Genomic DNA, 124468 nt, shown 5'->3' with positions numbered 1-124468 from the left:
GTAACATCGAATATGGTTCTTAACTTAATTATTTTTCCTGTTAATTATTGTGCCGTCTACTTGATTGACCTGTTATATGTAAATTATTTTACGTACACCCAATTTTATTGCACCTAAAATTTGTAAATAGATGCTTTAATAATAAACCATTTCACTTAACATCAAAATGCTTTAACGTTTTGTTATTTGTTGTTATGTATGTAGATTAGTATGTACATTAATATAAGCTCCAGATGCAATAGATGCTTGCATTCCCTACTTTAACTGTAACATACTGTATATGTGAGGACTTATTTTATGCTGAAGACACAGCTGAAGCATACCCTTCCGGCTTTGGGATGGCACAACATTCTGGTTATTCTGTGTTGGCTTGCATTTCAAACATTACACAAGAAACAAAAACAATATACCAGACAGTACATACTTCAAATTTAAAACATTTATTATTTATCATTAAAATTGATAAAATTAAATTATATAAACAATGGTACAATAGAAATAAAACACAAGGATGCTATTCTAAAAATTCTAAATTTTGTTCAATTTCTGATTCACGGAATTCCCCCACATTAAACAAACGGTGGTAGGCAACGTCAGGTTCAGGGGAGCAAACCGGCCCTCCATCATAGAACCTCTGGCCCTCAAGATCATTTTGAGGAATTTTATGACACACTTTGTTACAGTACAGTAGAGATGTTGTACTTTAAAATGCTGAATTCTAAAATTTGAAGCATAACATCTGGCATTTGCAGAAAGTGATGCTTTACCCTTCGGAGGGTCCGGCCCTTGGACTTTTGACAATGAAGAAAACCGGTCCTCTGCCAAGCAAACTTGCACACCCCTGGAATAAACATAATAATTGTAATAAAACTTATTTTTCGGTTTATGTCTCAACTCAGTAACAACAGGTTGAGTTTTAAAGCGCATATCAGAGTTTAGCTCTGCTGCCCGTTGGTTCCTTCAGCCAGTCACTAAAACATCTCTCCATGGCCTTCCTGGTCTCCCAGCGCCCATTGTTGACTGTGGGAATGATTTTCAAGGGCCTCAGCCACTGGACAAAACGCTTCAACTCCAGAAAACTGCTGTGCTCACTGTAAGGGATTCCTGTCCGAAAAAAGAAACACTTTAGGACAAAAGTAAAACATGCCATGAAAAATAGTAGATTTAGTTGAAATTTTAAAGCTAAGGCCCAAAGAGGTATTATCTAAACTCATAGCATGGGATATTTTTAATACAGAGAAAGAAAAGTCAATTATAGGTCTATAGTGAGTACTTTATAGGAGATATTAACAGCAACATTTGGCTTGAACCAACAATACATCAACTTGACAAGTAAATAGGGGAAAATTACATATTAGTTCATGCTTGACTAAAGGAGATAATGTTGGGGACCAGATGGCGGATGTTGCTGAATGGAGCTCCAATTCATTGTAATTTAACAGAAGGTTTTAGTTTTGAGTGGTGGCCTTAAGAGGGAGCTATAGGATTTAACAATTGTGTACTAGATCACTACACGAGAACTGATGTTCTGAAGATACTATACTGCATATCAAACCTGAAAGTTTCCAAAGTGAGACATAACAGATACGAACCATAGATTGAGATGTTGCCATTGACATGGGGTGTGATGTCCTCCACTGACTCGACCTGCTGGCTGAACGTCCATCCAGTTGGTTTGAAGGCCACCAGCTTGTCGTACTTGGCAGAGTAGCGGGCCAAATGATCTTGCAGTTTCTATGAACATTAATAATAGTGGTCAAAAATAACAAATAAATAAATAAATAAATAAAATCACTTTACCATTTACATACCTGAAAGGAGAGCTGCATCATGGGTAGCACGTGGACCTGGGCTGACTTCCAGTCGGTGGTTATTCTCTTTTTGATCTCTTCTGACTCCAGACAGCACATGGTGTTGAACTTGTCTCTGGAGAGGCACACTTTAGATCCCAGGACGTCTGCCAGAGCTAGATGACACAAATATACAACTATTGAGACCTAAGGCTTATCGCTTATTATCTCTCTCTAGATCCATGTAGGCTATGTAGGCTGTTAAAAGCTACAACTGTGACATAAAGAATAAAATTTAAAAAAAAAAGGTAAAACCGATGTGTCTAGTTGTGCTTTTAAAACCTAGTGGGTCCTGAGACAGCGCTAAAAACAAACAACAGATTCATGCTTGTTCCAGCTCACAAATAAAAACGACTGACTAATGTAGCATGGTGTGCTGTTCATTAAAATTTGAAAGGTGCCCAGTCCTTCATATATGTGGCTATAACCCAAATGAGCTAAAGATTAAAGTGCATAGGACACAATTTTTGATAAAACATAATACTTTTTTGTTAGTTTGACGTTTTTTGTGAGAAAATGAGTGCCCTCTACCTTAACCTCTTAACCGAGCACATTTTCTCCAGTTTGGCTTTACCCTTATCTAAAAGCTTCTTGAAAAACTGGGACCAAAAAGCAACAAAAAAGTGTCAAAAATGTGCCGCAAAAGCAACAAAAATAAGACAAAAACGTGATGAAAAAGTAACAAAAAAGTCCCAAAAAATGCAACAAAAAGTGGCAAAAGAGTGACAAAAACATGCCGGAAAAGTGACAAAAACCTGACAAAACCCAGACAAAAACGCTTACAAAAATTAGACACTTCCAGTTTTAGCTTTCAAATGAGGCTGTCGAGAAGCTGAGAGTTGGGTAAAGCTGAACTGGAGAAAATGTGCTCTGTTCAGGTGGGAGGTTAAAAAATTGAATAATTTAAACTTTTCTTCATTAACTTGCTGCTTCGCTGTAATTATGATTAGTACTTTATTTTGTTATCCATCAAAATAAGTCATATTCACAAAAGGCTTAAAAATCATATGTGTATTTATGACATTTTTGGAACAGCATGAACAGAGACGACAGTCTGGCTGAACAGAAACTCTCCACACGGTGTTAGTGTCTGTACAATACAAACTTAAATACTAAGTCGACTTTACAGACTATATAGACATCAATGTGCGGCATCATTATCGATTCTTGTTATATCACTGCTCCGATTAAAATGCATAAATTACCATGTCATTGTAATAAACACAATTAGCTTTCCAAACATGCCACTTCTCATCAACCGCCTCATTATCGAAAGCATTGCATTTAATTTATTTTGGCTATAATTAGTCACTGTCATCGTGGCAAAGCAACCCCCTAAGGACCAAAACTGATCTCAATTTCCGAGGTAATAGCAGAAACTTGTGCCCCTAATGTTACACAGAAAATATTGTTCCATAGATTTCAAGGACTTACCCAGAAAGACCTTCTCCTTCCCCACGGAGTACGAGCCACACACCACCAGGGTGCGGGGGTTCAGGGTCACCAACTCAAAGGCCGTGTTGGCTGCATAGTTTATGACCTCTTGTTGTTGAGGGAAGGTGTACTCCGGGCTGCAATAACTGTTGAAATTAATGCACACAATGTTTAAAAAGCATGAAAATAACTATTCTGCTCAAGAGATGCAACAGCTGCTTTGTTCATGGTGCTATAAAAGTAAAATATGTGGAGTGTGTACAGCGCAGAGACTGTATACTCACGTTGTGTCCAGGTAGAGAGTCTGTACTCTGCAGCTCAATAGTTCAGGGAAGGTCTCCATGGAAGGGTCCGCTCTGAAATCTCCGGTGTGAAGAACTGTCTGTCTATCAGCCAAAACCAACAGCAACATGGCAGCCCCTGGACAACTGCACACAGGGCAGGCAAACAAAGATTTAACACATTTGTGACAGGAGAAAATAAGAGTTAAGTAAAAACTGAAACAAATGGAGTAAAAGTCAACATTTAGTGCGCATACAGTTGTAATTGCTCGTAAGGACAGAGGGCATTGGCTTACTGGTTTGCGTCCAACAGGATGACCTTGACCCCCTCCACAGTGACCTCGGTGTTCATTGGGAGGATGTGCACATACTGCTCTGGCACCTTCAGTTTGCTTTTCACCAGATTCCCCGTTATCTGGAAAGTAATACATTTTGTTAAACGGGCTAGATGAGAGTTAGTCATTTTATGCTCACTACTGCCACCTCAGGTCTTATGCGTAACTGCAGCTTCTATATTAAGCTCATGCATTAAAGCAGTACTAAGTAACTCTTCCCCCTAGAGGCCATAAGCGCAACTGCAGGTGTAGTAGCAAGTTACGATTTTTTAACTTATTAATTGTCTTGGAGAGTAAATACTGCACTGACAGGAAAGGTGAAGAGAGAGAGGGTTACTGTGCATCCAATTATACAATGGAAATATTTTTTTTTCACTCAAACCTGGCTGTAAATACTGTTTAAAGTGATGCTAGCCCGCAGTTAGCTTTGCCCGTTAGCATGTTAGCTTCTTCTTCGTGATTCCATTAGTGTGTATTGCTTTCTCCGCACCGGTGGCAGTCAAGTTGCAAACATGGTTTTCTGTCCAGAGACACGAGGGGGAGATGAAAGACCCTCCAATCATCCCATAAACACTTGTACTATCACCACAGGGACTACGAAAAGGATTTATTAAGGTAAACACGTTACTTAGTACTGCTTTAAGGCACTTCGGACCTGAATTAACATCTTTTTGAGTGACAGTGCAGGATTTTAGAGGCAGTTGTGGCGAACAGGTTTGAGCTCATTCTACACATTAGGACATGGCTGGAACATGTAGGGGGATGAAAATCCTGAGTTTTAACATTTTTAAACTCCATATAGTCCCTTTAAGCATAATAATACACTGTTTTCTGTAAAATTCATTGTGTTTCTTTCGTAGTGATACTTTTTAGAGCAGAAAGTCTTTCATTGTGACATTGACACAGATGTTACTTGATGTGAGAGTCAGATCAAGCGTTATCTGGGCTATGACCTATCTAGCAGCAAAGCCGATTTTCAGTAACCTACCAAGAAGTGACCTACAATGCCTGTTTTTAGTTTGATTGATGATCACACTTCTTCCCCATGCTACTTTATTGACACACTCTATACGACTAACAATACATATTATGAATACTGCTATTTAAAAGTTTATGCAAAAAGCTTTTAAAAGTAAAAAAGAACAAAACATAATGAAGAGCGGTAAATTGTTATTCATTGCTGCCAACTGCAGGTACATTTCCATTACTCCGAGCCACAGCGGTGAGTGGAGATAACAAAATAAATGAGCCACCCAGTCTGTGTTTTCAATGAGAGAGGGTGTGGAAGCAAAATGGCATTTCTTCAAGGAAATGTTATGTTAAATCAAAATTGCTAATATCGTCAACTGTGCCTGAGGCTTTGGTTGGAAACAAATTGGGTCAAAGCACAGTAGCACAATAAACATACATTTGCTTTTGGGAGTCTTTTGGAACGTATTTGGAAATATATTATGTATTAAAGTATTAAATGAAGAGCTAGGAATTCCTACTCTAAAAAGGTCATGCTTGCCTTTGAGGAAGATGCTGTTTACGAGTCAGTAAACATAATAGAATTGGCAAACTCTAGTTTCAAAATACAGACGTGAACACACAAGTCCTACCTATAAAACCGTACACCTTGACTTACTTTATTACAGTAGATGGGCAGGGTTGAGTGTTTTGTCAGTCCTTGGTAATGGTCCGAGTGGAAATGCGTTAGGAAGTAGGCAGTGATCCCTTCTATTGGTCCATAGTGAAAGGCATCGACCACAAACTTTGTTCCTAATGTAAAAAAAAGAAAAAAAGAAATTACATAAAAACACTATTTAGCAAGAATACCTCAGACCTCTTAAAACCTGCCATGACAAAAAACCTCTGTTTTTTTCTATTGCCTCCAAATATAATTTCTTTTTGCCCTCTTGCCCTTGTTCAAATCCATCAATATCCATCCATCCCACAGTCAGAGGCTTGTAGTACTCAGTTGATATGATACTTTAAAGGTGGGTTCCGACGCTAAACCAGTTGAGAACCACAGCTTTAAAGAAATCACTCCTTTTAAAATGATAGAAATTCGATTGTGTTTATTTTTCTTACCAGGAATCTTCTTGTAAAATGGACAACGTGGATATTGCTCCTCGTCCCCGTCCGCTGTTCTTCTTCTTCTTCTCCATCCTTTAGCCCCAGCTCTTCTGGTTTCTCCTCCTGTGCCATTTTCTGCTGCACTTTGTGAACCTTCTGTTCTCGCGGTGGCACGACCCTTCTTTTGCTGGACTTTCTGTGTTTTTGCCCCTTGCTTCTCTAGCTCTTTAACAGACACTTGTGGTTCTTGAACTTCATTTTTTGTCTCTTTGTCCTTGAGGGGTTTAAGTCCAAAAAACACTCCAATATCGGTCTGTTTGAGACTGCTTGATTGACCTGCTTTGCTTTGGGTCTTCTGGGGCGTCATTGTTTGAGCTAAAGCCACGTTACCACAGTTAGTTCTTTCTGGCTGAATACTACTGCTTTCACTAAATAGCCTATCTGAGTTTAAAATGGTGTCCCTCAAATGCTCAAGAACAATACTCTGGGGTGACTGAATGCTGTTTTCTCTAGAGCTGACAGCAGAGGTAGATGATCCGGGCTTTTCCTTTTTACATTTGTTTAGAGTGTCCTGATTGCTTTGCTGTGATGAGGTAACTGAAACCACCTGGCTGTTAAGTGAGCGAGACACCTTTGCCTCCTCTTTATCCAAATTGTTCAATAATTCCACCAATATATCATCTTCACAATCACTGAACGCCACCACGGAATCCCCGTTCTTACTCCCACCAGGTTCAGTATCGAACAGTGTTCTTCTAGGACCAGCCTGACTAGCCTCAACCTCAAGAGGAGGCTGGGAGAGAGGAGAATAAGATATTTCATCATCAATTTCAGAAGGTGAAGGTGCACGATTCAGAATACTACAAGCTGGAGTATCAGTGTTCGTTTTGACAGGAGTGGATACAATCTCTGTTTTCACTTCTTGGCTAGAGTTGACAGACTTTTGAACTTTAGGAGAAGACCAGCCTTTCTTTTTCTTTAAATCTCCAGGTGCAGGGGAGCGCAGTAGGAGGAGGCCATTGAGAATTTTGGGTGATTTTGAATGGTTATTATTAGGGGAGGAAAGCAAAGAGTGTATGGGGAAATTGTCCTGTGAAGTCTTCAAAGCTGAATCATCCGGTTGGTCCGCATGACCATTTACTGGTCCAGTGTGGTCATTTAGTTGTGCAATTACTGGTCCAATTTGATTGGTGCTTCTGCTTGTTTGAGAAAGAGGCACATCTCCTTTAGCCCGACTTTGGGCCAGCAGCATGTGGTTAAAACGAATGAAATGGTTTGGAATAGTAGAGGAGCACAGGAGGCCATCCGGGCACTCTGTAAAAACATCAACATAGAAATTTAATGCATAATAGTTAGCATTGTTTAATATAAAATCAGTTATAATGTTGATATTTTATTTATCCTTTTAACATTTTCAAGCCCTGACCGAGGTTTGTACATGGTTGTTGTTTTTTTTCATTGGAAGTCAGCAATACCACCAACTATAATTGTCACTTGACTTAAATGCTGTCTGTCTGGTGTATTTACCTGTGCACGTATCCCTGCAGAAATCCAGACAGTCAACAACATGCCGCTGAGACTCCACCACCAAAATGGAAAATGGTATCTGACACACAGGGCAGAAGTCCCCAGCTGACAGCACCAGCCCCTCGCCATTGTTATTACAGTTTTGGACGTCAGAAGTAGACGCCTTGTATTGTGTATTTGACGTGTTTAAAACACAGTTCTCTTGAGGTACAGTTTTAATCCTTGATGCCGTTAAATTGATCTTGGTCATATGAGATGGAGCAGAGGATGGAGATGGTCCCTTGTTTGTTCCTCTGGGTATTGATTTTCTTTTGGCCACTGTTTTGGGGACAGAAGGCGATTCTTGTTTTTTCTTTTTCTTAAGAGGCTTGTAATTCCAAATGTCATTTTCAGCGTCGTCGTTCTGTGACATCGCAAAAATCGCAAATGTCCCAACTCCCAAGTGACGTGAGGATTTCCCCAAGTCCTAGTTATAACACAGTACTTCACCTCTAATAACATCCCTGATGTAGCTTTGCAAAACATCCATCAGAGCTGTACTGTAGTGGCAAATGCATTTTCCAGACGAGAGTCCAAAATTGCCACAAGACCATGATAATCATTTAGTTAAAAAGTATAAAATTGCGGTGAACCTTCTTCCACATGTTAGCATTGTTGTTGCAGTAGCCCAGCATTAGCATTTGCCGCCACCGAGCTATGAAGTATGTAAATACAGCTAGTGATGATGCCCAGCACATTCCACAAAATCAAAATTATAGAAACATACATTTTACAATTGTATTACTCCCCATAAATATAGGAATATAGGAAAATGCCTAACACATACATATCATGCATGCAGTATGAACGCTGCGTTGAATTTTGGTTTTCTTTGTAACGAATTCGGTAGCGAAAGAGCTTTGGTGAATCGCCTTGCGTTTACGGAACTCACTGCTAGTCGGAATCATGGCTTCCCAGTGCAGCCTCTCTTCAATATTTGTTGTCCAAAGTGAGTTGGATTGTGCTTTAGATGACGCTACGACGGAGCAAGAAAAGGAAAACCTTGTTCAACAATATTTGAAAAATGTGGACGAACGAGAAGACCTAAAAATTGCCGATTTCCAGCAAGGTACACTTAGTTTTACTTGTCCTGACATGCCTTGAAGTGTCTCTCCCTATCCCACCTCCTCGCAAAGCTGAATGAGATACGCCCAGACTAGTCCACTGTTGTCCATTTTTTTTGTAAAACCGAATGTCCAGGTTTCCTCCTGACACGTAATAGTTATTTTTATTGCAAAACTATTGAGTCGTTATTTTGCATTGCTTTGAACTTTCGAAACAAAGCTTTTCAACAATTCAATGCACTTGTTGTGTGTAATTACAGCTTTTTGAGGAACCATAGCCACAATGGTGTTCTATTGTATTTACTGAATTCAATAAATGAACAATCATCAATTATTAATATAGATTTTAAGTAATGTTAGCTTGTCTGATTGAAGCATCATACTTGACCTGCGTTATTAGGTATAGTTTTACTGTACGAATGGAATGGAGTAAATTTTTGTTATTTTGAACATTTGGGCAATATTTATTTTTTACCAGTAGATGGGGATCAGTACGTACATGGTCGATATGAAAGTCGATTTTTTAATAACCTTGCCGGGGCTTTAGAGTGAGACCTTGATGCATTTAAGCCACACAGCGTTTTTGTTTGTTTTGTTCTCGGAATCTTGGCACACTATTTGCTTGAAATCAATGAAAAAACAAAAACAGTCTTACATTTGCGATTACACATTCAATGCCAGCAATACAAAAAAGACCTTCCTAAAAAAAAAAACAGCTTGACACAGACAATGGGTAATCAAAGAATGGATTAGGATGAGGACCTAACCTATTTAAATCTCATATTTGGCTGCCTTTAGTCAACATCTCCATGGCAACGAGCTGGAGACATCCCTGCTCCCAGTAAAGTTACTGTCAGATATTAGGTGAGCTGTTTACAGCAAAGACACTTGTATGTTTGGTATTTTAACTATAAAAATATAATGTAATAAAATAAATGCTTGTAAATGCTTTTATTCTATTTATTCGTTGAAATGTTACGCGGTGTGGCTTTAAAGAAAAATATTCATTGCTTTTAAAGGAATAGGCCACCGTTTTTACATACTGAGATATGTTCTTACCTTAGCTTTGACGAGTTCTATAGGACCTGTCTGATCTTCCCCCGTGCCTTCTATCACGTAAACACAGCGCAGACGGCGTTAGCATTTAGCCTCTCCCTCTCTCCACTATAGCTCCAAAACAGGTCAAGATAGAAGCTACCAAGCTCTTCCACGTTTTCCCTATTTAAATATGGTTACGTGAAGTGTTACACTACAAAGTATAATTACACAAAATGAAACAATGTGGATTTTCTAAGCGGATAAAAGGGGGAACTATAATGTAAGGTGTAGTAATACAGTAAAGTGAAGATTACTGCGCGGATTTCGAACTACTCCTGGTATTATTACGCCTTACAATATAGTTGTCCCTTTTATCCGCTTAGAAAATCCACATTGTTTCATTTTGTGTACTTTGTAGTGTAACACTTCACGTAACCATATTTAAATAGGGAAAACGTGGAAGAGCTTGGTAGCTTCTATCTTGACCTGTTTTGGAGCTATAGAGGAGAGAGGGAGAGGCTAAATGCTAACGCCGTCTGCGCTGTGTTTACGTGACTGAAGCATGGATCTATAAGGATTGAAGGCACGGGGGAAGATCAGACAGGTCCTATAGAACTCGTCAAAGCTAAGGTAAGAACATATCTCAGTATGTAAAAACGGTGGCCTATTCTTTTAATTGTTGAATATTCAAGTGTGTATGAGGTCAATTTATAATGCTTAATCTTGTTATGCTTTTCGACATCCATAATGGCATAAACTCAATGCTTGTCAGATACATTCCTGTATTGTGGCATGATAAATAATAACCATATGATTGTTGACTTTCTTTGTCAGGTTTGGAGTGGCTGAACACGGAAGGCCCTCTCTCTGTTTACAAGGAGCTGTCTGGTAAAGTCGTGGTGTTGGACTTCTTCACTTATTGTTGCATAAACTGTATGCACATCCTGCCTGACCTGCACCAGCTAGAAAAGAGACACTCAGTGGAAGGTATGCACAAACCATGTTACATTTAGGTACCTCCCTATCTACTAGGGCTGGGACAAAATACCGGATCGGATGTGTTTGCACTTTTTGTTTTCCAGTAACAGTCACACAGCACTTTGTTACATTTTGTGTTAATGCACTCAATCTTAACACTTCAATAAATGTCAAATGGCATTTGACAGTGGCTGTATGGGCACAGCATAGCACATTTGCTTTTCCTCACAGTGTTCTCAATGATGCTCCAGAATCAATTGTTTTTGGGTTTCTGGACAGTTTCTGGTATGAACCCTGAAAAACATTTGATCTTGGAGCGTCATAAATACCACTGTGAGGAAAAGCAAATGTGCTATGCTGCACCCATAGATACAGACGGCATCTCGTCATAGAAGGGGGTGTGGCTTCACCGAGGGGGAAAATAGAATCTTTAGAGAAACACGATTTTCCACTGTTTTTAGCCATTTTCTGGTAGAATATGAACTTATTTACCACACACGAATAAAGTCAAGTGTAAATCGGGCCCATATGGATAGTTTCTCATAGCAGATTGTTCAGTAGAGGTGATAAAACGGCAGTTGTAGCTCGCGCTAGCTAGCCGTTAGCATTAGCCCGATACTAATATGAAGCATCATGTTAGCATTCTCTGTTTTTTATGTATTTATGGGCTGTTGAACCACTTTGCTCCTCTTCATGTCTTTGTATCTTTATTTAGTAGAAAACTATATTCATAATTCAGCGTTTGTCAAAGTAGTTTTTGAATAATAAGAAAAAGTTAAAATGTTTCTCCAAATTGTTTTCCCCCTTAACTGTTTACAAACATGACTATATATGGGCGATTCCAGAGATGCCGTCTGTATGAGTCACTTAAAGGTCAAGTATGCACGAATATTAAGATTTTTTTTTCACTTAAAAAGTTGCATAGTGCACCTTTAAGGTAAACATAACACAAAAGTGGATCGTCCCCGCCCTACTATTTACACAATCAATAATGATTAATGGCACAAAAAAATGCTCTTGTCAGGTTATGGCTTGATTTATGCTTGCTACAAACTACACTAAACACTCAATTAGTAACATTTAACAAATGCACCATCCAAAGTAATTCTTCTTCTTGTGCGCTATTATTATTATTTTCATTTATAGAGACAGTGTCTGGTACAGTGGCCTGCCTCTGTGTTAAGAGGTATCTTTTGCGTCATAGGAAATTGGCTGCAGCTCATCATGTCTATCTTAGTTGTGAAGGGACTGGCACTAAAAATAATTCCTGCTGTGTCACTGATGGAGCTGTTGATGGTTCCTTGATGTAGCTGTCTATATAATGATCAGTTATAATGAGTTATAGCTTAAATATAGCTTAAATCAAACTTCTCCGGACTGCACGGAATAAGTCTGAGTTAAAACGGAGGCCCCACAGATAGACGGCATATATCCGCAGTTTATCATTACAGCGCTTATCTTTGGCAGTGCAGTGGGTACATTCTGTTGCCGCTCTGGTCAGTGAGGTGTGGGAGCTGCCCAGTCCCGTCACTCCCACAGTCCCGAGTCCACCCGTCGGCACCGCAATCTGTGCTGTGCCTGGCAACCACGGCAGGTGACGAAAGCTTTTAGAGAACATGCTCAGTCTTAAGACAAAATTCATTGAACTGTGCTACTGTGTAGTGAACATTTATCTTGTAAGCAGTTGCTCTGAAATCATTGTTGTGTCTGGTATAATGTTTACTTTTTTTGTCCATGATAAAGAAAATAATAATAATGATACAATAATAAATACTTCAGACATTTTCTTCCTATTTCATGCTCTTGTAGCATGAACTCTTATGGGCTCTGTGACCCAAGGGATGCACAAATGAATTACAAAATGACTTTCACTTATACAAAATAGTTATAGATTCAAGCTATAATATTGTAGAATTACCAAAAAGCAGCATCTTATAATTTAGTTATGAGTGTCTTATTTTTCCTCCACTAAATCAGTTTGATGACCTTTTAGCACTTCAGTAAATAAAATAAAACAAATGCACAGAAGACTGTCCAGGAAACATTTATCAAACGCTCTATTATGAAAGTGCAGGAACTTAGCCACAACAAACGCTTCCCTAGTTCATCCGGAAAACAGTTTGAGGCATTTTCTGGTTGCGTAACTTTATAACATCCGTCCAAACTCCATCCAAATCTTAAGCGATAATCATTTGAACTCACAGTGGCAACAGTGTTATTTGTTTGCTTTTAAGCAGCGGCAAAATAATCACGCGTTGAGTTCCTGAAAGTGCTCCAACATTTTCCAACAAGATTTCTTTATTTTTTGGCTTTTGCTTAATGGTAACTGACTGCGTATAATGTGCCCCTGAAGGTTAAGCCTCAAATTCACTCCACTGCTCCGCTTTTTCTCATGGTTTTGGATGCACATGCACATTTATATGTTTACTTGTACCCATTCAAGCTTATATAACCCCGGATAGACAGAGCCGTTGCAGAAAAGATATTTTTAAGATAAGCACATTTGGATCATTTGTCAAAGCAAAGTATGACGCAAATATGTGTGTTTTTTTGAAAGATGTGGTAATGTGCAATACGTTTTGTTCGTCACGGCCATCAATTTGAATGTTTTTTGTTCTGCTTTATTCCTTGTTTAGATGGATTGGTCATCGTTGGAGTGCATTCAGCTAAATTTCCAAATGAAAAGGTAATTTTCATGATTTTACCTTTATGTAACTTCATCTGTTTATGATAACATTAGGTTCAATAGGGAAGTGAATTATGCAGATTATTTCCTTTTTTTTTATTAGGGCAGCAACTACTAATCTGATTAATCCTGACTAGTCGACTATAAACAAATGTAGTAATTATTATGAGGATACACGTAACATATTCTATCATTGTGTATCCTCCTTTTTACGGTAGGTTTTGGATAACATTCGCAGCGCTGTGCTCCGCTACGACATATGCCACCCAGTAGTGAATGACAGCGATGCCCAGCTCTGGCATGAATTGGAGGTGTCCTGCTGGCCCACCCTGGTCCTACTTGGTCCAAAGGGGAACCTGCTCTTCTCTCTGGTGGGCGAGGGGCACAGAGACAGGCTCACGCTCTTCACTGAGATGTCAATGCGCTTCTATGGAGGACAGGGTCTGCTGAGGAGCCATGCAGTCGGGATCAAGCTGTTAAAGGACTCTCTGCCTCCCTCAATTCTGGCCTTCCCTGGAAAAGTGGCAGTGGACAACAGCAACAAGAGGCTGGTTATAGCTGATACCGGACATCACCGAGTTCTGGTTGTGTCTCTGACAGGACAACTACTGCATGCAGTTGGAGGTAGTAAGAACATTTCATGGGCATTGCAATAATATAGCATCAAACATGTATCATATCTTTAAGTGTCATTCCGTAGAAGCAGAATGTCAAATCTTTTTGTTAAAGTAGATTGATAAGACCTAGTGGGGGCTAGATGGGGTCACCAAATATGGGTTTCTGTTTCTTGAAACCTTTGCAGCGAGCCGCCATGCTGTGTGTCCATCGTCAATGAACATGTATATGATTGTGTCTACTCTGAGCTACTGAAGTCCCTAGTGTGTTTTTTCACTGACAAGGAGCCACGCTGTTTATCAATTTGCCTGTGATAAAATGTTCAAAGCCGACTTTATAGTGCCTTGGGTCAGGATCGAAGCCTTCCCTGTTTACTCACGCTAGCCATAGATTACGTCTCTCGTACAAAAGCTTTTCTGTCTATTTTCCTTGGTGATCAATCACGTTTAAGGTATCGAAATACCCACACAACACAGGTGTGAACCATTACTTCAGGATGATATCAATGATCCGTAACACAAACAATTAGATGCTTGACAAACATGGAGTTGTGGGAGAAATGTCATCAGAAATCTATCAATAGGCAGGAGTTAAGTCTTTTGGTAACATCTGACCATCCAGGGTTACACAGCACTCATCAGTGAACAAGACTGTTTGAAAATGAGTCCTCATGTATTTCTGAGCCACTGCAGCCGTTTCTGTTCATCAGCTTCAATTAACAATTTAGGGGAGGCCTGATTTAAGGTTTAGGCACAACAGCACCTTTGTAGCTGCTGTTCTCTTAATCTGATGTATTTGTCTGGCAGTAACCGTCCTTATTGTGCCTTACAGGTGTGTGCTCTGAATCAGCCACAAATCTCTGTATGATGATTACGCTTCATCTCATGTGAAATATCGAAGGCTTTCATACCTAGTTGAAGGCATTCACCAATGTCACACTTTTCATTAGCAGAGAGATCCTTTTTCTTTCCCTTATTGCTTGAAAATGGTGGTTTGCTTAATAATGATGAACGTCCTTTTTCAGTAGTTTTTCCCTTAACTGGGCTTAACCTGACGACTAATCATCACAGGTGTGTCTGAGATTAATGTCAGTGATTCAAAGAGCCCTGAGACACAATACCATCCATGAGTTTAATTGAAAAAACTTTTTTTTTTACCTTTATGACACTGAAATACAATTTGCATAATAATTTGGAACGCGGTGTACACCAAAGCTCTTCAATGTGTTTTTGATCTTACCTGGACATTTCCTTGAGAAGGTCCAACCAAATCCTCTCCCTTCTGTTGTGTTGTTGGTGTCCTGGTATAACCTTGAACTGCACATCATGTGTGTGACGCCCACAGGCCCTTCAGAGTGGTTGCCATGTTGTTCAACTGTGTGCCTGTGACCTTTATATTTTGTGACTTGGGCTTTGAGAGGAGCGTGTGGAGCAGAAAACCAATAATCTTGGACTTGTTTTGTTGTTTTCATTTTTAAGAAAGTGCTGTTCCTTTGTTCAAACGCTTCAAGAAGATAAGCACACCAAACTGTTTCCATCCCTCCTAAGTAAAACTACAATCGCCGCTTCTCCACTTTATTCTTTGATGACTCTGATAATGAGCATCTCCACAGGCGTTATCCTAATAAAATAAGTAATGTACAAATACACTTGCACACACAACTAATACTGTTAAGAAAGCCACAGAAAGCCTCAGAGAAAGCACATGGTAGTTAGTCAGAAGCACTGTCTCGCGGTAGCAAGAACACACACTTGTTCACAACACGAGCTAGCACTCAAGTATGAAAGCTCTTGTGTGATTTTCTTTAAAAGAATCAGATAAAATGGGAACATTTCAGGGCTGCCCGAGTCGAACATGTCCTGGAGCACTAACATTTGGGAATCTGATGCATTTCAGAACATGTTAGTACAGTTCTGAAATATAGTATTGGTACGTTTTATACATACAGAGACTAACAAATTGGCCATTCCCAAAGTTTTGCAGCTTCCTTTGCTAATTTTAACCCTTTAAAGTGTGCTTTTGGTTAGATGGGAATTAAATGTGCAGCCTTAACATATAACACTGTGCTGTGATGTTTTTCCAGGGCCTAAAAGTGGCAGACAAGATGGCTCCTTTTTAGAAGCATCATTTAACTCTCCTCAGGGGGTCGCAATTAAAGGAGACGCGGTTTATGTTGCCGACACAGAAAACCACCTCATTCGAAAGGTACACGTCGTTGGCATGAATCTATGTCCCTTTTATTGATTTCACATATAACTTTGTGTATAATTGAGCTTCTTGACCACGTGTTTGGTATAGATCGACCTGTTGCATAAGAGAGTCTCTACTCTGGCGGGAGTTGGAGAACAGGGAACAGACAAAGAGGGCGGGGCCATGGGACCAGAGCAGCCAATCAGCTCTCCCTGGGACGTGGCTCTCGGTACAGCTGGTATGTTTCAGTCGCTTTATTCAGGGTATTGGCATGGTAAATGTATGTTTCGAATGGTACTGTTGAATACTTCACATGTGGGGAAAAAATGTGTAAAGAAGTTCTTGTTGTTTTCGAACTAGAAAAGTCTAGCTCTATACCTCAGTATGAGAGCTCAAAGAAGCTGTACTACCTGTCCCATGATAATCTGGAATTTCCCCCTGAGCATCTGTCTTAATAATTTATCTTTTATATCCCGCATAAATTATAATCGCTAAATGACACCACAGGCTGTCAGTTCTCTTTGTATATCTTTTTAGGAAATTATTGTACATTTCTAACCAGAGTCTTAGCATTCGTGGCTTTCATCTTCATTTGACTTGTGTCAATATTGGTAAAGGTGTATTAAATTATGTGTGTAAAAACTCATTAGACTCTTGCCTGAGGTTAGTTCTGTCCTAACAAGCGCCATTTTCATTTCATTAAATCTGACTTTATACACAGTTTTTCAAATCAATCCAAAATATCACCATTGACGGATTTCTTTAAGTATGGGAGCATTATTCTTTCTTTAATCAAATGCACATACCTTTGTTTAAATTTCACTTACAAAGATGTGCCACATTTCCCTCCCCTCTCTTTCAAAACCATACACACTTTTGCAAAAATGCATATGAAATTATTAAAATGCAGCTTGCTAAAGTCACCATTGTAAAGTACGTACAACCTGCTTCGTTCTAATAACACTTTACAGCTTTAAAGCCCCTCTAATGTCATAATTCCAAACACTCATTGCATATTCATGTTGTGTTCAGTATGGCGGATGAATAATTAATCGAGAGGACCCTACACATTTTGAAACATGAAGTGCCGCAGTCACACTGATGCCGCTCGTCAGGTGCTGCAGTTATCAAACGCGGGCGAGGTGCTGAGCTCGGCACCGCATTAAAAATACCATTGAACTCTGTATGTGAGGGGCTGTGGTCTATCAGAATGAGAGACCTGCCAGTGGGATGAGCTCTTTATAGTGTGACTTATGGTCAGCACAGATTGCCTTGTACAGATTTTTATCCAAGCAAGAAGAAATTGGAAGACTTGGGGAATCGGGATTGAATCTTTGAATTTAGGCGGTATCTTAACTAGTCCCAAAGGAGATTACAAAGCAATATTGAGAGAAACGGTACCTATGGTTAGACAAGAACAACAACCAAGCAACAAAAAGCAATCAGTAATATTTCAAGTTCAGGTTATCGTCATTGCATGGGAAAATACATGGTGGATGAAACTGTTCTGTTCAGTCGGTTGGACCTGGCTTTTAGACTCCGCACTCATTGAAGAGACTGTGATGGACGTGTGGGATCAAATGTTTATTTTAAGAGGGTGGCCAGGAGGTAGTGGGCTTTTATTAATAACTATGGGTTCTTCTTGCGTAGAGAACAAAACCTGTGCAAGTTGTTGTGTGTCTGTATATTCATGCTCTGCCTAAAGCTTTGAGAAGCACACACAGTTTCTGACATGAATGAGAGGTTTACTGCTGGCTTTGTTGCCCTTTTAAGGTGGTGAAGAAGACAATGTACTGTGGGTTGCTATGGCTGGTACGCATCAGATTTGGGCCTTGTTTCTGGCTGATGGCAAACTCCCCAAAGGAAGGCAAGTATCTATTTAAAGCTTTACTGCTTTATTGCTTTATTTGGGCTTCATAAACTACATCTCAACCTTAGTACGTGTCATGATAGTTTTTGTTTTGTCTTCTGACCCCCACAGTGACTCAAAAGCCGGGACGTGTGTGCGATGGGCTGGCAGTGGCAGTGAGGAGAACCGGAACAACGCGTACCCACATAAGGCAGGCTTCGCTCAGCCGTCAGGCCTCGCCTCCGCCCCCCACGAGCCTTGGGGCTGTCTGTTTGTGGCCGACAGTGAGAGCAGCTCCATCCGCACCGTGGCACTGAAGGACGGGGCGGTCAAGTCTCTGGTCGGGGCAGAAAGAGACCCGCTGGTACTATTTACTTACATTGTCTTAAAACATTACTAAATAATCAATCACAGCATTGTTAATTACGCATTAAAATGTAAAAATTCATGAGTGCGTGAGACATTTGCTGGGTAAGGATTGCGCTCCTAGCATCTCATATGTTGCTTGGAGCTCCCTCTGATGGCAGCAGGGGGAATTCAACATGGTATAAACAAAACAGAAGCGTTAATTTTTAGCCAACAGCCTGCTAACAAATGATGCCGCCTAAACAAATGCTTAATATCCATTTTCTTTTAATTTTATTGCCAGTAAATTTGAATATACCCGTCGGTGGATAAGAAAAAGTAGATTGCATGCTGCACGTAATCATAAAGTAATCTCCACAAATTTGGGAGATCACATTTTGATACATCATAATGGAGTTTCATATCGTCCATCCTTTGTTTTACTTATTAGCAGTGCGCAGTAACATTAAGTAATTAAAGTAGTTGCAATAGCAGCAGTTATACCGGGTTCAGGAAGTATGAACTGTAGTTCTAGTGCAATGTACTTTAACCTCTTAACCCCCACCTTAACCGAGCTCAGATTCCCCAGTTCAGCTTTACACAAATCTAAAAGGTTCCAATCCAACTTTATGTCTATAGCACGTTTCATAAACAAGAGTTTTCAAGTCCAAAAAAAATCATATAATTTACAGCCTGTAGGACAGTGGGAAGCCTCAATTGAAAGCTAAGACCTAAAAAATTCAAACAAATAATTTTCCTTGCGTTTTCGTCACATTTTTGCCATGGGCACTTTTATGTTCCTCTTTTTATTTTCTGTCACTGTTGTTGCTCTTATGTGGCTTTTTTGTTGCATTTTCATCCTCATTTTCCTTCCGTCTTTGTCGCTCTTTGGACGCTTTTCTCAAAAAGCTTTTTTTAATTTCTTTTGATGCTCAGTTAAGACGGGGGCTAAGAGGTTAATAAACATGGAGGAAAGTATTCGTGTTTCTCAGTACTGTTTATTTTATTTCCCTCGCATTGTTAAAGTAGCTTTCATTATTGATTGAACAAATCTATAGCTATTAGTCAAAAGAACAAAACAGACAACCTGTTTTGTTTTTGTCCTAACAATAGAGGATATAGATTTCTCAGGCTATAAATAGCCAGTTGTAAAAAGTAAATGTCCTTCTAATTATTCCTTGGGCGTTTTGTAGCTGAACCGGCGACAATGATTATGAAATGGCTCATTTTTGTTTGTTTGAAATCACTATGAAATCCCCACTTTAAATAATATTACAAAGCATATATATTATGTTCTCTTCACTCTATTAGTGCATTGTTTTCTAGCATCTGTCTGACCTGGCGTGTGTTTTACCAAGATCTTTTATCTCTGTCGATGCAGAACTTGTTTGCTTTTGGTGACGTAGATGGTAAAGGGGTCGACGCCAAGCTGCAGCATCCTCTCGGCGTAACTTGGTGCTCTGAACAAAACCTGCTTTATGTGGCCGACTCCTACAACCACAAGGTAATAGAAACAGTGTATCACAAGGCATCCAAGGCCAACCGCAAATGTTTTATCTCCGTAAGAATCCAATTGTGTGTGTGTGTGCTTGCAGATTAAGGTGGTGGACCCTAAGGCAAAGCAGTGCAGCACAGTAGCAGGGACAGGAGGGGCCGGAGACACTGTGGGACCAGAGTTTAACCAGTCCTGCTTTAATGAACCAGGAGGTCTCAGTGTGGCCGATGGAGGGAGGACTCTGTATGTAGCTGATACCAACAACCACCAGATCAAAGTGTTGGACCTGGACTCCAAGATCGTCTCACTGGTTTGTATACATCACCCTAAAACATGCACAATAGCAAAACCAAGGTGCTACTCCTGCATTAAAAGTTCTCTGTCCTGACTGTACGGCTATTTTGGCTGTCTGGCTAAATTGGCAAAAAACTAACTATTGTCCTATCTTGTCTTCAAAAGCCAATAGTTTGTTGTTTTCTCCCTCTAATTGGCTTCCTTTCTCTTTGCAGTTTCCCATCTCCACCGACTGCACCGATGCCATACCCACCAGGTCGTCCGGTCCCGCCAAAGCCCCGCTTCTGCCCAAATCCGCTGCCAGGAAACACATGTCGGCCGTGGCAGTGAGCGCGGGCCAGACCCTCACGCTGTCCCTCACACTGACACTGCCAGAGGGGGCACACCTCACAGAAGGGGCCCCGAGCTGCTGGACACTGTCGGCTGAAGGTGAGACAAAGTTTGGGCTATCGTCTTGACAACAGAATGTAAAGAGTCGGAAAACTGCAGGTTCATTCTGATGCTCTCAATCGTTTTTGAACATTCATAAACATTTAGGTCTCTGGTAATTGTTCAGAAATTAATATATAATGTGTTACAGTTTCAAACCTTTACATAAGAACATGAAAATACCCAGTAGGGCTATATGAACACTTCCAAAAAACACTAATAGCTGTGAAAGGCATAGTGAAAACAGTGTCGAAATGTATTGAAAAATGAGGCATGCTCTTGACATTTAGAACAGACTAAATGCTACATTCTCGCCTCTACGGACTGGCACCAGAGGGACAGATATAAAGGGGAAACCGGAAGTTAACCCCCACCTCGACCGAGCACATTTTCTCCAGTTCAGCTTTACCCAAAACTAAAAGCTTCTCGACTGGAGCTCACAGCCTATAGGCCAGTGTAGCGCCTCATTTGAAAGCTAAGACCTACAGAACTGATCTATGATTTTACCTACCGTTGTTGCTTCGTTTTTGTTGCTTTTTCGTCACTTTTTCGTTACCTGCTGCGTTTTCATCCTGATTTATGTCTCGTTTTTGTCGCTATTTTGACGCTTTTTTTCAATAGAGAGGTTTATGTTGCTTAGTTAATTCCATTTCCACACTTGTTTTCTCATGAGCAAGCTAACTCTTGATTTGATAAGAAAAATGCATGCTGTGTTGAAAATGTCTTCCATCTCTAACCGTGGATGTATTAAAAGAACTGCACAGGGTATCTCCAAAGCTGAAGCTCTTGTGGAGTGCGCTGTGGCTGGTTTATATCAGAGATGGAGCAGTGGGGAATCAGTGACAAGAGGTTCATGTGGAGTGGAGCTGGGCACATTCAGTGCAACGGGTTTCTGTTGCAGCTGAACACACAAGTCAAGACTAACGCAGATCATTATGTCACAGTGGTTTCATAATTGTAAAGAGCATGTACTCTAGTAGGGCTGCACAATTAAATGCAGTGCAATCAAAACCGTGATTTGAATATTCTGATCTGTTTTTCCTGACTTGTATATGTTAATATGAATGCATGTATGAAAATGCTTTATGTGATCCCTCTCAAACCCCACCTACCTGCCTTCATTTTTAGCACTATTTTGGGTCGTTTCTGTCAGACAATAATGGACATGAATGATGCTCAACCTTCCCTGCACAGTTTCATGGCACAGTCAAGCGCCTTCCCAGGGTCCGCCCACGCCTGCTGTGGGCTTACAAGGGTACGCGGGTCATCTTCTTGTTCCAACCGTATTTATCGCTCAAATATGATTTTTAAGCACTGTTCTGACCTCCAAAAGAGATGAGAGTGGATAACCGTCTGCATTAGGTTCGGGAACAAAAGCATTTTCATCATCGGGAGCGAGGCTGTGCGCTGCCGTCCGTATCAGCAAGTTATTTTGGGATTTTTGATAAGGCATGCCTCGGTTCACATAATTAGCCACCAGCCTATGTTACGTGATCCCGGCAGTCCGATTAGGCCCCAGTTTCTAGACTCTGATCGCATCGGCGCTAGGGACAGGAATTTTAATGGATCAAGTCAGAAGTGAAAGCCCAATATCATAATTGTGGTCTGTTGTTTTCTTTGTCATGGGGTTTTGGACATGGTTTCTTTGGGACGTCCTGTTAGGGGTAGGGTTCATTAATCATGACGGGCACAGATTGGAGTCATATTGTTTTCTCACAGTTGCAGCTCTTGCCCTTTAACTTCAATTCATCTTTCAGCATCCACGTTTTTTATGTTTCTAAAAATACTCCTCTCTTTTCATAAAAGTTATGTCCTTGTCTGACTCACGGGGGCTGTTGGTTTATGGGTAATATTTTAGAGAAGTCCATTCATTGTGTTGCAAACGTCCAAATGAAAAATACTGGTGTCATACACTATCTCTGTCCGCCCTGAATCATCCTGTTGTTTTGCATTTTTGTTTCATTGGTTTATTAAATTATAGCGTAAAGACTGAGAGAACATATTTTGTTTTTACAAGCCACTTAATTAAAGTCGGGGATATTATGCAAAATGAACCTTTTAGAGCTTTTTACCACGTTACAAAGTTGTTTTCTGATCAAAAACAGTAATTTAGTAATCTTTGGATATTCTCTGATGGCTGTTCTTAGCCACGCATCGACAGCTCCCAAAAAACTCCTCTTAAAGTCCTACGTATCCAGGAAAGGATCTCTTGCTAATCCACTCACCGCGATGTGAAAAACTCGTCATAGCATCATTAAAGACACAGATCCATGCAGCGTTTTTCCTTCTTTTTTGTTTTGTTTTTCATTCTCAATTGAAGCAGCTGTGCAGTAAAGGGGAGCAAGAATAGGGTGGTGGGACAGGCTTATTTGGAGATTGCCTGAAAGATAAGTAACTTGTTAACCTTAATAAATCCTTTTCGTAGTCGCTCTGGGGGTAATACAAGTCTTTAATGGGATAATGGGGGGTCTTTCATCTGCCCCTGGTGTCTCTGGCCAAAAAAACGCAATTGCAACTTTGCTGCCACCGGGTAGGAGTCACCAATACACACTAATGGAATCACGAAGAAGAAGCTAACAGGCTAACGGGCAAAGCTAACTGCAGGCTTACTCTCACGGACAATTAATGAAATACATGCTACGACACCTGCAGTACTAAGTACCTCATGCCTCTAGGGGCATGAGGTTCTTAGTACTGCTTTAAGTGCTGTATTTTCTGGACTATACGTTTTTTAGCACTTTTTTTTAATAGTTTGGCTGGGGGTGCAATTTATACTCAGGTGCGACTTATATATTTGAATATTAACGTATTTGTTTTTTTCACACTGATGGCCGCTCGAGGGCACTCTAGGCTTGTGTACCAGTATTTGCTACTCCTGTACCACTGAAGATTTAAAAAACGGTAATTGAGCAGCAGAAAAAAAGTTTGGAGCCAGGAGAAACTTGTGTGGGACTGGCGAAAAGCGGAGCTTACTCTTACTGCAAAAAAAGAAAACAAAAAAGCTAAAAGCTAGATGGCCATAGCAAGAGGAACAAATTCTTAAATGGGTGCTTGAACAACGTAATGCCAGAAGAGGCTTGTCAACCGTGCAGTTACTCATATATGTTTTCTTTCTTCTTCTTCTTGCATTTTTTGGCTGGTGCGACACAGTAATCACATTTTGACCAATATATGTCCGTGTATTTCTTTACAGGTAACGAATGGCTTCTGGAGGGTCAGACTTTGATGGGCGACATCTCTGACCTGTCCCGGTCTCTGCGTGTCTCCACTAAACTTCCTCTGGCCCTCAAGACCCAGGATCCCAGCGAGGAGCCCAGCATCACCCTGAGCGTGTTCGTGTACTACTGCCTGGACTCGGGCAGTGCCTGTATGATGAAAGCCGCCTCCTTCACTCAGCCGCTCCACATCAGTGCCCTCGCAGGAGAGGAGGAAGTCACCGTGGCATTTGCACACACTTTATAGACTAATATGGTGCACGCCTGTTGCTTAGAGGGATAGTGTGACTGAAATTATGCAAACTGGTGTTGGCTTGAGGTGACGCTGTGTGAAATGTGTGCGGTTAAGATTCAGTTATTTTAAAACCTTACCTGGTATTGCATTTTGACCAATTGCTGGTTGACCTTAGCAGATTAATGTATGTTTTCAATCACGGTTTACAGCGTCCCAACTTTTCGGAAATTGAGTTGGTACAAGGGAGTGGGTTTTGAAACTGGTTTAGGTCATATTATAAGCACAAATATTTTTTTATCGGAACATCTCCAAAGTATATACATTTTTATATCTATTTATTAAACTGTAGATGGGCTGATATGCAACAAAAACAATAGTGTTTTGCTTGATACATATTTCATTCAAGGTAAAAAAAAAAAGTACAAAATAAGTATGCGTGGATGTGCCAGGATGTAGACCAGGGGCGTCCAAACTACAGCCCACGGGCCAACTGCGGCCCACGGCCCACTTTTAATTGGCCCGCTGCAAATTCTAAAAATATCATTGCATTTTTTTAAAATCATTTTCTTTGCTTTAATTGAATATATATGAAATAAATGAAAATTCATTAATAGAAAGCAGTGATGAAGGCTGTTTTTTTTTTTCATTTTAAGCATATTCAATAAGCCAAATGCCCATCCCGGGTCGCCCATTGCATCACGGGTAATGGAATTTCTTTTGGCTACCAAACAATATTGATAGATAGCGTAAAGCAATGAAGAAAGCTCTGATTTGGACCGTTTTAACCGCTGTAACGTTCATGATTTAAAGCATTTTTGTCATCGCTGTGGAGCGTGTTACAATATTAGCTTAAAGTCTATTTCTACAACCAGGGCTGCGTACGGAGAGGGACAGCGATGCCATCTAAATTTACTTTATTTGGATTTTTTTCACGAGTGACCTGATGGTGTAAACATAGCTAATCGATCGCTAATTTGACTATATTTAACATCAACGCCGTTTTGAAACTTTCCCAATAAAAAAATAAAAACTTGACCTTGATTTAAAAAGTGGCGGTGTCTGTGTCGGGCTTATCCCAGGTCCTGTCGTTCCCCTGTCCACTATGGTCCACTATGGTCCACTCTGGTCCACTCCTGCCTACGGAGCCGCCGTCCTGACTTTTCCTTCGCTTTGAAGATATTACATATAATATTTGCAAAAGATGTCACTTGAGACTTATAGTCTTTAAACCAATGCCCATAAGCCGTACAGTTCACGGTTATGGCTCAATACTTCAGTGAAAAAAAGTTTGGACACCCCTGATGTTGACCACGTACTGTAGTATTATTTTAACAGTTTTCACAAAAGAACTTGCTGTTCTCTTTGGATTTCTGACAGTTGTTCAGAAAACACTCCCAAATTTAGACATTTTACTGCAGCTCGATCCGACTTATGGTAATTTCATTGAAAATTATTTATTAAAAAATGTATTCTTGAGGAAACATATTAAGCATATCAGTTTATCTTAGTCTGGGTAAAGGAGACAAGGAGGTTTTTCTAACATGACTTTATGACCACTGACAGATTCATTATGGCTGCTGCTGAAACTTTGGAGCAGATTTGATCAAATGAAGATGGCTAACACTGTTTCCTTTGTCTGCTGCGGTCTTAATGCCTCAAAAGTCTTAATAAATATTATGACCATGAGTAATGAGCGTGTACTGTACACAATAAACAAGGCGCTCATTCATATCTTTTATTTATGGATATAATTTCCCACCTATAGTCACACCTGTTTTCATCAATATTTATTTACTCGTAGTACAAAGGGCCGTTGTGAGCTGTACTGGTGTGGCTGATTGTGAGTGTGGTTTTACTAATTAGCAAAATAATCCATTGAGTCAGACTGCAGTTATGTAAAAAAAAACACACATTGAACTGGTGATACAGAACATCTCCGTTTTACTTGCACAGAGAGGCTTTGTAGCACACACAGATGAAAATTTATTTTGTTGCGTAACATTTTTCCATAATATATTTTCTGACGCAGCATCACGCTGAGAAACTTGTATAAAATTTAAAGTGCCTTAGGAAATGGGGGAAAATTACTTAATATATTTCTGTAATGGTTGAAATGCTTTACTATATTTTCTCAATCTGTGGTTCTTATAATGTAAATGCGCTGTAACTTGAAGCGGCTCGAGGCATTGACTGATGTGTTTTCCATCATATTTGAGCAATTAAAACTGAATATCAATAAATTAGCAAATTATCCTAATCCAGTTCGTTTGTCTTGTTGTAAAAAGCCGATACGCACAGCTCTGGACATTCGGACGGTTGTGCAACAGTAGCACATGTTCATTGTTGGGAGCACTGGCGGTAATTATCATCAAAGGCATCAGAGCGCTTCGTTATGGATTCTTTATGATGGGGATGGGGTTTTGTAAGGCCTGACCTCAGATGACCCTCACTGCTTTTGGATTAAATTTACTTAAAGTCACGGCGTGTAGAATTTTACCCAAGAAATGAAACCGAAATACACACATTTATTTGATGACTGATGTGAAAAATACCTCTTAAAAGAACAAACACACATATGCCTTAGCTGTGAGCGGCTCACCTCTCCCAAAGACTTGAGTGTAACTTTTCTGGGAGTGGGGACGTCTCCAGCTCGTCTCCATGGAGATGTGACTGGGATTTAAAGAGGTTAGGTCCTCATCAAATCCATTCTTTGATCACCCACTGCAGTTATAGTATTTTCTGTGTTGAGCTGGTCATTATGAGCATGTTGGTATTGATGGTAACAGCGTAGTCCAAAATGTTACACAGTGTATCTTTAACCTCTTAACCCCCACCTGAACGGAGCACATTTTCTCCAGTTTGGCTTTACACAAATGTGAAGAGTCAAAATAGGGTGGAAAATGAGGATGCAAACACAACAACAAAGTGACAAGAGAGTGACAACAAAGTGCAGGAAAATCAAGAATAACACAATAAAATAGCCACAAAAGATTGACAAAAAAAGCGACAAAAGAGTGACAAAAATGTGCTGGAAAAGCGAAAGGAGACAAATTCTCAACAAACAGCGACAAAATATAAGATCAGTTTTGTAGGTCTTAGCTTTCAAACGAGGAGTTGCTACTCTAGCCTGTGAGCTCTCAGGTCAAGAAGCTTTTAGATTTGGGTATTGAGAGAATACGCTCTGTTAAAGGGGGGGTTAAAGGAACAGGCCACCATTTTTACATACTGAGATATGTTCTTGCCTGAGCTTGATACGTATCTGTCTGGCACAAAGACCAGACAGATGCGCATCAGCTTGTCTAGCTCCGGTGAGAACATATCACTTTATGGAAAAAACAGTGGCTTGTTCCTTTAAGAGGTTAAAGGACACTTGATTTAGTGACCCTGGGAATCTTGAGAAAATTGAGTGCCCTTTGCTAATTGAGAATGGTAATTTATGTTCTTTGTAAGCGTGTGTGAGCTTTGGCCTCAGAAGGACTGGCTTTTAATATAGATACTACTTTCAAGTATTATTCAGGGTAGAAGTAGTAAAAATGGATTAACCTCAAATAGATTGCATTATCCAACAAATAACAGTGAAACTAATCTCTCCTTTGCGGCTTCAAACAGCCGGGCAAATATATGTTAACTTGTATGTCGTGTGCCTCATATTCTCGAGAACGTGTGTCTTATTTTCAACAGTTGGCAAAAACACATGCGAAAACAACATCTAATATTCTTTCTAAACTGTGGCGTTTCATATGGAAAATAATGGAAATGTCCGTGGCTATGTTGATTGATTTAAAGCCATGCAGAGACGTGCACAGCGTGTGGACATAAAAATATGATTAAAATATATATTTCAAGACATGAAAAAGCAAGAGCTGGAGAGGCGACCTCGAGCTACCCAAACTGAACCAGTTTTGACAATATTTTTGCATTTTGTTAGTGTAAAGCTGTAAAGTGCAACCTATAGATTCTACTTCTCCTTACAACCTATTGTTATGCGTGAGTTCAGATTTATATAATGTTTCTAAATGGGTTAAAGAAAAACTGTAAGGGTTTGACCTAGCTGCAGATCTAGGCTACAGTTTTCCCGGACAGAAATGGGTTACCAAACCTTTCGAATCCCATTCAGCTGCACTCTCTGTCACCACAAAGAACCATATTACATAAAACAGAATTCACAATCCATCTGCAAACAATCAGGAAAAAACATTTGGTTTGAGAGAACATTTCAAAGAGCACATAAGAGGCCATGTACCTCTTTTCACAAATAGGCCTAATAAAAAAAAAAGTCAAGTTTAAACTGTTAGTCGTGATCCAAAATCATACCTAACTTTTCTTACACATTTCTAACGTCTTCTCCAAGTTTTGGGGAGAATCGTGGCGCTTTACTGTCAGACTATTGCTCAGAAGATTGATAATAATACTTTTTAATTATAGGTACCGTCTTTTTTGACAAATGTCTGTTTTTACAGCACACTAAAGGAAAACCCGACTAATGTCATTCCACTGGGAGGGAAATTAAATCAAGTACAGACCAGCACAAAAGCTCCTCCCCCTCGACTTTGACCCTGATGCTTCCGCCCAATCAAAATCAGTAAATTATTGGTCCCCCGTCACGCCAGTCTCACAAATCAACCGACATCTACCGACATCTCACAAATGGGAAATACTCCAGACTTAATACAAACCCTTTTAGAACAAGGATCTTTTCCAAATTAATATCAAAACAATTCATCTATTGATTCTTTTTTAGTTTAGCTAAGATAAAGATAACAAAGAGAGTCTGGCTTTTCCTTGTGACCTTGGTGCCTCATGATGGTCATGTGAAGATGGGGTTATCTCGCTGAAATAAAGCACTGTGCTTCTTCAACAGAGTGAGGAAAATTTGCAAAAAACATCATGGTGAAATTCAAAAACCCTTTTATGATTTGAGAAAAGTAATGAATGATTCATGTTAAGCTTTTTGAAATGATGACAATGTGATGGACCAGGCAGTTCAGATAGAGTGCATCGTATGTAAATACTCTTTATCCCTCCCTCTATAATCATTTCTAATCCAATCCATCCTCGTCTCTCCCAAAGAGAACCGTAACATTTTCAGCTCGGCTACCTCCAGCTCTGTCCCCTGTCTCCTCCAATGTCTCTGCGCTGCATTAAGTGTTTGGGTAAAAGTCTGGTTTGACGAGATTTTCTCACTTGAATACCTCAGTGAATAGCACCAAATTTATTTATTTATTTTTTGAAGATTACACGGCACATAGGCTTTATTGTAACTGTAAAAATGGGGTGAACTGGAGGGTGCGGAATTGTTCTCAAGGCCCAGGCAGAGACCTTCGCCCAGGCGAATCAAATCCATGGCCAACCTGCAGAACAGAGGGTTAAGGTTAGGTTATGGTACATATATATATATTGTCCCCTTGGGGAAATTTGTCCACTGCATTTGACCCATCTTTCGATGCAGCTGGGGCAACCCATAAGGAGCAGAGGTACCCATGCTATATTTTCTTTGGCCATAGTCGCCCAATGCTATGAAGCGATTCCAGCAAATTCTGAATTTGGTGTGAATGACTTAAAAAACCCTCCTCATGCCAGTGCTTTGGGCTCAAGCATATATTGTAAGTAAGAGAGACTCTAATATTGTGATGTGAGACAGTTAAAGGAACAGGCCTCCGTTTCCATACTGTGATATGTTCTTACCTGAGCCTAGACGAGTTGATACGTATAGGAATATTAAGATAGGAATACATTGGGAGAGGCCAAATGCTAACAACATCTTTGGTCGTTTTGCGTGACACAAAGACCAGACAGGTACGCATCAACTCGTCTAAGCTCAGGTAAGAACATATTTCAGTATGTAAAAACGGTGCCAGAGTGTGAGGTGTGTGTGGATCGGGAAGTCTGGGCATCTCTGCTGAGACTGCTGCCCCCGCGACCCGGCTCCGGATAAAGCGGAAGTGAATGGATGGATGGATGGAAAAACGGTGGCCTGTTCCTTTAAATCTGCTGTATGAAAATGTGCACAAGGTACCGGTGGATAGGATCTCGTCAAGAGCGACACATTTAGCTGAAGTGAGGTGGAAGCTGTGGTAGTCTATCAGACAGTGAAAATTAAGTCATTTTTAGAGAGAACTTGCATTTCTCCTGCTCTGACTGAATAATGTTTAAAATATTCATCTTGGCTCATGAACACTAACTTTCATATTCATTTTCTCATCCTAATTGGGCCATTTAAATGACTGTATAAATCTTTTATGACATAGCCAGTCTGACTTCAGTTTGTCCTGTCTGAAGAGGAGAGGGCATACAGAGTTAAAACATCTCTTAAACTTGAATACACACTTGTGCGGCAGGATGACCAAGGGGTTTGACCATGGCACATATGCCAGGGTCCGCGCTGGCCTTGCTGAATATCTACCCTCCACTCTTCTGCCATTTCCGGCTGCTTATTCTCCTGCCCAATTCAGCCCATAATGTAGCCAACAACAAATGTTAAAAAAGGTTTGGTTTTGGATAAGATGTCAAAGTCTCAGATGGAAGTCACGGGTATGTGTAGTCTTATCCCATGATATTATATGTCCATATACTTTTAGGATAAGCCCTGTATCCAAAACCATAAACTTCAACAAAAATACATAAAAGAAAAAAAAATAGGACACTACAAAAGTGCATTAACAAGGTACATTTGATCCTATACATATGCAATATATATCGAAATATTGATTGTTTTGTTAACAAAGTCTATTTGAAGTTAAGTTTTATAAGGAGTATGATATATTGCGGCTTTTTAATCATCTAAAATCATGCCAACATTCAGAGACACTTTCAATTAAAGCTGCTGCAAATCAGGTATAAATCTAGACTCTTTTTACTTGGCTTCAACAAGACGACTCATTACTTTGCTGTTTTGTTGTGATTTGATTAGTCTGGATGACCGACATTCTTCATTGGCATTTTCTTTCTCATTTGGACTTACTGGAGATTCCCCTACAGCCGCTGTGGTGATAAACAGAAAATGATTTATAGCCTGGTTACAATAACCAAATATTGTCACAAGGCTGAAGATGAAAATCATGGCACAAAATGTTCCCTCTGAATCAGAAGATTAGGCTCAAAATTCTCTTTCAGGGCAAATCATGGTCACATTGTCAATGATTTTTTTTTGTTTGTTTTCCTGTTGGCAAAACAAAAAAGTTAAATTCCTATTTTGAATGAAGAACAAGTGGAACATTTTAGTGCCGAATCCGGTAAAGGTCTGATGGTGTAACTTTTTATAGCCTGATTGTTGTCAGACAAGGCCTTTTGTGTCTGTGAGCGACATGTGGTAAAAACTTGATGGGGTCTTTACATTTTAATTTTTCAAAAGGTCTAGGGAGATTTTGAAAGGGATGTTTACTTCTTGAACCAGAGTGGGACTAAAGGTGAGCGGGATTGTTAATCCCAGGTCTGGAGTTGAAAATAAACACTAGCTATACACTCTATGGATCTCATCAGCTGCAAACTTCCTTTGTAACCACATCTGACTGCATTGTCCCTTATACAGCAGGAACCATATGTTTACATACACTTCATAATAAGACACATTTGCATTTTTTTTTCTCACTGTCTGACATGAAACCAGAATTATTATTATTTTTAAATAATTATTTCTATTTGTCAAATACCAGAAGAATAAGAGAGAGAATTTTCTACACAATTTTGTATTGCTTTTTACAAAACCAAAAGTTTACATACACTAAGATTACTATACCTTTAAACAATTTGGGAATGTCCAGTCATGACCTTGGAAGCACAAGTCTGGATCATCCATGGGTGCAATTTCAAGACGCTTGAAGTTTCAGGTTCATTGGTTAAAACAATGATGGAAATGTCCAATCATCGTACAGATCAGAAAGAAGGTGGGTTCTGTGTGTCCCAGAGATGAATGTGCTGTGTCTGAAATGTGAATATCAGCCCAAGAACTAATGCAAAAGACCTGGTGAAGATGCTGAAACTGGTAAGAGTTTGTCATTATCCAGAGTGAGTAGTCCTGTACCGACATGGGCTGAGAGGGAACTCTACCAGGAAGAAGCCCTTACTCCAAAAGAAACACAAAACTCCAGTTTGGGCTTACAAATAAAAAAAGGATAAAGACTTTAATTTTTGGAGACATTTCCTGGGGTCTGACAGAAACATAGTTTTTTGGCCATAATGACCAGGAAAAAGGGGGAATCTTGCAAGCCTGAGAACACCTTCCCAACTGTGAAATACGGGGGTGGCAGCATCATGCTGTGGGGCTGTTTGGCTGTGGGAGGGACTGGTGCACTTCACAAAATAGATGACATTATGACGAAAGAACACTATGTGGAAATATTGGAGCAACATCTCAAGACATCAGTCAGGAAGTTAATGCTTGGGCACAGATGGGTCCTCCAAATGGACAATGACCCAAAGTGTATGGCCAAACTGGTTACAAAGTGGCTTAAGGAAAACAAAGTCAATGTTTTGAAGTGGCCATCACAAAGTCCTGATCTCAATCCAGTTGAAAATGTATGCCTAGAAATGTGTCTCAGTTTCACCAGTTCTGTTTGGATGAATGGACCAAAATTCCTCCCAACAATAGTGAGAAGCTTGTGGAAGGAAATCCAAAACTTTGACCCAAGTTCTACAGTTCTCATTCTTTTTGAATAGGTCTTGTTAATTACACACTGTTGTCTTGTGTTTATTACATCAATCTCAATGATTCCATGCAGAGTTCTGAATGGGAAAAAAAACCTTTCAGTGAAACACTCTAATCATTCAGCTTTCAGTGCGGAGACAACTTACATTCTTTTCCACTCTAGCCGTGTTTATGGAGGTCAGCGGTGGCCCATTGTCACAGGAAGCTCTCAGATGGTCTTCGGTATTGATCAGCTGCAAGAGAGCTGGTCTGTGGTATTTGGGGTCAGGTTAAGTCACAGGTTCATGAACAGATGCACTAATTGTCCGCACAAAGAGGGAAAAACAAGCCCATCATCCCATGCATCATCCTCCTCCTCATCAGTCTCCATCGTCACTGAGGTCACGGGGGGCAGTCACACTTCTTTCTCTCAGCTCCAAAGATGACGTTTGGGCTCCATTGGCGCCTTGCAGCATCCGTCTAGATATTTGCAAAATGTCTGTAAACCACAGATCTGGTTGAGTCCACTCTCAATCAATATGAAAGTCCAAGTTCTGAGTGTTCTGAGTGTGTCCTGGCGACGTGCAGTCAGCAACCTACTTCTCTCTTGGTACAGCTGCATTTTTTTGGCCTTTTTTGTGGTTTCTGTTCCACATTATTTTACTGGCTCCATAATGGTCCTGAAGAAAGCAGCTTTTTAAAAGTAAACAGCAACTAAACCCATTTGAGACCTACATTTTTTTTCTTCTGAGACACTGAAGAGGCACCAAGAGCCTCCACACCTGCAGCACAGTGGAGGCTTCACAAAGAGTAGCTACAGGAAACAAAAAAGAGACAAACAAGGAGGTATCCGGGCGAGACCACTCATGCCTTTTATTGTTCTGGGTATTGGCTCAGTTGCAGCGGCTATGGACTAACACCTGAACACTATTTCATTGTATGGTTGTACAATGACAAATAAAGCACTTACTTACTTACTTACTTACTTACTTACTTACTGAATGTGCAAGTCCAAGTCCGAGTCATTAAAATAAGTCAGATTCATAAGGCAGAGTCCAAGTCCAAGTCCCCTGAGCCCCAAGTCACTGCACCTTAGAAACTCACATGTCCAAGTGGAGTCCCGTGAAGTCCTGGTGTCCAAAAACAAAAACTATCTGTAAATGCAGAGCAAAGAAAAGTACTGGGTTAAGTACAAGCACACACATTTTTCTTGTTTATACACATTCTTAATGCCTGCATGGTAATCTTGTTTGTTTTCTCCTTGTCACACTCTGACCCCTCCTATGTTTCTTTACAGACTCAGTGTCTACAATATTGTGCATTTGTTGACATGCAGACACAGACCAGCACTGTGCGCATTAATCCCTCAAATGTTATTTCAGATAATCAGAGCTGAAAGATGTGAAACAGACACAGAGGGGCAAATCAAGCTTGTGTTTTCTTTAAGTATGGTGAGGAATTCTACAGTGAAAGGTTAAAGTGATGAGAAGGGAAGATTTTTTGGGTCTGGGAACTACATCTTTACGCGTGACCTGTGCCATAGAGGTCTAAATGTGTGATTTTAGATCCGTTTCACTTTAACAAAACATTTGGTCACCTGAACATACTATAGTCTACTAGCATTTTCTTTAATGACTCGGTGCGTAAAACGTGCTGTCAATGTTTGGAACAGTTTGTCCATTTCCCTCGCTTCAATTGGACGCGGCTCGCGGTGATGTCACTCCTCTCTCTGATGCCCTGGCCGCTGTGAGAAAGCCAGGAGAAGCTTCAGTCCAGATGAGAGTTGACGCGCACGAGTGGAGCGCGGTGCCTTGGACACCCCTCTCCCCGCTCCCTTTCCATCCGCATTAATGAACCCCTTTCGGCTCCCACGGCACAGCAGCGACCCGTCATGGGGGACGCCGGGGCGAGTTTCACGGTGACACTGGCGCGCGATAATGGCACCGGCCCCGAGGACGCGCTGGACACCGCCGCGTCCGAGGAGTGGATGGCTGGGATGAGTTTGGTCATGGGCATGATCGTGTTCTTCATCGTGTTTGGGAACATCCTGGTCATCGTGGCTATAGCGAGGACTCAAAGGCTACAGACGCTCACCAACGTCTTCATCGTGTCCCTGGCGTGCGCGGACCTCATCATGGGGCTCCTTGTGGTCCCCTTTGGCGCCGCGCTGGAGGTGCGCGGCGCGTGGATGTACGGCTCGTTCTTTTGCGAGTTTTGGATATCTGTGGACGTCCTGTGCGTCACGGCCAGCATCGAGACCCTGTGCGTAATCGCCATAGACAGGTACGTGGCCATCACCTCGCCTTTCCGCTACCAAAGCCTGTTAACCAAAGCGAGAGCCCGAGCGGTGGTGTGCGTCGTCTGGGCGATCTCTGCGCTCGTGTCGTTCCTCCCGATCCTCATGCACTGGTCCCGGGACAGCGTGGACACGGGCTGCTACGAGGACCCCGAATGTTGCGACTTTGTCACCAACAGAGCCTACGCCATCTCCTCCTCTGTTATTTCTTTTTACATCCCGCTCTTGGTGATGATCTTTGTTTACGCACGGGTCTACCGGGAAGCCAAAAAGCAGGTGCGGAAGATCGATAAGTGTGAGGGCAGATTTCACAACAGTTTGACCGGACTGACAGCGAAGTGCAAGAAGAGGCCGTCAAAAATCCTCGCGCTCCGGGAACAAAAGGCGCTCAAGACTCTTGGGATAATCATGGGGACCTTCACCTTATGCTGGTTACCTTTCTTTATCGTGAACGTGGTGCGTGTTTTTTGCGCAGAAGTGGTGGACAAGAACTTGTTCGTTTTCCTGAACTGGCTCGGCTACGTGAACTCAGCCTTTAACCCGATCATTTATTGCAGGAGTCCGGACTTTAGGAAGGCGTTCAAGCGACTCCTGTGCTGTCCCAGGCAGGCGGACCGCAGGCTGCACATCAGCTCGTGCGACCTTTCCAAATGCGGAGGGTTCGTGGTGTCCCCTTTGGAGCCCGGGGTGCTGGGGATGTGGACGGACTGTGCGGGGCTGGACAACAGTGACAGCAGCCTGGTCGGGGCGGCCAAACTGACGCACTCGGAGTCCAACCTCTAAAGACAAATATACAGTATGTTAAAAACAGATGAGTCCAAACGTGCGCGCTTTTCCTTTAGAGACGACATGACAGATAACGTAAAGCCTTTACATCTAAAATCCATATGTTTGGCTGAAAAGGAGAATTTTGGTCCAATTTCTTTTAACACATAAGACAATGTGAATTCAAAGGTTTTGCGTGAAATAGCCAAAAGCGCGCGTTTCTGTGTGACATATTGACACACCTTTCATTTATGGATTACTATGTTTAAATTTTTCGCAAGGTTCTCACAGCATCTCTTCCCCCCAAAACAGTAGTTTATAACTGATTAGCGTTCATTTTACGCACTGACATGCGTGTTACCTCAGAGCCAGGCAAGTGCAATTTATTTGTTTATATTGAATTAATCTAATGTAAAATACTGTATTTATTCTTTTATAAGATATTTGAATGGTGTTGTACGCACTTTGTACATAGTACTGTAAAGGCTTGTTTAGTGAGTTGTCAACTACTGTGAAAGAAACAATGACTGTTTTACTGTACGATGCTGTTGTACTGAAGGATGCTATACAGGTTTTTATTATCTAAATTAGTATGATTGAAAATGGCTACAATGTGGTACAAACCTGCTTGTGTTGTGATTGACTGTGTTTGCTGGATTATTTGCTGCCATGAGCCCTGCATTCTGATTGGCCCTTGTGGAGAGATGGGGGGGACCTGATATGGTTCAGTGTGTTCAATGTTTACAGGTACATGTCTCTCTCAGCTGCTCCATGAAATATCAGGGTTTATTGTATGTTTTGGCACAAGTGATCTGTAGATAGCTTTCATATGACCACGACTGAAGGACTAGCTATTGTATCTATTTCTGTGACAACTGATGACTGTCATCTTCTAAATGTTAAATTAAACTGCTTAAGTCCTGTTTTAACGTAATGTGATTATTGGATGCTAAAATCAATACAAAGGTCCATGGTGGGGGAAAGGCTGTTATAAGTAGGACAGTGGGTCTTGAATGGAGGGTCGGCAGAACCATTTTCAGTGGGTCACGATCCTCTCCCAGAGAACATTTCCTTTATATAGTGAAAAGTACAAAACTCAGAGTCGGATCATGATTTAAAGGCTCATTTAATGCTTATGCTTAAATTAACTATAATGACGTTGTATGTTTACGTTTAATATTTTCGATTATTCAGTTAGACAGCAGGCTTGCCAAGTGTTATGCTAAGCCAGTTTGATAATGGTCCACAGTCGAATCCTAATCGGTGCAGGCCTCCAGCTTTTAACGTTCAGGGACGGAATTCTTGAACTTAAAGGGAAAGTACTGTTGCCAACAATACAAAACATGTCCATATAAACAGCTACACATAGAAAATGGTATTTTTGCAGTGGAGGAATCAAAGAATAGATTTGGATGATGACCTAAACTATTTAAATTCACATTTGGCTGCCTTTACTGAATACCTCCATGGTGACGAGCTGGAGACGTCCGGCTCCCGGTAAAAGTTACAGTCAGGTCTTGAATCGCCGGTGTGGTGAGCCGCTCACAGCAAACACACATGTTTGTTAACCTATTTAGGCATTTTTCAACAAGAAAATATCTGTAGGCTAATGAAATAAATGCTTGCACTTTATTCTATTCATTGGTGGAAATATTGGTGTGGTTTCACTTTCATGTAGTAGCATATTCACATATAGTCAAACTTGTGCTTGTGTCCTCATGCACAGCTTAATTAAGACAACCCAAGATCATGTGCATCTGTAGTGCCTATATCTTAAACTATAAGAGCACATCCTACAGAGACTACCTTTAATTTGCATATGACATGATGAACCAATCTGCTCCAAGACAAAAGCTCCAAATGCAAATATTTGCTTTTGGCTCATTGCAATAGACACTTGAGCCTGAATAAGGACATGTTTGTGTTTGTTCTCTGCTCTGTACATGTTTATGATAATCATGTTTGTTTATATAGGACCTTTATAGACATAAATGTGACAAAGTGCTTTGCAGCGCAATTCAAATTAGTACTATAGCGACATGAGATCAAGAATAAACCTTTCTTGATTTTTCCGCCTTGTAGGCTATTTCTAGTCGCTGTTTTTTTCAGCCAACAATAAACTCTATTGATCCCTTTTACAATCCCCAGTAAGCCCAAATGTGTTATGCCCATTCACTGACTTCAATCCAATTAATCCTAAACGCTCTCTCCTCCCCCTGAGCTGCACTGCACTTTAGTTGTTTTGTTTACAAGAAAGCCCAACAGGAAGTATTTGAGCAAATAAGATGGCAGCTGGTGTTATGGAGTCACTTTTACAGACCAGATAATCAGCTGTTTTCAGAAGAATATTAATTAGCCCTTGAGCTTCAACCCGTTTTAAAATGCATTAGCATGATGTGTTCCACTAATGACGCTCTCCCACCAGACCGAACCATACATTTCAATCAGAGCGCCACAAAATGACTGGGGCTGGAGCTCAGCCGTTGACGACAACCCCCAGGAGTAAACTGGCACATACAGACATTGTGTGCTTTGCTTATGAGAAAGAAATGAGGAATGTAGCACTTTACAGCGCAGTAATAGGATAGTATTAGCATGGAAATAGCAAAAACATCTAAATGGTAAAATCTGATTGAGGCATCTCAGGTGATGAGCTACTGTGTACTGAGCGGGAGGTCAGACCAAAGGAGGTCCACTGGCACAGCAGCGCAGTGGTTAAGCAGTTGTGCTAGACCTGGCAGTAAAAAGGTCCCGGGTTCGATCTCTGGGCCAGACGGGGCGTCACCACGTGGAGTTTGCATGTGCGCAAGTTTCCTCCGGGTACTCTGGTTTCCTCTACCAAACATGCACAATAGGTTAATCCTCCAGCCAGGTGATTCTGACTGTTAGCCTAGCTCCACATCTGTAGATGGGTCCCTAGGCACTGGTCCAACAGGTAGCCCCAGCGGCTTTGAAGGATGGGTCAAATGCGAGAAGAATGAACTTCCCTACGATCGATTAATAAAGTACGGTATACCCTAACCTTTTATTTGTCTCAAAGTCTCTGTACCTGATTCATTGATCACAAACAATGAACGAGGAAGCCACTAAATGAATGTTAGTTGTGATCCAAACTGATTGCTTGGAGACCTACCAATTTCTTCTTCTGAGACACTGAAGAGGTGCCAAGAGCCTCCACACCTGCAGACACACAGCTAAGCCACACAGGCCTTCTACTGTTCTGGCTAATGGATGTTCACTGGAGAATAAAACAGATTAACTGCTAAGCTCATCGCAGAAGATGGTGAAAGACTGTTGTGGAGTGAAGGGAGCTGTGCAGGAGGAAGGAGGAGGTGGAGCTGACCAGTGCAGGACACCACGCTCTGAAACAGGGACAATCCAAGGAGGTGGTGCACCGTTTCAGAGGAGACTGAAGGCAGCCAGCCGGGTTCCTCCGGGTGCTACAGTTTCCTATACCTTCAAAGACGTGCTGGTCAGGTTGGCTCACAATGGCAGCGCAGCTCAGTCGCAGCGGCTCAGGACTAACACCTGAACACTATTTGTTGTACGCTTTTCAATGACAAATAAAGCATTTACTTACTTACTTACTTAACATATTTGTAATATCCCAAGTTTATAAAATTGATACAAAAGCTTTGTAATGAGATGGACAGTGTTTTTTCCCCACAAATGTCTGATACTACAGGAGGGGGGAAAAAATGGTTCCAATATTACAAAAAAAAAAAAAATCAGCTATAGTGCCTTCTATTTTTCTGGTAATCAGGTATATGATTGTGCCTTAATTGTTATGCAGCTTCTTTATTTCAAGTATTTAAACTTGTAGAAAGCTTGTCACAGGGATGCAACACTCTTGAAATTACAATGGGTTCAGTGCTCATAACCACTAAGACAATAAGAATGACCCGTCCATCAATAAACAATAACAATAAGCTTACATGTCTAGGCAGGGGCAAAATGTTTGAAGATTAATATAATATTAATAGCAATTTTTTATGGGCTTGGGATGAGTCTACATATTTCAGGAAAACTATGCAAAGTCTGTCATGGCCTTAAAGAGGAAATAATAATGACCTGGCACAATCCTCACCTGACCTAAACCTACGTGACAAATGCTGGGCTTCACTTAAATGGCAGAACAGCGATCCAAACTGATGGAAGTGGGTGGAAATTTTGAAAGTGTTATTGTGAAAAAGAGTGGGCAACTGAGTCTTGAATAATCAATTGTTAATTATAAATAGAATAAAGATAAAAAGACAGGTAATGTCAAAGAGGTTCCCCTGGAAAGATAAAGCTTGAATAAATAGAACGAGCCAGTTGTTCCTATTAACTGCATTACACTCCCACATGTGGTATCTAAAAAGAAAACTAAAATTACCATTAATATCATTGACTGGGTCCATGATCTCTCTGTACAACACAGAAAATCTCCTCAAAAACAACATAATTTTAGCAGCCCCCAACCTGCATTAAATATCTTCAGCAATTCACTATCATGATTTTAACCTGCTGTAGAGATGACTTTTTAAACATCTGATCACATAGAAATATAAAATTTACCCTGGATTTTCATTAGTGATGCTTTTCTGGCATTAAAGGAACAGGCCACCGTTTTTCCATACTGAGACATGTTCTTACCTGAGCTTAGACGAGTTGATACGTACCTGTCTGGTCTTTACACGTGCGCTCAGTCATGCAATAAGACCAAAGACGTTGTTAGCATTTAGCCTCTCCCAGCATATTCTAATAGCTCCAAACGGGGGTGAAGTTGGAAGTGACCAAGTTCTTCCATGTTTTCCCTATTTAAATACAGTTCCGTGAAAAGTTATAGTTAGTATAGTTACACACAATTAAACATGTTAGCTAAATGCTAAATGCTAGCAATTTCTTTGGTCTATTTGCACGACTGAGCGCACGCACAAAGACCAGACAGGTACACATCAACTTGTCTAAGCTCAGGTAAGAACATATCTCAGTATGTAAAAACAATGGCCTATTCCTTTAATGATCAAATATTTATTTCCATACACAATGAAAGCTAATTTATATATAAAAACATCTTCATTGTACCTGGAGAAATGGTGAGCTGTATTGTTCGAATTCAGTGGAACGGCCAACAGCTCGGACCCGGAAGTGACGTCACACTGTATCCAACATGGCGACCACAGTTCGAGAATCCCTGACCTCATGGTGAACGTACACCCTTTGGCTTGCTATTGCGCTAAGTGTTTGTTTCAATACATGCTCAATCTGATTTGTTGAACCGTGATATACTTTGTCTGGATTACATTTCACAGTGTCGCCGAGTGAATAGCAGTTGTGGATGCGTGGCCGAGGTGCGCGTCCAAATCACAGCGTTTAAATGAAAACAGCAGCAGGAGAGATGAGATCATTAATAGGCCGCTGGCACCGCTCTGACTCATTATTAGGCCCAGTGTGTTTGGCTGGAAGTTGGTGTTTTTGGGCAGATTAGCACTGGGCTCACAGATGGAGAAGCTAATCAGCCGCTTGAAACATAATTACCTTAAATTGTGTATCGGCAGACATTTTGGCTGCACCAAATTAAAGTAGATGAAATGATACCCGGGCAACCTCTTTTAGCGCTGTTAAGGGTTGGCCAAAGAGTTTACGACGACACAGCGGTTTAAACAGTGGGATTATGGCTGATGATGTGTTTATGGAGAGTGCTGCTGCTGTTCATGTCGCACAGTGTTTAATTGTGACAAATTCATCTCTTATTTACTCTATTACCAAACCACCCGCAGCCAGCCACGCAGTAATCTCCAAATAAAAGACCTCTATTACGATTTTCCTAGGACAAGACGACCAAGGATGCGATTTTGTCAATATTTGTATTTTCCTTTTGCCGTCAATTTATTCCCAAACAAACTAGAAAGATTACAGAATTGTGACACTTGATTGAAAACATCACGTCATGTGAACCGAGTCGGCTGAATTAGAAATGAATGAGACCCCGCAGGCAGAGTTGGACAAAGTTGTGACTCAAGTTGTTTGATAAAGTTATTTTGAAAGCCCCTAAAATGTCAGCACCTGGAGATAATTGCAGCTGATTACGGTGAACAATCACAACCCAATCAGACGCCGGCTGATCTGATATGCAAAACGGATTTGGCAGCGCCGCCGGAGTGTGCCTATCACAACACAGGCCCTCTTTAAATCCAATACCTTTGTCATTCGTCCTCATGTGCTCGGCGAGATGCTTCATGACGATGCAAAATGACAGTAATGCCGTTATTAGTGAGTGCGCAATAATGTCTGAGCTATCACAGTTACATATAAAGACACAGTAAGGAAGTAAGAGTGGAAGAGGGGTCCAGTGGTGAAGCTCTGGGGAACTCCACCTTTGGTACCACCAGGTTTGACATGAAAGAGATATTTCAGGATTTTTGACATAGAGCAAAAGGTTACACTCATTTTGAGTCGCGGGGCGCATAATAGAGAACATTTTTCCAATAAATGAATAAGAATGAGCTGTGATTTGGTCAAAGCCCCAACTTGACTGTAGCTTCACTAATAACAACGGCTCACACTTGTATTGCACTTTACAAGCTTGTGTCACAAGTTCCTCAAAGTACTACATAGTAGTCATTATTCATTCACTCCACACTCGGTGGTGGTAAGCTGTTATTGAAGCCACAGCCGCCCTGGGGCAGACTGTCTATTTACCACGTGGCTATATAATGTTTTGTTCATATTTTGAGCTCTTATTATGTCAGTGCCCTCTGTGTGTGGAACTCTTTCCTTTTTTTGTTTTTTAATTAAATGCCCCCTAGTGTCTAGAATGAGCATTCTGGTTATTCTTTAAAAATGCATAACTCTGCAAGAGACTTTCTTTTTTTTTACATACTCTGGAGTTTATGCTCTACAAGGCATTAGATCCGGCCCGCGGGCCATATGTTTGACACCCCTGATATAGATCCTCATTTCCTAGTTATCCAGAGTGTTGTCGACTGTGCTAGGCTAGTGCTAGGCTAGCGGGCCTATGGTAACTAGTAGCCTGCATTAAAAACCTCTTCAAAATCAACGTTGCCATATCTGATTTGTAGAAAGCTCCCGTGATTTCCACAAACTACTGTAGATCCGGTAACATAATAATAATAATAATATTATAATATTATAATACATATAATAATATAAGTTCTTATAAATGCGAAATGGTTGTATTAAAAAAAATATTCAGTCAATACAGACATTTATATCAGTAGTCTGGTGTTATAAGTGATTTTCCTCAGGTGCACTGTGCTTGGGTCAGACTGTTTTTAATGCAGGCTACTAGTTACCATAGACATGCGCTAGCCCAGCACCAGCCTAACACCTCCAAACTCTTCAAATAAGGAGCGCATGAATTAAAGAGAACCAGATATCAACAACACTCTGGATAACTAGGGAATGAGGCCCTACGTCAAAAATCTTGAAATATCCCTTTAATTGCCGTATGATGAAATATTTTGCGGGGACACTAAGCTGAACACGGACTACGTTATACTGTAGCAAAGTGTAGTCACATGAAAAGATTTACATGATTACATGTTTGCAGAAATGTTTATGAGTTTTTCAGTGTCCTTTTATTGTAGACAGCCTAAGACACACCTGTGCATTATTCATGCGGTCTAACCAGCATTTTAATATGCCACACCTGTGAAGTGCTCACTAACACAGATTTGGGATTTGAGATAAATGGGTCAATTGTGTACACAGAAAAGTTTTATGAATTTCCATTCCATAAAAATTCAATTCAATTTCACTTGGGTTTGAGCAGTAATTGAAAACCTCCGTCATGTCTTGATCCCCTCTAAGATAGAAGTCCCTAGTGATTTCTACACTCTAAATCCCATTGAGATATTTGGAGGTACGTTGCCAGAAGCAGGTGCCACCCTTCGTGGGTCCATCTGTTTGATTTCCCGTGTGAAGTTGGCTCTTCGTACCCTCCATCTGTTGCACTATAGCTTGATCCTACTCCAGAAGGGCTAATCTAGCCAAACATTTTATCAAGGGGCTTACAAATAGTTCACGAATAGACACTGCCCTTGTGTGTAAAGCAAATCTACAATCATTATTTATGGCCATACTATTCTGTCCATATTTCTTAAATAACATTTCTAAACCATCCTGGTTTGATTATATAACAGAACAATGGCAGTCTTGTGCAGTCATAGTTTTGATGCGCTTCTGAAAGCCAAAACAGTTTCAAACAGAGACCACACATGTGGGAAAAGGTTATGGTGTTAAGCCTGAACCAGACTAATGACACTGAACCCATTATAACCCCAGATGTTCTGAGAATAACCCAATGACATCACATTGGTTCTAGTAATGTCCCGTTATCAGCCTGCCTCTAGACACGTACGACCCCATTCACACATGCAAGCATTTATCGTCACAACCTTTGCCAAATGTCGCCTTGTTTTGCTCCCAAGCCCTTTTGTATGAAGTCAGCGGTGCAGACGTTGAGCATAAGGAGATCAAATGATGTTGAAAATTGCGGCATACACTCTGAACACCAAGGTTTGTGCTTCTACAGCCCATTGGTCATTGTCAAACAGAGCAGGTCACCTCTGCTCTGCGCCTTATCCCCCCCATACATCTCCTCCCTGTGTGCTGAGCACTACAGCTTTCTGCCTCACTGCCCCGTGGCCACCAGAAAATCAAAATGGGGGGAAAAAGGCATTGACACTGAACAAATCCTGCCACCTTTTTCACACCTGCATGCTTTCTATACAGGGCTTGACATGAACACTACCCAGCAAAGTAAATGCCAACAGATTTTCATTTTGTCCACAAGCTGCGCTGCCCACTTGGATTTTACATAATATAGTCAAACAGGTAACAGAGGTGAGCTATTAGAGGTACGCCTGAAGTTCTTCTTTCCACTTATGTTGGATATTTCAAATTTAGCGTTGAAATTATACTACAAAACTCTACTATGAATAAAACTAGCAGATAAAACGTGGTGTGTGTTCAATGATATGCACAGAGTGGTGGATGAAATAATTTTTGATCATGTAAGTTTCACCCCAAAGGGTGAACCGTGAGGAAAAATAAATTAGTTTCCAGACTTCTAATGTGTCAGAGCACGAGTGGAGGAGATGACTGTCCATTTTCATCTGAGAGGGAGACGTGACAAAAGACTTGCTAATTCTTTAAATTGGAAAATGCACAGGGCGACATGGAGACTGATGGAATTAATTATAAGAACTGAGCCCCATAGAGAATTTACCGTTTTACTCAAAAGTAGGGTATGTATCATGCACACTTAAAGCTGCACTATGTAACATTTTACGTGGGGAAAAAAATCTTAATATTTATCAACCTTTAAGTGACTCGGTGGCTTTATGGGTTCAGCATAGCACATTTACTTCTCCTCACAGTGGCCTCAATGATGCTCCAGAATCAATAGTTTTTGGGTTTCTGGCCACTTTCTGGTACGAACCCTGTAAAACATTTGATCTTGGAGCGTCATAAATACCACTGTGAGTAAAAGCTGGGAGCACAAATAGATACTGTTCAAGAAATCCCACACACCCTCAACCACAGTGTAAGATACATTCTCCATGTGTTGCCGCAGACATTTCATTGCGTTTATCTAAATATTTCAGACATTTCTGAGTGAAGGTAATTTCAAAAAGTGAGAAAGCCTCGGAGAGGTAGTATTACGGTCCTCTGTCTAAAGGGCAGAGTGAAGCCTTGTAAATTGAAGTGTGTCCATCTGAGGCGGATTCCTTATCACTGAGCTAAAAATAGCCACTTTCTCTCACACTGGACTGAATTGGATATTTGAACCTGTCATTGTACCCTGAGGTAAATAGGAAATATGTCCATGTATGTGCGAGGACTGTCAAAGAGAAGAGGTGGATTTTTTCAAATGACACGTTGTTTTGATGATAGGTGCTATCAGCTGGTGTTTTTTAATCTCCAAATGTGCACGCGTGGGTAAGATAATAGAGAATGCCAGAGAAAGATGTGAGAATCAGGGGTGACATTTCAACAGCTCGCCGGGCGGAATATGAAGAAACTGTGAACATCTGCAAAGAATATAAGGCTGTGGTGCAAGTGTTTAGCTTAAAACATATGTGTGATGACAACAGTAAATAACTATGCATTCATCAGGCTAACACACTAGATACTGTTGTTGTGTCGCTGTCGAGGCTTTTGTTTCATGGGTTTCAGTTGCATAAGCAGTGTTATAGCATGGTAGGTATGATGTGTGTTTTTCTGTCTATCTACCTCACAAGAAATGGAAAACAAATGTTCTGGTGAGCTGCCGTATTATCCCAAATCCCATCCAAGAACAGTGCATTCATTCATGAGGCTGCTGTACCTGCGAGTGTTAAATTAAAGCAGTATTCATGTTGTTTTATCAGCAGAGGCAGCCAGATTTGATGTCAAATTAATAATATTACTCTATTGATCGACAGAGGTTATAGACTACGGCTTTACATCACTTGGTAAATGGCTAAATATCTGGTTAAATCCTGTATACAGTGAGTTCTGGAAGTATTTTATTCCCCTTTTTTAATTTCTATGTTGAAGTCTAATACTGAAAATGTTCCAATAATAATATACTGTATATCATTTTGTTTTATTGACCTGTTTTAGAGGTTGTACTTTTGTGTCAGGGCAATGAATGTTGTTAAGAATGTTGAACAGCATTTGAATACTAATGTAACACTATTTTTCGTGACCCTTTTAATGTCACAAAAAAGGTAATCAGCAGGGAGTTCACAAATTGAAAATACATTTTAATATTCTAGTGTCTGACTGCTACATAATAAATTTGACATAATTGAAAGGGGGCTGATGGAAAACACATTTCCTTTACTATTCATCTTATTCTGCCCCGCCCACTTTTGCCTCTTTTTATTTAAACGAACGAGGGAAAATGTTCACCGCTAAAATCTGATGTTTAGTAGATTTATTTGTGTAAAATGTCCAATGCTCATTTGCATCAACAAGTCAACACTGCACCGTTTCTCTGCGCGGCCGAAAATGGACTTTGTTTTCGTGTAGTAACTGATTTTGTGGACTTCTCCAGCCCCAGGTTAACTGATAGGAGAAAAGGGGTGGGCACAATTAATGGCGGCGCCCACGCTAATTTCCGGAATAAGGTGAATTCAGGTGTGTGGTAAAGTATCATTGACGATAATAATAAACCAACCTAAGAATTTGATTGCTCTTTGAGAGAACTTCAGTCTTTTTCTGTATGAGGGTAGAAAAGACCACCCCTGGAATCTAATTGGCAAAAATGCTGAAAATACACAAAAAACCTGGCTTACCTTGCATAATTACATAAATGAGTACAGGCACACTGTGTAGCATTTTGGACTATACTGTTGTCAGCAATTCAGAAATTGCATTTCATGCCATCAAAGATTGGATTTGGATGAGGACCTAACCTATCTAAATCTAATATTTGGCTGCCTTAAATCAACATCTCCATGGAGACGAGCTGGAGATGTTCCCGCTCCCAGTAAAGCAACAAGTCAGGTTTGTGTGGTCCTTTTTGGAGGTTTCCACAATAAAAATATTTGTAATAAAATAAATGCCTGTATATTATTCTATTTATAGGAAGGAATGTTACACTGTGTGGCTTTAAGTATGTGCTATGTAACAGCGTTTCTGATTTGATTGACAGTGGCGCAGCGATGTGCACTGACCTCCAACACTGCTGACACTGCGCCTTCTGAAGTAGACAGTAAGATGTGTGTGTGGCGGGGTCTATCGCCATATCGCCACAGTCTTTCCCCTCACAGAGGCCTGGGGGAGGGCCACTGTGATACAGAGGACAGCAGATTAGGCCCTTTGGAAACATATCCAGTTAATGCAGTTTCAATTTTGTCTTCATTTCCAATTATTATTTGTTTTTTAAAAAGATGATTCAGTAAAAGGAAAAAAGAAAATCCCAAAGCAAGTCCAGTGGCATTATCATTTAAGAGAAGACTGAAATATGAAGATGACAGCGTTTTTTCAGCCCCAAATGGATGTTAGCAGAAAAAAACTTAATCACAAAAAGAGTCAACCCCCTTTTATTGCCTGGAGACACCATATATACAACATAATCCGCCATTTTAAAAACCTTTTCACTATATTCTTTACAGAGCTTTATGTACAAATGTTACATACAGTACATAAATCACAGTTTGCTTAATCCACAAAACAGAAGGGAAGAATCATTGCACTGAAAGGAAATGAAACAGAATTTAATGCCATACATTATACTTACACTCGGTGCATCTCAACAGTAAATGATGGAAAACTATTTCTGTAGTTAAAAAAAAAACTGCTTTATATCAGTCCCAGGCCTGGATAAACGGAGGGTAAACATCCCTCACAATTAAAATAAAATGGTATTTTTTCCTTGTGTGTAGTGTATCTTTATAGGTTCTATTATATTCTAACTAAAGAAACACAAACTTTTCCATTATCTTTTACTGAGCTGCACCTGCACAGACACGACACACTTTCTTCATTTAATCAACACTCATTGACTAAAAGCTGCCCCAGCATGTCTTCAAGTCAAATAAATCATATCAATCTAACTTGCATTTTGCTCAGAGGAGACCTTCAGAAAAATAAAATTTCACTGTTTAAAAATGCAATGACTAAGAGTGTAATAAGTTGCATTCCCTAAAAAATATGGGTCTCCATTTAAATTGATTTCAGAAGTTTTCCTACCCCTTTACTTATCCCTATGTTGCTCCTTGTTTTATTTTTGAAGGGCAATCATCAATGGAAAACTAATGTTGAACCCATCGACAAGAAAAGTTCCTCCATCACGTATTCCACACCAGGTGCATGGTATAGGCCCGCTGTAAGAGCCAAATGCTTAGGATCGTATATATATCTATTCATTTCTACACAGCCCTGAGGCGTAGGTACGGAGACGGACCTGTAAACCGTTCATGACCCATAAAGCCAGCGTCAGATTGAGCAACAAAGAAGCAGGAGACTTATCTTCTATGACAGCTCTTTTCCAATCACATCAAATACTTAGAGGCTTATAGGTTCTCGACCTGGTTTCTTCTTGTCATGCTGCGTAAATGAGACGAGGGCGAAGTATAGCTCTGCAGGGGTGAGGACGTGCTTGTAGTTCAAAAAGGTTTGAGGAAACTTTGGGGTCAGTTTGGAGAAGATTAGGTGAGGCAGCCTATGGAGCAACTATGGAGCCATTATTGTTGTGAGAGGATTTGTGCACGTGCGAATAGATTTAAGACAAAGAGGTGTGCATATAGTTTTTTGAAGACATTAAAAAGAACTGACAAAAATCACAAGAGACGGAGGAACAGCACAGTCTTCTGCCAAATCCACAGAAGAGGGGCTTAACTCTGGGTTTGAATGATGGGATTTGAGTGGCCCTTTATAATTTTGCATTCCTGATTGAAGCTAAAGCTATTGGAGTAACTGAAGACAAGTTTGGGAGTTGAACCGCACCTCATCTTTCCCATCTCCAATCCTCCAATCAACTAACATCTCCCCGTGTCTCTCCTCAGCATTCTCTTTTCCCTCTGTCACGCCGTTGTCCTTTTCGCTCGGCATCTTTGCTTGTTTAATAAAGCTATTTCACTCTATTTTGAAGTCGTGGTCCTCGCTAGTGAAATGACAAGTCTGCGAGCAGGGTTCCAGACGCTCCAGCTTATGAACAGACAGTAGGAGTTCTTGGCTGGTGCTTCTGTTGACGAGCCCAGCCTGTAAGTCTAAACTCTGGGCAAAAGAAATGTGAATCCAAAACATGGCAGGACTGCGCCAAAAGTTGTTTGTGGGACTTTCACAAAATGATCATTCAAAAATCCTTCCTCCCGTTTGGGCCTCATTACAAACGCACCAAACTAAGTACGCGCTCTTGTAATTACAGACGGATCTGTTGCACACGCACGAGTCCTCTTTCAACACGAATGGCTGTGTAAATATGAGCGTTTACAAAGGCACACATGTATTGTCGCCATGCACACACGGACAAATGACAGTCACAAACATATAAACACAATCAACTTACTGCTGCACAGAAAACATAGAAATAAAATAATTTAATAAAAAAAGGGGAACAGAATTGCACTTTGTCCCTAGATATATATCTGTCTTTCCATCGGCCTTCCTGAGCTACACCTACAAACCTTGTGATTCTAGTTTTTGATGGACTGCAGCAACAAACAGGAAAAAATAAATCAAAAGGAATAAAAACATTTTTGCCTGTTTCCTTGTTGGATATTTATGAAAACACACAGTACAAGAGCAGCTCAGATTGTATCTCCAGATGAGTTGTTTTCAATGGGAATAGCTATAAATGCTTAGTGACAGAAGAAGAAAAGAGACCATATTAAAGCAGTACTAAGTAACTCATGCCCCTAGAGGCCATAAGCGCCACTGCAGGTGTCATAGCACGTTGCGGAGAGAGGGATATTGTACATCCAATTACACAATGGAGATAATTTTTTTCACACAAACTTGGCTGTAAATACGGCTAAAGTGCCGCTAGCCCGCATTTAGCTTTGCCCGTTAGCCTGTTAGCTTCTTTTTCGTGATTCTATCAGTGTGTATTGGTGACACTGAGCCGGAGGCAGGAAAGCTGCAATTGTAGTTTTCTGACCAGAGACACCAGGGGGAGATGAACCCCAATAATCCCATCAACACTTGTATTACCCCCAGAGGTACTATTAAAAGGATTTATTAAGGTAAACAAGTTACTTAGTTCTGCTTTAAACAAGCCTGTATTTAAATGAAATACACATGCAGTTTTGAGCCGTTGGACCAATTTAGGAAAGAGGCAAAAATATTCAAATCAATTCAAGATATGATCAAAACAACACAATAATCAACAGTAATAAAAATTTAAAATATGATTCTTCTACAAAAAAAAAAGAATAAATTAACATTCACAATGACATCACGTGGCCTTCAGTTTCACAAGCATTCATTATAGACAGAGTTCGTCCACATAAATGGCCTTCTGGAGTCCCTCAGTGTTGCAGAGAGAAGAATGTGCTTTCTTTTTCCCGCTTGGTCCTTTTAAGTGCTGCATAAAGGGGAAGGGGCTACGGCGGCAGGTGGCACGCAGAAGCCGCCGCAAAAGCGTTTCTTCTTTTCACATGTGGAGTATGGCGAGCAAAAGAGCCTCCCTTCACGAAAACATTTGGCTTATTGGCAGATGGACGTTGGGCAAAAGAGGTAGAGGCATCGCCAGAAAACCCCCCCCCTCCTCCTTTAGCAGAGCTGCGATGAAGGGCAATTTTCTCTCGTTTTTCATGGTTAAAACGCTGTTACATTTCCAAGGTAGATTCTGCTATACATTCAAGATGGACTATATTTTCAAAGGCAGATTTTTTTTTGAGGCTTCACATGATTTTCGCAAAGGCTATCTTAACAAACAGACTCGAGCCGCTGGGACACTCGCAGATGGCGCTTCAAGTATGTCCAGATTCAAATTGACAAGCTACTGGCGCTTTTACAAACACAAATCATTTCTCCGGATAGCGATTCTAGCAACATTTTTTCGAATTGCAAGCGGTTGATGACAAAAAAACGAATTTCCCTCGACTTGAGTCTTTACAGTTTTTTTTTTACTTCCTTCTCGCGTTGTCGTTGGGATCTTGCAGCTTGATGAGCCTCTCGATCTCTGCCCCCAGCGTCTGCAGATTCTCCTGGAAAACAAGAAAAGAAAAAAACGTTGAGGGGCAGCGCGTTCTTGGCCTCGCATCTCATTTGTCAATTAGTTGTCAACGAATCGGAGTTGTTATGAACGCGTCCAAGCCTTCATTTACGCCCGCTGATTTACTGTCACAAATTAGCACTTCCTGTTTACTGCCAATCACCTTTCGGCTCCAAAAAAGACGACGGTGTCAGAAAGCGCTCCCACACAGAGCTTGATTTTTTTTTTGAAGACATTGTTTACGGCTTTTCAAATTTGATGCAACAGTCTGATTTTAGTGAAAAGGTCCGAACACTGTGGAAGTGGAAGTTTGGAACGAGCAGCTGTCAAGGGTATAACTGAGCCATGGTATTAGAAATCTTTTTTTTTTTTTACCCTACATCCAAGTACTTCTCACATATAATTCAATCTTTGGAACCCACATAGAAAGCTCTCCCAATAAGCTCTCGACCTGAAAAACTCCTTTCTTTTTGGTTCATCAATAGTCTAGTGTTTGAATTGTTCTTTTCAAAATGTCATTCGTCTTAAAAAGTGACAACGCGACATGCCCAGAGTCCTGACAGCTTGTCAAATCAAAGATGCAGCCACGTCAATGTTAGTGTGTGAGGAAAAGTTTGTGAAAGATGACCCAAAAGCCCCAAATACTCAGAAGTTTGAAACATACTTGTCATTCCCTGCCATACCATGCTTCAATATAAAACACCTATATCAGCGAGATACTGTATTTTTTATCAGGCGTAAGGCTCATTACGGCTGCCGAGGGAATACCGGTGACGTGGGAGGAGACCAATGAAAAATAATGTGATAAGAACGTACAGCAACGTCTGTGGGAGCCTAAAGATGCACCTGGGAGATTTTATAGTCCATTTTCTTTGAGGAATTAATTCGATGTCTATTTCTGGTGCGGCGTCTTGTACAGGAATTCACATAATTAAAATGTGCAAGAAGTGCTGGCCAAAATGTTAATAGATGCCACTTTTTATGGTCCAGTAATTACATGTAATGGCCCACAGCTGCCCATTCGCTCATTGGACTGCTAGCACTACTGCAACGAATGCATCCACCATCAGGAAAGGAAGAATTGATTAGAGACATAATAACTTTACCGGGGCTTGTTTTTACATAGGATTCAGTAGTATCCATGTTTTTGCCCTGCCTGTGCTTTCTTTGTACCGTATTTTCTGTAAGTAGCACTTTTTTTTTTTCATAGTTTGTCTGAGGTGCGACTTATACTCAGGTGCGACTTATATATCAAAATATATAATTTCACATGTTTGTTATTTTCACACTGACAGCCACTAGAGGGCGCTCTAGGCTTGTGTACCAGTATCTGCTACTCCTGTATCACTGAAGATTTAAAAACGGTAATCAAGCGGCAGAAAAAAAGTGTGGAGTGAGCGAGAAACTTGTGAGACTGGTGAAAAGCGTAGGTTACTCTTACAGAGAAAACAAAAAAAGCTAATAGGGAGCTAAAAGCTAGAGGGATGAGTTTGCAAATGGGTGCTTGAACAACGGGCTGCCGGGAGAGGCTTGTCAATGGTGCAGTTACGCCTCCATGCCCAGGTAGCTGCCAAGGCTGGTGAGACTTATACTCTGGAAAATAGGGTATTTAATTTTTCAACATGACGAGAAGCATTCACATTTGAGAGACCACAGTTGGGCACTAGTTGTTCAAAGTCATAATACAGCAAAACATTTAATCAGTTTGGGTCTCTTGTACAAAGTGAATGGGAACATTGCCACACTAAACGATCTAATCTGCTACAGCCTGCTGCTGCTGACAGTCAGGCCAAGATAGAGCACATTATTCTTGAAATTGTGTTTGCGTTCATCTGCCCGTCTGTTATAAAAACAATGATTCACTCTATTCAAATAAATGGTGAAGACACTGGGGCTTTGGAGAGTGGCGTTATTCTCTATTGGCTGTAGGTCATGACTGTCACTCAAATCTGCAGAGAACAGGTTTCTGGTATTGATATTTGCCCAAACCCTCTAAGTATCTTAAAGGCTGTCAGTGGGGTTATCGGCACATCTTTGTGATCGGATATCGGAAAAGCTGACATAAAGGACTCACCTTAAGGGAGGGCGAGAAGGGATTGCCATTGATTTTTAGCATGTCAATATTTCCAATCAAATGTAAGTGTGTTGGGGTTAGAGGATGCAAAAGTGTCTCAAAAAGTGCCCTAAACACCTCTGAGGGCCTGCTGAACAGATGTGTTGTCAGGCTACACTCATGATTGACACTCAGCTTGACTGTAAGAATTATCAGCCAATCAAAATTCGACAGTGCGTCCCCCGGGCCCTGCTGTGTCTCAGTAGCTTCCCCTTCTCTTTCCTCACCTGGGAAAACCGCTCATGTAACTGCGCATGGGCAAGACATTCCAGCCAATCAGAACAAGTCAACAAGTGGATAAACAAAACATTTCTCTTGTGAAATGTCCAAACGCGGCAAAATGAAGTGGATTTATTAATCATGGATATTTGGCGCCGCTTCCTGATGAAGAGCGTTGACAGAAAAGCAGCGGGAACGACAGCGGGACGTAGACGCCTGGCCCAGGACAGGAGAACAGTTTCATGTACGAGACAGCAAGCGCTAAAAAGGCAACCCTGGACATCCCACATAGCACCAAACTAAGTCTAGTATCTTTTTGTTACTTTGGATTTTGCATTTTGGTTGATCTCTGGATGTCTCGCTCCGTTTCCACGTTATATATTGAGTTTTTCTGTATACTAGTACGAAACCCAAAGGTTTTTGCTTTTGTTTGGGGGTGGAGGCACAGCTGCTTTGGTTTGCGTTGTTGATACATCCTATGGCGTACAAATGCCACATAAAAATGCTGTTTTATCCATACGCATTTCTATTGTCGATCAGCATATATGCGGTTGAGCGAGTGAACCCAGGGTACTACTGAACAACAAATTAAATTTGAGATATAAACCAAACATAAAGTCTGAACATCTGTAAAAGTATCAATTCTACAATCAAATCCTAAGCAGACTTCAGAACTGATCAATGAGCTCTCAAGACTGCACATGAAGACACCCCATTACTGTATACCATCATGTGTATTGGGCATTATGTAACGTAAAGCTTTCGGTGCAGCTGGCTCACCTTCAGCGTGATGTTCTTGAGCAGCGTGTCCTCCAGCACAGCCTGCAGTTTCCTGTTGATCTCCAGAGAAAGGTCCAGGGTCAAGCCGCTGTCCGCCGGGTGTGACGTGTACAGGGACGCCATGATGCCCCCGCGGCGGCTCAGGTGGGCTTTGTTAATGTCCGACGCCTCTGACGAGAGCGCCCCCGTCTCCTCTCTCAGCACATAGCTTTGGATAATTCTGCGGGGAGAACGAGGAGTGATAGAGGTGACGGGTCAAAACCACTTCAAAGGGAATACTGAAATACCGTCGCTTTTCACGTCATCAGAGGACACTATATAAAGAAATAAATAAAAAACTGAGAAAAATGCAATTTGCAGGTGGGTCCATCTCAGGAATAAATCCATTTTGAGTGTGAAATGACAAAACATGAATTTCAACAAGAGGCTATTTTGAACTCAAAGCACCATTGTTGACATTATTATAACGCAAGCCCACCCATAAAAGTCAAATAAAGAGTACATTTGTTTTTGCTGCCATGGAAACTATTGTAAACAGACAAAAAAGATAGTCACACACGGTGTCCGCATCTAAATATAACGCATTTCTATGAATCACAGAGAGTGTAAATCAGCGCAATTCTCTGGCCGTCTGTCCTGCTAATGCCTCGTACAAACATTCAAATATGTCCATAATGTACAGGATTTCCATACACTGCTAACACACTGTGTAAAAAAGATCTCTTCAAACCTTTCCAATTTTCATTTAGAGAAAAACATTGCCAAAAATGTGTCATCATCATAATTCAAATTCATTAGTATTACTGCCCACATCGTTGGAAGATGAATAGCCAAATATGCAGGTGGTGTTAGAGGAAATTAGCGTCTGATTGTTGTTCTTTGAAGAGGTTTTACATGCAGGAGAGAAAATGATCGCACTTGACGACAGACATTAAGAAACACAGGGTTAGCTTGTAGTTTGGCCAGGATTTGTGCTTATTGTGCACTAGTTACTGCAAGAGGAAGCGAGCCAGACACTCGGGGTCAAAGCCCTTCTGTAAATTTCATAACATTGGCATCGTATTTTAAGTATTTACAGGACAGTATTTACAGCTGGAGAATAAAGAAAGCAATAACGATACACAAAAGGTTGGTTTGTATGATAAACATGTTGTGGCTTTTTCTATGGCATGGATAAATGATATGGCAACTATGGCAACAGGCAAAATATTTAACACAAAAAGCAAGTGGCTAGAAGGTGAAAACATGCCAGTGAGACTTCTGATAAAATAATGTTCATTCATACAAAGGGTTTTCCATGCAATGACTGTAAAATACAACTTACCAACAACTGATTAAGCTCGTTTTATCAGAAGTCCAACGGCATCAAGCACTATTCACTCCCATTTCTACAACTACAATAGCTACATAAACACAACCGAGTAATGCAAGAAAAGGGAAAAGCTAAAAGCCACTAGAAAACAAAGCCCACCACCAACTGGTTCACATGCGTCGATGCAGCTTGCACACGCAGAGATGAGACTTACCTCTAACTAGGCTTTACTCGGGGGCCCATATTTGGAGCCCATTCCCATAGCGACAGTGTTAAATAAAAACAAAGAAGTGACAGAAATTAAAGATGAGGACGCGATGTGGTGAACAGCATGCACCCAAGTGGCGAGAATTTGAAGCGTCGGGCGGATAAGCAGTTATGAACAATCTATGACAGACAGTAGCTGCTTATTGGCACCCCGTTCAAGCCAAGGACTCAAAAGCGCACAACATGACACAGGCGGCTGTCGGGCATCGGCTCCAACTCTTAAACAGTAAAGACACAATCTTCTAGCTCAGGGGTATGTGCTGCATCAGCTAAACCTGGCCTTCAATTCGTTTTCCTGGACCCATCTCAATTGTACAAAGTATTGTTATAAATTCCTCAAGTACAGGCCTAAAATCACGTAGTTCTTTGGATTTTTACATTTATCCCTGTGGCGAACACAAAAATAAGATAAGCTATACACTAACCAAGTACCTAAACTGCTAGACATGTTTGCTACTTCACCTCCTTATGTGCAAAGTCCTTCATTTTTGGCATACGGTGCAGGTAGATCCAGGTAGATCAACGTTAATATATAACATGGATTTGGCTTCACCTTATTATCATTGCGAACACTGAAGCAGAGTAATACCCAGAGCGGTGGGAGGTAATGTTGTGATGCAGCTTTCTGTATATCACTAAAAGGGGAGTACGGGATTGACAGGTTGAAAGGATGGATCCACTGATAACCTTGTTTTCAAACCATTATTCCAAACACACACACAGCAGGTGCACACGCGCTCAACCAGCTTTTACAACAAAACCTACTTGGCCCCCGGTCCGCAGTTATCGCTGATTGCATCCCTAACGCACTGAAAGGCTGCTCGCTGCATGAGAACACCCTCAGACCTCCTCCTGCTTTGTTCGGATCGTGATTCGCTTTCATTTGAATTCTTCTCAGACACAAAGGCTATTTAGGTGCGATGCTGATGTTAACCAGGTGTGCGGGTTTGAAGGACATGTGGTGCCCTTCAAGAAAACAGGGCTCCTTTTTTACCACCCCCACCCCCCCGGACTAGATCTTTGAGTTTCAATCGGTGTTAGCGACAGTATTACAAGATATAACGCCTAATGCCTTGGCTGTGATCTTTCCTCATGCTCCACTACTTTGTATTCTGGTGCTTGTTCATCCGCATGTCTTCCACAAACATACGCAGTAAAAGTAATTTCAAAACAGCTTTGACAAATAAAACGCCATAGGATTTCAACTAAAAACATAAATCACATTTTGTCTGTTATCAGTCCCTCCAAGTGTGCTTTCCACATTTCTGACTCCATTTCCAGCACCTGCTCGAAGGCTCATAGTTATCTTGTCAGTGTTCACCAGGGCGTCCTAGAGGGATCGTGAGAGAAAGGCAAAAAGGACAAAATTCACATCCACATTCGTCGAGTAACACCCCCTACCTCGCAGAGACTTTTAACGCGGCTAAATTTAGCAGCGCAACCGTGGGATTCGCCCTCAATTTTAACTCTTGAATGTAGGTTGAGGCTAATAGATTCAATCCACGTGCAGAGAAATGTGTGGAAGGAGATGTCCGAGAGTTTTAATGTGAATGAAAAAATCGTGTTTCATTGAGAACTTTTCGACTTTGATAAAACAAAGCACTTTATCCTGCTTAATTCTACTCACTGAGCCGGCATCTCTATTTGAGTAAGCAGAAAACCCAAAGACCCAAAATGTATTCCGAGCGCATCGCTCCAAGCCACACGTGAAGGTGAAATGCGATTATGCATAGTCCTAATGTCCTTCATTCAGTCCCACTTCAGAGGAGGCTTCAAAATTGACAAAACATAATTAACAATCCATAGTGATTCTCTTGTGCCCCCGCTTGACTCAACTATAAATAGCTCTGACAGAAGTTTGTCACAAATTATCATCATTAGGAGTCTGGAGATGAGACGCAGAGATAGGGAGAGGTAACGGGGCAAAAACCAAGCGCCAAAGCAAATATGTTCAGTCAAGGTCGTACCTGTAATTCTTAATGGACAAGACTTCTTTGTACACAACAAAAGCAACCACAAAATGCCATTAAAGGCAGTAAAAAAGAGGGGATTGAGGGCAATTTATATTTATATTATGTATTACATTGTCTGGGTCTTTATAAATAAGAAAAAGGAAGAATATCTTGTAGTGTAGCAACTACCGTACAACCAACCATTCTCCTATACCGACAAATGCCCAAACGTAAGCCAATTCCCTGAGGTGATTACAGCTTAAATGTAAGTTAGCCATATCTTTCAAAACAGGTACAGTACAATATGTTCCCCACGGGGGTCAGGACTCCCTTGTAAAAGAGATTCTGAAACCTCACTGTTGTTAAAGCAGAACTAAGTAACTAAGTGTGTATTGGTGGCTCTGACCCGGAGGCAGAAAAGTTGCAAGGGTGGTTTTCTGGCCAGAGACACCAGGGGGAGATGAAAGACCCTCCAATCATTCCATTAACACTTGTATGACCCCCAGAGGGCCTACGAAAAGGATTTATTAAGGTAAACAAGTTACTTAGTTCTTCTTTAAAAAAAAGATCAAATACATTTTTGCTGGATGCTGCATGAACAGAACAAACTGGGATTTGTTACGTACCGTCTTTGTCGATAAAGGTAATATACCAACCTTTTCTTTTGCGCTTATACCCTTTCTGTGCCACTCACTTTGTCTTTTTGCGGATCTCCTCCACCAGCTGCTTGATGTGATCCTCCATGAACTCGATCTTCTCCTGTTTCCTGGCCAGGGCCTTCTGCAGACGGACGATGCGCTCCACCAGCACCGCCTTGTCCACCTCCGGGAAGCTGTCCGTGACCACCACCGAATGGCCCGTGTGGCTTTCTGGGGACCGCTCCTCCACGATGCTACTGTGACGGGCATTCAAGGAGCCTTCGGAAAAGTGAAAAAAAAAAAGAATAATTACATAGTGGCTAAATACGGTTTTCAAAGCTTTGGTTGAGGAAATGTTGAAAAATGATTTAAAAAGGAAGAAACAAAACAAAATGATGTTACCGTTATGATGAATGATACCTGAAGAACTGGAGCGGCTGCCCATGCTGCTGACGTCACGGTCACAGCCTCCGTTTTCAACCTGCTCCAATCTCTTCCGAGCTGAAAGACATCAAGGATCAAGAAGATTGTTACCTTTTTAAACAACTTCTGCCATAAGTTTTGTGGAGAGTCCGATGGGGCATTAGCTGCTTGCTCAGTCAGTGAATGAACATGCATCAATAAAAGCTACATCGTTTAAAAAGCTGATTCGTACTTTCAGCAAATATGTGGAAGAGTACTAGAATTCCCGGCTGTAATTACTGATTCCACAAAGAAGGCAGAAGGGAAAGTAGGAGCTATGCATAAATGATGATTTGTCTGAACCCACTGGAACGTCAGCTTGAATAAATGTGAGGCAGGATGTTTTTGTACAGGAGTGCGCGCTCAGCAAACCCGCGCAGCATGAGCAAAATCTCCTAAATGAATATTCGGTTGTCACTTTATCAGGGGACTGACTTGATAAATGGTCGGGCAACCCCATGGAAATTGCCCTGTCAATCTCACATGTCAACTACTGTATGATGAGACACTGCGTGCAAGGTAATACTCCTCTAAATTATGTTACAGGATTGTTGCTAAAGGACAGGTGAATTATAATAGGCATATGCGTAATCTGTGCTTAGAAACCCGTTTCTGCACACTTCTACACTATTTTTTTATTTTGATAGACCTTTGTCACCCCGGATTATGTTTGAGAGGAGAGAGAATTAAACATGCCAAAAACAGAATGCAATTTTCACCCAACGGCATGCACAAATTGATGGCGCTGTGATAAACGCCGTTGGGCCGCAAAAAGGCTTTGGTGATTTTTTTTTTAAATTCTACCCGTGACGAAACATAATCCAGGAAATACAGATTGAAGCGCTTCTTCAGCAATAACAGGAGAGAAAACCAAAGCAAATAAAAGGAGGGAACAATAATGCAACATGGTTAAAAACTAAAAATGATGAGCTGTGTTTAAGCTTAAAGCTTCACTATGTAACTTTTTTATGTGAAAAAAAAAAACACCTTGATATTTGTGCATTATTGGACCTTTTAGTGACTCGGTGGCTTTATGGGTGCAGCATGGCACCTTTGCTTTCCCTCACAGTGGCCTCTATGATTCTCCGGAATCAATTGTTTTTGGGTTTCTGGCAAGTTTCTGGAACGAACCCTTAAGAACAATTGATCCTGGAGCATCATAAAGGCCACTGTGAAGGAAAGCAAAGGTGCCAAGCTGCACCCATAAAGCCACTAAATTACTAAACGCTCAAATACGCACGAATATTAAGATTATTATTTTTACTTTAAAAGTTGCATAGTGCACCTTTAAGGTACTAAAACTTTATTGTTCCTGCAAGGAAATTTGTCCTCTGGATTTGACCCATCACTTAATGCTGCTGGGACACAACCTGTCAGGAGCAGTGGGTGACCACAGTGCAGCGCCTGGGGACCCGCCTCCTGATCTTGAGCTAGAATTAGTGAGGACTACAGTGCAGGATCTGCTTTTGTGTATATTTCATGCACAAGGTTAAAATGTCAATGCACTAGTACAGTAAACCCATACAGTGTCACTTAGATCTATTCCTTTCCATCATTAAAACCCATTTTCAACGCATGATGGCTTCTAGATTGCAATTTTAACAACTTCCATTACACAGAATAGAGACAAAAAGAATGAGACGATTCACTGACTTGAACATACTGTATGAGCAGATGCCAAATGACTCAGTAACTGCGATCCCGCTGCATAATCACTGAATCCCCATATGTGGCTACATTAAACCTCTAATGATACAGCCGGCAGCCGCGTCGAGAAAGGAGCCAACAGTGATACAGTGATATAAAACAGTGGCCGTTGTTGGCGAACCTTGAGTGAGTTGTTTTGTCAAGTCCTTGATGTTGGCGGCTTGTTTCCGTTTCTGAGTGAGGAGCTCGTCTCTCAGCTCCTCCACTCGCGTTTGGAGCTGGGACAACTCCTTCTGTAGAATGGACCTTTCCTGCTCCAGGGCCTGCACCTCCTGCTGCCGCAAAATAACCTCCTGCTTCAGCTGTCGAGACTAAACATAAAGGTGGCGAAGGTTAAAAATACAAATTAAGACACACACTTGTATTAATTTTCAATGCTGACATGAAATTTGTGAGGCAAATCCTGACCTTGTCGTCCAGTAGCCGGCTGGTCTCCTCCTGCAGGGACTTGAGCTCTGTGTGGGAGCCCGTGAGCTGGTCCAGTTGAGCCTGTAGCGTGTTGCTCTCTGATTGGAGCAGGGCGTTTTTGCTGCTCAGTTTCTCAGTGAAGCCCAGGAGCTCGGCCTCTCGCTCCCTACTGCCCTGGACGTCACGGTGGAGGTCTGACATTTGGCTCGTCAGACTGTCCACTTCCTCGCGGAGGGTTGTGATCTCCTGCTGATCGCTGCAACGGACACGGGATAAACAGACACTGCATTTAGAACGAGAAAGCCAGATTAACACGTTGATCAATATCAGTAACAAAAGCTACATCCACCTTAAAGCGATTTGGCAGGGTTTTGTCCTATAAAGTGAAATATAATTTAATCCTAAGAAAACATACAACACGGAAAAAGGTCTAAACTATAGATAAACACCAAGAACCAACCGGCTGACCAAATAGAAAACAAAAACCAAACTATAATTCCCACCGCACACCACAGTTTAAGAACCACCGCACAAGCTCAAAAACGTGCTGTCATTAGTGGAAAAAACTGGCTTCATAAAAACGTCCGCCAAAAGATCTCTTGCATTTATTAATTTGGGTCAACGGCACTCACTTTTGACTCTCTGGTGAAAATAGAAACCGTTTCAGTGAGTGGAGGAAAAAAAAAAAAAAGTTTGAGTATCATCAAGTGATCTGCAAACGCCTGGCTCAGTCCCACACTCACAAAGGGACTCGCCTCCCTCGCTGCCCCCTGCGCTATATCTGTCTCTGGCCCATCTTTGAATCCAAGACGATGCTCAAAAAACCCCCCACAGGAACCGAATTAAATCGTGTGCACATAATGGAGACATTGGCATTATATCAACAGCAATTATATACTTTTGTGCAAACATTTGTGTCATGTCGAAGCATGTCGAGTTAGGAGTGAGATTTAAATGAATTGGCTCCATTGGTTATGGTTTGTAAACAGGAATAATCCGGTACTGGAGCGTGAATCGCTGTGCAAACGCGGATGCCGGTTACTCTAAGCTCAAATAAACCTTGGCCTGACGACTCCTGATCATTACAGACATCGATTTTTCGATGTCTGTGTGTGCGGCGTGTAATTACAGCAGTACCCACCGTTGCTGCTGCTCTTCCAGTTTTGTGACCTCTTCCAGCTTCTCCCGCTGTCGGCCGATCTCCGCCTTCTGTCTGTTGATGATCTCCCTGTATTTGGTCAGCTCGTCTTCCCAGCGCGGCCGCTCGTCCTCTAGACATTTTAACTACAGAAAACAGAGACGCGTCACGAGATGCTGTGAATCATTATGAACTTGAACCGGCCCTTCTGAATAAGCGAGAAAGCTTACCTTGGTGCGCAGTGTCTCCAGCTCATCCATGGACTCCTTGTAACTTTTCTTCAAATCTTCCAGCTCCTTCGCCTTTACTTTGTGAACCTGTCGGATCAAATTTAGTCCCGCATTTTATGAAAAGCCACAACAAAGTACGCCAATTATCATCTGCCTCCATAAATGACAGCAAATATCACCGAGCAGTAACAGAAACAACTTGACAATGAATTATAAACAACAAACCGCACACGCACTATAATAATCAACACAAACATGAACTCATTCTGAAATCTACCCAGCAGGAAGACCCCTAAAGGAAATAATTAAAATTGCTCTAGCTTTAGCAATTAGAGCGGAGACGATACAAAAACTATCACTGTGTTTGATTGCAAACAGACCATTCACAAACCGGCGAGTTTAATGAAGGCGGCCGTATGTAAACGGAGTGTGCAGACGTAAGTGGTCGTAAACAGACTGTGTGGTTGAGGCAGGAAATGGGCTTCTGGGTCGTTGAAAAGCACATCTTCCTATTGATTACTTGTAGGCCGTTTATTTTTGACACTCGATTCCCTTCAGTGTGGGGAGCATGGAAAAACAGGTCATTTTGTCAGATTGTGTCCGTGTCCGTGTGCACACGCATCTGCAATTTCTGGGTCAAACCATAAAAGGTTTACATAAAGGATCGCCAATGTTTCCTGACCTGATTATTACATATACATCAATACATGTCCATTATGGGTTCAGGAAGTATTCATACCCATCATGGTGTTACGTTGAAGTCAGATACTGAGGATGAACTAAGGAAATTAATTAATTATTTGATTATAGTATCTGACTGCTACCTACTTTACAATACAATCAATGGCTGTTATCTGGGGTGTGCACTGTGGTCATCACCTCTAATTGATCAGTTTGCTCTTGCTTGTGTTTTTCCAGCTCTCCTGTGGTCTCCCTCAGTTTTGCATCGAGCTCATTGGACCTGATCTCCTCAGACTCCTGCAGAAACACAAAAAACAAAAATCAACGACAGCGTCTGGGAACATCGGCCGAACGCTTGTACCTATTTAGGCAAACAGAGAGTGACGTTTCCATTTCAACGGGCATGAATGATTAGAGACGGCTCTTTACCACCATCAAAAGGTGCAAAGGAAAACTGCTGCTCACTCCACTAGTAAAGAGAATACCTAATAATAATTTTCATTTAAATACAAAAAAGTAAACAAAAAAGCAAAATGTAAAATATCATATGCACTTGCTCAATGGAGTATTTGGCAAGCACACACAGAGCAGTGATGTGTGCGTGTGAGAAATGCCACTCACCTGGTATGTTCGGATCATGTCCTGGCAGTTTTTACGGATCTGTTCTGTCTCTTCTTTAGCCTGAGCCAGTTTAGAAGTGGTCTCTCTAAGTTTGTCCTTTGTTTCCTGCACACAGAGAAAATAAATGATGTCCTTGTTGTACCAATACATGGAAATGGAACAGAACAAGTGCCCTTCAGCAACATACATTTGCTGGAAGGCTGCAAAAAACAAAAGCATGATTTGTTACACCCAGAAATAGCAGCATCCTTAATGGTTATTACCTTGCAGCAAAAATACTGTAACCATTTGCACTCACAGCTCATTTAGAGCTAAATCACAAGACACATCTAATCATGATGGGCAGTAAACAGAGGGGCGCTATGCTATAAATAGATAACATGAATCTGACGGCTTCGTACACAGTGCATAAGGAAAGTGTTCAACTCCCTTCACTTTTTCCTATGTTCCAAAATGTATTAAATCATTAGCCCCCCCTCATCAATCTACATACAAAGTCATATTACATACAAAGTCATATTAAAAAATCTTAAAAATAAAATCTGAAATATCACATGTACATACATATTCACACCCTTTATTCAGCACTTTGTTGAGGCACCTTTTACAGCGATTACAGCCTTCTTTGGTATTTTTCCCCATTCATCTTTGCAGATCCGCTCATGCTCTGTCAGATTAGATGGGAGATGTTCAGGGACATTCACAGACTTGTTCTGTTGGAAGGTAAACTTTTGCCCCAGTCGAGGGTCCTGAGGATGTCTCTGTGCATTGCTGCATTTATCTTTCCCTTTATCCTGAGTGTCTCGATTCCTGCTGCTGAATAACATCCCCACAGCCAGGGGATGAGCGGTGCCTGGTTTTCTCTGGACGTGGTGCTTGGCATTCAGGCCAAATACTTCTATCTTGGTTTCATCACATCAGATCAGACACTCTTGGTTCTCATTCAACATATGACCAGGGTCCGGACATATGCAGCCATTGCTCTTGGAAATGTGAAAACATGAACATAGGACGTCTATTTACATAGCAGAGCTGATCAATGAATCAATAATTTTGCCATTTTATTTTTATGCAATTCAAATTAATCCAGCCTTCGAAATTGAGTATATTGAGAGGATTAAAAGACTTTGGGGTCTGGACTAAAGCCTCTGGAGGTCCGGATCTGGACCCAGGTGCGCCAAGGGGACCCATGGTCTAGCCACTCTATCATTAAGGCCTGACTGATGGAGCGCTGCAGAGATTGTTGTCCTTCTGGAAGGTTCTCGCATTTCCTCACGCTGGGGCTGCGCTCTGTTCTGTCTGCTCAGTTTTGAGTGTCATAGCAAAGGGTGTTCAAACCTATGTACATGTGAAATTTCTTTTTTTTTTTTTTTTAATACATTGCAAAGTTTTCTGAAAAAATAAATCAAAATGTGGAAAAAAATACTAGCACTTCAAAAGTAACACTGTAAAGCTTTTAGATGATTAAAAGAGTGTATAAAGTTGAATTACCTTGTGAGCATCGGCTTCACTCTTGAGTTTATTCTGGGCCCACTTGACTTTGATGAGATGAGAGTTGATCTCTTCTTTTAACTTTTCCACTTCCCGATTAAGTCTGTTAACCTCTCCTTCCTAAGAAAATTGAGCACAAACATATTATTACAACATTCAGTGACATTTTAATTTCATTCATTAACTATTATATGTCCAGTTTGAGAAACAACAAGGGGCTTTAAAAACACTAGCCATGGGCCAGACACAATAACAATGAAGGAAGAAAGTAACGTATCTATTGCTTCTGATACTGTATACTTGTTTGATAGGAGTTTCTACTACATTGCCCTGCCCTATATTTTATTACTTGGTGCTGCACGTAAAATACCTTGGCTTCATTAATCTGCTGGAGCCTGCCCTTGTCCTGAGCCAGCTGGTTTCCTCGGAGCGCCTGTCGGTCCACCTCCTTAGTGGCCTCTCTCAGCCTCTTCTCCAAACTCTCCTTGTCCCGTCTCAAGTCCAGGGCCTCCTTCTCCCCGCGGACATACTTCATCACCATCGCCTCCTTCTCTTGCCGCGCTTCATCACACTTCTTGTTCATCTGCAAGAATTTCAAAATGATTGTAGTTTTAGGCACCAACGCAAGTTTGATAATTTCTTGTTTTTTTTTTTACAGCCCTGAACAATTGAAAAATCAGAATACAACATCTAATTTAGGACAACCAGCAGAAAAAAAATAGGTTTAACTGGGCTCAACAGCTTTGTGCTAAAAAAGAGGGGCAACAGAAGCAACAACATCCACTTTTGTTCACTGGACGGTGAAATTAAAAATTGTGAGGTGTAACAAAACTGTCAAGAGCAAAAGTAGGCGATGTATTTTACCTTGTGTGGAAATACCAGGCTGAAAAATGCGTTTGTCTACAATATTCATTTGCCGAGTGATTACCTCTGCAATAACAACAGCTTGGAGACCAGAGACCTTGACTGGTATCTTTTGTTTGGGTGTGAAATGTGCGTACGGCTTTGTCAGGGAAACAAGGTTAGCCTCTAAACTTCAGATTCAATCATTCTCAGCTAAAAGCAAAGTTTAGTGGATCAAAATGGAAACAGCGAATTGAATAACAGGGCAAGAAACTAAACCGAGCCATGTAATATATAAGTAGCTTATGCAGGGGTTCTGGAGTGCACTGGGGTCCAGCTTGTACCTGTTCCACGCGGTAGGCCATCTCCTTCTGCATTTGCTGAAACGAGGACTTGGCAACATTTTCCTGGTGAACAAGCTTGTCCTTTGACTCCTTGAGCTCTCTCAGCAGCTCCTCCACCCTGCCATCCAACTGCAGACACAGACAGAGCGGACAGGGTGAGCAACTTGTCGGGCAGCATTTCAGAGCTGGCCACACTTGCTTTTGATATTAAGACTGTACAAAAATGTAATAAAAAGCTGTAAAATAATGCTGTAGTTCTTATTATTGCCTTTGTATCCTAGGGCTGTGAAAGTAATCATTTGAAGCGTTCTATGGTCAATTATCATCTATTTCGATTATCGACATGCTCCTCCTGGGGCAGCAACTGTTCATTGTCTGAAGCTTAAGTGTATAAACAGTGAAAATCATGCATCTCACAATCCATACTAGTGAAATCCATATGTATAAGTTTTTATTTATAAAATATAAAACTGAATAAAAAATTGAGGTTGATCAATATATGGTCAATCCATCCAACCCTATTGTGTCTAAACATGTGTTTAAACAAACATGCTACTCAGGCCTTTGTGGGCAGCGGTGTTAGACTAAACTAATTACTCTGTCGTCCATAGCAACAGCCTGGGTGGTACACCGGCATAAATAATAAGAGCACCACAACCTTATCAAGCTAAAAGTGGTCATCAGGTAAGATTGTGATATTCGGATAAAACCAGTCTTTGGTTTACCTGACAAGCTTGTAGAAGATAAGTCAGGCTGGTTTGCCAGGCTAGTCTTTGATGTGCTTATTTTTCCATTTCTGTTTTACATAAAATATCACTTAACAGTTCTGTGCCCTTTTCGCTGTTTTCCTTTGCAGCTTTGTTTGTCCCGTCTAATCAGTGTCTTCACAGTGCAGCCTCCAGATTTAATTAGGCTTTACTATGTCTGGTGTGGCTCCACACGCAGCTTACGGTTAAGACATGGGCTGCCATTGTTATTTCTGTCTGTTAAGGTGCTATACAAATAAAATTTGATTGATTTAATTATTATTTTTTGTTCTGATTACCTTCATAAAGCTAATAGTATGATCAGAAATGTCTATGAACAACAAAGTGTTACCTTTTTAATTGTGGCCATGTACTGCTTCTCTGTCTCAGATCGTTTTTTCAGCTCTTCCTTCATAGTGTCCTTCTCTGAACAGATGCCCAAAATCAGTTCCTGGTGTTGCTTGTTTTCTTCTAGCAACCTAAGTGCCCAAACACACAATATAAGTTTTAGTCCAAAACATCCAGCGATTTGTCAATCCGTACACAATGCTCAAGGTTTTTATTTTGAAAGAACTCATTGTTTTGTGGCCTGCTAATGCACTCCAACAATGTTGGCAAAAAATCATCAGCTGTTCAAGGAATTTTCTTTAAAGCTGAAAGATTAATCCAAATTTGAAGAGTAGTATTATTGGCAAATCACATAAACTGAAATTATTTCGGTAATATAGTATAATATTCACAGAAAACAATAAACTATCCTAACGCTGTTGTTTAGACAAAACACATTCTGAAATGCATGCCATTAGTGTGTTCATTTAGCAGTTCATAATTCCGTCTTCATCTAATCATCTAATATTAATGCTTGTGAATGACTTTTAAACTGTAAACTGAACTGAAACTTTAATCACAAATAATATAAATACTTCATTGCAATTATTTAAAAATCATTCAACTCTAGTCTCAGATATAACCTCCGGGAAATCCAAAGAACATTTTACATACGATGTAAGACAAAGTAGTTCACCTCTGAATAGCCTTCTCCTGCTGCGCATACTTGTATTGCACACACTTCTCAAAGGCAACCATGCAGTCCTCCTGATCTGTGGGTAGTCCATTTTCAAGACCGCTTTCCTTCATTCCATTTGAATGTTGATTTCCAGATATTTGACAAGATAAAAGCTCAGACTCTAGCTCCTCCAACAGGGACTCTTGTGACAGAGAATGTTGAATCTGGGAAATCAGGTTTCTGCTGCAGTCTGTGTCATACGGGCTAGACGAGGTATGAGAAGGTGCTCTTGTTCTGGGACTGATTTGTGGACTGGATGCAGGGGAGGAACCAGCAGTGTCCGAGTCGGGGGTAGGCGGGCCATTAGAGATCCCAGAAATGGTTGTCAAGTCAGTGGGTGAGTTGTCTGAAGAGCTTTGTGCAGAGGATGAAGGACAGCCACCAGATTCCTCGCTCTCAACAGCAGTAGTAACCAAAACTAATGGGTTTTCGGGGCTTTCTGCAGTAATGGCGGGCAAATCACATGCACTATCAGCCAATGGTGTTTCACTAGTGCCAGAAATGGGATTTGCTTCAACATTAGCTGTTGTACAAACATGGGGAATCACAGCAGCATTGTTTTCATTTAAAGATCGATCACTGTCCAATGAAGCTACACTTATACGATTAACTCCATTATCAACCAAATCAGTCTCCAAACTCAGAGATTCAGAGGCTGACTCCTTCGTATTTCCGGGGCCTATCAAAACGTCCACGACTGGATGACCTAGTCCAACATCTTCCTCATCTTTGCCTTGATTGCCTGCTTCAGATTCAATTGTCCGATTAAGCTGGTCCTCATTATCTGGGTTAGCCGTGGGGTTGAGTGGTTGCATCACTGGAGGCACCTCCTCACAAACCAGCTCAGCCTTGGATACATCCATCATGTGTAGAACAGAGGCTGGACCAGGCTCCTACCTAGGACCACTCCTCAAATCTATTAACAAAAGACAATAATTAATATTGAATGTGTGAGCAAGCCAAAAGCAAATTTCTGCCATCATTGTGAATGGTAGACAATACATTTTTCTATTTCTATTTCTAGCAGAATTAATGGAGGTGTGGCATCTTCAGTATGTCACAATTGCTGGAAAAATAGTGGACATGGACAAGTGCCACCTTGACAGACATTTCAAAAGATCATTTGTTTCCAGTTCATCAGTAGTATTACAAATGGACAACATATTTCGCTTTTTGCTTACTGAGACGTTTACCATCATGTAGCTACGATGCCAGCCCAGAAGCAACATGTCTGTCCCCTCCCTTATCGCTAACTCAAGATCATGGAGGTTGACAGGTGTATAGTATGTATAAACGTGGGATAGAGACACACACTAATGTTCGTCATATAAAAATGCCTGCCAGGAGGATTGGTTTGTTCAAAGGCAATAAAGACGTCTGGGTAGGTGTAAGCAATTTGTTAACGTTCAGATTCATTTACAGCGTTAATCTTAAGAAAATACTTTCGTAAGGTTGACAATGGAAAAAAATAATAAAACATCACATTGTTTAAGACATGGGATGTATGCATCAATGTAATATCGCACATTATTACGACTAAATCACATGTATTTTACTTGCAAAGCTGGTAATACCGAATTAAGCTAACGACTAAGCTACACATTGGAGGCTACGTCTTAGCCTAGCTATTGCATCTAATCGATGCCAAAATATTTCTGTAAGGGCTGAAGCTGTACTCACAAAATGTACAGAATTCATAGATCCTTCAATGATGAGTCAACACACGCTACTGTGAACTTTGAGCCAGAAGTATCGCCAGATGATCCCAACAAGTCACTTTGATACGAGGATATGACACATCAACAAACATGGCTCCTGCAAGGCAGGGACATGGTAATACTGACCAATCACAGACAAGTATCAGGTCACGTGTATCCCGTCATCAAAACAAGTACAGGTCAAAGCAAACTTTAGATGCCATACCCCTATTTAAATGCTCATTTATGCACAATTCAATAATTATTGTACAGATCCAAGTCGAACAAGTAGATTTTTGACCAGAATTATAAAATATATTAATGCTTGCGACGCAGACGCTTCAACAAAGTTAACAAGCCAGATTTTCTGTAATAAATTTATTACAGAAAAATGTACTGCATAAAATAAAAAAATAAACTCAAACCACACAACCCTAACCCAACATTCACAGCATTGTCTAAAGTCACTAGCAGCAACAACAATGCATGTTCTGCTGTTTTAGCACTTATTTCATAAAATGTACTGTGCTGAAAACAAAACCCTGATAGTATAATATTTGGGAAAAACGTTTGCGTTGGCAGCTGACTTCGAGTTTCACTGCGCATGCGCTACACTACTGCACTTCGGAGAAAGTTGGCAACACGTGTTGCAAGGTAAATCGTCACACTAAAACATTTTTCAGCATAAAAACAGCTCTTAATGATGTAAATATTTGATTAGTGTGGTTTGCATTATTACAACGTGTAAAGAAGGCAACACATTAGGTCTTATGAACATTTTAACTGAAATTTGCTCCAATTGGTAACGGCAATTAGCACGAGCAGGTGCTTGCCGACTTGATTTGATGTGTTTTCGCTTAATTTATAAAATGTTCGTATGGTTAAATTTACATTTTATTATTATAATTTTGTTTCAGCATACATTTTCCTGGCATTTTGTGCGTGAATATGAATCTAAATTTATTGCCAAACTTGGTTCTGCCAAACCTGCCTCTGAGAAAGCCTTCATCGAGCCCCGTGGTTCATGCTCCCTCGCCATCTTCTGGACGGGCCCTCGCAGTGTCAGCTGCGCGCCCTGGCCCTGCCTCAGCGATCAATGGACCAGGTAAAATGCGTCGTCTTACAGCTGTTGTACTCAATATATAGGTTTGAAACATAAAGACATTTGAAGCTGTATCATATTCTCTTCACAGGGGTTTTTCTGTTACCAAGCGGCACCATGAACTCACCTGCTAGCAGAAGCCAAACCGCTGTAGGATATGTATATATGTTATGTTTATTGTTTTAGTTGAGTATTTTCTATTGTAGCCAATATTTTATGTTACATTTTACTGTGTTGTCTTTTTTTCCAGCCATTGGCTCACACACCAACTGCACTGACTGCAAATTTCTGCAACTTCTGTGGGAAGCAAGGTAGTTGAAGACTAGGTCTACTTAACTTTAGAACATCTATAGCTTACTTTAATTCTGTGTGTCCAGGAAATTTCCGTTGCAAACGATGCAAGAAGACACTCTACTGCTCCGTGGTGTGTCAGACGGAAGACTGGAAGGCACACAGGCATATGTGCAAGAATGTTGAAGCAGAACCAGCAAAGTAAATATTGAATTTTTATCCTGGTTCTGGTTTTTCAGGCTGTAGGAGAATGTTTGACTGTTTTGTATTTAAAAATAACATAACTGTATTTACAGAGAACAACCACCAGAAAGTTGTCTCTCACCAGTATCAGGAGACAAATCTGATTGTCTGGATGTCAGTACAACATCAGTATAGAACCTGATTTTAATATTGTGTAGTATGATTTTAATCAACATATGTATTTTTGTTGCTACGCACAGCAGAATTTAGACTTGACCAGTATCCAGAGAGTTTACATGAAAGACATACACTCAAAAGTCATTACAGGAACAGAAATACAGGTATAACAGGTTATTACAATGTGTTGTTGCTGAACTTTATTAATTTTGTCATTGTGATTGTGTTACAGGCAGCGCTTGTTGAGTTTCAGAGCCCTGGGCGCTTTTTTGTTGTTTCCCAAAGCGCTGATATTCTGGAGGCCTTACAAGTAATCACAATGGAGCTCCAGAAAACGTATTGCTTTCAAACAACAAGCGCACATAAACCGGTTGTGGATGAGGTGTGTGCTGTGCAGTACTCCTGTGATATGGTACGTTTTTTGTTTTGATTTCCCACATTTTATTTTTGTTTTAATTTCTTGGGTGTTGTTACTTACTACACCTTTATTCTTGCATGTCTTTTCAGAGCTGGTATCGTGGGCTTGTTCAACAGTTGGATGCTGACCTGGCTCATGTTCTTTATATTGACTTTGGCAATGAGGAGAAGGTCCCTTTTGAAAGAATTCGGCCGCTGACTGCTAAGCTGCAGCAGTATGGCCCGTGTGTGAGTCTTCAGTTTCATAGCTTTTATATTTGTACTGCCCATATCTTCACACATTTATTCAAATCATATAATTGTCTGAATTCTTCAGGCGATTGAGTGCAGTATTTCTGGAGTTGTTCCAGCAGCGAACAATTGGTCCGGAAAATGCTGCATCGCTGTGAGGCAGCTGTTGGAAGGAAAGATTGTTACTGTTAAAGTGTTGGGGACTTTGGGCAATGGCTGTATCCATGCAGTCGATGTTGTGCTTGCCAAAGGTAGGATTTTGCTACTTAAATAACTAGAACCCTTATTTGTTACAATAGGAAAATAATAAATGTTTTTTTTTTTTAGGAAATACTTTGAGTTCCTTTTTACTGGAGCATGAATATGCGGAAATGGTTGTGGACAATAAAGCGCCATCTGAACAAGATATAAGTACTGACAGCTTCAAACAAAAAACAATTGTGATTTCATTATGTCGAAATTATTTTGATATTTTGACTCTTTAGCTGCAATGGTAAATGCGTCTCTGGAAAATTTTAAACGTCTCTCAGTTGGGAAAGATGACAACTCGTGGGCTCAGGTTCCAGAGCCCCTCACACAAGCAGTGGGCGACTCCTTCACTGTTGTAGTCACCCACATTCAGTCACCCGACAAAATAGTTGTGCAGAAAGTAGATAATGCTGGTAAGTGTTGTAAAGTACTGTGATGTTTTGGTTATACAACATTACAAATGCTTTGGCACATATCATTACAAATTAATGTGCTTTTTTGTTTCCAGTGAGCATTCAGGATTTACAAATGAAACTAAAGGAGCACTGCAGCCAAATCCCTGCCTCAAGTGTTTTCCGACCTGCTCCAGGAACAGTTTGCTGTGCTGTATTTTCAGGTATAATGGTGTCTTGTAAGGCTGGCCGATAGGGCAAAAATTATCGATCTCTGCTTTTGATTCGATTTTATGTTTTTCATAATAAACAAACACATGTTTGATTTATGAATGTTCCTTATTATCACATGTATTTTATACGAACCTCAGCTCAAACAATAATTTTCCTCCATTATCATTTAACACAAAAATGTCTCGTCTAAACTTCAAAACTAGGAGCTGTTTCTGTCCCATGGCGATCATTGAGATTGTATCAAAATCGCAATCCCTTCTTTGGTCAATTTTGATTAATTGCCCTGCCCTACTGTCTAGTTAAAATTAAAATTGACCATATTTTTAATTCACAATCATGCATTTTGTTTCAGAGGACAAACAGTGGTACCGGGCTAAAGTGCTGGCTTATTCAGCAGAAGAACGCGTTTGCGTCGGTTATCTGGATTTTGGCAACTCTGAAGATGTAGATCTAACCAGCCTGCGTCCCATTAGCCAGTCTCTATTGGCGACACCAATGCAGGCTATGGCTTGTGGCCTGGCAGGTAATTTACATTACATTAACAGTTGTATTTAGAAATGCATACTATTGATCAGTTTTGAGTAAAGTATGATTTGTCTTCAAGGTATTCAGCCTGTTGAAGAGAGTTGGTCCACAGAGTGCTTGCAGGCCTTACAGAGCAGAATCTCAAACCGCTTGTTGCTTATCGAAATCCAGGGCGCTCAAGAAGGCAAAGTTTTAGTGAATTTGATTGACGAAGCCAGTGATCCCCAGGCCAACATTGCAGAACTGCTGATGTTTGCTGGTTTTGCAGCACCTGTTGTAGATACAAACAATGATGATCAAACTGCTGCTCCAGAAGTGCCTGGTAAAGTATTTTGTCTTGTCACCCCTTATAAATATGAGAAAAGAGTGCAGTAACAAAAACAAAATGACCAAAAAATATTCTATGAGGAAGATAGAAGATGCAATATTTGAGTCCAAGTAACACAATTTACCCAAAAATACCAAAAATGTACTTTCAAAATATAACATTTTATTCTTTCAATCGTGTGTGTCTGGAACCAATTGTTTTTTGTAGTCGCCAAGTTAATATTTTTAACAAAACATTAAGTTTGACCAGAAAATATTCTTTTGGATTGGCACGAGTGGTGGTGCACGGTAATGTATGTGTCTTGAGCTAATAATTGAACAGCAACAATGTTCTTAGTGTCCAGTCCTGAAGCCGAGGCTCTGGTGTGGTCTTGTGCTGAGCTCTCTCCAGACGGCCAAGCGGTGCTTCTAAGAGTCAGTTGTGTGGAGAACCCTGGGAAGTTTTTCTGCCACATTGTCAATCCCACAGGTAAAAGGCGATTGTATTTTTCCACAATATTGATTGAAATTCTCAATAACTTTCATCAATTTATGCTTGTAAAATGATTGGGTTTTATCTCAGACAATCAGCGCTTAATGGAACTCGAAGCAGAATTGAAGCCTTATTGTGAGGCGGAGGCTTCACCATTTCATCCAAAAGTAGGAGAGCCTTGCTGCGCCATTATCACTGGTAAGCTGTCGTATCCAGACATGTTTCCATTTTATTCTTTGTAATTTAAAGTTAATGATTTACATTAGATTGACCTAAAATGTTTTTTCTTTTCAGAAACTGGTGGCAAGTGCTTCCGGGCTCTGGTAAAGCAGCTGTGTGAGGACGAGGTTTTTGCTGCCCTTGTTGACTATGGCCATTGTATCAGTGTGAAGAAGAGCCACTTAAGATCCATTAAATCCGAGCTCTTGGCATTCCCCTTCCAGGCTTTACCCTGTTGGCTCACAGGTACAATTTCATTTTATAAATCTGGTAATATATATCTGACAGCATTTAGCTTTTCTTCAAATTGTAGTTTGTGAAATTAATATTTTACAGCATAATTATGACTTTGTAGGTATCAAAGTAGTTTATTTATTCAATTACCATCATAATATTACAGACTGAAAACCTCTCCAATGTAGCCAGGGTTCGGATCACTTCCCCTCACTTCTCAAACCGTTGTGTTTTCAGGCGTTGTCCCGGAGGGGTCGGAGTGGACCGCTGAAGCCCTGCTCTGGTTCCAGAGTATGGTTGAGGGTGAGGTTCTCTCTGCGCGGGTGCTCTCTGTCACCGATGAGGGTTATGGAGTTGAGCTGCAGAGCAAAGGCCAAAATGTGGCCACTGCCCTGGTCGCTGAACATTTAGCCAAATTTATTGAAGATGAAGGGAAGCAGGAGGCTGTGTCTGGCAAGCTGAATGAAAATGTTACCGAAAACCGGCAAGAACAATCACAGAATCCACCAGAACAAGAGCGGACACTGAATGACGCTGCTCCTTCTCTAGTGAAAGGTGGGCTGGATTTTTCATGGATGTGTGAAATTGTTAAAACTTTGATATTGTGTTAATTTCTCTATTTGCAGTGCCATCTTTCCCCGTGGATTGGAAGACAGTGGTGCTGCCTGTCAATGAGACCTTTCAGCCTTGTATTGCTGCTGTATCAAACCCTTCTCTTTTCTACCTGTTTGGCCCCAGACAAGGTTCAATATGTGTTCAACATGTTTTTAAACATTTTATTTGCCATATGCAACAATGTAAACACGTTTTGTTTTGGGTGATAGTTGCTGAGGAGCAGATTCAGGAAATGATGCTTCTATTGGCTGAACACTGTAACAGTCAAGTTTCTCAGCCTTCTACCAGTGACTTGGGCAAACCCGTAGTAGGAGCTGCATGCTGTGCCCGATTTACTGGTAAATAAACACCCCAATTAAGGAGCTAGTCTTACTGGCATCACAATTTACAACAGCAGTTTCATTCGTGTGATAAATTTTGGCTCAGCAGTGAAACACCAAGTGTCACGTGAGGTATGACAGAAAACAAACTCAATTGGTTTAACACTACTGACAAAATGAAGTGCCATGCTATAGTAACAACACACTTATTAAATGAAATTAAACCATTGCCATGATCAAAACACATTTCATAAATATATTTGATATATGTATACTATAAATGCATAATGCAATTTTTTGGAAATATGCTATTTTTTTAGTAAAGCACATTATTAATGTCAGTAATTTGAGGACTTTTTGGATGTTCGTGGCAGGGAAATCCCTCGCAATAATGACAATAATCTACTAACATTACAAGCCAGCAGAGTGGAGCTACTCCTGCTTAAGACACACATTGTCCTATTTCCCATTTTTCCAACTGGTTTTATGTTTTCTTCCATGACTTGTCTTGTCGGCTGCTGCCCGTACACATCTAAGCTGGTAATTTGGTGTCTGCTCATAGATGTAATTACACAGCATGTGCGAAGTAGAGTGAAGGAGTGGCACTTCTTTAAACACAGTATGCAAGTAGAATGGCCAGGCATACATTCCATAGAACGGATAACAACAGGGTCTTTATTATGGAGGTTTTTGGAAACGCACTGTAAAAAACAATTCATGTAGCCCCTATAAATGCTTGTGTTTCAGAATTTGAAAAGCGCGTGATTGATTTGGCATCTATTGATAAAAATGCCTAATTTTTCAGCTGACAACAACTGGTACCGCGCTGTGGTCCTGGAGCTGTGTGATCAAGAGGCTACTGTCGTCTATGCAGACTATGGGAACTCTGAGAAAGTGTCATTGTCCAAAATCTTGCCCATCCCAGCTAGATTCCTCCAGCTTCCTTTTCAAATCAGTCGATGCTCTGTTATTGGTGAGAAAGCACATAGTATTACAAGATTGTTTTGACACCATCACAGCTTAATAAATTCTTTCAATGTTTTTTGTGTTCGTCTCAGACAAAGAGCTCACCCCTGTGGAGTGGCCAGAGGAAGTGCGACAGATGTTCGTGGGTGCTGCACTACAGCACGGGCTTCTTGCCACTGTCCAGTCGTTCGATGGTTTCTCTAACATGCTCTCGCTGTCTCTGCCCACTGAGAGCGGAGGGGTGCAGGTCCACGCCATCATTTTAGATGCACTACAGGCACTTTCACAGACTGATCCAGCCCCCGACCAGACTCAACCCGATAAGACACCTGCAAACGGCACGTCAATCGCTGATGCTAAAACTGAAACATGCCCAGCGCCCAATGTGCCTCCTGAAATGCCGCACAACATTGAACATGGCACTACCGCCCATGAGACTCTGCCCCCGGAGCCAGCACCTCTGATTCCAAAGCTGGCCAAAAATACTGAGGCTGCAGAAGGTCAGTGTTATTGTGAGATTTATTGTTTCACATTGAATCTCTGTTTTTGACCTGTTTTCTGAAGCGTCTGAATCTTTACAGTCGATCCAGTTCAGCGTATTCTCAAACATATGGAACCTCCATGCACTACTGATGCAAAGACTCTAGGTGTGTATTGAATAAATGTCATTTACTATCTTGTCATTGTGCACTACTGTATTTTGACTAATTTCATATGTTTGACTTTAGATGCATTAGCTTCCAGCTGCTGTTGTCAAAGTCTTAAGAATAAGGTATGTTTTTAGTGAGTAATTGTTAATAAGCTATTTAATATAAATTTTGGCAGTGAAAGTATTGTCTAATGTCCTCACAGATTGATCAACTGGAACAGCTCATACAAGTGCAACTTTCCCTCATCAAGAAACTTATTGCACAGTCCAAATAGTTTTCCCCCTACCTTTCTAATTTACTTTTAAAAATATGTTAATTTAAGTTTAAAGTAAATGCCACGAAGCATGTTGTTTTAATTCAAAGCTAAAAAGAGGATTTTATTTCTGCACATTTTAGTCATATTTTACACAGTTCTGTTAGTTACAATTGTAGGTCTATAAAGCTCCTGGTCAGTTTGTGCCCCACATAATTGAGCTGTTGACCCTGGGTTCTTGTCTCTTGTATTTTATTGAGCGTTGCGCCTGTTCAGTCCTAATCATCTGTTGTTTGATCCAACCTTATTTGTGTTCTTCATAAAATCATCTTTGAAACGAAATGTGTGATCTTTTGAAGTGTTTTTTTTTTTATTGAACCAATTGCATCCTTATTGCTGCCTTATTGTTTTTATTAACTTGCAGTGTTGTTGTGTGTTGACAAAGAGCAGAAAGGGAGTAACAAAGGCCCAGCAGTGATTAGAGGAGTGCGCAGTGGGTTGTTCCAGGACAGTTAGACTGGAGGCAGGTATGCAGCTGCGGGTGGGCATGGCGGGAGGTGGGATCGGCACTTGCCTCCTGTTCTCCGCACAGCTCCACTGGATTAGAGCGCAGCACCGTAACATCGAAGTGTGTGGAGCCCGGACTAGCTCCTCTTTGGAGCGGATTATTGGAAAGGATATTGGACAGCACAGGGTAAGATGATTTTGTTTTCCTAATGAAGGATGAACTGCGTGCGTAGAATAATGGCTGATCATTTTGACAATCTTTTTAATTTTTCATGGTTTCTGAAGCTTTGGCTTAATCGCATAACATACTGACACAATACAGTAATTCAATTTAGTTTCAAGCCTGTATAAATTAATAGGCTATGGAAACAAAACCCTGAAAATGATCGAAATACTGTATTTGGGGCAGATGAAATATGCTTATTTTTTGCTTAAGTAAATTTATTACCATCATTTCCAAAGCTTCAAACCTAAACATTTTAATTCAGTAATTACCTCTTGTCAACACATCTTCTGACTAAGTGCGTTGACGGGTAATTAGTTTCGTTTTCTAGAGTAAACTTGCCAAATTTGTAGTGGTCAGGTCTTCACCTCTGTCCTATCCTGACCCATAATGACACATTTAACTCAGGACAGATGGCACAAGTCAAGGGGCAGTAGAAGTCTGATAAAGCACTGAGCAAACTCCCAACTCGAGTTCATGGTTAAGTAGGTCTATATGTTTTTTGTTTGTGCTTTACTCTGAGCAAGGAGACTGCAACAGATATTGGTATGTGATTTCAAAGGCATAGAGCTTTTGTATGAAGTTGGTCCAAAACTCACACTCCTCTCTAATTATGGACTTGACTTTAGACTGGTCTAGGCCCTATATAACAGCTGTTTGACGTCTCCCTGCTCATATAAAGTTCAATTTCTGCAACATCCGAACATTTTTAGTGTTTTTTTTTTTCTTTTTTAGTGCGTGCCATTCTGGATTAATGTTTCCTTCATCTTTCCAGGAACGTATTTGTGCCTAGACCCTGGCTGTAGTGAAAGACGGGGCTGAAGTGTTCACTGACAGACAGTAGTGAGGCAGGGAAGAAGAATTCTTGTGAAGCAGCAGCCAATTTCAGGACCGGTGTGTATGCCAACAGTGCTGTAGTCAAAGTCTGTTAGCAGGTGTTTTTGGTATTCCAAAATATTTACTCTTGCAATAAACATTACCTTATTGCATCACTATTTTATAATAAATGTGTGTGTTTGCCTCCTGAAGGTGCACGCTGTCGTGTTCTTGGGCAAGACACTTCACCCACCTTGCCTCCAGTGTCTGCGTACACTGGTGAATGAAAGAGAGAATGAATGGATGAGTGGTTCCTTTCCTGTAAAGCGCTTTGAGTGTCTAATGTAGGTAGAAAAGCACTTTATAAGTTGAGACCATTTATCTAGATTTTCCAGTAGCTTTAAATATTATACCTCCATCCACATGTGGTCATTAATAGCACAAAGGAGAATAAATTTGAGTCCACCTCCAATTCATTAGTGAGATTCCTTGTTCTCTGTCTAGACGTCCCATCTCAAACATGAATGGTCCATGAGTAGCATGTGACGATGTTTATGAGAGCATGTCTACCTGTCAGCTCCTCAGATGCATATCCCAGACCGACAGGCTCCTGAACTACGTCCGCGCGGCTAACAATTCGGACCTTGTGGTTTTGAAATACACACCACCCAATCTGTGGAGTGACATGTCCAATACACATGAAACAGACAGAGGCAGGATATTATGGTCCGGCTTATCAGTAACCTGGGCTTAATCAAACCCTGTCCACAGCTCCTTAACTTCTTATTAGTCTCTCACAATGGGCTTGTTCAATACAACGATAAGGAGTCAACTTTTAATCACTGTCGCCATGGGTTGTTACTTATGTTTGAGAAATTCTGAAGGCTTCATATTACTCAATCTTTTCCAAACATAGGCAAATGTCTGTTTCAGTTCCAGGTCTGGGTAAGAGTTAAAGGTGCATTATGGAACTTAAATAAACAAAACTTTATATTTGTGTGTATTTGACCTAGTGGCTGTATGGGTGGTTAGCATGTTGCCTTTACTCTCGATCACGATAGCCTCTATAACGCTCCAGGATCAATTGTTTTGTAGGTTTCCTGGTGGTCAGCAGTGAAAATCTTCAAAACAATTGATCCTGGATCGTCCTAGAGACCACTGTGATGGAAAGTAAAGGGGCCTTGCTGACCACTCACACAGCCACTGGGTCACGACCAGGTCAAATATGCACAAATATATTAAAAAATCTGCATCAAAAGTCGCGTAGTGCACCTTTAAGTAAGGATGGGCATCTGTCATAAAACTACAGCTGTGAGAAGGGATTGGGAGGTCGATGCTCCATTATACCACAGGTGTCCAACCTTTTCTTCCCATGAGATATATTTGTATTTCGGAGTATCTTCAAGATACAAGGGTACACCATCAACCCCTTTAACACGAAGATATACTGTAAATATAGGTTCCTCCTGAGGTTCCTTCCTGCATTTGGCTCACTATCGGAGACCAAAGGTGTTATAAAACAGCTTCTATCCTCAGCCATTATACATGTTACCTTTATGCCCTCATGCCACAACACACAAAGAGGATTATCTTTCTATTGTGGAGACAGCTGAGTGTGGGGTGGTAGTCAAAACAGAGATTATGCTTGTCGATTGTCATGGGAAACAATATACTGTGTACCCAAGTAGCATTATAGAAGGAAATACTGCTGCTTATCTAACAAAGGCTTAAATACTTGCATATTTCAAGTGTGATATGTTGAGATGTAGTGGCAAGATACGAGGCCTTTATAGTCTATGGTATTCAAGCCTGATGCATTCTTTATTGCACTTAGTAGGTTTTTACAGGAGGAGCTTGTTGTGCACCTATGTATAACAAGGAGGGCTTTTGAGTTGATCAATCCAATGGTCGAGCACTAACAGGTTCAAATAAAGCCACAACACACACACAAATTCTACAAATGAAAGAGAGTTTCTTCTTTTTCCGTTTGTCCAGGTGCCAGAATGCTCTGTAAGATCCACTTCTCGCTCTTCTCCGCGCTGCTGCTCTCCCAAGGTCAGTTAACGTCTTTTATCTTTGCAGGGACTAATCATAAGAACCACTTGAGATTGCATTTGAGCTGCTTTTGTTCTGGTTTAAAGTTCTGGTTTAAAGTTGTTCATATAGGTTTGTACCATATGTGTTATTTATTCATATTTGCTGGTTTCCTGGTGCTTTTGTGTAGCTCCAGAGCAGTCGTGTTTTATGGTTCACTGTATTGGAGACCTGGTATTTGCCCTGAGGCAGAGGCAGGAGTCCTGGGGTCATATAATCTTTTTTGGTTGTTTTTAAAAATGACAGCTTTAGCACCATCTCAAGTATTTATTAGCGAGTGTTTTAAGACTTTGAACTTGAAAACCAGACTGCCCCATCCTTTTGGACATCCTTCTGTTGCCTCCTGTGCTGACAGGGCGGATGACATGTTGTAACTCCTAACTGCGTCCTGTTAATCAATTCAAATTTCACTTTTGAACTGTGTGTAAAAGCAATATATCAACATGTTGCAGTTTTACAATTTTGAACAAATTTTCTCATTTGACTGGGAGGCTCTAAGTATAAAATAAGGAGGCACAGGCGTTAGTGGTCATGTTTCACAGGTAGAAAGTGCTGGGTTAGATCTCCGGACTGGACGAAGCCTTTCTGTGTGGAGTTTGCATGTGTCTGTGATGGATTTTCTCTGGGCGTTTCGTTTTCTCCTACAACTAAAACATGACAATATGTTTGGATTAATGAGAGTGTCTTTGAGAGTGTGTGACAACGAATGGAAAATAGTCCATGACATTGAAATGCACAGTTATATGTTTTAACTACATATTTTGCAAATTAGTGCAAATAAGTAAAACCCTGAATCGTTGCAAAACTTTTAATAAATGTATTTTTTGTTCATGCAACTAAGGGCATTGTAACATTACATCCACTGAAAGTCATTTAGCTGGAGGCAGTAGGAGGAACAGATAGACTTTTTGTTCCCAACTTTGGGGCCCCACTGACCATAAAAAGGTGAAACTTTCACTGAGAGGCCATGGGAGTTTGGAGTCAGGATTGACGTCTGAATTAAGGGCAGATGAAAGAGTCTGAGTCAGAGGTGAGTGGCGAGGTGGGAGTTAGCAGGGGGTACTTTCTGTAGAGATTAGGTCAATTTGTGACTTATTTTTTTCACGGTCTTCTTTGTTGATAAGCTATGGCAAAAAATAATTGTGGGTTTAGTATTTTTGGGGAAAATTTCCAGAAAAGGCAACTCAGGGACTAAAAAGAATCTGGTGCTTTTTATTTGTTGGATTTGATGTTCTTTTTTTTTGTCTTGTTCTTTTTAACATTTTTGCCTCTGTTGTGGCATGGGTCCAAAGCCACTGTCTCAGTCAAGAAAGTGTCCTATGGCCCTCGCTGTTTTTGTATTATTTTTTTCAACCATTGCAGAGTCCATTTACCCCAAAACTACTAGTAGATTTTTTTTTCTTCCATTAGCTCTTTTAAGTGCTTTAAAATGTGTCATTGTCAAATTGTCCAACAAAATTTTGGTTTCAGAGCGTGGTGTCCTGCACTGATCAGCTCCTCCACCTCCTCCTTCTTTCTCCTGCGCCGCTCCCCCACCTCCTCTCGCTCCTTCTCATCTTGATCTTTGTCCTCTTCCTTCTCCCCTGGCTCTGACGCCATACTTCACCTCAGGGTTGCCTAAGTAGCATATGAATATAATCCATTTTCTCCAGTGAACAACAATATCATAGGGATAGACGGCTTGCCTGGATACCTCCTCTTTTGATCCTTTTTTGTTTCCTCTAGGGGGCTCTTGGTGCCATTTCAGTGTGTCAGAAGAACATTTACCAAAGTTTATTTATTATATTTTATATTTAACTCAGTGGTCCAAAACTGCTTTGAGACCCAAATACAAATATTATTTCAACTTATAATCAAAACAATTGATTATTGCGAATTTGGGCCTGTTTTGATCATTTTAAAATATTAGAAAAGATGAAATTTTGCATCGTCTATCCATCCACACAAATAAAGAATTGAAATTAAGTTCCAAGCGGTAACAGTATTTTGAGCAGAATTTTTTTTTTAAATGGCGTGTTAACAATATATCAAAGGCTGTAGTTCCTCACAAAAGTATGTTGATTTAGCATGAGACTTCATGAGACTGTCATCCAAAGCTATCAAATCAATTTAGCTATAGTGATGTTGGGCAAAGTCCTACGAGCCACTTTGAACTATTCTTATTACAGTACAGTAAGTGGATGTATGTTTAAATTATGCGCTGCTTCATTAACTATACATTTTTTGTGTGCTTAATCTGTCAAAAATGTTTCCTCACAATGGCTTCTTTGTTTTGACCTGAACAGTCCTGGGATGACCCCTGGCAGGTGGCTCTGTTCTCCTCATCCCAACACTGTCTGCTTATGATTCTGCACAGTGCCTCTTATTGCCATGTATGTCAATGGGGAAACTAATAAACCATTTTCATCGTCGCCTTAACTCTCCACTGCTCCGGCGTTAGCAGAGAATTATGGAGGTTTCTGTCGGGTTAAGCCAGGGTTGGTACTAAATTTCAACCCAGGCATGTTCTTCTAATTGTGAGTTCTTGGAAGATTCCTTTGATGTTTCCTGTCCTGTCTTCCTTGTATTTCCTTTCTTCTTCTTCTTCTTCCTCCAGTCCTGACACTTGAAGATATACTACCCATTTTAACTAGTCACTGAATGCTAAATGAAATCGAGGATGACAGCGTGTGGTGTGTCTCTTTTTGTGATTCAAGGCAGGAAGTTTCAAAGAGCAGAGTTGGTGAAATTAGTCACGCGTGAACTGGACGTTATTGTTGCCGTGGGAAACGGGGTCGTGTCGAGATAGTATTATAAGCAGTTGTTCGTGGACCGCATCACCTTCTGAAATGCCTCATACTAGAGCCTATTTTAGGATGCATAATATCTTGTACTTTAGTGTAAGCCTACCTCTTAACTTTAAATGTTAGTCCTTAATTGGCTATCATCGTAAGGGCAAAGAGGATGCCATAATATAATTGGCAACAAGAATTTATGTTCAGTTTTAACTGGTGTGCAAAGGTTAATAGTTTTAAATATGATGGAAGAGGATAATTTGATTTTACATTTTGTGATAATTGCACATATTAAATAACCTAACCGTAGCATCGATCTTGGTCAGTTTCTGGTAATGTTATTTTGCTTGAATAATCATATGTTTCCCTCCACCCCCCTTCTTTTAGTTCAGCCCGTGGCTTCAGTGCAGGAGATCCAAACCAGCCATGACAACATTAACAAGATCAACGCAGCAGGGGAGAGTGAGCACATCTTAATAAATACAGTATTATGCTAATATATCCATGTCAAAAAAATCTAGAAGGTTCATAGGTTTTGCACGTTTTGAATCATCGGTATATTCTATGAACTTTGCAAATGATTTCAAATATCGCTCATTTTTGCCTTTGCAATGGTTTTGTCCATTTGCTGCTGGAAAAAAAGGAAATAGAGCTTCTTCACGCCCCATATTTATTCTATTTTCTGTAGGAAGAAATCGTTTTCACTTGCAATGGCTCATTAGCAAACCCACCATGAAAATCCTATATGCACTTATTATTATTATTATATATTGCGTATATCATAATAATTGGATTTGGAGAATACACTGATTGATCTGAGTTTGTTCTTATCTTGTTGCTATCTAAAGTGATGAAGTGTTCGGCAGCCATGGACATACTGTTCCTCCTGGATGGTTCCTACAGTGTGGGAAAAGGCAGCTTCGAGAGATCCAAGCACTATGCCATTAAACTGAGTCAGGCATTGGATATCGGGCCAGACAAGGTTGGCATTCGCTTCGTTTTCTTTATTTTTCCCGTTATATGTGGTTGTTTATTAATATCCACTTTTTTTGGTAGGTTCGAGTGGGTTTGATGCAGTTTGGGTCCATCCCACGTCTGGAGTTTTCTCTGGACAAATTCACCACTAGACAGGAGCTAAAGAAGCACATGAAGAAGATATCTTACCGGTATTTGCTTTTCTAATTAATCCCCGTATCATGTGCGTGTGGATTCAAGGGTTATCCATGTGCGCATGTGAAGGGAAATCAAAAAAATTATTATCACTACTTTTATAGCTCCTTATGCCTCAGTTTACATGCACCGACTACATAGAATGTACAATTAACCTGTAAAGAACTGATGCATGTACACCTCATGTTGTTTTTATTTTTCATTTCATTTCTGTTTCATAATGTCAACTATGTTTGGTTATTTAAAAAAAATGGCAACAGCCAGAGGTCAGTCTGAAAACCTATACCTGGTCAGACCGGTTTGCTATACTGGCCTTTGTTTTGGAAAAGCTCGACAAAGCAGGTGAATGAGCCATTAATTAAAACCAAAGCAGTAACAGGCGTTGAGACGAGACGCTGATGCCACTCTTCAGCAAAGTGACTTATCCAGTGTGACCAAAGTTGGGCACACTAATTTGACATGTTTTCCCTGAGGCATTTGATCCTGTTCATTGGGTGTAAATGTTGCGTACAATGACTTTTAGGGCCCATCTTGTATTTTTAAGCTTGTGTTGGTCTTGCACATTTCATATCTAATAAAGACACTATTGTCTGTCTGACACTAAAATATTATCAACATACTACATGGACACAGTGAAACTCACTTGTGCTGTCCAGGACAGTAAGAAAGCCAGACATTTTATCCAAGCTACTGTATAGCACTTAATATACATTCACTATAATATGAGCTGCCTCTGTGTTTGTTTTCACACCAATCTGAGTCCTGAAGTTATAGTTCCACATGGTCAACACCATGTTTTTTTTTTTTTTGCAAAAATATACATTTCTCTATTAATTACAACAAAAATACAATAAAGCAAACAACTGTTAAAATACAAATTTGGATTCCGTGGCCATAAGACTGTTGGAAGAGTTAAACATTTTTTTTAAAAAGGGAGGTCCTAGCAAAATGGAAAATTCACAAGCTGTTCATTTCTAAAATTGCTTGTCAGGTACCCCTTAAATTCCCCCATAGACCCATGCTGAGTGACACAGCCATAGTCCAGGATGTTAAGCATTTGTGCAGCCAGAACAAAACACGACCTCCACACTACCCCCGCCACAGGCAGCATCCCATCAGGCAACACAAAGTTTGGTCTGCGTACATTGTAGGGTAGAACCTTTTGTGTGGGACGGTATTGGTCCAATGCTTTGGGTGAAAGCCCATGATACATTTTATATGCAAAACACGACAGTGCAAAGTTACGTCTTGTTTGCAGTGTGATCAGACCTAGCCTTCTGTAATGCTCAGGTGCTGTTTCTGCACGGTATGGCAGCTGGAGAATTATGCGCATACATCTCCGCTGTAGGCTTTCTAGACAGTTCACCAATGTTTTTCCAATACCACATAGCAGCACTGAGCAGTACTCCAATCGAGATCTGATGTAGGCCTTGTATATGCGCAGCAGTAGTTCAGTACTTCTTGGTGGCAGCTTTGTTTTACGAAGTCTCGGAGCAAAAATTTCCTTACGAGCTGCTTTGCAAGTCTCCTCGATGTAACGCTTAAATTTGCGGTCACTCGTGCACCATGCACTCTCATTCAAACACAATCTCCCATTATCACATTTTTAACTTCTCTACCTGCCAGGATCTATGCGCCATAGTCCATCCATGCTTCAGTTATTGTATTATAATTTAGATGGGACACAACGTATCCTGCATAATTGAGGTTTAAAAATGTTTTGTTTGTGTAGCACTGACATTTTTGTTTTTTGAACAATGTATTAATTAATTGGTAGCCTGAAATTTCTTGATTTCTTGAGATGGGGAAAAAAGTTATTTTCAGATTACGGCAGCAGGCTTAACCCTCTGTCAGTAGTCATGAAAGAAGAGAGAAATTTGAGAAAACTGGTAATCCGGAATGTGACTTTTCGTGTATTACTTCACTACAATGGAGTCTGTGTATTTGCTGACTTACAATAATCCATACATACTGCATTTGCTTAGAATGTTTATTTTTTTATTTCAATGATTTACCACTGATGACATTGTCACATTAAGGAGGCTCTTTGCATGGGTGACTTTGGTGTACTAAACATTGTCTGTAAAAGGGTCTCAATTACAGAAAATCATTAACTAACTGAATGACTCACTTTTTATTACAGGGGAGGCAGCACTCAGACCGGCCTGGCGCTCAAGTACATCCTGAGAAAAGGTTTCCAAGGTGGCCGTAACTCGTCGGACGTGGCGCGAATCACCATCCTCCTGACAGACGGCAGGTCCCAGGGCAATGTGGCGCAGGCAGCCGCACAACTGAAAGAGACTGGAGTGGTCCTGTTTGCCGTAGGACTGCGCTACCCACGGTACATCAATGCACAGAACTACTGTAACGATTCTTCAAATGTTTGTGTTATTGACTTCATTTGTTTTTTCAGGTGGGAAGAGCTGCATGATATGGCCAGTGAGCCCATTGAGAGCCACGTGTTTTTTGCCGAGCACTTCTATGACGCTGTCAATGGGCTTTACACCACACTGACCACCTTCTCTGTGTGCAGTGCAACACCCACAGGTAATAATGATATAGTCATGTGTAAAGTACTTGGAAGGTTGCGTATTTTATGAGGTGTTTGACAAGTTTAACCTCTTAACACCCACCTGAACAGGGCACACTTTTTCCAGTTTGGCATAACCCAGATCTTAAAGCTTCTTGGAAAAAGCGCCAAAATAGCGAGGATGAAAACACAACTAAATGTGTCCTTCAGGTTGTCAGGTGGAGTCGTTCCCGTGTGAGAGGAAGACATTAGAGACAGTCAAAACGCTGCAGGGAAACTTCATGTGCTGGAAAGGCTCCAAAGGATTCGCCCCGTACACATCTCTCTGCCCGTACTACAGGTGAGTGCGAGTGTAAATGATAAGCATACATCTTTCAGATTTCATGTTGCCACGCAGTTGTTTACTTGTTTTGGGAGTGCTTTGAAACGACCTTAAGCAGCAAGAGGACTTATGGGTAAAATATAATAGAACAAGGAGTTTTCAAGGAATTCTGGTGTGAAATTGAAGTCCATTATCATTTGCATTGTTCTATCTTTTGACACAGAACGATCCAGAAAATCATAAAAGTGAAACAGTGCATTATATTACATCATTTCTTCTATTCATTGAGCGCAGAAAGTACCGGCGACTCCCTTTATAGCTTTTCTGTGCAAGGCAAAATGATACCCGCCTAATGCAAAGAAAAATAAGTGTAATACATTCTTTATTCCTTGTGTGTGTGTAGTTATAGCAAGGCTTATAAAAGACACCAGACTGTCTGTCATCGGACAATATGTCCAGGTAAGTCCTGTGTTTATACATTTTAAGCTTTGTATGCAGTATATTACTAAGCAGATGTTAAATATTTCTGCAGATCCCTGTGACTCCCAGCCCTGTCTGAATGGTGGAACTTGTGTCTCTGAGGGAGCTGAAGGATACCACTGTGTGTGTCCCCCTGGCTATGGAGGACACCATCACTGTGGTGGGTCTCAGCATTTACAAAATGTTGAAATATTCCAGCATTATGGAGTATAATATAAACTCCCTAAACTGATGAGATTTAGAGCCACAATGTGGAACATTCCAACTCAAAACATAAGCAAACACGCCAGCAATAACACTCTCACTTAAATTAATTATTTTAGTTACTCTTCTTACAGGCTGAAATGTGGCTTTAACCTTTGAAATACCTTTTCTCACAATTGGCAGTCATATTTGCAATTTTGAAATTAATCATTACAGTTTCAATATTCATTTATATGTGTATGTGTTTATATGTTATTCTCTCCCTCCGCAGCTCCTGCCATCTCTCTGGACTGCTCTGTAGACCTGCTTTTCTTACTAGAGGGATCTTCCACATTGACACTAGAGGGCTTCCTGCGTCTCAAGTCATTCCTGAAGCGCTTCCTCCAAACTGTGATGAGCAACGAGACTCCCAGTAAGATCGGCCTGGCTGTTTTTGGTGATGAGACCAAAGTGGAGGCCCAAGTTGGAGTTTTTAAAGGTGATCTAAAAGGTCTGCTGAGGGCTGTGGACGCTCTTCAACCCGTGGGAGGGGAAACGAAGACGGGACAAGCTCTTCGCTACGTGACCCGCAACGGGTTTCAGAGTGCGCAAGTTTTTGCCGACGTTGCAGATGATTTGCCACGGGTGGTTGCGCTGCTAACAGCCACTCCCGCGGTGGACGATGTAGTAGAAGCGTCCAAGTACGCACGGGACAGGGAGATCTTCTTGGTGGGGGTGGGTCCCGAGAGTCTGAAGGGAGAACTAAATAATATCACAGGGAATCCCCAGAGGACGCTCACATACTCCACACCGGACTGGTTCAGCGCAAAGATACCGGAGCTGAAGGCCAAAATCTGCAGTGTGGACATTCAAGGTACTGGACAGTATAGTCATAATGGAAAATAAAATCACTGTAATTAATATACAATAACCATGCATCTTAAATTTACTGAAATGCTGCAGTACATTTTCCACTTTTGTGTAACCGCACTGTGATTGCAGGTTGTTTGGGCCAAGCCGTTGACCTTGCTTTTGCTGTGGATGCCTCCGGTGGCGTTGGGAAGGATAACTTCTCCACTCTGCGTGACTTTGTGAGCAGCCTCACCGTGCAGTTCGACATCAACCGTGACGTGGCTCAGCTGGCTCTGGTCACCTACGGCCGCAGCGCTAGGACCGTCTTCCACCTGGACACCCATGAGACCGGGTCCTCCATCCTCAAAGCAGTCCAAGAGGCAAACTACGTGGGAGGGGTGGCGTCTACCGGGGCGGCTCTCCTCCACATCCACTCCAGCGTCCTGACCGTGGCCAAAGGGGCGCGACCCGGGGTCAACAAAGCCGTGGTGGTCCTGACAGACGGGTCGAGCGGGGAGGATGCGGTGGTCCCGGCGCAGAAACTGAGAGACAACGGAGTTTCCGTGTTTGTGATTGGGATAGGAGACGTTCAGAGAGAGAGACTGCTGCCAATCGCTGGGTCAGAGGAGCGCCTGATCTCTGTGTCGTCCTATGAGGATCTGAAGTACTTTGAGGACGTGCTGGTGCAGATGGTGTGCACAGGTAAAACAGCAGCTCTCTTTTAGTGATTTATGGCCATCAGTGCCAACTCACTTATGCCACAATTTGATTATTTCAAATAAAGAGCAGGCGTCAGATAACCCTATGGATAACTCACTGCTTTATCACATTATCCCAAAAGAAAATCCACTAATGTTGTATCTCTTTGATCTTAGTGATTGAATAGTAAATACTGAATTGTTATTGCAGAGGTAAAAAAGCCGGTGAACCTGTGCAAGCCCAACCCCTGTATGAACGACGGAGTCTGCATCATGTTGACTGGAGGGAGCTTTCGCTGCCAATGCCAAGGCTACGAGGGGCCCCATTGTGAAACAAGTCAGTCATGATAGAATCCGTGTTTGAACTTATCCGTGATGCTGAGGTGCTAAATTGTTTTAATGTTGTTGTTTTTGTTTTCAGGAAGCACAAGGTCGTCCTTCAGAGGGGATCAGCCCAAACCCGCCGGTCTCAGGAAGAAGAGCCGGCAGAAGAAAAGCCACAAGGAGCTGCAGTATTTGTACAAACAGCACCGCAGGAGACATGCCACCCACTGATAACACGTATGGACACTGTTTAATATAGGGGAGTTATAGGGAAAATATGCTACCATTGTTCGTTATTTAAGATTTTTTTTTATAAAACTACTGAAGTCACAACTCACTGTAGCTTTGGTGTATATGTATTTTGTATACAAACAATAAAGAGTGAATATATAGTGCCAAAGAAATACAGCTTGTATTTTTCAATAAAATCTTTTTTTTTCTGAGATTACTCCGGAAATTATCTTGCACATAAATACCTTCCTTCTGCAACCTCCGTTTATTTGAGTAGAAGCACGAGTACACTGACACTGTGGAGGTGAATATATATGATTTGCGTAACGCTTTATATTAAGGGAACAGGCCACCGTTTTTACAAACTGAGATATGCTCCTGAGCTTAGATGAGTTGATACGTACCTGTCTGGTCTTTGTGAGTGCCCGTGGAAGAGCGTGGTAGCTTCCAACTTTACCCCCATTGGGAGCTATAGGAATATACTGGGAGAGGCCAAACGCTAACAACATCTTTGGTCGTTTTGCGTGCACGCACAAAGACCAGACAGGTACGGATCAACTCGTCTAAGCTCAGGTAAGAACATATTTCCTTATGTAAAAACGGTGACCTGTTCCTTAAAGATGTGCTCGTTAAGTATTAATGAGGTACTTATAAGCATTAATAATATGCTTGTAAAGTTTTGACACACTACTTATACTTTTTTTCTGTTAACATGCTAATAAACCATGAATAATACGCTTATTCACAGCCAACCCTTAACCCTTACCCTAACATGACTACTAATGCTTATTATTACTTAAAGGGGCTAAATGCAAGTTGGCCATTTTATACTCATTACTGCCACCTCAGGTCATACGTGTAACTGCACCTTCTATATTAAGCTCGTGCATGACGGCAATTCCGAGTGACAGTGCAGGATTTAAAGAGGCAGTTGTGGTGAACAGGTCTGGGCTCATTCTAGACATTAGGACATTGTTGGAACAGGTAGGGGGAGGAAAATACATAATTTTAACATTTTGAAACTCTGTATAGTCCCTTTAATGAGCACACATTTATCTAAAGCGCTACTATGATTTGTTGTTATGTCTGCAACTATTGTCATTCATGTTTTAAAGCTTGCATCAGAACTCTGCAAACATTGAGAATAAAAAAATACTTAAAGACCAGGGCAAATGTCAGTACATTTTTATTTGAATAAAAAGTGCATTTTTAGCTAGCAATACAAGCCAAAGGCTAAAGGTCTAAATATATTTACATCTTGGCTACCAGCATATATGAACCAAGCTACAATCTAAAGTGTACAAAGGAACGTTTCAAGACAAAAGGTTTGCTTCTCTGTCTTCAGTGGCCAAAAACCCTTATTGAAATCCCAAAATGGAAATGGCTGGACCCATTGTTGTTGGCTACATTTGAGCGTCATATTAGTCACTAGTGATCCAGTGGTTTTGGTTCGATGTCCCATGTCCTTGTCCTTTTGATCAGGCATAACATTATGACCACTACAACTGAAGGATGTTCATGGGCTACATAGAACAGCAATGTCTCTGGCAGTGGTCGTAATATTACTTATGAAACCCTTAAATATCAACAAACATCTTGTCTGCAGGGCACCACTCAACGTGAAGCAGTCAACAATATTGTCCTGTACAGTTGATGTGTTACAACTGGCCCAAAATAAACCAGGGCCATTTCAGAAGCTCAGCTCTAAATCTGCAGATGTTCCCAATGTTGGTGGTGCTGAAGGGAGCGAAAGGTTCAGCTCAATAGATGAACTACAGCAGGTCAAATTGCTGGAGAAGTTCTAGTAGAAAGATGTTGCCCTTTGCACTGAATTTCGGTCACAATAGCTTTTCCTGATGTGTTGATTATTATCACCAGTCACAGTTCACAGGGATGTAAAGTTTCACTCCTAAGTGGTCGACATTTTCTCCCACTCCTGCCGAGGCAAAGTCACAGGTTAGGCCACTATTATGAAATAAATAAATATAAAGACTGAGGACTGACCTTAGCTTTCTGCAGGACTTTGCCTTTAGTAGCCATTATAGAGGCTGGTCTGTTTTTCAGCGCTGTTGCAGAGTTGACTGGAGAGCCGCTGCCTGGATCTCCACTCACAGTACTGTTGGTGGTGTGTGCTTTGGGTAATGAACTAGGGGATGATGATGCTGAAGATGAAGGCGAAAAATGGACTGTTGGTGGCAGAGTTGCAGCTTTAGACTATAGGGGAAAAAATGAAGATTTAATGTCAATAAAGATGTGTAAATGCATCGATTTCAATGTAACAATTTCGATTTGTATTTCTAATTTGACAGTGCATGAACATCTTGCCTGAAAACTCGCCTCAAAAACGCTCTACTTATTTGTACTACTATATCTGAAGTGATCATATCTATGGAAAGAGAATGGTCCCAATAATTTATAGAATTATACATAACTTGATGATAAGAGGTGTATTATAATATGCTGCTGTGTGTATGAAGATTTTTATATATCAATTTCTTTTATTGTGTTCCTTAAAGTGATTGTACAGATGTGATATAGTTAATGTATATCATCACATATACATCATATACAGTATGTATCTCACAATATAGATATTTCACCATGTGAACTCGAGGCCCATACATAAAATGTAGTGTATGCCTCACATTAACATTCTTACATTACTTATTTCAATATACTATATTGTAGATTTATATATAATAAACCATACAATAGTTTACCGTAATACAATAAACCACAACATAGTTCACCACAGCTTACTATATTAAACTATAATGAACTTCTGTAAACTATAGAAGTTCTTCGTAACTTCCATAAGTTATTATTATCTTTCGTTCTTGATTTTCTTCATCTAAGCTATTTTGCATTTATTATAGTCTTATAAGTGTTTACATACTGATTACATCTGTATAATTTCCCGCAGGCATACTCCACTGTAATCCATATATTTTATTTTTACAATATTTCATTTTGTATTAAGATTTTTACCTAAACAAACACACATACTACATAGCTACTGAACTGTTCAATACTTGAGTATGTATTTCTTGTATATTTTCTACCAATAACCAGCATGTAGAAAGATGTTCCTGGACCGGGGCAGCACAGACATATCAGGCGGTCGTACTCACTGTGTCCGGCAGGTCGAGTGTGGTGCCCAGGAACGGCCCCGACTCGGCCTTCTTCAAGTTCTCTTTCACCTCCACCAGCTGCAGCTCCACGTCCACTCTGCGCCGCTCCGCCTCGCGACACGCTTCATCCTTCTGCTTCAGGCGGGTTTCTAATGCCGCCTGCTGCTTGGGATCTGACACAAACACATCAATGGTTGCTTTTATTCGACCTTCAATTCACATTCACATTTTTTTGCATTATTCAATATTCTTATCTTGGGTATTTTATGTGTATCAGTACTTGTATGATTTACTTCAGCAAGCATTTATATGAGGCATACCTTGGCAGACAGTGAGCTCCTCTTTGACCTCGCTCCTCTCCTTTTTCAGATTGGCCAGTCCGCTCCTCACCTCCTCCCTCTCCCTCTCCAGTTGCTCTTGCTCGTCCCGGTACCGCCGCAGGTCGGCCTCGGTGCGGTTCTTCCCCAGTTTCACCTCTACTGCTCCATGGGACCCTAGAAAAACACACAATCAATACAAGTGTCAGCTCTGATTCGCCCTGGAATGTGGGTATAGTAGATTGCCACTAGATGGTGCTATTGTAACATATAAATACATGGTTAAGGCGTTTTTTCCAGCAGTGTAGCATTTCAATTGTATATGAAAGTAGCAATTGCAGAAGTGGCAATTAATCACTGTCAACAAAAAAACCTAACCAAAATGTATTGTAATGTAAATGTGAGAACTGAATCAGAGCTAAACCAGGACTGAAACAGATCTAAATGAGAGCTGATCCTAAACCTCTACTATTTTACTCAAATGCTTCTTTCAATTTTGAAATGAACTTTTTTTTTTATCCATAGCAGATGAAATGGCGTCATCAAGTATCACAAAATCAGCTCAAGCCACTATCCTCCCATTGAAGTCCCAGCCCTCAGCTGACTTTAACTTTCTTGTTTACCTCACCCATCACTTTTTGGTATTTCCTCACCGAGAGTAAACGCCTTTGGCCTCTCTGCCCCGTTCATGTTTCTGGCTCTCGGGGGCTGAGGGCTTTGATGTCCCGCGCAGCTCTGGCCCTGCCCAGCTGGACTCAAGAAGCTTTTACTGATCATCTCCACGCTGCCCCTCTTTGGGCTCTCCTGGCTCTGGGGCGATGACTTCAGTGCTTTTTCCTGGTGCTGTGATGGGACGAGCGCTTGGGAGGGTTCCTCGGGGCTGTTGGGTTCGCTAAACACGGGCAGTGAATCGGGCGGAGTGCTTGGACTGACCTGAAATCAGTCAAATATGAGGGCTTACAAATGATATTCGGAACAGTGTGAAAAATACAAAGAGTAGATGTTCTTGTGAGCTCTTAGCAGTTCTCTCTTCACTTTATATTTTTACACCTAAATAAGTAACATAGAGATAAGACACTACAGAAACAAAAGATAATATATTTTGCATCCTTTGCTCTACAACTGCCAAGAAAATAGCAGCCATTTTTTCTGGGTTTCTGTGTAATTACTATCATGCTATTCCTGTGCTGTAGAGTAAAATGCTACTGAAACTGTTGATAGTAAATCGATCAAATGCAGAGCTGTGGGCACCTCTGTACCTCTTTGGGATCCATGTGTTCTGCTGGAACTGTGTCTTGTGTCTGTGTGGGGGAGGTCTTGCTGGTCGTATGTAAGAAGGAGCGCACAGGGATAAGGTCCAGGTAGATTCTGTTGTCTGAATGTTCCTCTGTACCATTTGTCTCTTTAATACTCTCATCTGCTTTACAGTCTTCATCGTCTTTTTCACTGCTTTTATCCCCATTGTTGTTGGATTGTGTCTCCTCGACTTCCTGGAAAAACAATAGGGCAAACAATGAAATGTAAAACAGCACTGCAACAAATAGGATTAAGGAAATATGAGTCAGTTAGTTGTTTTAGTAGTCGTAGTAGCAGCTGTGGTGTACTGTAGTGCCCCATGATTCATACTGTACCTCGGGATCTGTGAGTGACGCAACATCATCATAGAGTTCTTCAGAGTTTTGGGAAACGGAGGGCAGGGCGTCGATGTAAGTATTGGGCTCTGAGTACCTCCTCTGCATTAAACTATACGCACACAGACACACACAAAACAAGTGGTTTCTTTAATGATTTGGGAGCTGCTTTCCCAAAAACAGACTTGGGGAAGGAGTGCCTTACTATAGCGAGGTCCTGGCTGCGTTGACGATACTGGAAATCCTCTCTGCATTTACGTAGTCGTACGTCAGGTCTTCAGGGCTGGTCTTGGTTCCAGTTTGGGACAACAACAGGCCCAGCCAGTGACCCATATCTGCAGAGGTTTTGGCCTGAAGCAGGGAGAGCATTTGATTACGCTTATTTTAATTAAATTCTATATCTCTTTTAGTCACATTTTATTATTCAATTTTTTTATGCTCCACAGCACACACAATCAAATTCTAATACGCTTTGGGCACCTTAGAGTACGTTTTATAGGTTGTTTAAATAATAGGAGCACTAAAACACCCCCCAGCATGGTTTTGGATTGCATCTTCAACACATAATAATGACAACAACACTAAAAATAATTTCATGTCTTGAGGTGAATGCCACCAACAATTGTGAGATACTGTTCTTTCTCTACTTAATTTAGAAAACGTGAATGAAACAAGCTCTGACTTTGCGCCCTCAAGACTAACACACAGTGGATCTGACCAAATATGCGCAGAGGCAACAGCAACAGGGTGGTACTGGATCCTAATGAAAACGGACGTCGCATTAGACCTCAAAATCCCACTCCAACTCCACCCTGTAGGCTGACACACTCTCGGACCACCCCTGTGTGCCGCATACACAACATATGCTGTCTCTCCCCCACCCCCGTCCCAAATGGGAACATGTTTGTGTATAGAAATCTTACGGGAGCACTTTTAAAAATGCTGACATGTTTTATTTTGCTTCTCCAGACACTCGGCTCAAATTCGGGCCATTAGTCAAGACAACAGATTCTGAGTTCTTGATGGAAAATGTAAGTTTAGCAGTATGGCAGGGATGGCATTCTGAGGTTTAGGGAGTTTTCGTGTTAATTTGATACTTTAAAAAAACATTTATGAAACACATTTTTAATTTGTTCGTGAAAATAACAGTAATAGTCCAAACTGAAATGAAGGGATTCAGATCACAAAAAAAAAACATATATAGGAACATATACAGTATAAGTCATTCCGGAGTACAAGTCTCACCAGCCTTGACAACTACCCGGGCATAGGGGCTTAACTGCACCCAGCATCATGTTGTTCAAATTCTCATTTGCGAACTCGTTCCTCTAGCTGTGGCATCTAGCTTTTAGCCCGCAATTATCTTTTATGTTTACTTCATTGCTGTAAGAGTAACCTCCGCTTTTTGCCAGTCGATCACAAGTTTCTCACTCACTCAAAACTTTCTTTCTGCTGCTCGATTACCGTTTTTTTTTTTATTAGTAGGAGCAGCAGATACTGGTACACAAGCCTAGAGTGCGCTCTAGCGGCTGTCAGTGTGAAAACAACAAACATGTGAAATGATATATTTTGATATATAAGTCGCACCCCCAGCCAAGCTATGAAAAAAAAGTGCGACGTATAGTCAGGAAAATAAGGTATCATGATCTAGGGACCAGGAACACTATTTACAAGTTAACAACTAGTAGTGTTCTTCTGTAGATTCATTTTCACTGTGAAACTAAATGAAGACAGACAAACCAGAGAATTAAAAATTTAAAGCTGCAATATGCAAGTTTTTTGTGGGGAAAAAAAAAGGTTCATGTATTTGACCTTGTTGTGACCCAGCGGCTTATGAGTGGTCAGCATGGCGCCTTTACTTTCCATCACAGTGGTCTCTAGGACGCTCCAGGATCAATTGTTTGGAAGGTTTTCACTGCTCTCACCAGAAAACCTACAAAACAATTGATCCTGGAGCAATTTTTTTTTCTTTGCATCTATAGTTGCATAATGCAGCTTTAATTCTGGATATTACATTGCAGGATAAGAACAGTGCCTTGGCAGATATCTACATTCCCCAATGGTCAAGAGCTGTATTTTTTGTGAACCTTTCTTGCCTCATAATACTTCTGTGCCTTCTGTACAGCTCTGTAAGCTTGACACCTTTCACAGATGATGGAAATGCTACTATACCTCTAAGGTTGTCAATTGTGTCCCGCCCAGGTCTATCCTGAAGGAGTAGAGGTGCTCGGGGCTCGGGTCTGGGGAGATGCTGCACCCCTCCAGGGTGACCGCGGGCTGGCTGATCCGGGACTTGTTCTTTTCCTGATAGAACCACAGCTGTCCGTTCTTTATCAGACACCAACAGGCTCGCCACTGACTGTTCACCAGCACATTCAGGTAGCCTAAGTGGAACAAGCATTGAAAAATTATGAGTAGGAAGAAGTCACTGCTTCTGTTAAATTTGCTATTGCAAACTACTATAAGCTTACACCAAAACTACGACTACAACTGCTTCAACTACTAATAACTGCAACCAAGTGCACTTTTTCATTGATACATAACATTTTAAGGGTTCAGAAGAAGTTTCAAAAGGTCGACAAGTTCATGGCCCACACAAAAGTTTAGTTAATGATCAAGAATATATATTTTATATTCATTCTCACCTGATGTGTCAACGCTCTTCTCCGGACTCTCGAGGGCCAAGGGCTTTTTCTTGCCGATGTTCATGAGGTTACTGAACTGAAATTTCTTCTTCACTGTAACAATAACAATATGAAGTCATTAAATTCCTGATAAACTCGACACAAACAACATTATCAGTGATAAGCCTGATTCACCATCTTTGTTTTCACATGTTTCGGCGTGACTGTCCGTGCTGCTGCCACTCTCAGATGCCACCGAGTGCCTATCTCCCAGCTCTCCCTGTAAACATTTGGACAACTTAGACATTGTTTGTTGTACTGCATAAACCAACTGTTCTGTTCAAAGGTTTAGGCAAGTACACTATCAATTTACAGACACATAACAAAAGGGGGAAAACAATGCATTTGAAAGCTGTAGGAAAGGGGGTCTTGGACTCAAACACACACACACAGACACACACACAAAAATCTTTCATTCTTGTAGTGAGTGAAAATATACCCTGCACATACGCATCTTGAAATGTGACCGAATTCTTAAAACTGTCTTATCTGATTTTTTGATCTGTACAAATCATTATGACATGAAGCAGTCTTAGGCAATATATTTCCCTCTACATTTTTGTATCACTAGAAACCATACAGCAATTCCACTGTACCTTGGTGCAGATAAGTCTGGGTGAGTCAGAGGCGGAGTGCAGTGAATCACCGTTTTCCGCTGGTTTGGAACCGATCTCCTGAATCACCTGAAGACAAATACACATTGATGGTATCGCTTTCACAAGAAAGGGCAGTTTGTTTCAACATTGGGGTTTGTTTTGGCGACTTTACCCTGAGCCACTGCTCCGTCTGCTCTCTGCTCTGCAGGCCCAGGACGATGGCCTCTCCTCCCACTGGGATGATCTTCAGCCTGTGCTCCTTCCTCTTTAGCTGCTTCTCTTTGCACACCACTGTGCAGCCCACAAGACTCACATCCAGCAGCGGGGTCTGCTCCTTTGAACTCTTGTAGCACTGTAAAAGTCACCAAATCAATACCTGTGTTGAGTGTCCAAAAAGAGCTGATGTGTTGTTATGTGCAATTATTATTATTGAATAGTAAACAATAAGGGCTATGGTATACTACAACCTCATGGTTTTATCCCCACACAGTCAATGACAGTTGTGTCTTTGAGCAACACTAGTTACATGAATGTGTTGACATGTTTTTGGAGATCTTAGGCACATATGGCAGCAGTGGCTGAATTAATTTGAACTAAATATGACCTTTCATGCTCTCAATCCAATGCTCCATTATCAAATGTGTGGAAGCTTTGAATGTGTTGGTTTACAAAAGATATTTACATGTATTTTTTATTTTATTTACTAAAACAACAGCTAGTCAATGGTTGTCTTAAGCCGCTGCACAATGAAAGGACAAACATTGCGGTGACATAAATGCTTCTAAATAGCCTAAGCGAATATATCCATTCTAAATATGAGGTAGCAGTGTCGACAAAAGGGTCACAACAGGATGTTGCACATATGTTTCTCTCACCATGAGCCGCTCGTCTCTGATCACACAGAGCTGTTTGGCCCACTGTCCGAGCCACTTCTTTCTCCACAGGAAAGCACAGATTCGCGAGTCCTTCATCAGCTCGATGGAGGCCTCCGCCGACGGCCACTGGTGCTGAGCGGACGAACACTTCCCTTTAGTCACTTCCTCCTCATCGTAGGACTCATACGAACTGCTAACCGCCTCTCCATCATCTAGGGAACAAGATAAGGAAGCAATAAAGACCAAACAAAAGAGCGGCAGGGATGAAAGGCCGGGGAAGAATAACAACAAGTGGGAGAAGTGGAGTATATGTACACAAGCAAAACAATGCTACTTAAGTAGTAACGATGACTGTGATGATAATACCCTATTATATAAACAGTAAAAAATACTTTCCATTTGATTTTCAACAAAACACCAATAAATAGACTGGGTAAATGAAAAGTAACATTTACAACAAATGCAAAACACCAAGTATAGTCTTTGCATTTAGTATGTGTTACAGCCATTGTTACTTTCCTCTTATGGGAACAAGTTTTTTTTAGAGCTTGTGGAAACTCTTAGCCAAACTTATTTGTTTCTCTAAATGCACGGTAGCACAGACGTAGCACTGGGAAACACGCTGATCATCTGACCATCCACATTCTGGTCTGGTGTCCACGGCAACCACCAGACCAAAGCACGCCAGAGTTTGCACCCATTCACACACACAACTACACGCATGCCCAGAGAGGAGCGGAGGGTACCCCGGGTGATCACTGCATAGACCACACTGTCCGAACTCAGGCCTCTCAACAAGGGGCGATCTAGCCAGCAGAGGAGAGAGAAGATAAACAGGACAAAGAAGGAAATTGTGGAAAATGTTAAAAGTATTTAAAACTGAATTTTTGAGTGGATTTCCAGCCATATTATTGGCCAATTAAAAGGTATACCAAATAAAGAGGTCATTAAAACTATTTAATGTTTTTTATGATAACAAAGCATTGAGTTTTAGTCTGTCCAAGCCACTTCTATTGTCACAAGAAAAGCAAAGACCAATTTAACATTTGCTCTAGGTGTGAGAGTTGACCAAAGCATAGATGGAAAGTCGTGGGCAGGAAGTCACCTTTACAATTTCCTTGTTAGCAATTAAAGATGCATGAAAGAACATGTAATAAGAGTGCCAGACAAATGCATCACAATATATCAGAGTGAACAGCTTCATATAGATTGTGGGCTTAGTGTTAAACGGTTTTGTTTGGTAACCACACTGCACAAGAAGTGCATCATGGTTCTTATAAGCTCCCACCACATTTTCCTTAAATACACACACATACCACTTTATCACCTCGTTGGCTTGAGCGGGATTTCCCCTCTTAATTACAGGTGCAATACCGGTGGTCAGAAGAAATGACCTTCTTTTGATAACATAACATTAGTGTTTTTGTGCAAGTGAACTGTTGAACCGTTGGAAGTGAATATTACACTTGATATTGCCGTATAGACAACATTTCTAAAGCAGTGTCCCATTATTCCACTATAGAGACTCTTACCATTGACAGCTTCCTCATACGGTTGTGCCTCTTCGTAGTAACTTTCGGACGTGTCTATGGCATGGCCAGGAGTAGGGGGTAAAGGAAACGGCTCTCGGCCCATCACACACTGAAAAAGGCAACAAGAAATGCACACAAATGACCATGTTAGAGGTGAATCATGAAATACAAGGAAAACAAGGATATGCATGTAATACGTTATCAGATTTCCTCCCAATGCTTCAATGCTACTTTTGCTGTGGGTTCATTCATTCATGTTTTCTTTTGAAGTTTGGCTACTTGCAGTCAAAGCGAAACAGCAATGTCTCTATGGAGAAAATATCCTGCTCCCAGCAAAGTAACAAGCCAGTTCTGAGGAGCCCACTCACAGATAAGAAGCATGTTTTCGGAGGGAGTTTCACAACTCAAGATACTTGCATGTAAAGCATTCTTTTTCAGGGAAATGTTCCGCAGTATGGCTTTATGAACATTTTTTTCTTACGTCACACTCCCGCCCCAGCGTTACTGTGGTGGTAAAGACCTCATAAATCCTATGCTTATCTTAACATGGGAGAGTTACGTTTGGCTTTAGGGAACAGTGTCTCAGCACAGAAGAGAACCGTGGAGCATGCAGTTCATTCAACAACTGTGTGTGGCCCTACCAACCAAAATAAAATGAAACATGAAAATTCATAGGTTTGTCTGTTTCCTTTTGTGGTGAGAAGCCTCTGCCCATTCCCACTTTGCTGCACTAATAACCACCAGACTTGACTTTGTGCGTGAGTTCATAATCCCAGATAGGAGGATATAAATGAGGACATGACACAGTGTAAGCTTGTCCCAATGTGTCATATGAGAAACACTTGGAGTAGACAGTTTCCCGTCCTGTTTATCCACTGCAATAGTGTGTAATCTTCTCAACATGCAACGACAGGCCTAAAGTTATCACAAATCAAGAGGCAAAACTCATGATGAGATTAGTCCGGTGCCACTATGCAACAATACAACATTTATGTCTGTTTATAGTTTGTGACAGTAAATGAAGCGGAATTGTTTCACATTATGGTCAACCTTTGTAAACCTACAAGCCTGAACCCACAACCTGAAATCCCCACTGCCTGTGTAAGGACTGACATGAAAAGTCACTGTGGTTCCCACTGTGGTCACAATCATGCGGACAGAAGATAATAGAATATCTTTTGTGCCACATGAGATGCTCTCGAACATGCAAACCTCACCAGCCGCGATGTGAACTGTGCGTAAAAGTTTGTGTCAAGAATATTGAAATGAAGTGTTGAAATGCTGGTTCACTCATAGCATGATAAAAAGTTGACAATTATTGAAATCAGGCATTTTGAGGACAGCGTCTTAAAGCAGTACTAAGTAACTCATGCCTCTAGAGGCCATAAACGCCACTGCAAGTGTCGTAGCATGTTACAGTTTTTTACTCGTTAATTGTCCGTGAGAGAAAATACTATGCTGATAGAAAAAACAAATGGAGAGAGGGATATTGTACATCCAATGACACAATGGAGATCATTTTTTCACTCAAACTTAGCTGTATAAACTGTTTAAGTGGCGCTATCCCGCAGTTAGCTTAGCTTGTTAGCTTCTTCTTCATGATTCCATTAGTGTGGATTGGTGACTCCGACCCGGTGCAGGCAAAGTTGCAATTGTGATTTTCTGGCCAGAGACACCAGGGGGAGATGAAAGACCCTCCAATCATCCCATTAACTCTTATATTAAGGAAACTTGTATTAGGAAAAAAAATGATTAAGCTAAACAAGTTACTTAGTACTACTTGAAATTCTTTCAACACCGCTGAATACTGACAACATAAAGCATGATTAGGGTTTGTTTACATGTCATTATCGGTGATGTCTAATAATAAATCAGCTATAGGGAGTCCCCTGTAGCTGCGGCCTTCCCATCAAATCATTTAAGTGAAGTATCTTCCTGTAACAGAGAGCAGATGAGGCCTCAGTCATAATAAGGGCCGGCGTCATATCGATGTGCAGATGGAGACACGGTGACGCAGTGCGGTGTGAGGGATTAGCCTGCATGAGTGACAGGATGAAAGGAGGGGAGCCGGAAAGACATAGGGGTGAGAGGGTTACAGTTAACACATACTGCAATACAGCTGGGGAGCATTTATTATACTGTCAATGCCTGCAAGACAACAAATTAGTGTAATAGTACGTGGCAAATGAAAATGTATTGTGTCTGTATTCATGCTTATCAGAGGTCAAAAGTCAAAGTGAAATAACACTACACCATTACACCATGAATGTTTGGTTAAGTTTTGTAACTGTTACTACTGACAATACGGTATAATGGTTATACAATTTTCAACTTTGCATTTATACATTCACCTTCATAACATATCTTCTATTAAGTTACAATTTTCAATCAATCAAAAATGCCTTGTTTATAATGACACACTTTTAAATACTGTCGGTTCAAGAAGAGTTTTAAACGTCCTCTTAATGAAAAGTGAAAGCATCTGCTATTAATTAAATCAGAAAGTCCAGCATTCCTGAGCAGCAGCCCCCACCACTGCCCTGTCTAAACCCTGTTATCTCTGTCTGTTCAATACTGCTCATTCATTTTTTACTCATCTCTTTCGTTCAAATCTAGCAAGAACCATATGAGCGAGGCATGTGTCATACCCTGAAGATAAATAGTCTAGCCACTTGCTTTGAATAACTTCTCCGCAGAAACATGGGGTAACCAGATTGGACTGAGACTGAATAACAAAAGTTGTGGGGGTGAGGGAGAGGAGCCGGTGGGGACTTTAGGGGTGTGGTGATACTGGGGCAATAGACTAGAGAGAAAACAGTGGGAGAAAAAGGCCAGAAATGCTAAAGGCAGAAACATGGAAAATCCCCAGTTCCCATGCCAAGAATCTAGCAAAGTGAAACACACACAAAGAGAAGGCAAATCTGCAAAGCCAGCTGGGAACTAAGGAGAAGGTAAAAATAAGTGGCTTGGACTTGAGAGGCCATTATCACCAGATTTTTATGTAACACAGTGGCTTTGCAACATAAGTGAAAGAAAATTTTAAAATGCCCAAAACAAATGCCTTTTTTGTTGCAGGATTGACACAAACCTCTGGGTCTTTGAAAGAATAACATTATAGCATGGCGGGAAGTCAAATTTGTTTCCACTGCACCTACTCTCATGGCGATCTTCCCTGTTTTCTACAGACTGGAGAACTGTGGCACGAGACGGAATAAAGATGCCTTACATTTTACATTTGTGATGTGATTTGGCTGTTTCTCAATCCTCAGAATTGGGGGATACTAGAGGTACTTCATCTGTACATTCAAAACTCCCGATGTTCCCCAGGTACACCAATAACTACATTCACTGACGGCATCAACACTTCTCCAGTACGCAACGAAATCCTAAACCTAATCTTAGCCGTGAGGAGAAAAAATTATGCAAGCTAAGAAGCTGAGGAACATAAATATCAATACTTAAACTGTTCGATGCATCAATGTCATGGAGCCATAGATCCTTCTGCATTGAGTTCATTAAAGCTTTCTAAACCTATCATATCATATTTCTGGGTAATTTGTCTTCAGCTGGTGCTACTGACTTTGTATGTCAACAGTCCTCTCTCTGCCTGACGCTTGCAAGTGGCACAGTTTCTATCAATAGCCCTGCTCTATTTTGGGACCACCATGCAGACTGGGACACACACAAACCTGTATTTACCGGTCAGTTTCAGAGGAAAAACTGGGCAATCTGAATGACACGCTTGTCACAACTTTGTCATTTGAGAAGAAGGAATTTACGGCATCATGGAAGGACTAGAGGCCCCGGAACTACACCAGGAAATCCACAGAGGGAACGGGATACTTAATCTGGAAGTGGAAGAGGACCACACGGCACTGGTGAAAGTGTGGGTAGAGGAATGTTGCTTCATTGTTGAGCGGACAATGCTCGCGAAGTATAGCGACTACTTCAGAGCCCTTTTTCAGTCGGGAATGGTAGAAAGCCACCAGAAAGAGTTGCACTTAAAAGGCGGTGTGAAGGCTAGGGGTTTCCTCATTGCTCTTGCGGTGTGCAGGGGTGAGATTCCAACTTTGAGTGACCCCGACGAGCTCATTGACGCTACCGAATGTGCGGCGTTCTTGCAAGTACCGGCGCTCGCTCAACATCTCTGCGACATCGTTGATTCGGACAACTGCCTGCTACTGTATTACACGTCATATGTGTTCGGGCTGCATTCCGTTTTCCATTGCGCTGCTTTGTTTCTTTGCGATGCCTTTGATGATCTCAGAGATGCAGCCGAAACGCAACTTCCTGAAGAGCTCCTAGAATACGCCCAATCGTTGTCGCCAACAAGCTATGTTGCGTTAGGGACTCATACACCCTCAATGGAGCTTCTCAATGACTCTTTCAGGGTGGTGTGCTACCTTGATGAAAAGGAGCAAGAGTGGAAGCACTTAGCCAATCTGCCAACGCTTTGCAGCACGTCTATGGCCGGCGTGGCAGTGCTGAACAACCGACTGTACATTGTCGGCGGAGTTTACGGGTATAAAAAGGACACAGTGGATCGAAGTTTTTGCTACGATCCCGAATCTGGATTATGGGCGGATCTGCCTGGTCCCCAACAACCTCGGTGCAATTTTACTTTGCTCGGACAAGGGGGAAGACTTTACGCGATAGGAGGAGAGCTTCAAAGCAAGAATATTGCCTCTGCGGAAAGCTACGATGTCGAGAAAGAACAATGGACTTTCATAAAACACGCTCCCAGGCCCGTTGGATCTGCCGCATGCGCTGTTGCAAGACGAAGGATGTTCGTTTGCTTCTGGAAACCGCCCGATACAACTGACATCTACGAGTACCTACCGGATAAAGATGAATGGAAACTGACCACCACTATGATAAAGCCGCAAAGTTATGGTCACTGCATGGTTTCGCACCGGGACAATTTGTATGTGATGCGAAACGGGCCTTGCGATGATTTCCTGCGTTGTCTTATGGATTGCTACAACATCACGACGGGACAGTGGACGGCCCTGGCGGGACTCTACATCAACAGCAAGGGGGCGCTGTTCTCCGCCATGATAAGAGGCGATTCGGCGTTCACGGTGAAGCACATGCTGACTCTTGAATACGCGATCACAAGGGAAGGGTGGAAGCCGCGCAGACAAATGAAAGGGTTCCCAAAAAGCGGATCGCTGTGGACGTGTTTACTCAGGCTTCCCAAGACGGGACCTGTGATCCCAAAGCTGGATGCACCGGGAGAGGACGGAGAGATGCCTTTGCCAGACGCCTCCGAGGGGTTTGTGTAAGCAGCAGTACAACTGTAAAAAGACTAGCCAATGCAAATATGTAAGAAACTTCTGGGATAACAAAAAAAATAAAGAAATAAAGGTGAATACAATCTTGATCAAATCGGAATATCTATGTCCATTGTTACTTCGAAAAGGTTCATTTACTCTCGTCTTACTATTTATTCTTTTAACAGATTGTTTTATTTATCTTTTCAAGTTTAGATTACTTCCTGTGTGGCATGTTTGGACAAAAGCTACAGGAAGTAGTTGAAACTTGTAAAGCATGTAAACAAAAATAACTGGCAAGAGAGAGTCCTTTGTTACAATAGTTATAGTTTTAGTTCTTGGGTAAATGCATAAAAATAATCTAATCTCTCAGAGGTTAAGAATCTAGTAACACTTTTTGGAGATTAAGAAACCTATATATTACACACCATGGTTTATTACAGTTGATTTCCTGAAAATCTGACTACAATTCTACAAACGATAAAGCGCTTTGTAACAGGATTTCGTATGATACCGAAGTTTTCACAGGGCTCCCAAAATAAATAATGAAGTGAATGATTGATAGAGGGAATAAAATCTTTTTCATATTTTGCACAGCTGCATCAGTGCTGACACTAAAGAGTCGTCCTGATGAGCAACAGCTGCAGCGGTGGTTTATGTCGGGGGAGGCCGCGGGTCCAGTGGGCGCGGGGTGTGAAGTTCAAAGACGCTAACGAAATGTGCAAAGCCTAAAATTCTACGCCATTGTGCACGAGTCATATTGGGTCCATTTAAAACCTCTCTGGTCAGTTCTCCAGTGCATATAATACCTCACAGACAAAGAAGGCTACATTTACCAAAAAAATGGTGCTCACCTAGTACAAAGGTTACTAAGAAAGTCTTGTGCTGCTAAAAAGCTCTTAATTAAAACTAACTTATAGCTTAAAACAGCGGTTTCTGAGAACAAACCAACATCAAACAACGAAATAAGCAATAATGTCTGAGCTACTTCCTTCCAGGCTAACGCAGGATTTGGAGTGCAGATACTTCACAGGATTGATATAGTGCACAAGACATTTGGTCCCTGCACCACATTTTGACAAACACAATATGGTCCGTATTTCAAGGTTCAATGTCACAAATTTGATTAGGAGATCACATTATATTATCATGGGAAACTGAGATTTAATTTCAAACAGCCCCAAGCCACGTGAAGCTGAGCTTTGTGGGAAAATATGGCATTGTAAAAACCTTCCCTGACAACATGCAAGTCTAACTCAATGCAGTGCAGTGCTGGCAATGTCCTCATTTTCAACCATAAACCACCATTATGTCAGCTGCAATTAAACTCTAATTTAGTCTGTCGGCTTAAAGGAATATTGTTATTTCCACCAACCTTTCACATGTGCTTTGTATATTCAAATGAACTGTTGGGGTCAGCATTGTTACGATCCCCGCCACAGTGACCAGAGACAGATTCGTAATGTCTAAAGCTGATTGGACACTTACTGTTCTGGGAGGGGGCAGCTCCGGGAGCTTTTTCTGTGGGACTGGGCTGAACTTTCCGGCTTTTCCATTGACGAGGCCGTCGGCTCTGTCATCTGAGACAAGGAGAGATACAGAGGTTAATCCAATGTATTGTTTGCATAAACTTTGCAACTAGAGCAATGTTTTACACGAGTATTGGGATTGTAACTTGATTTTCGATGTATTCATTCAAATCTAGTTTTAGTTCTGCATGTTAATTGCAACCATTCAAATTGTGATTGTGATGTGCAACCTTATATGCTGCCATGATGTCTACCTACCTCTCTGTTCTTACAGTTGTAAATTTACATATTGAATTAATTCAATTCAATTCAACCTTCTGTTTGTCTTTAAAACAAAAGCTGTGGTTTTGCTGGTTTTGCTGCTGAGAATATGACTCAAACCACATTCTTCATCATTGTCCAAACACAACATACGCTCCTCTCCGAAGTGAGCTCTCCACAGAAACACACAGGAAACAGAGGTGAGAGGAGGGGAGCTCCAGGCCTTTTCTCATAACGGACTCTCTCAAAATACTATGTCCCATCTGATAGAAAGGGCCAGTATTATAACCAGGGGCAATGAGTTTGACCCTGAATACCAGTGTGTTAGGGGAGTTTCACTTAATCTCAGTAAAAGATTAGATTCCAGAGTGCACTCCTCTAAGGGGAATAATTATATCATATATAACTGAATCAAATGTATCATGGGAAATATAGGCAACTATTCTTCTTCTTTAGAGGAACATCAAATCTACGAAACATGCTATTTTTGTGTGTCATTTAGAGGACAAATGTAATCTTAACTTAATCTATTGATTCATCCTAAAGTAGAAACAATAGTGGCAGTTGTTGCATAAACAGTTGCAGCAAGCATTGTATTATTATAGCACCAGATCCCAAATTCAAAACAGAACGATCTTTTTTTCTATGTTAAAAAAAATACTTTATGACACATTATTTTCATGTGGTTTGACTTGTCTGCAAATTGGAACAAAAAAACGCAAACAACTCACACCTTTGTTGTCGCTGACCACAACTTTGTTCATGTAGATGTACTCCTCATCTGCACCTGTAAGAACAGAAGCAAACTTTGAGTAATAGTTCAATTGGTCATATGGCATCATGCGTAAATAAAATCAGTGACTTTTGATCTGTACTGAATTTGCAAAATGTATCAAATGTATTAGCTAAAAAGTGTATGTCCCCTTTATTTAGGAAATAAACTAAAGCTGGTTTAGCAGGTTGTTTCCATGTTTCCAACGACTTTCTAAAGCAGCCTGTGTATACTAAATATCCCGCATAGTTTGCTCTCAGACCATTGTAATGAGGAAATCTTAGTCCTCCTACTTTAAGTGCCAAACAAACTTTCATCATGTTTAGCACAAGCCCAGGACTAAAGCCGAACTTCATTCAAACAAGCAGGCCATTGTAAAGACAGACAGGCCCATTGACACCCACTCTGAGCGAGGTGGACATTCACAGGACATTAGTCAGAAGAGTCTCCCCCCTGCACAGACTCTTTACTGTGTCGCTCATATCTTTGAACTTATGGAGGAGCAGAAGAGTAAGTATACAATTCAAATGACAGAGCCGGCCTCTTCCCCAAAGAATGTAGCCTATGTATGTGGGGAAACAAAACAGAGGGAAACTATGCTAGGGTTATTAATAGGCCATGTTTAAAGTAAATATATAAATCAATACAAGCAAAGCAAAAACCTCAAATTGGATTATAGTCAAAAAGCATTGCAGCATATTAATTGATGAAAAAAAAAGTTTGCACAGTATACTTGAGCAGCCGATGTCCTGACTTCCTGTCTTGCTGGCTTTGTCACTTGGTTTTAAAGTGTGAACTGATGTAATTTAGCAGCAAACCCACAAGCCGATGAACACACTGACCTGTGTAGCTACTGGATATCAATGTTGCTGCAAATCCTTGTAAATAATGCACTACAGCTTGTGACAATATTCTGTCGAATCAAGCAGAACTACAACCTCCTTTGAAAATGATACGAAGTGGGTGAAGGCAAACAGAATAAGATTATGTTTTGCTTTTGCAGTGGAAACAGACTTTTTTTTTTTGGGGGGGGGGGGGGAATAGTTGAAAAAGCTATTTATAAATTTGTTGCTCAAAGGAAGTCAGCGTCCCCGGAGAATAAGTACTGCTTTGGAAAAATGATACAGCTTGGAGCCAGCGGAGGAAGTTCGAAGAGTCCAAGACCAGAACATGGAAAAGAGCGACTGCTGAGAAAGAGAGACAGAGGAAGTATAAAAGCTACACTGGATTCTTGAGTGAAAAAGTTATGAGTGGATGTTAAGAGAACTGGGTCACAGAGATTTGGGTGCGGACCAGGCAAAACAAGCTATTCTGCACTTGTAGATTTTACTACGTAGCTTTTCACTACATTGACCTCTGGGCATTGTGGAGGTACATTCATCTCTGGGTATCATAGGCTGAGATGAAGGCTGGGAACAGCAACTTGTTACACTCTGGGGAAAAAAAGAGTTGTTGATACTGACACTCTCTAAACAAGCTGCGTGTAGCTTTCTAGAATAAAGATGGGTGGTGTCATTATAAGTTAACACCCCCCCAATGAATCATATCACGGTCGGCCTGCTGCCAAGTAAAGATCATTACTCACTGCCGAAGCTGGTTGCATCTGGATGAGATGCAACCAGCGAATTATTTACTATTACAAGGCAAGTCATGCTATCACTTTCCAATCACATCATGAATCAATATGGCCTCCCACGTGCCTTGCCTTTTCCATGTTGAATTTAAAGCAGTACTAAGTAACTTGTTTACCTTAATAAATGGGATTTCGTAGTCCCTCTGGGGGTAATGCAAGTGTTGGGGGGTCTTTCATCTCCCCCTGGTGTCGCTGGCCAGAAAACCACAATTGCGACTTCCCTGTCACAGGCTAGGAGGCACCAATACACACCAATAGAATCACGAAAGAACAAGCTAACAGCTCTCCCGAGAACTATCATACATTAATTTGATCATTACAACACTGAGGCAAACTTACAAGTAAATGCAAACCACAAAGCTACTTACTTGGGTTTGAATAGACATTTATTGTTATCCCATCTCAAAGCATTTATAACCACACAATGGCCTTTTGATTATTCCCCTCAAACCGAACTGTCAGCTCCTTTCGTTCATCCAATTCATGAAATCAGAGTGTGACCACAAGTTGCTTAGCTTGCATTAACAAACACTGAGCTCCTGTTGAAAATTTGTGAGAACCAAATCATGTGCGGTTTGAACTCAGGCAAATAACTGCCTTTTACAATGTGCATGCCTTGTTACGATGATGATTCCCATTGGATTTTTCAGGGGCCAGTGGGTAATATTCAGTAAGTAAATGATTGCTAAGATGCACTAAAACAGACTTGTAGACTCAGGGGAGCCGGCATGGTCCTGCAGATAAGCTGATTGCGTTGATTTCATTGCTGATGCTATCTGCTGAAGACATGAGCGCATATGCTAAAGTGGAAAAACAAGTGTAGTTTTCGTCAAACCACTCACATATGAACTAGGAACAACACCAACTTCCTCATATAAAGCGTAAGACAGCCAAGGGGCTCCTCTCACTTCCAGATTTGAAATGAGCCACACAAGTACAGAAAAGGAAAACCGTGTCATGTACAAACGATGATCAGCAGCATGCATATGCATAATTGAAAATGGTCTCCTGAAGGCAATTTGAAGTGCCACTCTCTACCGCAACATTTTGGCTACAGTGAAAATATCCTGTCAGCATCACCCAATCTCCCCCAGAGTCGTCATAGAAACAACCCAACTCCACCCAACCCAAATGATCACATGCGACATGCTCAGCTCTGCTAAACTTTAGTTTTAATAGAACACATATAATCGGAGAATCACTGCCTGTACTAGTCACAAATTGCTGCAGTGTTCTCCTGTTCCTCGCTATGATCGGTCCGAGGGCATTTCAACACAAACAATCTGCATGCAGTGGAACCCTAACGGCATCAACATTACATTAAGTGAATATTACCATTTCACTCAATGGGGGACACTGTCTAAACCAAGACTGAAACCTGCAAAGCTACTGCACACACAGGACAGAGTACTGGGTAAGAGTGCCTTACCTCCTCTGTACGTCTGCAGCAGGTCAGTGAGCAGGCTCTTGTGGACGGTGGCATTTCCACTCAGGTTCTCTTTGTCCAGGATGAGCAGGAAGCGATGCAGCTCCACAAGGAGCCGGTCCAGCACTGGAGCAAAAGGCACAAAATAAGACATTTAGTTGAATACTGTTATTTTTTGCTCCACACTTGGATAAAGAGCTGAAGCTATGACTTAACAGCTCAATAAACCAGTTCAAATGACCTCTTATTGAAAATGTCTCCCGCCTATAACAGGTAAACAACAAGGCGAGACAAGATGGGGCAAGTTCCACTTCTTCCCACAGTAAGGTAGAAATTCGAGTTTCTAAACCATGTGATTCGAAGCTAAAGAAACATCTTGGACAAAAGGTAAAGCTTCTTCCAGATGACTGCTTTTTGAAAACCTCTGTCACTTTCATTACTGTTTATTCCTTCCCATTTTCCCATAACCAAGCTGTTCCTAAGTTATTATGTTGCTAACAGACTAATCAATAAATAAACAAACAAACAAACAAACATAATTATATCAAGACATTGGGATCAGAAAGGAAGAATTAATCCTATGTCATATTAATGCAAGCTCAGGCGCTTGCTGAGGGATGTGGAGCCAGTGGAATTCTCACGAGAAGCCAAAATATTTTCATCTCATTGAAGGAGACGACAAGATTGTTGATATTCAAATTTATAGCTTAAGTTTACCACAAGGACACTTCTCTTTTGAAGACGTCCGCAGTGTGAGTGTTAGCTATTCTCACAGATTTGCGCTTGTGCTTCGAGCGTTGTTGAGGATGCCAACATTTTACATGGGAGACAGCCTCCTCCGAGCATTTTCTTTTGGCAGCGCTTCACAACCATTCAAACTTTATGACGGCCAGTCGCAGCTCTTTGGCAGTTGTCTGTTTAGCGCGAGCTTGTTTGGTGTGGGATGGATCTGGTTTAACGAAAGGTCAAGGCCTGGGAGGCGGAGGGGGAGGAGCTATAACGGAGGAGTCGGGCGGGGAGAGGGAGGTCAGAGTGTCTGAGAGCGCGGCCCACACACATCCTTTAGGGGTCAGCGCTGAGCTGGTCTGTCTTTGTGTGTCTGAGTGCTACGAATGGGCCCCTACTGCAGGGCCTCAAACATGGAAGTACAAGAAAGACTTTATCAGAAGAAAAGGGCTGCGTATATGAAGATCCCCAGCAGAGTTTATTGTGAATCATTTTGAGACAATTAAAAAATAAGAAAAAAATATTTTGAAGAACAGGAAATGGTGGACCAGGAGCACCCAGGATCATGTGCCATTGCAAGATAGGGTTACATTTTTAATCCAAATCAAAGAGTAAGCAGCTGACTCTGTGCATAACTTCAAATCATAACAAGCCGCCCAAGATGTGACTTCCTGTTTCGATCCAGCACGCCAAAATAAAAGCACACAGCTCGTCTCTTTGATTAGTTCAACAGGTACTTGCAACATTACAAGAATATAATTAAATACACACATTTTAAGTGTTTTGTCTGTTAATATTTAGGCAGAAAGAAAGTTGAACTACTGAACTGCTGAATTAATGAAAAAGATAGTTCTTTTATTATTATTATTATTATTATTATTTGTTTATTTGATATGGACAAAATAACTGCATTGGACAAACCAGATACATTGTTTTTTGTGTTAGAGCAAAACTGCTCATTTGCAACACTTGTCCATAGGAGGCTACACATTTCACAAAACGCAACACAATACAGCATACAAAACACAAAAAAAGGTAAACAATACACATAATTAGTGTACATTTCATACAGTGTTGCCATGTGTGCAGCTTTGACTTCACTTCAGCCACTGCTTCAGACCTCTGTAAAAACTGTTAAATCAGTGGGCAGAGAGTTCCACAGTCTGGATCATATTTTTTTTTTTTTTCAATTTGATTGATATAAAATGTCAATCAGATGGCAATATGGACATCGTCACTTAATAATTTCATTTGACAATGTGTTGCTGCCCAATTAGAATGCACTAAAAAGGATGTTCTGTTATTCTTACTATAGCTTTTAATGTGGTTCTATCTTCCAATATTGCTCTTTCAAAAGACAATGACAATCTCACTACAAAGACCACTCCGACTCAGCGCAGCAAGTTGTGAGATCGTGGTCAGCCTCCCTTCTCACTACATGACGTAAGTTTCCCCCAAAGCAGTATCAAGCTGGGCTGTTTTTCAAAATGACTCCCACTCAAGCTGAGTCAACTTCTACTGGGCGGCACCGCTCCTCGAGACACATCGGTCCAGTAATTAAAAACACCTTCAATAATATTGCTCCAAAAGCTGCAGATTAGACCCGCAGATTGTTTTGTTACTCATGTTTAGGTCGTCAGTTCGAATCTAAACATTTTTCCAGCTTTTCCTCCTCCCGTGTTTGCAGAGACTGACTCAGATGGCCTTATGGGAGTGGAGGACCATGGGAAACCAGTCAGCTGACTGCGGTCTACAGTGGGGCCACAGTCTCTACGGACTACAGGCCTGGAGTGGTGCCCAGCGCACATCCACCGAGTGACCACAGCTTAACCCATACCAGCCGCCATTACTTCAATGAAGCCAGACCACTGCAGGAATACTGATAGTCCTAGTAGTATAATTCACTTCTGGAGGATGATGCAATTTAAAAACAAAATGAACACTTTTAAGAATATATAAGTACTGCATGATGTATTTCTAATGCTGCACTCCAGGTAAAAGGTAACTGGAATATTTCTTCAGAGTGTTCCAGCTAAATAAACAACAACTAAAGCTTTAACATTTGGCTAATGGAATGCTAACATACAAACCTTTCTTCACCGCAGATGTGATTCCTAAAATAGTAAAAAATGTAACACTGCAGGTTGTGCCCAATATCACAGTTCACAAGTTAAAGTGCACTCTTCATCTTCGCCATTATTGCTTTATTGAGCTCATGTCCCGAGTTGGACCACTCTGATGATCTCCAAGTTCGCAAGTTGTAACTAGGATTCTGAATGGCGCTTCAGGGTCATTTTCCAAGTCAGAGGTCAGAAATTAGGTGCCTGGAACAAAGCATCAGTACTTCAACTTATCCTGTAGAGAAGGCGTCTATATAAGCACAAATGACAGATTATTCTAGCATTTGTAGCACTGAATGTCACTAACTCAAGGAATTAATAGAATAAATTAATAGAATAGCGCTGTAGGTGCCAGTGGTGAAGTAACAGATTTTTTTTTGAGTCAGATAGGTTTGAGATACTGTATATAAGATAAAACATTATTTTAAAAAGTCAATGTTTAAATTGATTTTTGATTGATTCAAGTAATCATTGCAAGTATAAAATCAGTGTCAGATTCTTACGTGTCATGTTAGCTTCATCTGTTTCTTGACCCGAAAAGGCAAACAATCAGAAAAAAAATCAATATCAAGGGTGCTAGCTGTTTCCTCCAGAGGGGATTTTTTAAAAGGCCATTACATCATTGAGATAACAATTACCACAGCAAAACATTGTCACGCATTTAAGCTAAAAGCATCCATGTGAATGCACGTTTAAAGCAGACTTACATAAAATTAGAGCTGATAAATCTCAACTCTATGGAATAACCAGGTATAAAGATGTGAATTTATGGTACATGAGTCTCGACATTGACCTCGGTTACCCCCAAAATGCCAATAGCCCTAACATCATATTAAACCCTTCACTGTAGCCATATTCTAATGTAGCATCCGTGGTCCCTAATGTGCTTATGCTTTCAAACTACTGCTTGAATCTCCAAATATCTGTTTATGCTCCAGGATAATGCGGTTTCCCATGATGCAATGCTTGTTGATTTATTTTTTGTCTATAATTCTGATCCATGTTGGAAAAAGTTGACGCAAAGTTCACGCAGACGAGATGAAAGTGTACAGATTTATGAATGATCTCCTAATGATGCAAGAATAGCTGGTGAAATGCAATGCCTCGCTCCTCTGGCCCGTCTGAGGTCTGCTCAGGAAGTCCTCTCTTCCCTGAATCATGTGATATTTTCGGATGCGGCGCAGATGTGCTCTCAATGCTTTCTTTAGCCCCGACTGCCACATCCACCGCACTTTATTTAACAAATGGTGTCTGAGAATTCATTTTTTTTCTCTTACATTTTTAATCATTTTTATTTTTAAGTCTGTTAAACGTGTAATGTGCCCGTACTTCAAGTTAGTCAATCAGTGCGGAAACTACGGCAACCAATGTAAAAATTGTAAATGTAAATAATAATATTAGTTTGACTGATACTCATATAACAAGTGGTCAAGATCTACTCATTTGCAGATATGCAGCAATTTCAAAAGAGAAAGACCGCAACCAAGAAGTAAAAAATGAAACCGTGTCTTGAGAGTGTGATTTAGACCATCATGAAGCCAGCAGTGAATTTAATGTTTGTCACGTGACGCCAAATATTATTCAAAGGCACTTTCAAATGAAGCACATACACATACGCAAGCTCTGCCTTTTGTGCATTCTTGTAGTTTCTGATACAAAGTTACAAAAAGAAAGTGACGAGTGTGGAACCTCTGTGACCAATGTATAGAAGAAGTGGCGAAGTCTACTCAAAGCCGCAAAGTTTTTCTTGCTTTTTTTTCTGCTCACAATCACTTCAGGCTGTTTTGTGCAGTCAACTAAGGCTGCATGAAAGGAGGGGGGGTTGGGGGGAGAAAGCGATAATCGGCAATGCAACAACGGCATTGCATTATTTCACTGAACCAAACTGTTCCATTTAATTGAAACAAAAATCATCAACTTGTGTGGAGTCTTAATAAAATACGACTAATAGTAATGACTGAAACTGAACTTTTGTACATTTTTGAGCTACCATGTTCTGTTGTTACAGGCAAATGTCAAAATCTGTGAATTATTCTTGTCGATAATGATAATTTGACAATATTTGTAGTCCTACTTACAATGTTGTTCAGTGCTTGCAACAGTTTGCTCCAGATTCTCTCCTTGGCTCCAACTACCATACAGTATGTTCACCACAAATCTCTACAAACAATCGCAACAACATGTCACAAGTACAGTCAATTTGAGACCATTACGCCATAATGAAATTGCAAAACTACAGCCATGCTGAACCTGCACTGCTGCAAACTAATGTGCTGCTCATTTTGAAAGATTAAGTCATGACACATTGTTTAATGAGCCGGAGATAAATGCACAACTCGTCTCAACTTTGCTGCACAACAAACTGGCAAGTCAGAAATGGATCAGTGCCTTCTGGTGATGAAATGTAATGAGAGGTAAAGTGCATATTTTTTTGAAGTATTTTGCAATGCACTTAAAACATGGACTATGCATTCTTTATAATAACTCAAACATGACATAGGACGCATTTGTAATCGCACCATGTTTTGCTGACAAGAGAAAATGCACCATGAAATAAGCAAAACTGCAAGGAAGCCGTTAGTTTGTCTCCTACGTGAACACAGCTGTGGGAGGGGGCTGAGCGGACATGGCCAAATCAGTCCAAGCTGTGTTTGGGACACGTCGCCATAGAAACTCATGCTCTTAATTTGGAGATTTAAAGGTTGTCTGATAACAGCATTGAAAGGAGAAAGGGAAGGGGAAAGTGGGTTAAATGAGGTCGAGTGATAATCTTTGAGTCGTGGAAAAGTACAATAGTGGTGTCATTGATTTATTTGTCAAACAATTGTACTACGAAATTGAGTAGATCAGATGGTCGGTTAATCCTGAGCCAAAAAATAACTGCTGGCCAATTGTTTTGATAGATGCTGATCAGCCTTGTCACATGCTTAAATAAATAGTACTTGGAAATAGTGTATTTTGTTTTGTAATGTGTCAGTCTACAAAAAGTTTCCTTAGAAGTCAAAATTTAACCATCTTTATTTGGGTCTCAGCTTGTTAAAGCAGAACTAAGTAACTCATGCCCCTAGAGGCCATAAGCACCACTGCAGGTGTCGTAGCATGTTACGGTTTTGTCATTAATTGTCCGTGAGAGTAAATAAATACTACATTGACAGAAAAGACAAAGGCAGAGAGGGATATTGTACATCCAATTACACAATGGAGATAATTTTTTTCACTCAAACTTGGCTGTAAATACTGTTTAAGTGGCACTAGCCCACAGTTAGCGTTGCCCGTTAGCCTGTTAGCTTCTTCTTCGTGGTTCCATTGCATTCCACCCCCAGAGGGACTACGAAAAGGATTTATTAAGGTAAACATATTACTTAGTTCTTCTTTAAGAGAGGTTAAAGGGGGATCCCGAAGCTACTTGAGAACCAATGGAATGGCCTCCTGGCAAAACTTCAAACCTAAACAGCACAATAGGACAATCATCAAAACCTGCTAATGCATCCTATTCCTAAGCTTATCATGATTACAGTCTAGCTCCATGACTGGTATGTTTGTATAGGCTATTTCTTACCAAACATCATGCAATACAAAAGTAAATATCACAAAAGGCATATCAGGAAATACACACATTGCAAAATAAAACTCCAGGTCACAAATCCAGAGCACAATAGTCATTCTTCCGAAAGATTTTAAACTACTTCCTTGTTTGCATAGACTTTAACAAACTGATCCGATAACATTTACAAGACTGGGCTCCCTGTTAATCAAATACACAAAAATTAAGTATACTTTTGACTGGCGATGAAAGCTTGAGAATGTACCAAGACAAGTTAAACTTTTACAAATGTTTCCACGCGAATACAGCAGCTCAGAGGTGCAGAAAAGCCTGCAGATCTCTTTTCATCTGTCTCTGAATCCTGTTTTTATTCACAGCACACACAGCTCCCACTCAAATGCCCTGTTCCTCCGCTCATCCTTCAGATCTCTCCCATATCAAGTCCTACAACCTGGCCCCGTGGAGAGATCAAGTTGTACTTGCTGTACGGGCCAGTGTGCAAAAAGCCAAGTGATTTCTTTGTAGGAGATTCCTCTTGACTTGCACAAAAAGACCCTACAATGGAGGAGACTTGAAGTAAAATAAAATAATGCAATAGCCTATAACCTTAGAGATGCACCGATCCAGCTTTTTTGCTACCAATACCGATTTTTGGTATTGATTGTCTACCGATACCCGATATTTACCGATTCCATTTTCATAAAAGTGGCTTTCTCTTAGTGAACAATTTAGTTGATTCTTTTCTCCATTTTAAGATCGATACAGTCATATTTTATTGTCATGATGCTACAAATCAATTATCAATTATATCTATTGATAAACACTTTGATAAACATTTAACAAGGATCACTGGACTTTTGGCTGCACTAAATATCCTTGGGTATATGACAGGCTTTAGGCTACATTAATAAACAACTCACATGAAGTGATCTGATCATTACAAATATGTTAGATCTTAAACTAAAATGCAAACACTTGGCTTCAGCGGTGGTTATTTTATTTTATTAGACAGTTTTTGACCCAGCCTTAATTAGTTTTCGTTAGCATTAGCATGCTAACACTAGCTTTAGCATACTGATGCTAACCGCGGCATTTTGTGCGGGGATCAAAAATAAGCTAAGGACCTATATTCTCCAGGTTCTGAGCTTTCCAATGATACAGCATGCCCATATTCACTTAGATTTAGGTGTGGAAAGTTGTGTTTTAAGGCGTGTGGCCGATACACAATATCGTCTTTTTTCCAGCATCGTCTCCATTATCCGATACCAGTATCGGATCGGTGCATCCCTAGTAATTTTACACTGTTTGTTGATGAAATGCTAATCTTGGAGTCATTGTACCCCATTACTGTCTGGATGAGAGAAACCAGAGAAGATATTACAAGCATCTGTTGACATAAAAACTCAGTAGGAAGGTGCCTCGGAGTCCCCACATAAAAAACAACAACTGAGAAACGAGAAGGCTGTTGCACCTCTATAAGCCTATCATTTTCCTGTTAAGAGAAACTACGGATCCAGAACTCCTGTATCCCATAAAATTACTACCACTTTTGATGTGCTGAAATTGAACTTGCCCCACAGCACTGGAGGGGGCGAAGGGGGCAAACGTGGAGTCTCCTGTCAGGAAGGGCCGACTTTCTTTTCATCATTTTTATAGCCGGGCCCAGCTTCCTGAATTACCCTCTGTGCTGTGGCTCCCCGTGGATAAGTACATACCATGACACAGGGCTGGAAGCGGCAGACCTCATGCCAGTCGCCACGGCCTACATCTCAGTTTGCCCAGGCCCGGGACAACTAACTGTGGGGAGGTCCAAACCACAAAACCCACATTGTCAAACTGCTCTGAGAAGCATCACATTGGGACTTTATGGGATTAATTATGACAAACCCCTGAGTAACCTTTCGGAAATGGTGCGAATGAAAAACTCCGTACTTGCTGCACCTAACCATTGTTCTGAGCTCGTTTCTCCACCTACTACTACTGCAATTCCACTGTTATGTCTAAGAAAAATGTAATGCTGATATTGTACGACGTATGGGTGAAATTTCCGCAGACTTTGGTCATGGTGAAAGCATCAGAATGAAAAATCGAAGCTGGGTTCATCGCTCTGGATTACAGCATTTTTTTTGTCAAAACACAGCTGCATTGAACCCGAAGCCAAAATGTACGATCAAGGCACATTTTTGGCCATGAGTGGAATCCAGGATTGGAGAGAAAAACAAGAGCAAAGACATGAGACCGGCACAGTGGAGATACAATAAACAGCAAAAGGATTGGTTTGAATCTATTACTTGGCATCTATTTCAAGGACAATGGATTGGAAACCTAAAGCAATATTTTGGGGGGGTCGTCATTGGTTTCAACAAGACATGCTTTGTATGCAGTTTTCCACCGTAAGAATGCTTTGTTTATACGGCAACAGGAGATAACTCATAAAATAACTCGTATAGATAGATTACAGTGATAATGTGAGTGTATACTTGTCTTTTGTACTTATCACATATAACACTTTCTAATACTACCCACCTCTCAGCAGTGATTTTCTCAACTTGAGCCATCAACCAACCGGCAAAGGTCATTCAATAAAAACAGTGCTCCAGGTGGTTTCGCTTATCGAGCGTTCGTCATCGCCGGTGAGAAAGTGACATGGATCTCCTCCGCAGTGAAACCATGCTTGTGCACATGCAGAATATTAAACAATGCATTGCCTTGTCATTGGCTTCCCGGACTTTTTTCCCCAGGTTCCCCTCCCAAATACATGCTTGAAGCTATTACTATCTGATTTAATGTGTCCCAATATGCACAGCTGCCAAAAGGCTCTCCCGGTGCTTGTGCCGTCACTGCAAAAAGGGTGGATGCACTGCCTTGGATCACTGTCATCTTGCGTATTTCCTCCCAGTGAGTTAAAGCCACATGTATTCCGTCTTCTCCCAGCAATGTTTCACTGTTTAACAACCACAGCCGAAGATAAAGAACACATGAAGGCAGGCTCAAGTGGTTAACAAGGAGGTAAGTTGTGCAACACGGCAAGGGGAGAAAACACAGAGAGGTGTTGGAGCTCATTTGTTTGTCATGCTTGGCTCAGCAGAGGATCAAAGCAATTTGATTCATTGCAAGCAGAGAAGATATGAAATAAAAGTAGTTCAGTATTCACAAATTCCTTGATAAATGATGGATTCTCATTCCCGAGAGAGAAAAGTGTGATAAGCATCCACAATTGGGCACTAGTCTTTAATTTACATCTGTGTTTGCAGCACTAAAGGAGTTTTAAAGCCGTTTCCCATTGTATTTTGTCTTCTAGACTTCTTATGAACATGGACCATCAGCATCCCGGACTGTAAAAACAGATAATAATATACTGTCCCTGTACTGTGACATCACCTGCATAACTTCTATAGGCTACAGACTCATACATTATTGCATGTAAACAATAATATATAAACACATTATGATCTGGTGAGCATTTCATCTCGGCTATGTTCCTTGTTGACACTCACTCCCAAATTATTATTGTTTTTCCTTGGAATTGTTTTTTGTTGAGTTTCTTGTAAATAAAGTGAGTCAAACAGATTCATGTCGACATATTTCATTATTATTGTAAGACCCCCCTCTTCGTATAAACACCAAACAACATCCTGTGTGTAGCAATTTCAACCCTGTCCAACTGGTGGCCATAGTTTTCAACTTTAATCTCTGGTCTATATCCACTTGCACGTAGCATAGGCAGTGCATATGTCACAGGACCACTGACCCCTCCTCACCCTTGACCTCATTACCGCATTCTCACAGCTCCTAGATCCTGAAGCAACAAGTGGCAAACGTCTACCTGCTGTCTGTCGCATTGTTTTCGACTTTATGCCCTGCAGTCTGACTTTGTGTCAATCAGGATGTAGTATTAAAATGCCTTGCTCATCCCACATGGACAAATAACCACAGGAATTTGAAGAATGCTCATGGGAACAATGTTGAGTTCATCACTGGCCGCTAATAAAACAAGGAAATAGATTCTGCTAAACTGCGTAGGAAAATAAATCAATGCACCATAAACATGCTCAATTTAATTTGTTTACTGTAATAGGCTGCATGTTTGAATGGAGGTTCAAATCATTTTATTTTTCTTAAGCTCTTTTATTCCTTTAATAAGTTACTTTCAAACAAATTGTGCAAGCATTCTTTAATATCTATAGCCTACAAACAATTGCGCCAGATACTGTTATTATACTGTGTTCTTTTGAAACAGGTGCCACTAGCAGAGACAGATCATAGTATACGGGTACAGACATGTAAGAACAACAGTTTACGCACGTACGTACGGCGTAATTATCGATATGAATCCCTTTGTGTTTTACGATGAGTTGATGACAGCTAATTGTTTATCACAAAACCGTACAATAGCACCTTTCTTACCTTTGTGCTTCTCCATTCGCTCGCCGTTTCACTCCCGCGTTTCGCTTCTCATAAACTCAAAAGCGTGCGTAAAAGTTAGCCGTCAACAACATCAAAGTTTCCGCCAGGGCTGTGTTGTCTGTGCGCCCCGGACGCTCCCGTTTATTTCCAACCCCAACTCACACACTGTCTCACTGCCGGCTGGCTGTCTGTGTGGCTGTGACTGAAGGGGTAGGACAGCGACGTACAGTGGGGGGAACTTCAAGGCATTGACGCAACAGCAGCAGCAGCGCTCCTGTTAACTCTTGTTTCGTCCCAACCTGGAAACTGTCCCTCCCTCAAGTTATCGCAGCATCCAAGTAGCGCAGCTGTATTTACCACCAATGGAGGTTGTGTGTATCAAGTAAGCTAGCCTACTTTTTTTCTTCTTTTTGTTTTTTGGTTTTTTTAAACTCTACTTGTCCATATAGCACCGTTGAACTCACAAAAAATGTGGTAATAAGAATTTTAATGACATGTGACATTTAGGTTACAGGCCTTTACATTTGCTTGGCTATGTTCTTATTTTTTTTTATTTTTTTTTTGCCAAACAGAACCCTAAAAGTACTGAGAACGAAACAAACAAACAAAGAAATAATAAGAAGTATAGGCTACTTGACACTCATTTGGCGTTTGTTACCATTCTGTTGCACTGCCGTGACATCACTTGCATTCACTCTATACAAGTCTAGCTCTTCTCCAAGGACATACACAGAATGTCTGCTCCTATTAAATGCACTTTACCAGATGGGATTTTTTTTTTTTTTGTATAGCCCCATTCAAAGTCAATTCCTCTGCCTAAATAAACAGTCTCCTGTGGGAGAATCCTGACTGGGTGGAGGTATGAGTGGAATGTGGAGTAACACAACATCCCCAAGATGATTAAAACACACAAGGACAAAGTGACTTTTCTAATAC

General features: G+C 41.0%; 8 protein-coding genes across 10 annotated transcripts; 5 read left to right on the top strand and 3 right to left on the bottom strand.

The window, feature by feature from the left end:
- Positions 1–818: 818 nt before the first annotated feature.
- On the bottom strand, positions 819–8146 carry dclre1a (DNA cross-link repair 1A (PSO2 homolog, S. cerevisiae)). Its single transcript, XM_079577582.1, has 9 exons — positions 7486–8146; positions 5974–7272; positions 5528–5661; positions 3862–3980; positions 3569–3712; positions 3285–3430; positions 1812–1966; positions 1593–1734; positions 819–1104 (listed from the first exon to the last, which is right to left on the bottom strand). The coding sequence occupies exons 1-9, from the start codon at positions 7895–7897 to the stop codon at positions 929–931; spliced, it is 2727 nt and encodes a 908-aa protein (XP_079433708.1). The 5' UTR covers positions 7898–8146; the 3' UTR covers positions 819–928.
- Positions 8147–8299: 153 nt separating this feature from the next.
- On the top strand, positions 8300–24114 carry nhlrc2 (NHL repeat containing 2). The gene is made up of 12 exons (XM_079577586.1): positions 8300–8593; positions 10461–10613; positions 13241–13290; positions 13509–13914; positions 15989–16110; positions 16204–16333; positions 17869–17962; positions 18077–18308; positions 19671–19793; positions 19885–20094; positions 20294–20507; positions 23701–24114. Exons 1-12 carry the CDS (start codon positions 8431–8433, stop codon positions 23967–23969), a joined length of 2166 nt encoding a protein of 721 aa, XP_079433712.1. The 5' UTR covers positions 8300–8430; the 3' UTR covers positions 23970–24114.
- Positions 24115–34327: 10213 nt separating this feature from the next.
- adrb1 (adrenoceptor beta 1) lies at positions 34328–36715 on the top strand. The gene has a single exon (XM_079577006.1). It carries the CDS (start codon positions 34472–34474, stop codon positions 35657–35659), a length of 1188 nt encoding a protein of 395 aa, XP_079433132.1. The 5' UTR covers positions 34328–34471; the 3' UTR covers positions 35660–36715.
- Positions 36716–50232: 13517 nt separating this feature from the next.
- Positions 50233–70135, bottom strand: ccdc186 (coiled-coil domain-containing protein 186). Of its 3 annotated transcripts, none has more exons than XM_079577762.1 (16): positions 69998–70135; positions 68276–69233; positions 67604–67730; positions 66506–66634; positions 65689–65901; positions 65319–65438; positions 63828–63932; positions 63405–63503; positions 62526–62612; positions 62299–62441; positions 61158–61413; positions 60871–61060; positions 58983–59081; positions 58637–58859; positions 54412–54631; positions 50233–51291 (listed from the first exon to the last, which is right to left on the bottom strand). In XM_079577762.1, exons 2-16 carry the CDS (start codon positions 69181–69183, stop codon positions 51211–51213), a joined length of 3000 nt encoding a protein of 999 aa, XP_079433888.1. In that variant the 5' UTR covers positions 69184–69233; positions 69998–70135; the 3' UTR covers positions 50233–51210. The 3 variants fall into 3 exon arrangements, with proteins under 3 accessions (XP_079433888.1, XP_079433889.1, XP_079433890.1); XM_079577763.1 differs by having other exon boundaries at positions 59001–59081; XM_079577764.1 differs by lacking the exons at positions 50233–51291; positions 54412–54631 and adding an exon at positions 56535–57320.
- A 903-nt stretch (positions 70136–71038) lies between these two features.
- Positions 71039–77892, top strand: tdrd1 (tudor domain containing 1; the record flags this gene model as incomplete). The annotated part of the gene is made up of 24 exons (XM_079576859.1): positions 71039–71119; positions 71367–71427; positions 71494–71608; positions 71704–71764; positions 71854–71931; positions 72000–72179; positions 72275–72412; positions 72501–72666; positions 72743–72826; positions 72901–73077; positions 73173–73280; positions 73643–73813; positions 73895–74137; positions 74480–74611; positions 74705–74812; positions 74909–75079; positions 75305–75622; positions 75694–75810; positions 75892–76020; positions 76808–76975; positions 77061–77468; positions 77550–77615; positions 77697–77740; positions 77821–77892. 24 exons carry the CDS (start codon positions 71039–71041, stop codon positions 77890–77892), a joined length of 3396 nt encoding a protein of 1131 aa, XP_079432985.1.
- A 601-nt stretch (positions 77893–78493) lies between these two features.
- vwa2 (von Willebrand factor A domain containing 2) lies at positions 78494–91102 on the top strand. The gene is made up of 14 exons (XM_079577743.1): positions 78494–78565; positions 81413–81472; positions 84673–84747; positions 85134–85267; positions 85342–85451; positions 87599–87796; positions 87869–88002; positions 88196–88325; positions 88711–88766; positions 88840–88947; positions 89263–89844; positions 89973–90524; positions 90732–90857; positions 90942–91102. Exons 2-14 carry the CDS (start codon positions 81421–81423, stop codon positions 91073–91075), a joined length of 2391 nt encoding a protein of 796 aa, XP_079433869.1. The 5' UTR covers positions 78494–78565; positions 81413–81420; the 3' UTR covers positions 91076–91102.
- A 1155-nt stretch (positions 91103–92257) lies between these two features.
- afap1l2 (actin filament associated protein 1-like 2) lies at positions 92258–123769 on the bottom strand. The gene is made up of 19 exons (XM_079577583.1): positions 123533–123769; positions 112739–112861; positions 109638–109691; positions 108603–108694; positions 101842–101950; positions 100310–100521; positions 99607–99786; positions 99435–99521; positions 98974–99058; positions 98800–98892; positions 98327–98538; positions 96360–96505; positions 96155–96266; positions 95783–96013; positions 95177–95456; positions 94527–94700; positions 94207–94379; positions 93080–93289; positions 92258–93011 (listed from the first exon to the last, which is right to left on the bottom strand). The coding sequence occupies exons 1-19, from the start codon at positions 123546–123548 to the stop codon at positions 92985–92987; spliced, it is 2616 nt and encodes an 871-aa protein (XP_079433709.1). The 5' UTR covers positions 123549–123769; the 3' UTR covers positions 92258–92984.
- LOC306978243 (kelch repeat and BTB domain-containing protein 13) lies at positions 105594–107126 on the top strand (the record flags this gene model as incomplete). The annotated part of the gene is made up of 1 exon (XM_079576768.1): positions 105594–107126. The coding sequence occupies exon 1, from the start codon at positions 105627–105629 to the stop codon at positions 107124–107126; it is 1500 nt and encodes a 499-aa protein (XP_079432894.1). The 5' UTR covers positions 105594–105626.
- Positions 123770–124468: the final 699 nt, after the last annotated feature.

This window comes from Gobius niger (assembly GCF_951799975.1).
Source record: "Gobius niger genome assembly, chromosome: 19".
Lineage (NCBI taxonomy): Eukaryota > Metazoa > Chordata > Actinopteri > Gobiiformes > Gobiidae > Gobius > Gobius niger.
The sequence above is the reverse complement of the archived record's forward strand: the minus strand, read 5'-3'. Positions and strand labels throughout refer to the sequence as shown.

Excerpts from the sequence above, each read along its gene's own strand:
- adrb1 (XM_079577006.1), top strand. The coding sequence starts at position 34,472 with ATGGGGGACGCCGGGGCGAGTTTCACGGTGACACTGGCGCGCGATAAT.
- afap1l2 (XM_079577583.1), bottom strand. Across the intron at positions 101,951-108,602 it reads AGCTGCCCCCTCCCAGAACA|TGTGTGATGGGCCGAGAGCC; the intron begins GTAAGTGTCCAA and ends TGCCTTTTTCAG. Across the intron at positions 96,014-96,154 it reads CGTCACTCACAGATCCCGAG|GAAGTCGAGGAGACACAATC; the intron begins GTACAGTATGAA and ends TTGTTTTTCCAG.
- nhlrc2 (XM_079577586.1), top strand. The coding sequence starts at position 8,431 with ATGGCTTCCCAGTGCAGCCTCTCTTCAATATTTGTTGTCCAAAGTGAG. Across the intron at positions 10,614-13,240 it reads AAAGAGACACTCAGTGGAAG|ATGGATTGGTCATCGTTGGA; the intron begins GTATGCACAAAC and ends TTCCTTGTTTAG. Across the intron at positions 20,508-23,700 it reads CTGGACACTGTCGGCTGAAG|GTAACGAATGGCTTCTGGAG; the intron begins GTGAGACAAAGT and ends ATTTCTTTACAG.
- ccdc186 (XM_079577762.1), bottom strand. The coding sequence starts at position 69,183 with ATGATGGATGTATCCAAGGCTGAGCTGGTTTGTGAGGAGGTGCCTCCA. Across the intron at positions 62,613-63,404 it reads AGCAAACTGATCAATTAGAG|GTTCACAAAGTAAAGGCGAA; the intron begins GTGATGACCACA and ends TTGATCCGACAG. Across the intron at positions 61,414-62,298 it reads CTGGAAGAGCAGCAGCAACG|CGATCAGCAGGAGATCACAA; the intron begins GTGGGTACTGCT and ends TGTCCGTTGCAG.
- vwa2 (XM_079577743.1), top strand. The coding sequence starts at position 81,421 with ATGCTCTGTAAGATCCACTTCTCGCTCTTCTCCGCGCTGCTGCTCTCC. Across the intron at positions 84,748-85,133 it reads GATCAACGCAGCAGGGGAGA|TGATGAAGTGTTCGGCAGCC; the intron begins GTGAGCACATCT and ends TGCTATCTAAAG. Across the intron at positions 87,797-87,868 it reads GTAGGACTGCGCTACCCACG|GTGGGAAGAGCTGCATGATA; the intron begins GTACATCAATGC and ends TTGTTTTTTCAG.
- dclre1a (XM_079577582.1), bottom strand. The coding sequence starts at position 7,897 with ATGTCACAGAACGACGACGCTGAAAATGACATTTGGAATTACAAGCCT. Across the intron at positions 7,273-7,485 it reads CTGCAGGGATACGTGCACAG|AGTGCCCGGATGGCCTCCTG; the intron begins GTAAATACACCA and ends ATGTTTTTACAG. Across the intron at positions 1,967-3,284 it reads GAAGGAGAAGGTCTTTCTGG|CTCTGGCAGACGTCCTGGGA; the intron begins GTAAGTCCTTGA and ends TGTGTCATCTAG.